This window comes from Dermacentor silvarum, chromosome 1 (genome assembly GCF_013339745.2).
Source record: "Dermacentor silvarum isolate Dsil-2018 chromosome 1, BIME_Dsil_1.4, whole genome shotgun sequence".
Lineage (NCBI taxonomy): Eukaryota > Metazoa > Arthropoda > Arachnida > Ixodida > Ixodidae > Dermacentor > Dermacentor silvarum.
Genome location: NC_051154.1, coordinates 295890861 through 296035039, shown reverse-complemented (window position 1 = coordinate 296035039; position 144179 = coordinate 295890861). Strand labels below are relative to the sequence as shown.

At 44.7% G+C, this 144179-nt stretch overlaps 1 protein-coding gene and 1 long non-coding RNA gene across 2 annotated transcripts; both read left to right on the top strand.

The window, feature by feature from the left end:
• The first annotated feature begins 41427 nt into the window (after positions 1-41427).
• LOC119437242 (uncharacterized) lies at positions 41428-46283 on the top strand. Its single transcript, XR_005189297.2, has 3 exons — positions 41428-41520; positions 42584-42625; positions 46083-46283. It is a non-coding gene; the product is annotated as an uncharacterized LOC119437242 (long non-coding RNA).
• A 6943-nt stretch (positions 46284-53226) lies between these two features.
• Positions 53227-125820, top strand: LOC119437240 (superoxide dismutase [Cu-Zn]). The gene is made up of 6 exons (XM_049660378.1): positions 53227-53396; positions 107740-107882; positions 109560-109656; positions 120327-120396; positions 121306-121423; positions 124589-125820. The coding sequence occupies exons 2-6, from the start codon at positions 107745-107747 to the stop codon at positions 124700-124702; spliced, it is 537 nt and encodes a 178-aa protein (XP_049516335.1). The 5' UTR covers positions 53227-53396; positions 107740-107744; the 3' UTR covers positions 124703-125820.
• Positions 125821-144179: the final 18359 nt, after the last annotated feature.

Below are 144179 nucleotides of genomic sequence, written 5' to 3'. Positions count from 1 at the left end.
GACATTCTCATTCGCATGCGTTGTTACTTCCTATTGCTTGTTTTCGCTCACCAAAGGTCTTCGGTTCGAGTGCCTTAATTAACGCCACCTTAATTAACTTCGCGCTAAATAGTACCAAAGGTTGTGCGTCCGACTCCTACTAAAAGTCGGGGGTTCCTCTCACATCAAAGGTAGTGGGTTCGAGTGCCTTAGTTAAAACTAACCTTAATTGTAAACAAGGCTTCCTTCCGTATGGAAGAAGCCGAAACTATTTGCGATTTGGTCGGTTTATACGCCTTTCTTTGTCATGCGACTGGTGTCATGCTATGTGAAAGGACATTCAAATGAAATAGTTGCATCATGCTAGCCAAAGCTATCATTGAATTCACGTATTGAAGAATGATTATGATATTCTTTGCTAAGTAGTGCAAATATGCTTGATGATTGCTAAATATGACCAACACTACATACGGTGCTAGTCTTCCTAGTCAACAATAACCTTTTTTAGGACCAATTGAGTGAAATTATGGGACAAATGGTAAATTTGCTTTTAACCACACGTTCGGTTTCCTCACAATACCGATATCGCAAAAAAATTAACACTTGAAGAAATATGGCAGTAGTTGGAGAACGCCACGCTATGCGAACACGCAGCGGGAGAAAACGAATAAAAAACTGGAGGCTACCTTAATCTTTGTCTTAGGTGGCACTCGCACCTCGGCGCTTGTGTACCCTGGTGTGTTCCTTGTGTTAACTTTGTGTTTTCCTTGTGTTAACTTTGTGTTATTAATGTGAAGTACGACACAGATAATGCTGATGAATTCTCGATTTCAACGATGTAAACTAGACTAAACTAGGCCCGGCGTCCTCGTCATAGAAGTCCTGCTTGCTTGCTTGCTTGCTTCCTATACCATGGCGCATATCCCCGGCCAAGGAGCCGGCGGTTAAACGGGTGGGGTGGGGGGAGAAAAATTTTAGGGGAAAAGTATTGTGAGGGTACAGTTGAAATTATTCATTGAAAGTAACTTATGTTGGAACCGTTTTTTTTACCTTATAGGGAATCGTGTGCTTTTTGAAAGCAGAGAAAACTAGAAGGTAATAAGTTTTGTTAGCTCTGGGACTAGCGGCACCTCTCGGCAAGCGAGAGAAATACTTCGAGTGACTGGTGCGCGAGGCGGGAGAAAGGACATCAGTTGACGACGAGCGTTCGAGGCGTGAAGACGCGCCCGCCGAGATGCTGATCATGTAATGTGTATCCATGGTTAATAAATCAAGTTGTTTTCGGTCATTGATCGTGCCATCATATGCGTCAACCACTGACAGTTTCAATAAGTTTAATTGTAATTGTCTAAGTTAATAAATAATAACTGAGTAAATTAACGTAAATTGGAATTTTGTAAAATAATAATAAACAATAATTCAGTAAATTAACTAAGTATTGTCCTTGTGTCTCCAAGGAACTAGCATACGGCCCTGCAAACGTTCCTGTGGCTAAAACCCAGTGTTGATGCCTTAAACGAATAGAATGTTTTTAGTGATTACACTTGACGGTACACAACACTTGGCCCGGCGTCCTCGTCGTCTACTTCCATGGCGAACGGAACGGGCGGGAAAATCATTTTCTAATCATTCCTCTCACCTAACTTTCTCAATTTGTAGCTAAACGTATGCTCTGATGTCATATCTATCATCACCATTAAGTAGAACCATTGATTTCGTACAGTTTTTATTTCTATTGATTTATTTTGTATTTAGAAACATTTTTTGAGCTTATTGAAAACTTTAAATCATAATCACCAATTGGGCTGCCTTTCTACGTTTTTCTTTATACGTAATATTCAATTTTGATTTTTTCATGGGATATTGCTTTTCCTCGCTGCTAGAATTTCTCGATTGCAAATTACCATCCAACCGATTTTTTACCAATCCCCCTCAGTGGGTATGAGCCAGGTGATGAAAGCTAGTTTAACAACTGGGCTCTATGAATATCCAATAAGAAGATCCCAGTCGAACTTATCAGTCAACTAGCTTTATTTTTTTGCAAATTCGTGGCCTCCAGTTTCACACGCCACAGGTGAATAAAAGATAATCTTTATTAAGTCCGTTAAATGTACGTATAAATGATATAATCACTGTAAGCAGTATCCCAAATTCATTGCTTATTGCTTATGATAACATATACCCCAACCATGCGAAGCAGCCTTCCCTCGCATATTCTTAACGGCTTACTCCAGGATCATTTGGACCAGCTCCACACAAACGTAATTATAGCAACAGATGCTTCGCAGAGTTAGGAAAAGGCCGGAGTTGGAACTTTTTCATCGGCATTATATTGGTCTTTTTCTGTGCGGCTCCCCGACTACACTTCAGTATTTCTAGTGTAATTCCTAGTTGTTGTCCTAGCTTTGCGTAAGCTACGACCTTCAACAACAGCGGTAATATTAACAGACTCTATCCTTGTGCACCTCACTTACTGCTCCCGGCGAGTCACATATAGTAAAAAAATTGCACTCATTGGCTCCAAGTCATTTGCGGAGTTAGCGATTAGCATGGGTACCTAGTCACGAAGGTATAGTTATGAATGCAGCGGCAGATAGCCTGACAAAGGCTTCTATTACAGGCCCGGTGTGTTCCCTTCTTCCAACGACGGGTTTCATAACGTCTGTCAGGTTCAGAACATACACCCTTATGGCATCAAAATCAAATCTAGCATCATCCACCGAACTGCACCACTTACAATTCCCTTGGAGCAGGACCTTTCGCAAATCCAGACAGACAGAAGCGATATTAACAAGACTGCGGTGTCGAGTCCCACGCCTAAATTTCTACATGCACCGATCTGGTCTGGCGATTTCCCCTTTGTGCCATTTCTGTAACGCATTACAAACGATCGACCATTACTTACTGGACTGCCGGCGTTTTTCCTCCCTAAGAAAAAATGCTGGCAGATCCCACGCCCTGTGGGAATCGATGTTATGCGAAGCAGTGTGCGGGGAGCCTACCAAGTTAACGAAATGACCGTGAGAGCACCAAGACGTAGGCGGCTATTTCATTACCTACATGATACGACCTACATGATACGACCTACATGACATTGATGTCATGAGTCCTGAGGAATCCCTTTAGCTACAACTAAGAGACCTTAAGGCGTAAGCCTTAGTCATGATCATGACTATGACTTCGACCATCAACCTATTGCCTTTTCCTTCACTTAGTACCATATCCGCACCCATTTCGGAAGCTTTTGGGTGTTAATGCTTTTTCGCTGAGTCATTGTCATTTTTGATGAGTCATGCTCATGACTATGACTTCTACCATCATCTTTTAGGGTTTCCTTCACTTAATACTCACGTCAAAACCCATTTCAGTGACTTTTGAGTGTTAATCTTTTTTCGCGGAGTCAGTAGCCAAGAAAAATGAGAAGAACTGGCGTTTCTGCTGGACGAAAGAAGGCAAAATCTTTGCAAGGAAAAATGAGTCGTCACGTGTGCTTCGCGTCACGAAGCTCAGTGACCTAGATAAGATAGAGTAAGCAAGCACGTGCAAATCATTTCAATAAGTGAACATGGAAAACCGCCTGTTGTCAGTTTCAGAAATTCGCAGGTTATCACGTAACAAATATTCATCCTCTGTACTGCATATTAACACCCAGTCCGCCAGAAATAAAGTACAAGAAATACAATGCTTATTATTGCGCATGGATTTTCAATTTGATATTCTGATGTTTACCGAGACATGGTACCGTGATGCTGCAGAAGTGCTGAAAATTCCAGGATATACTTCTTTCTTTCTAAACCGTACCTTAAGAAAAGGAGGCGGTGTCATGCTGTTAGTAAAAAATAGTTCGAGTTGTGTTATTGTGGAAGAATTTTCCAAAATCACTTCAGATTATGAAGTGCTCACCGTCAGAAATGACGTTAAAGTGTACACCGTGATGTATCGTCCGCCCCACGCGAGTGTTTCGAATTTCTTTACACCTTAGCTATTTCAATGATGATGGTGTCACTGTCATTCTGGGAGGTGACATAAACATTGAATGCTTGCAACAATCATCCAATAATCAAGAATTTTGTAGAATCTTAGATGCGAACAATCATATTAACGCAATAAGTCTACCCACACGAGTACAACCAACTGCTTCGACACTACTAGACGTCTTGATTACCAATATTTCCTCCGAGCATCTCAGTGCTGGTGTTATCAGTTCTCACGTGAGCGATCACTTACCGATTTATCTTCTATCGGAATATATGAAGCCCCCCAACACGTTACAGCACCCGTCTACCAAAAATTACAGGTAGATAAATTCTTACACTCTGGAACGTTTTCGCTCTCATTTGCGTCTCACTGACTAGAGCAAAGTATTATAAACTGTTGAACCAGAGAAAGCCTATATTGAGTTCATAAAAGTTTTCAAGGTGGTATATGACCAATGTTTTCCACGTAAATTACGAAAGCGAGCTCGGAAAGCCCGTAAACCATGGGTCACGTGGAAACACCTAAAGAGTATGAAAGAAAAAGACAAACTGTACCAAACTTTTATGAAAACAAGAGCTCTAACAGACCTGCTTGCCTTTAAGCGTTTCCGGAATAAACTCAACAAACAGCTCCGTGGAGCAAAACAGACCTACCTCAGTAATATTTTTTCTCCCGAGGTACTTAAAAGGCCACACCTTGTGTGGAAGCGTTTGAACAACGTGCTCCACGGTGACGCCCAAGAAAAATCCACTTTATCAATTAACATTAAAGGCGACACATTAACAGATACACGATTAGCGAACTCTTTCAACGACTATTTCACATCATTAGTAAAAAAAAGTTGTCGCAGTTTCACCTGAAAGGCGAAGCATCAATTGCGATAGCAAATTTGTAGAGAGCTATACGGAGTAAATGATATTAGCTTTATCAGCTGTATAAACTTGGACATGCAGCAGCACCGGCAACACGCAGAACTGTTGTCGACGCCGTCGGCGTTTTGCCCGCGTTCGCTCAAAATGCGTGCGGCGTTGCTGACTGTTGCCGGAGCCTCTGATATAAATAGGCACTTGGTGCCGCAGCTAAACGTCGCCTCCCTTTCCTCCCTCCCCCACGGCCTTTCGTGCGTCGGAAGAAGGCGCGTTTGCTCTACATATATGGTGATTGTAAAGGAGGAAAGAGACGCCTACTTCTGCAGCCCTTAAGCGAGCACGGCGCAGAACGCGCGTTTGTTCTCCGCCGTGCGTTCACTCCCCGTGAAAGCGCGCGCCCCTCGCGCCCTTTCACTCGCACATATAGCGTTCGGCGCGCGGCGACGATTTCATCTCCATTGACGTCATACGGAACCTCACGGCGACGGTGACGCCGACGGCAGAAATCTGCTTTTGAGTGTCCATATAATTGCTATCTCAATAAAAGTAAGCACGATCCCAAATGCATCCAGTACTTAAGAACACCAATACAGGAAAGTGCATTCTTGTTTCCACTACCGTGCATGAAATTGTAAGTTCTGTCATGTCACTGAGAAACAGTATGTGTACCGACGTTGATGACTTACAGATACAACCTGTAAAATATGTTATCGATACTATCGCGCCAATTCTAGAGCATGTGATTAACCTAGTGTTTGTTGTTGGTAATTTCCCTAAACAACTTCAGATGTCAAAAGTAACCGTAATATACAAGGGTGGTGATATCAATAATTTATCTAACTATAGGCCTATTTCAATAATTCCCGTTTTCTATAAATGCATTGAAAAATTGATATATAAACGCATGTCCAGTTTTACTACGAAGCATAACGTTATTACGCCTTGCCAGCATGGCTTCCGGAAGGGTTGTTCAACTGAAACGGCTCTTCTGAGGCAAAATGAATTTATCTTGCAGTCATTTGAAGATCATCTATGTACACTAGGCATTTTCATTGACTACTCAAAAGCATTTGACTCAATTAATCACCATTCCTTGTTTGAGAAATTGCAACATTATGGCTTTAGGGGTACTTTCCTAAAACTTATCACTTCTTACTTTCATCACCGTCGGCAGCAAGTCACTGTTAACGACTTTGTATCTGAATTCAAGCCAGTTACTGCTGGTGTGCCTCAAGGCAGTATTTTGGGCCCTTTACTCTTCAACTTGTACATAAATGACATCGTAAATACTTGTGCTAACACTAAGTTTATCATTTACGCGGACGACACAAGTATTTTTATTACAGGCCATGACCCTTCAAAACTCGTAGAAAAAGGCAACGCAGTACTAAGAGAAATCCACACATGGAGTGTTGCCAATTCATTGAACTTAAATGCGGCAAAGACAAATGCAGTATTATTTCGCCCTCAGAACAAAAGGCTGAATATCACCGACAACTTAAAATTAGGGTCATCAACTATAGAGCTTTCACGCGTAGCTAGAAGCCTTGGCGTCATTTTTGAAGAACATATGACGTGGCACCTAGATCAATTAAATGCAACCTTAAATAAACTTTCAAAAACTGTAGGCATCTTATGCAACTTTCGCTACATCCTGCCTCAGAACATAAAGTTGTTAATTTACAAATCGCTATTTTTGTCCAACCTATCGTACTGTTACTTAGTTTGGGGCATGACCACCAAAACTAACACTGAAAAACTACACAAACTTCAAAAGAAAGCACTTCGAAATATCGTTAATGCTGCATACGACACACACACGGAACCAATTTTCAAGGCTCTCAATCTATTACCAGTGAATGAGGTTTACCGTTCAATGTTACAGAAACGCTATACATTGGCTACGAAAAACAACGACACGTTTTTTACAGAATTGTCTGGGTTAAGACAGGCTGAGCATGTGCGCACCCTGAGGGTACGCGAAGTCTGGAGGGTGCCTAGAATACGAACAAATTACGGCACACAAATGTTAAAATACCAGTTACCTGTGCTACTTAATAATTCAGACCTTCACATGTAAAATGCTCGCGTGTCTTGTTTGTATTTGTATAAAGATGGCATTATCAGTTCGTTTAGCATTTCCAACCTTACCAGCGCATTTATGACCATTCAGTGAAAAACCTATCTTCCTTATAATATACAGATTGGTTCCTTTGTACTTCTGTATTGTATAATCATGTGCCTTGTTTGCCAAGCCCGGGGGTACAGACCCTGTCAAGCCTGATTAATGGCTTTTTGTCTGTACCCACCAAGTGTCATTGATTTTCATTGATGCTGAAATAAATGATTGATTGATTGATTGATTTAAGAGCGCCGCGGGATTTATTTTATACGAAATTTCACTATATGTGTGAATTTATGTGCCTTAACTCAGTCGCTTTTCCTATGCAACCTCAAAAGTTCGACTGTGCACGCACGTCGTTCATTAAATTAATTTTTCTGTTGGGATTCATTGTATCACAAGCTACGCGCAAGACAGTGAACAGAAAACAATGACACAGGCAGCAACATGATTTACACGTTCTCAGCTAGGCGATGTTTATCATTCACCTTTTACTAATCTGAGCTTGTGCCGTACTATTATTTTGTTTTCTATTGCGTGACCTTTAAAACTGTTCCTTACATTCTGTCATTAGTTCACGAGGCCCAAAGCTTGCTTTTTCAATTTTCAGTCCGTAATAATCACTGTTTAGGATTTTGTACGGTGTCTTCGATTGTACGTGGACACCCGCCGCGATGTTTAGTAGAAAGTCGAAGAGCTGTTGAAACATGAAAACGGTCCTCTGAACCTCAGATTCAAGTGTACAGGGCTACATTCAACGTGATAAGCAATGATATGGACGCTGATACATTAAACATAACAGTTGAAGCTCAACAGGCGTGCATCTTGAAAGAAGGCCCGCGAAATACGATAAAGTGCAGCGTGACTAGTAGTTCTGTGAGTGGATACAAAGTGCGAATGGTACGCTATCAGCGTGAAAGAAGCCCGCGAATACACGCAAAACTGGCCGCTCGAGGCACTTTGCGTGTATTCTCCGGCTTTTTTAACACTCGGAAAAACACTTTTATGCAGCACGTATTCAGCAACAGAAACCTGTATCGGGTGTTTTTCATTGTAGGCTACAATTTTCTCATTGACACTGCGCTAATTATAAAAGTATTTCTCGAGCTGCATAATTAATTACAATTACCTAATTAAATCACAATAACGAAAATATCACTGGCGGCAACTCCGCGGCACTGGAAACAATATGGGCTAAGTTTTCTTCGAGTAACGCAATTGCTCTTTTTTAAAATCTTGGTGCATGATAGCGTTCATCATCAAGGCCAGCGTGCTTCTCTTCAGAGTGCGGCCCTGCTGAATAAAGCGTAGAGGTACGACAGCAGCGTCGCAAGCGGTGGACCAACAATACCAACAACACATCTAGCATGCAAGCTTGATTAAACATGAAATCAGCACTTTGGCATCTATGCAGGCTATGTTAAGCTATGAGGACCGGGATAATTCACGAGCTAAAGTCGAACGTGTAACTAGCTTTTCACAGAATACTAGTATTAAATTTGCTCTGTAATGTGCGGACCACCAGCTGAAAAGTTCCTGTAAATGACTATCGCAAACAAGAAGTAGAGTAGTACGACTCTAAGAGCTTTGGAGAACAATGCTTGAGCCACGCTACCGACCTAAGAATACTGCGCATTGTTCTAACACCGGACTCGAGAGCCTACAGATGGCTTCATAGGTTCCTTTCATATGCCAGCGAAATGATGAGACACAAGGGCAGAATGCGCTAGCGGTTTGCATGAATTGGAGAATAATAGCACAGCGCTTTTGTGCGGAGCTCTGTGCTGCGCCGATCAAAACACTTAAAAGCTGACAACTGTCACTGAGAGCTCTGATAATGAGAGTAATTACTACCCTACCAGCAGTCACACCCTTTAAATCACTACCGGAACAAGCTCAGCATAACACAATACAGGAAATCTCCTGCAATATACGTGGGAGGCCGGTGCAATATGACTGCGTTATCAGAATGGGGAAAGGCGGCTGGTAGAATGCCCTAAAGACATACAGTCACTGCTTTTAAAATCAGGCCTGCAATACCGCCTGTATGGTGATGACACCTGCTCGCGTCGTTAAGTATACTGCAGAGAAAGAGAGAGAAAGGAAAGGAAGAAGGTAGAGATGTTAACTATAAATGTGTCTGGTTCGCCACCCTACATTGGGCGAAGGAAAGACGGGAATGGAAATGAAACAGAGAGAGGCTGGGAATGTGTGCGCATGCGTGGATGCAACACGCAATCAGAGGCAGTCGCACAAATCATCCGTTCTCAAAAAGCACAAACGTGCCTTCATTGCCGTCTGTGCCGATGATAAGTGGGGACGGTATTCTAGTAGTGTCTGTGCGTTCAGTGGAAGATCATCTGGTTGCCTCATTTCATTGGACATTCATTGTCTTTGTGCTTCATATTGAGGACCGTGGTCCAATAAGTGGTCTATATTCTCCTCGCAGCCGCAGACATCACATGTACGACTCTAAGCCATTCCGATTAGTGCTGAAGCATACTGCCAAAAATGCCATATAAGGGACACAAAAAATTACGAGTTGCCTGAATATGTTATGTTGAGCGACCTAATTACTCATGTCAAGCGAGACTACTTACAGGGATGCATGGATGATAGGATAGATCGATGAGACAATATTTTCACATGGCTGCGGTTTAGATTGACCTGCGTTTTCATCTTTATAACTTCAAAAGAATAGTTTGAGGTTTACTGCAGTATTTTCCTCCCTCTTTCTCTCAAAAGAGAAATGGTTAAATATGGTTGACATTACGAATATCACCCATATATACTTAGATTCCCTCCATCTTATCAAATACGCTGGGCTGAGGCAACCGGCTTATGCGTACTTTTGAAATCAGTTAAAGGTGGCTTGAAGGCCATGATTTATCTTTTATTCATGTTGAAAATATTGCAGCAAGAGCAATTAAACTAACTGGAATATGCTACCGGTGGGAAATATAAATTATGCAGCAGTTTTTCTTAAAAATTGGGTTCCGGGGTCAAATTAACCTGAACTTTTGATTTCCATGGACTTTTCCAGGACGAGTTGCAGGACGAGTCCGAACATTGTGCTATGCATGGAACGGAAACATCGGACCGTAAAGAGCGGTATCGCAGCCCGTGCGATATGCGGCGAAAAGTGCTGACGTTACTTGCAATACCTGTTTTATCAGCTCTGCAAGCACCTTACAAGCATGAAGTGTTTCTTCACCACATGGTGTTCGGTTTGAGAAGAGGAACGCTATTTTTTTTTCTACCATGGGGAATACAGGAACCACCGAAACTGAACTTGCATCTATAAGCGAGCATCGAAAAGAAAGTTAATGCATGGAATCCGACGAAAGTCATGCGCTAAATATACGGTGTAGAATATTTTATTCACAAGCGCCGCCAGAGATCGAAATTACGCCCTTGCGGCGGCTAGTGGCTGGGAGCCAGTGCAGGTCTGGGAGAATGCGCGACAAAAACATGGACAGCGGCATCGTGCTCGCAAATATCTCGTAGACAAGAACAAACACGTCATGCTCATGCGGACATAGGTGGCCCTGTTTAAAACGGTGAAGCTGGCCTGAACCGTGCGCCCGGCGTCTTCTATGCATAAAAAATTCACCGTAAATAATTATAGCAGCCAGACTCAAAGAAGTTGAAGGTTTCGCGAACAGTATAAATAACCACATCGATACAAGTCTCCGTAAGCTCTCCCTCTTCGGCTGGCTTCCTGTGGCCGTGTAAGTCGCGTAGCTCACGGCGTCTCATGTTATGCAGAACGCTTTGGAAGAAGCATTTTGATATAAAACAGCACACATGAAAACCAGAATATACAAATGTAGAACGACGCACCTCGGAGGAAGGTTTAGCTTGGAGGCCAACACCGATTTCTTTGTCAGAATACGTGTAATACGCAGAAATGCTCATGTAAGGCTTCATACTTTTTTTTTTAATTTCACAAGAAATGGTAAGTTTCACAAAAAATAAACTGAAGCACGAAGTTTACAAATCCCCAACTCCGCACAAAAAAATAAAAAATAACCGATGATTACGATACTCTCTAATGGGAAATTTGAGCGCCACTCTATACGTGTTTTCATTTCGCGATATATTGGCTGGCGCGAACAATCGGTCTTGTGCGGCACGTTTCAAACGCAGTTAAGTGTAGCGCGACAGCCTCGTTAATCTTGAGATCGCGAGAGCCAGTGCGTGGAGCACGTGGGTGGACGACGCGTGGGCGCGATTCACAGCAGCCACCCCCGACAGATCTCCGCTGATGCAGTGCTTTGTTTCCATATATGGCATCAGTGGATGCGCTAGCCGCATGCCTATCAATGGCGTCATCGGTGAACAGACGACGCGCGCTACTCTGGCGCCATCTCAATCGTCGCCGCAGAGCCCATCGCGTCACTACGCTTTTCTTTTCACGCTTTCGCCAAATCCCCCTCCTCGAGATCTCTTCGCTATCGCCGTCTTTCATCCCCCGCTGCGCTCCGCGTTCGCTCTTTCATCCTTCGCTGTGCTCGTTCACTTGGTTACGCCGAGGGATGCTGGTTCGCTCGGTTAGAAATGACGCCAACGCCGACGCTCACCACAGCAACGAGCGCCTAAGAGCTGCGCTCTAAAACCGATATTGCAGTTCTGTTAACTGCATCTAGCTGTGAGAACAACTAAGCACACAAATTTGACACATGCGTTTAGAACTTCAGTGAAATTTTGACAAAGCTTACGAAAGTTTTGCAAATGTCTTAGTCAGAAATTGCTGGCATATTTTACATTGGTGAATAATACATCAGTTTTGGCAGCTTTAAATATTTTAATAGTTGCACTTCCCTAAATTGTGATATTGTCCTTTATTACTGAGTTATAGAGCTAAAAATTGGTACTTGAGTTTCTTATTAGTTATGCAATATTCAACAATTTCAGCAAAGAAAAATTTACTGCCGGTATAATTGTCACTTTATTTTAGCGTTTTCTTTTCAATGCGATAAACCTAATCAAATTCTGTGCACTGGATTTTCAGCAAAGCGTTTTCTGCTTCCCATGTACTTAGTGTCTCCTTTGCTTAACCTTTCTCTTCAAGGCTCCTCAGCTGTTTCCCGCGTAGCCATAATGTAGGCAGCCATAATGAGGTGCTAATGAACAATGTGCAAGAAATCTATGCCGCAGATGAATGCAGAACGATCGAAACATACGTATTATCAGGGACAAAGCAAAACATTCTTGCTGTCATGCCGTGAAAATATGGTGTTGGAAGAGATGTCTCGATGTCCTTCATCCAGCCAAACTAATGAGCATGGAAAGAAAAAAATAATACGAGCTGATCAATATTTCTAGCATTGTTTCCGTGAGCGATCGTGTTACAATCGCACCGCAAATACTGATATTGCCATGACACAGAAGGATCAGTGTACCCGTGAAATGGTTGAAGCGCATCACATTCCTCAGCATGCACGCGATCCAGGCGTGTGAAGTCAGCCCTCCATTTGTCTAACAAAGGATGAATGGGCGTATCTGAATCATATGTAATCACACGTGTTTATTGTGTAGGTGCTATAATAATAGGTAGGGTTTGTTTACCGTCTGTTTTCGTTTCGGCACGAATTCCGTTTTGTATATATTTGTCGCGTGTCTACAATAAACCTTCAGTTAAAAAAAAATTAGGACCCTTCCCCTACCGGTAACACGGGGGGAACGCGAAGCTTGTCGTACCCTCAAAACTTGGTGTCGCGTTCTCTGGCCTAGGGGTTCGCTGCCCTTCGTTGACGCTGGGCTTCGGTATACGACGGGTTTTTAACGTGGGATCCACTGCCTGCCGCTGTAACCGAGCCTGGGCTTGGGCTGCCTTGAACGCAGGATCCGCACAGCGAGCGTGAGACTGCTCCCGGTGACGATGACGGCGTTTCTACTCGAAAGCGGCCTGTTCCGCCTCCGACCGAACAACCAAAGCCTTCCCATCCGTTTGCCGAGCGCGCACTAAAAAGCAGACCCGACGCAACGCGCGCGAGGCCCTTTCCTTCCCTTGCCCTTCTCCCAGCGCGCGCCCACTCCTGATTGGGTGATTCCGTCACGTGTTAAGCGCACGCCCCTCATGTGTTTCACCAGCGCAAGACGGTTTTTTTTGCGGTCTACCTACAACGGCACCGACAATGGTGAGGCAATAAAAGCTTCGCCTGAACACAACACTTGTGTCGTCTCTTGTCCCCACCCACAGCGCTGGCGCATTGGCTGAAGTGTTTCGTTGCTTTGCAAGAGATCTCGGGTTAGATGTACGAGGTTATGCGTTCAATTGCCGGCCGCGTGGCCACATTTCGGTGGGGCGAATTTGAATAACGCTCGCATGCATAGATATCGGTGCACGGTGAAGAACTCGAGGCAGTCCGAATTTATCGGAGCCCGCCAAGCACTAGTGCCACGTTGTGTGTTAAACCCCACTGATCAATCTTCTTGTCCGTGTCGGTTTTCTGCGTTGCTACAAGATGGGAGTTTTGCAAACCTTTACTGTGAGGTCACGGCTTTCAGGCTCACAGTTAGTGGGCGTCTCCCCAATCCCCTTTAGATATCATATTTCTGCCCTAGAATTTGCAAAGCACGGCCGATGGAGCGTCCCACGAAAATAGTTTTTGAAAGAGGTTTAGCAGTAGTGGAGAAAGAAGCAAAAAAAAGTCCTGCGCTGGTGTAGTTAAAATCCAGCGCTAATGCAGCTCCGCTAACGGGAAACCTGGGGAAGTGCGAAGCAGTGATGCGCCAGCGTTGTCGCTTGATGCGCGCCTGCAGCTCGGCGTCCATGGCACAAAGGAAGTTCCAGAGCGCGCCAACTGCTTATAAAGCCCTGTTCCTTCTCTCTTGCCACACTGCGTGCGCTGATCGGGTGCTAGAGTAGCGCTGGAGTGAGGATGAATCGAGCGCTTGTGTGGTGGTGGCGCCCTCTCTTGCGCTGCGCTGGTACCAGATTGGCGTTTGGGAAACGATTTTCACGAGTTTCTGCTAATTAGTGCGGTTAATCCTTGATTATTCCTATCTTTTAAATTATTCTGAATCATGTTATTTTATTTTGAACCGGCATTAATCAAATCTGCACTTGTTTTGACCCTGTTTTGAGAACTTGTTTGTGCGCGTGGCCACAACGGCATGAGATCACATTACAAGATTTTCATGAGTTTGTGCTAATTAATGCGCTTATAGCTTGTTTATTTCTATCTTTTACATTATTCTGAATCATGTTAGTTTATATTTGAACCGGTTTTGATCAATTCTGCACTTGTTTTGACCCTGTTTTTGCGCGTGAACACGACACCATGAGATCACTTTACAAGATTTTTAACATTTTCACGAGCTTCTGCTAAATAATGCGCTTAATGCTTGGTTATTCCTATCTTGTACATTATTCTGAATCATCTTAGCTTATTTTGAATCAGTTTTGATCAATTCTGCACTTGTTTTGACCCTGCTTTTGCGCGTGACAACGACGACATTAGATCACATTACACGCCGACAGTCCGGGCCCCTAAACTGCTTCGCACTTCATAAGAATGCTTGCTGCAAAGAAAGAAGCTGCCCCCCTTCCCTCTCAGAAGATGCTCTTCTTTCGCTGCCGCGATAAGCGCACGCACGTGACATACCTATCCTGACTCCTAACATACAGGGTGTTTCAGCGAACACTTTCAAAAATTCTTAAAGCTTGCCTGTGGCAGATCGCCCAATTCTAGTTAATGAGCTGGTCTACTCGAAGAGGCGGACATTACTTGCACAAAAATTGAAATGCATAATCGACTAATCAACAAAAATTCAGTAATTAAGTTTGTAACTAATTACCTGATGGCCCATATTGCAATTTACAAATTGTAGCCGTGCAGTTCGCAAGACGGATTCACTTGGAACGAATTCTCGGGATGACACCAGTTTCGAGACATTTATTCCCGAACTTTGCGATGAAATGCATTGGCGTTCCAGTTAGGTTCTTCACAAAACGCCGCTTTATGCATTGAAGCACAAAATTAACGGGAACGCCACTGCATTTCTCCCCAAAGTCCCTATGTCCAGAACAGACGCAGCAAGAAAGCTCCGTGCGCTTGCTCGCGAGCTTACGTTAGCCCACTGGAATTCAACGGACTTTAAAAACCAGCGCCTCTGTTACCTGGATCCTAATCTGACGTTCCGCCTTCCACATGGCTTACCACGACGGGAGGTAACTCTCATTTGTCGCCTAAGACTTGGAGTAGCATTCACCAACGCGTACTCCTACTTGATGGGAATGGCCACAAGTCCAGATTGTGAAACTTGCGGGTGCAAAGAGACGATAGCACATCTTCTGTGTGATTGTCGTCGTTTTAGTGTTCAAAGGAAATCCTCAGAACCACGCTCGACAAGATAGACAACCGTCCCCTTACGGAAGCCAGAATTCTTCGGTCCCTCGTCCCAGCCGACGTCGGAACGAACTGCTTTAAAAGCGCTAGTACACTTTTTGAAAGAAACAGGACTTCATGAAAAACTATAGAATTGTGCGGACAGATGTGTTTTTTTTGTTCTTTTTTGTTTTTGTTTTCTTTTTAATCTTCTCTTGTTTTCTAATCGTTTCTGCCCTTACCCCATCCCCCGTGCAGAGTAGCCAACCGGACACTTTACCTGGTTAACCTCTCTGCCTTTCGCCTCTTATTTTCCTTCCTTCCTTCCTTCCTTCCTTCCTTCCTTCCTTCCTTCCTTCCTTCCATACACCAGCACGAGAATGTACAGGCAAAAACAGACACAACAGACATGCACTGAAAACGCGTTAGTGACAAAACTTGTGCAAGGTGAGACAGCGGAGGCAAGCTGTTAGTACAAAGCATTTCTTGCCTCATCCGAGGCACTTTGTGGTAGGCAGGTAGGTATTTCCTGTTTCGCCAAACTTCCCACCTCTCTATTAAAAAGAAATGGAGGACCGACAGTGGAATTGAAACACTGCCTTCGATCTCAGAGTGCGGGGGAAGAGGGGGGGGGGGGCTATTGCCCGGTGTTCACACCCCTGGTTTGCCATGTCACTGATCCCAGTACTTCGGAACGCTTAAGAATACGTAGACACCATGCGACGCTTTTCGGCCTCATGGTCGGTCTCGGTCGAACAGATTTTAACGTTTCATTGCTGGAGTGCAAATTCCACCGTTGTCTTAGCATACACCACATGACACCCATAGGTACGTACGATTATATGCCTCGTAGTCGCTGGTGACGTCACAATCCATGTTTCTCTCACTTACGCTCGTCCTGTGCCTATGTAGAACCCACCAATCGGCATAGCTGTTGGTCTTACAGAAACACTGTGTCAATATGGTAACGATTTGCGTAATCCCAAACGATGCTGCGTAGCCAGCTACCAGTAAAATTCTTCGCATAATATCGATTCCAGCAGTACGTCGGATCTGCTTCAACATTTTCTTTGGTGTTCTTTTCCGCAGATACACGAATTGACTACTTCTACTCAGAGGGCTAGCTGCACAAGTTTCTAATTGCAAAAAGCAAACGAACCCCGCCGGTGAATCGTACGGCTTGTGCGAACCTTTAACAGAAAAAATAATCACGACTGTATTACCGTGTTATTAAATGACCCCTAGAAGGCTCGTATATACTTTGTACCTAAGCTGCAGGAACCGAGCTTGCACTGGGCGCCACCAACTTCCCACAGTTGTGCCTAGCTCGACGGCCACTTCCTAGACCAGTGGTGTGATATCTCGACCAAGATAGAGGCTGAGCGCGAGGTATGAATGACTCTTCTGGCTGAACTGCTACCTCATACGCACTCAAAATCCGTAGTAGACTCGTTTTCATACTGCGTTAGAGTAGAATTTGCTATATCTAGACCGTGGCGCCGTCTGACACTCTTAAAGGGACTGACAACCGATATTTATGGACCCAGTTTTTTATGGCGCAACAAAAAGCTCACCCTCGGTAGTGTTTACTTCTGCAGCGGTTACTTCCAAAAGTGCGTGGATATTTTGTAAGCAGAATTTTTCGATCTGAGCAGCCTTAAAAAAATAAGAGTCCCTCCTCCAGCAACGCTGAGACGTGATAGCGATGTCGATAGCCCGCCTCGGAAATTGTGAAAGGCACCCATCGTCCTGCTTTCACTGGAGGACGTGCAACTGCGGTTAACCACCTATATTGTCACCTTTTCAGCCACTTTTAAAGGTAAATAGACTGATACAACAAGTTTTCGTTGCTGTACAGACCTTTCTTACAGCTGTACCGCGTTCTTTTCCCATGTACACGCCTACGTCATGGCTGGCTGACCCACGTCGTCGTTATTCAGTCGATAGACGAGCCAAGCCAAGTCATCGAAAACGAAGGCGAAGGCAGCGCCACTTTTCTACTCACTACAAACAAAGGCTTATCTGCACATTGTAAGTTAGAAAAAGCTTATAATAGAATGTTACTGCATTTCAATATTAATAAAAAGACCAGGAACAGCATACACTGGTAGAAGGTCACGTGGTAGACCTCTTAAATAGGTTGATGTTTTTGCCGCATGGGGCGCCAAAGGTCATTTTTCACGACATTTAGGGAAGAATTAGAAATATAAATCCACGTTTAATGAGATAAACAGGGCCCGTTCCAGCCAATACGATGGACGATCTTTCCATCCGTGGGGTTATCTCAATTCATGTTCTGATCGGTTGTCTGTCCCTTTAAGGTGAAACCATAGGCTACGGGTGAGACACGGCGTGCACCTTATTCCGCCGTTTTAACGACAGAAGGCACAGTGTTTCCATTCTCACTTTCAAAAAAAAAAAAACAATCGCGTTATTGTGGGTCCTTAATTGTCATGGTATACGCTCCCAAAGGTTATACAGGGGCACTAGTTGTCACATCATCTGCACTTTCTCCTAGGCACCTCAGTCGGCGACGACGCGTATTTCGATTAAATGTGATTGAGACAAGCAATATCACACCTAAATCTCTTAATAAAATGCCATGCACCTCGAAACAATTTTTTTTATTTGCGTGAAATTTGATAGCGAATAAGCGAGCAGTTTAACAAAGAGTGATGCCTACGCGGCACTTTCACTTTGTATCTTCTTTAGACCACCTTTATTTCGCAGTAAAATACTGAGACAGGAATCCAGTGAAAATATTCAATGTCTGGCAGTACGTACGCTACAATTGCGAGTACTCAATTCTGTTACACGAACATCGCAGACGTAAGCGGTGAAGTTACGATTCTAAGAAATCATTCTGTTGCGGGCATACAGCACTTATGCAATACACTACGGGGTATAATTACGTGCACCGTGCTTACTTGCAAGTGACAGTTTCGGCAAGGCGAGTGTCCGTGACTAAGTCAGCAATGTGTCAACGCACTGAACATCACGATGACCAGTAGTCAATAGCTGGCGCACTGCTGTTGGTGCTGCGGGCAGAGTTCGTAGCTGCGAGTTGAAAACGGATGCAACGCTAACATACCACAATCCCAAACCCATTGAACAACTCCGTCATCTGCTATCTACTCCGCCGAAGCCGTAGCTTTCAAGCAATCGGCTGCACACAAATAGCCACGTCGGTATAGAACCGAATCACTGGGCCGCTTGGTCGAAGCTTTTCCACTCACGGACTTCGCGCCACCGTCAGAGAAGTGCAGCACAGGCACGGACATACCTCTGCAGTTTTCGTGCTCACAGATCACAAGATACCGGCATAATTACCACGTAGCGAGGTTGGAACCGCACAGAGAGACGCCGCGTCACGCCCGGCGTCCGCTTATTACATTTGGCGACCCAACGACTGTGGTTCACGGCAAAGCTCCTTGGATACTCATAATCTTTCGTGGGGGAGAAGATGGCATACGAAATCAGCCCGGCGTCTTGGGCCATCGAAAGAAGGCCTTCCCCTTGGGTTGAGTGTGGCGAACCGACGCCGAAGCGCAGAACAGCTTGCAGCGACTTGACCGATTTGGCGACCATGTTAACGGGATGTTAGAGCTGTTCCCCAGTGTCCATAGCCTCTGTAAGAACCCTATTTGGCTAGTTGAAAAATGCCGCACTGACGCAAAATGAACTCATGCGTCGCGACATCTATCGGCAAAAACGCAAGCCAATATTTCCAAACGTTTGTGTTTTATAGCAAAGCGTTTTTTTTATCATTTACAGGCGGTGAAATTGACGGTACCTTCTCAGTAGTTTGTCGCACTAATTTGCATCATTGTCGCAATAATTTGCATCAAGAGGTACAACAGGTCGCCTTTACAAGTGAAATTGCTGAACTTGCGCTGCTTGTCTCCCCGTTATTATTTTTTTAGAAAGAATTGAGCAAGTTCTTTATTCTTTTACGCGGTTGCGTGTAAGTCGCGGAGTCTTAAAGGCATTTCTTTTTCTATTTTTTTCAGCGACATTGAACATTAGGTCTATTAAGGTTGCCTGATTTCCACAAACTGTCATATCTACATGGTTGCTTTGCCCTGCGTGTAACAGAAATCAGGATACACCTCCACCACAAATTATTTACTTTCACAGAACGCATGTACATAATAATGAACTCTGGTGTATATGCAACACGCCTACGTTTGTAAAAAAAAAGTGTTCACTGGCCAGACTTTAAACAAAAGTCGTAATGTTGCCAGATAATAGCTTAAGAACAAAGACAAGTCATTGTAGTTGTCAAACAATTTATTATTATTTTACACATTTTCTTTATATGACTTTGTTTTAATTGGCTAACCAATGTTATTGTACAAAAATATTTTTTAAAGTTATCAGTGTCTGGCTGACTGTTGTGTTCGTGCAATTTATATTGTTGCCAAGTTGCTATGGATCATTTGCATTATTTCACTGTTCATAGACAATGTCAAAAGCATGGCGTTCATGACGTGTTTTTGGCTTAGCGGTTGTTTCTGGCGTACGGTATAGTGAGAAAAAGCATAGCCTTCGAGATTGTTTTTTGATACTCGAACAGAGCAGTCATCGGGGGGGGGGGGGGGTATATTTGGGCACCACCTGTTTGTTACATTTCGGTTTAGTTTTTGTGCATAAGAATAGTTCAAAATTCAGGGGTGCAATTCACTAAGCTGCGCTGTTCTTACGCACTTTCTTAGCGAAAAAGTTAAGCTAAGATAAGCGTGCCACCGAAGTGGCAGTGCAGTTAACATACGACATCGTATGAGAGCGAGGAGGAAGCATAGCTCGAATTAAACGACAAGGAATGAAAGAAGTGCGGTTGCCCGATATCGCGATTGCACATCACGTGTCCGTAGTGGAGGCTATGCTCTCCCGTCAAATCACTGCACACCCCTATTCGACAGCTTCCTTTTCCCGGCGTCTGCTACAGCGCCGACAAGCTCAACCGCGCTCGCCCGTTCACCGCAGCGCCGTGAAAAGAATATCAGTGAAAACGTTACGCATTCTGCTCACATTTCTGCGAGAGGCAGGACTACTGGACACATGGCGACATATTTGGCACAGAAAGAGAAGCTCAGTCAGAGCAATCGGCGGCCAAGTCTGTCAGGCTCACCTCGCCTGTATACATCACCACCACCACCATCACCACGCTGTTACAAAGCTACTAAATGTCTTTATTTTGATATTAATTAAGGAATTGAAAACAAAAGTTCCATATTATATAGTACGTTTGGCCTCAAGGCAAAGGGCCCACCACCCGTACGTTCATCGGTATGGTACGTGATCGCGTTGCAAACTATTGCCGCGCATAGGCTCATTATCAGCTCCCTCGCCAGCCCGTACCGTCTAAGGGACTGGTCGACGATGTTGTCAAGCGCCAACCGACGACGAAAAGCGCGCTCCCTTTGCATAGGATCGCTGTCGAGAGCACGGAGAGCCTTTAAAGTAGCCCTAAAAAAGAAATTTTGAAAGAAGCCGCGACTATCAATACTCCCAAATTATGACGGAAAATTTCCCTACGTAACATCCACACCTGCAAGCTTCCCTGCCTATCAACACTTTGACATCGTAACAGCGCTCATCTCTTCTTCTAAGCTTCTCCTCAGCTGATAAAACACGATGATGCTTCACTCCAGGTCAAGAGTTTGTTCTTGCCAGTTCAGGTGACCGCATTCCGACAGAGGCGAAATGCACAAAGGGGCGTACAAATCAATTTTGGAGACCGGTAATAAATCATAGGTTCGCGATGTCAGGGCCTGAAGCCCTTAACTACACTGTCTGCCATAGCCCAAGTGGCCCCTCATTCAAGTCAAGGCTAACCAGTCAACATCACCACGATGCTCAGTGCCAACGTTGCCATTAATTTTCAGCCTAATAAGAACGCACGCTCAAGTGCACGTCAGAATACTGCACAGCACCGTACTCGAAGCACATAGCACTTCCGCAATCTGGCTGGTTTCGGAAAAATCGGTTCAACTCGTCAATGTTGCGACACTAACGCACTTTGTTCAGAGCAGTCACTGGAGATATATGACAAGGTGGCATGGTATGTGCCCTTGAATACCACCCAAGCGGCGCCCGACGCCTTTCTGTAAACATGCGAACGCGGGCTCGCGATACGAAGCCAAAATGTGGCTCAAGAGCAACAGTCCATTAAAATTCCGCACGAATTTAAATGTTCTGAAACGTCATCAGCGTACTTTTATGTTCCCTGCAGGGCAAAGGCCTCTCCCAGCGATCTCTAATTACCCCTGACCTGCGCTAGCTTATTTCAAGTTATGCCTGCAAATTTCCTGATTTTATTACCCCACCTAATTTTCCGCTGTCCTCGACTACAGTTCCTTTCCCTAGCACCCACTCTGTACTTCTAATAGACCATCTATCATCTGCCGTAAAAATTAAGCGGCCTGTCCAGCTCCGATTTTTCCTATTAATTTCAATTAACACTACCCCCGTTTACTCTCTGATCCACAGTGCTCCCTTCCTGTCTTTTAGCGTTGTGTAGGCATATCATTTTTCGTTTCATCGCTTGTTTAAGTGGTCCTTAACTTATTCTCACACTTCATTGTTAACCTCAAAGTTTCTGCCCCATATGATAGTATACTGGAGAATGGAATGATTGTACGCTTTTCTTTTCAATGACACCGGTGAGCTCCGGTCACGATTTGGCAATGCCGGCCGTATGCACTTCGACCCATTTTCATTCTAATGAAAATTTCCGTCTCATGATCAGTGTTCACTATGAGTAGTTGACCAATATAATCTTACTCATTACATGCTCTCTAGCCTGACTGCCTATCACGGATTCTTGTTGGCATTAGCTTTGTTAACCCACTTTCACACTTTCTTGGTTAAGGTCCTCAATAAATTGTTGCAATGTGTCCCCAGCGTTGCTGAACAGGACAATATCATCAGCAAGCTGAAGGTTGTTGACGTATTCGCCGTAGATCATCGCCTTTGATCCTCCCCAGTCTAATAGCTTGAGTACTTCTTCTAAGCATTCAATTAATATAACTGGAGAGATTGTGTCTCCTTGCCTGACCAGTTTCTCGATAAGTATTTTTCCATTTTTCTTGCGGCTAATGCGACACGTGAAGTCACAACTATCTCTGAGGCAGAGCAGAAGCCTGACAAGTTGCGGATACGTGTGCTGTGTGAAGGCAAACATGGAAGTTACACATTAATGAAATAATTATTCAGTTGTCAGCCGTATGCCGCAAGCACCCTGTCCTTTATGTAAGGTTCGTTCAGTCCTGCAGTACGATCCCTACGATATGCACTCATACCGCTAATTACATAGAGATGTCGTAGCTTTGTCCAAACGCACTGAATGAAGTGATCGAACTGTGCGCCGCCGGGAGAGTTCACAAGGCAGCATAATTGGAGCGACGTCAATGCTGATCTTGCTGATACGATGCGTTTTAGTGACAGCGCTAAGCGTCGGGCACGCTCCACATTGTTCACTTCACGATACCGTCACTGTGATCGGCTTTCTCGCGCCGTCATGTTGGCCTGACTACTGCGCAGCAGGCGCGGAATATCGTAAGACTGTTGCTGGCTGGATGAAAATTCTTGCGCTGGGGGGGGATTCACAAACGCCTATGAAGGGTTTCTTAGGTAAGAGTAAGTGAGCGGAGGGAACTATGGAAAGAACCTCGCACGAAGAGACTGAAAGACGTGAGTCACGTCATTTCACTCAGGACTGATGTTAGGGGTTTAAAATAAGCATCTCCGGCCAATCACAGGAAGACGATGGCTGTCGTCTGCTGTCGCATTTTTTTCTTATTTTTTTGCCGTCTGCTTTTACCATTGGCTGTAGCCTGTACTGGTTTTGTGTATGCAAAACAAAAACGTAGCGATATTTTTCTGAGCGCTATGCTGCGTTCGTTTTTACCAAAAACTACGTGTCTCCAGTTATACGCCTCTGTGGTTGTAAAAATAAATGTGTGTGTGTGTGTGTGTGTGTGTGCGTACATCATGAAAGTACGCTGATGACGTGTGTGTGTGTGTGTGTGTGTGTGTGTGTGTGTGTGTATGTGCGTGCGTGCGTGCGTGTGCGTGTGTTTGGACGCATGCGACAATTATTCGCTTCGTTCGGGAGATCCATTTTATTTCACATCATCACAATTGTGGTACGTGATTTTATACGCCATTTCTTCTAGTTTATTTTTGATCATATTGACGTCCCACATCATATGATAAACAGAATTGCCATCCGTCGTACGCATACGTTGGTTCACACGGTAGGCCACATGATTGTGTGTGGGCGAGGCAACAGCAGGTGTGGGTGAGGCAACAGCAGTGACGACAGTATGCTCATCCGCACTCTGCTTTTTGCGCAGTCTTTCCTCTGCCTTGCTGATCGAGCCATCTACTGCGCTGCCCTGGATGTGGAACCCTGCGACCTACAACCTGGCCTACAAGCTTCACGGAAACGCGTTCAGCACGTGGACAGCTTCTGCTTGCGCCTGGACAGCCCTATCTCCCTGGTGGACGGTAGTCATGGCTTGTCTACTTGCGCTCCAAGCGATCCGTATGCCTACGTCATCGATGACATTGTTCTGGATGTTTCTGATACCGGTCAGCATGGTCCCGTGACATCTTCGAGCCAGGATATAAACCCTCGAGCCATCTACTGCGCTGCCCTGGATGTGGAACCCTGCGACCTACAACCTGGCCTACAAGCTTCACGGAAACGCGTTCAGCACGTGGACAGCTTCTGCTTGCGCCTGGACAGCCCTATCTCCCTGGTGGACGGTAGTCATGGCTTGTCTACTTGCGCTCCAAGCGATCCGTATGCCTACGTCATCGATGACATTGTTCTGGATGTTTCTGATACCGGTCAGCATGGTCCCGTGACATCTTCGAGCCAGGATATAAAACCCGCACCATCCGCTTCTGGCTTCAGTGGGCGAGGCAACAGCAGTGACGACAGTATGCTCATCCGCACTCTGCTTTTTGCGCAGGTATGTTATCTTGAAGGAGTATACCACTGTTCGCTCAGATGATCGTTGTCTGCTGTTGTTTCCTCGCCCACATGGTCATGGTTTTTCGCTTATTTCTTTGCACTCTTATGTCATGTATTGCTTCAGCACACTGCTTCTGAGCGGTGACGTTGAGTTGAACCCAGGCCCTCCTAAACCTTGTAAAGATAACTCCGAAAAGGCCACTCGTTCTAGAGGTACTTGGACTGCAGACTTAACATACTATGGATCTTCAGACGGCAAATCTGACGATATGGCTTCTGTCGGTGTAGATCCTAACATAGCCAATATGCTTGCTAAGCTGCTTGAAGGACAAAATAGAATGACACAAGATATAAGCGACATTAAGCAGTTTCAACATACAGTTAACTCTCGCTTTGATGCACTTGAAAAACGTGTATGCGATCTTGAGTCCTTGTCTTCCGCTTCTCAAATTAGTACATCGAGTGATAATGCTACCCGTGTTGAAATCCAATCATTGAATGATACAGTAAACAAACTTTTGTCTTGGAACGATGATCTCGATAACCGGTCACGTAGAAATAATCTTATTTTGCATGGAGTTTCTCAACTGGCAGATGAAACTAACGAAGCTTTGCTTAGTCAGGTCTCACAATTATTTACAGGACAGCTTAAAATTAAATGCCCCCCCAATCGAGCACTGTCATAGGATAGGTAAAAGGAATGGCGATCGACCGCGCCCCATCATCATTAAGCTTCTGGACTACCGCACCAAATTGGTTGTTCTTAAGAATGCATTTAGACTGAAAGGCACTGATATTCACATAGCTGAAGATTTCTCGGCTCGCGTACGTTCTATCAGAAAAAGTCTGTGGGAAGCTACCACTTCCTACAGGAATAATGGTCACATAGTCCGTTTACGCTATGATCATGCCTTCATTGACAATGTGAAATACACCTGGGACGACAGTACAAAAACCTTGATCAATACTTCTACTACTTCTTCAAAGAGTCACTCAACTGTTAAACGAGCTGGTTCACACTGACTTTTCCAAGATTTTCACGACTACCTTCGGCTTTTGAATACTAATGCCAGAAGTTTAATAAATAAGTTTTCTGATTTCGTATCCTTAACAACTACTTACTCGCCTTATATTGTCGGAGTCACTGAAACGTGGCTACATGACGAAATCTGTGACTCGGAAATATCTCCACCCGGTTTTAATGTAGTTCGGAGCGATCGTAAAGATGGAAGAAGAGGCGGTGGTGTCGCATTGTTTCTGAGGTCTGACCTCAACTTCTCTGTGCTTGAGGGGCCTCGTGAGCTTGAGACAGTTTGGTGTAGGGTTAACCTTCATAAGAAAACTCTTTTAATTGGTGTTTTCTATCGCCCTCCTGGATCAGCCGCTACAGATCTTCATACGTTAAGCAAGTTCATGAACGCACATAATGCTTCTTCTGCTAATGTTATATTAATGGGCGACTTCAATGCTCCTGGTATAACATGGCCAAGCTTATCCGTATCTGGTCACGATGTCCTATTGTGCAAAGAGCTTGTCGACCTTTCACTTTCATTTGGTATAAAGCAGATCGTTGATTGCAGTACCCGAGGGGCAGCCGTTTTGGACCTTGTGTTCGTCAGTGCGTGTTTTCCTGACGACCAGTATGAGTGTGAAGTAGTAGATGGTCTGTCGGATCACAAAGCTGTACTAGTGTCAATTTCCTTAAGTGTCCCTGCGTCTTATTATATTTATACTACTTTTCACGATTTCAATCGGGCTGATGATGACTCAATTACTGATGTGTTATGTAATTCTTTCGAGCAGTTCGAACAACTTAACGCGTCCTGCGATGTTAATGCATTAGTCTCGTTTTTTCAAGACACTGTCCTCAGGTGCATCCGAAGCTTTGTTCCTCTGAAAACTAAGAAACAAAACCCAACGGTCCCTTGGATGACTAGAGAATTACTTCACATGTCCCGCCGCATTTCCAGACTGAGACGCCTAAAGCGTGCGGGTGACATCCATGCTACAGCACAGTTTCTTCTTCTTAAGGATGAATATCGCACCAAGGCAAAGAAAGCCAGCGATTTTTACTATAATGTTACCTTAACTAACTTATTGCACAGTAACCCTAGAAAATTCTGGACCGCAATTTTTCCTAACGTAAGTTCTAGCAATACTTTTATGGTTAACAATGTGTCCTGTAGTGATCCTAAGGTAATCGCCACCGCATTTAACGCGCATTTTCAATCTGTTTTCGCGATAGACAACCTCGAAATTCCTCCTTACAGCAGTGATGTGTATCCTCCTATTGAAGATGCCTTTGTCTCTGAGGAAGGTGTTCTTAACATGATCTTGAACCTTGACATGAAAAAGAGCTGCGGCCCAGATGGGATTCCCAATACTTTTCTGCGTCGTTATTCTCTTTGGTGTTGTCGCTACCTAACGCTTATATTCAAGAAATCGCTATCAACTAGCACAGTTCCTTCGTCGTGGAACACAGCAATAGTTATTCCGTTATATAAATCTGGCGACAAACAGTGTCTGTCAAATTACAGGCCGATCTCTCTAACATCGTACTCCTGCAAAATGTTGGAGCACATACTACACAGGTATATTTCTGACTACCTTGCTAATAACAATATTTTATCTATCTTTCAACACGGTTTGCGGCGTGGTTACAGTACTATTACTCAGTTGATAGAATTTAGTCACGACATTGTCAGTACAATTGATTTAGGTTACCAAATTGATTCTATCTTTATCGACCTCTCAAAAGCTTTTGATACAGTTACCCACTCCAAACTTTTATGCAAGCTTGACTCGATATTTAACAATTCCTCTCTTGTTAACTGGATCACTAGTTTTCTCAGTGACCGTTCACAAAGCGTTCGTTTCAGGAACACCAACTCTGCCGCTGTTGACGTAACTTCCGGTGTGCCGCAGGGTTCTGTCCTGGGACCCTTACTCTTTTTGCTGTATATTAATGATTTACCTTCCAGCATACCTGTCAACATACGCTTATACGCGGACGACTGCGTGCTGTATCAAACTATAAACTCGCCTAAGGATCATATTCTTCTTAATGATTCTTTTGACTATTTCTGTCAATGGTGTAAAACCTGGCAAATGACTATAAATTTCAAGAAATCCGTGTACATGTCATTCTGTAGGCATTTGTTTCCATCCACATTTTCTTATGCATTTAACGGTTGCGCACTGGAAAGAGTGTCCGAATATAAATACTTGGGTCTTTATTTTACTAATAACATGTCATGGTCTCATCATATAAATTATATTTGCAACAAAGCACTTAAGAAGCTGGGCTACTTACGGCCTACTTTGCGCACAGCTCCTTTAAATACTAAAGTAGTCGCTTACAAATCAGTTATCCGGCCACTTATGGAGTATGCTTGTGTGGTATGGAATCCGCATAAGAAATCAGACACCATGAAATTGGAAATGGTCCAGAAAAAAGCTATCCGGTTTATCTACCGTCGTTATGAGAGCAACTTTTCTCCGTCTTCTAAACTTTCAGAGTTAAATCTAACAACTCTCAGCACCCGTCGCAACATAGAATCCCTAAAGCTATTGCATTCACTAATTAACTCATCGAACAATTCTTGCCTTAGCAAATACATAAAATTTGTGGAACCTTCCTCATCTAGGAGATATCACCATCTTAATATTGTACCTTATCGGTCACGAACAGATGCGTTTAAATATAGCTTTTTTCCTTTAACCATTGATTATTGGAACTCTCTGCCTGGTGCCATTCGCTCCCTTCCTCTGGACGATTTCTTGCTCAAGCTTGACTGTTATTGATTTATCTTTGTGTTGTTTGTTCTTGCTTCGTGCTGCTTATATTTGCAATTTGTGTACGCTCTACAACTGTATAATTCCCCACTCCTGCCATAGTCCTAACAGGGCTGCAGTATGTAAAAATAAATAAAAATAAATAAATGAGCAGCACCATGGGCACAGACGCTACGTCGCTTCAACTTTGCGCTAAATTAAAACTATGAGCTATGTAATAGGCACAGCACATGTAGAACATGACAGCGAATTGTGCAGCAGCAAGAAGTTTCGATAACTAAAAGCGTTTAGGCGTTTTTATTGTTTCATCTCGCATGGAGAAATATAGCCTCCAAGCGTTGGGAAAGATTATCATCCGCAGCCCTATGAGCAAGAGAAAGCTCAAACTAGAAAAAAAGACATACGATAGAATTGGGCTCCAAACACATCAATGACAAACTTGACAGTTGTCAGAGACGGACACGGCACTTATGTTTGCTAACGCAGAACAGAGTGTCATGACGAGTATGAAAATTCAGGCTACTGCGCACGTACAGAAACGTAGCCTATCAGACGTTAGGCCGATGTCCCCCGCACAGCATTAGTGTTACTGCCTTCCACAGCTGCGCACGCTCAATACAATTATACACTGAAACAGCTCAATGTACTTTGAGATGACAAATCAGAGTGCTGACAAAACTACAGCGCTCGTCTTTGCAGCGGTGGGCATCGCAAGCTTGCTGATCCTACGAACAGTTTTAGCTTTGTGAATACGCTTTTTCGTAAGCTTTTTCTTACACCAAAATTTGTTAGTAAGTTCGTTTAGTGAATTCCGCCCCAGAAGTTGAACATTTATTTTAGTGCAAATGGAACGAGATAATACTTTGTGTAAGTGTGGCTAGGCATTTGTCGCGCGACTGACCACCATGTTGTGAAAGCTTGTTTGCGCCCAACTGTTCAAGATGACAAATTTATTATACTTGTTTGCATAACGTACGTTCTAAAGTGTGTGTGGCCAGAATTCCGGACAACTCATAGGGTGGAATGACACTGGTCTAAATTATGAACATCGCATGGCGCCGACACACTTGCACATCTGTTTTGCTTTTGTCCTGCGTATGCGCGAGGACGGCACAATATGATCTCTTCGATCGCTCACGTCGATAGCATACCACTGTCTGATCAGTTTTTTTTTTTGAGTGCGACCGCACGCAAACACTGCAGCCGTGATTATAAGGGCCGCTGTAGCCAATTAACATGAAAGCGCTTTATGCCGGGCAACACCGAAAATCTGTCTCATGCACGCTCGTCCCTCAATCACCATCACGAAAATCTGCGAGATAGTGATGCTTTGCCGTTTTGCGCCTAGCCAATGGTTAGAAAAGTAGGCATTGAAAACTTAGAAAGGCTTGCTTTATTAAAGTAATTGTGCTTTTGATGACGCATATTTTTGAATAAGGCTATTTAGGTGTCATATGTCATTTCACTGAGTAATTCTATTGAAAATGTAGCCGGAAGGCCTTGACATCTATAAGGGTAGTAATATGGTAGTGCTTGGGAATGTCTTGCGGCCTAACCCAGACCGCCACTACGGGCGACGGCATTCTTGGCACGTTTCTGGCGATTTTTTCGAAGGTGATCCCGGAAAACCGTCATAGCTCGGCGGCGCCCAGGCGGCTCACGGCGTTTTCGCCTGACTCCGCACCTTTGCACATGTGTACGGCTGCGCGATGCCGCCGGACCTATAACGACGGAGTTATGTCGCATACGGACTCACGCACAGTTGCGTCCGATGTACCTACGGCGCCTGGTAGCGTCCAGGGTGCTGCTTACGCTGCGCAGCTGCACAGGCCTCGCGTGCCTGCTATCGCTGTCATTGCTGCAACTTTCCAGCTAAACTGTATTTAATAAAAGACTGGGCACGTTTATTGACTTGTGTTTGTGAATGTGCAACGATGTCGCCAATGCTTCTTAGAATACACGTTTCACAATGGTGTGATTTTCAGTTCCTCTGGAGGGATCAACGATTTTTTTACACGCGTCTGTGCTATAGACACACCATGCTTTAGAAATGCCGCGACCTAATGATGATGGTGTTGATTATGGCCTCACACTGTGGCCCGTACCAACACTGGGGGTTTGGTCGAGAATTGACTGCCTTAACTTTTACTTGACGTTTTAAAGTTTTACATATTTGATCTTTCTTTAAAAAAAGGAAAGAAACAAAAAAAATAGAAAAAGAAGAAATGAAAACATAAAAAGAAAACTTCAATAACTTATTCGTTTAGTTGATTACATGAAAGCACAAGCGGCATCAAAGACATCCCTGTGGCTGAAGCCCAGAACTGACACACCGAACGTTAGTATTATTTCTGATGTTACGATTAAACCTAGTTTAGCAAGCGGAATTTCTAGAAGCCTTTTTCTTAATACTGTATACTGGCGACATAGCAAACAATAGTGATATAGGAATTTTGTTCCTTGGCTGCATTGACACAGGGGTGATATCGCCAGACCAGTCCTGTGTAAATATCGATTTTGTTTGAGCAAGTGCTTTATTTTTTCTTCACATGAACATGATTACACAGATATCTGTGTAATTGGGGGGGGGGGGGGAGGGCAGTGGCAATCTGGTGATCACTACTTCCGATTGTCTTGATTGACCCCACTGAATTTTCCACGGAAATTTGAGGTGCTGAAATTCAGTCCGTGTTAGATTCAATGGCATCTCCAGTGGTTGAATATTTTCGATATTACTAGTGTATTTTCACTCCTTTTCTTCCTCGCCCCCTTTCCTCTGGGTAGAGCATATAGCCTTCCTGTAAATAAATGTCGGTGCTCTGCGCTACTAAGTTTGAATTCCACCCGCAGGCACCTCATATTCTTTCGACGCTATAACTTCAGGGTTGAAACTTTGCAGCATTTCAGAGAATATGTGTTGTAGTAATGTGTATAGCGACGCGCAGTCGCATTTCACTGTTTTCACGACTCTCTGTCATAAGGCGCTTGTGAGTGCTGTTGGTGCCTACTGGAAAACGTACTCAGAATAATAGTTTCTTTTTTTTAAATGCACTCACGTGCGTGGAACCAGCGTGTAGAACCGAAAAAACAATACCAGTTTGGTTTGGGTTAGTGTTCAACGCAATTCGATTTCGTTCCTTTACACTTACGGTTCGAATATATATATATATATATATATATATATATACATAACGGTTCGCGAACCGGTTCGCAACACTGAACCGGCTCACAAACCGGTTCGGTGTGGTCCATTTTATCCTGCCCCATGAAAATATACTGCATAGTACTACAGATTTGTCTGAGTGGCGCATGCGCAAGTTTCATCAAGAGGAGACATATTTACGAATTTACGAACTCGAAGAGCGTTGTACTGCGCTTGATTAAGCACTAAACGTGCGTTGAACCATGGCACGTAGAAAATGCAGATTTCGCGTTCACAGCCGCGGTTACCGCTCACTGAGAAGGCGACGGCATTGATTAACGACCGCAGTGTTATGTTTACAATAAGTCATACATACAGCTGAACTCGTTGATATTCCTCCTCGAGGACATCGTCTTTTCCTCTCTCCGTGTTTATCTTGTTTATCTCATTTAACTCACCAGTTGATCTGACGGCCGAATTGGGAGCGTCACCGAAAATGTTTAATCCGCGGAACCCCTGAAACAAAATTTCGGCCACGTAGCACAACTGGCACAAGTGGAAGCCTCTCTGCCGAGATGACCGTTTTGTAGCGTTAGCTACACTGGCCTAGCCAAGCCCGTTTCGCGCGGCACATCAAGGGCCGTGCTGCGCATGCGCAAGGATCAGTGATGTCACACGGCTTGCGCACCGGAGCCACCGGAGCCGGCACCTCTCGCGCACTCCACCGCCGCCGCGCGCGACTCACCGCCGCCGGTCTGCGCATTCCAGAGGAGTGACGTCGTAGCCGTGGTAGACGCACTGGCGCCGGCGCGCGCTCGCTGTGCAGTCGCCGTCTGGCACTGCGCTGGAGCCGCTGCGCTTCTGACTGGCGTTTGCCAGTGTGGTATAGCCATGGAGAAGGAGAGCGCAAATGCTGCTCAACAGCGCAGAAGAACGGAGAAGCTTGACTCATAAGAATAATCTTAAGAATAAGCTTAAGAATAAGCTAAGAATAATCAGCTGAACCTTTGCTAACGCTACATATACCGTGGCATAGCCGAGCTAAGCCACTGCAACTTTTTTTACCATCACATACCCATCGTTGATCCCCATTCTCGCACACAACGCAATTCGTGAGTCGTAGCAATCTGCTAACAAGGTGCGCCGATTGAAGAAGTAGTTATTCGAAGAATCGTGCAAGTTATTCAGCGCCCGTTGGCAACCTTAAATGCATGAACATGTTTAGTGCCGAACCGGCAACCGTTATTAGTTTTTTTTTTGGGGGGGGGGTTCAGGTTCGGTTCGGGCTCGGGTACGTTTCAAACATATCGGTTCGGGTTGAATTACGCCCCATGTTGCGGCTCGTGAACGGTTTTCGGTTTGGGCTCAGTTCGACACCCTGCGTGCAACAGAAAGTAGTGCAAACTCACTGGCGGGAGGAGAACGTGTGGTGTTTGTGAATTCAGCGCTGGCAAACTTCTCGCCATGGCCTCCGATATTTGGAGAACAGCGCGGCGGATATTCACTCATCCGCGCAAGTGTCTCTTATGAAGGAACACTATCAGTTTTGTACCTGTAACGCCACCTACGAGACAGTTACTCAATTGGTTGCCGGTCTGCTTACGGCGGTGGAAGTTTCAGCACTGTGGCGTTCAGCGCACCTCTTATTTAATTATTGCGTTTTACGAGGCAACACACACCGCCATCTGATTTTGAGGTATGCCCGAGTGAGGGGCTCCGTATTATTCTTGACCACTTGCAGTTTGTTAAGGCACACCCAATGCCCGGTACACGAGCGTGTTTGTAATCTGCCCCATAGGAATACGACCGCCGCATCCGGGATCAAACCCGCGACCAAGAGGTCAGCAGTGCAACACGATATCCACAGGGCTACCGCGGCGGGTGCACCTCGTCTTAGTGGGTTCGGGTCATGCCAAATTAAGGGTGAAGGACTTGCTGAAGAACTTCCGGCGCTGTCTTCTCTACTATCGCCTGTTGTATTTAAATTAAACTACGCATATACCGTAACGTCTAAAGAGAATCCAGACTGCCGCAGACGTTATGACCCTTTCAAAGGTCATGGTGGTTTAAAGAACAAAATTCACTTGACCTGTGATGTTTAAGCGAATAGTGAATAAATACCTCCTTGGAAACGTTCTTTTGTAAGCAATAATTGAACAGTAAAGTGTGTTGAAAAGTTGACAGTGACTTTCGCATGCGATAGAGAAGATGAAGGCGAAAGCCCGCGCGATCACGAGAGATTCATTAAATTACTTGACATTGTCATTCGAATACGTCGTTACTTCCTATTTATAGTTTTCTCCCACCAAAGGTCGTGGGTTCTAGTGCCCTAATTAGCTGTACTTTAATTAACTGTGGCTTATCTAACTTCCCCCTAATTAACAACAAAGGTCGTGGGTTTGAGTACCCTAATTAACTCTTAATTAAGGTAGAGTCGAGGGAGTCTAACTCATGGTGCCACCATTAATTTTTTTTGCCATAACGCCGGACGTAGGATTTTTCAACTATGAGCCATCTAAGGCTTGGATATAAAATTTATTCTTGACTGTCTTGCGGGGGCCGCGGCTATACAGGGTGCTTCAGTTAACTTGGGCCAAACTTTAAAAATATGCAAATGCTACGTAGCTGGGCCGAACCAAGGTAATGTTTGCCATCGTTTGGAGACACTCAGATTATTTTTTTGCATTCCGCCTAATTAGATAATTAGTCCTAATTAATTAATACACTTCTAAATTATTAAAATTAGATGAAAGTGTCAATGAGAAAACTGTACAGTAACATAAGAAACTCCCGACAGAGCTTTCTGTTGCTCTATAATTTTCTCATTGACACTTTTCATCTAATTATAATTGAAAACTTGATTAATTAATTAAGACTAATTATCTAATTAGACGGAATGCAAAAATATTCTAAGCGTCTCCAAGCGACGGCAAACAACATTACCTTGGTTCTGTTCAGCTACGTAGCATTTGAACACTTTTAAAGTTTGGCCCAAGTTAACTGAACGACATCGCGGGTTCAAGCCAAACACAGAAATTTCTGCTCCGTTTGGCCCCTTTACGGTAAGTGACTATTTTGCAGACTTTCGCTTGAACTCAGATGCAAAGTTCGGGAGTTCTCAATGTCGAGAGACGACGACATTGAGGAAGCAAAAAACGAGGGTGGAGCGTGGTTTCACTCTATTAACCTTCACAAGCAAACTTTCCGCGAAGCCACTCCCTTTTCTCTTGTACCGGCCATAGCTCAAAAAGTCAACCCACCACGTGACCTCTGAGTCGCGGACTTGACATTGCGCTGTATTTTCCGAAAAGCACGTGCTGTGTGCTATGGTGGGAGAAACTAAAACCTTCCACAATATGATCAAGTCCTGGGCAAACTTGGACAGCCTTATGATTAGCCACATGACGCTAATCATTTGTTTCTTTCCTCCTTGATGAGTGACAGCCTAGCCGCCGACGTGAGCCAGTGGCTATGTTAACACAAGCAGCTTGCCACTGGCTGGAATTGGCTTGGTTTCAGGCAATATACGTATACCAACATGCCATCTCATTCGCTCGTTACAGTTCGAACCTTGAAATAATCCAAACACTCATTGACACGCACAAACATACGAGCGCGTCAAACTGTTAAAGACGTCGGTGTGGAACACATGAACGGTTCCCCCCTTGTTACGGGCGAAATTCGATGTTTCGCGGGGCCTTTCAAAGGAGCACGGAATGATATGACCGTGCTTTTCGCGCAGACTGGGACCATCGTCGACCACGTATACTGTTAGCGCGCCACTTACTTTCCACTGTAACAGTTCGTATACTGAACCTGATTTTTCATTATGTATGTACATGTAAAGGCATAGCGCATAAAGGTGCAACAAAATCGCGTCGCATGATTTCACTAATGTCGACAGTACTCGATGTCCCGATGCATGCAGTGGTTAACCGATGTGGCCTGCTGACTTCCATAGTTGCATATGATTTTCGTCAGAGATAATGTTAGCGCAGAATTTTGCTGGAAATCCTATTAGGGATAGTTTGCTTCATGAATGAATAACGCTTTACACTGAACATTTTCCCGGGAAAAAAGAAAAGAAATGTGTGCTTACTGGGTAGTATATATGAATTCCCCTGTTCGCCTTCACGTCAACGAACAGTTTGAGCACTGGCATCGGCACCGGCCTGTGTGGGTCCCAGACATTAGAAGGCGCAACTCCCATGGTTGCTGATGCTTTTGCCTTGTTGCAGGCAAATGAACGTGGAGACGATTGAGAAATTTAGCTTCAGGCGTCGCTCCGCGTCCTGCTGAGCGGTCAGGCAAACACAGATCGGGTTCTTACTATGGCCAGCCTTGTGGCAATGAATTTATCGGAAGCTGAATGGAAGGAACGTACACGATAGTATCTTTGGGCGAATATATTGCACCGTGGCTGCAGTTTCTCAGCTAAAGTACATTTCAAGCTATGAAACAATCGAGCAGGCTTGATTGAGGAGCCACACAGGCAAAGCTTGGCTATTGCTTCTGTACGTACTTTACGCCCCTGCTGTTTTATCTTTCAGCTGGTGCTTCTTAAGGGTGCCTTGAGGCGTTGCAATAGCTGTCAAAAGAACACCTACTAATGACAGCGCATGCGCTGACTGTCATACAATAGCGTTTTGTTACTTTGTAGTACACACTGAGCTGCCATCTTGGCGAAGCTTTCTGATAACATTATTAGGCTTTTTCAGGTCAAAGAAGATTGTAGAGTCGAGCTTCATTATAGTGATGTCGTCGGCACCGAAAAAAAAAACTTTTCACTATATCATTATCTTCGCTATAGCCGTAGTTCACAATTTTGCCTTTCTGCAACTAGGACAAAATTTTGCAAAGCCCAATTTGTTGATCATCGTACAAGACAGAGCATTGTTGCTCTATATTGAAACACCAATCTTGGGCTCTGAAATGTTTATTGAGGTTTCTGCTATGTTTTATTTTGGTCATGTCAGAACCGTCTAGAGCCGTTCAAAGAGTATAAAATAACCACCCTTAGTCTCTCGTGTATGTAATTCGCTTCTTCTCGTGCGTGTAATTCGCTTTCAGTAGCTTTATTGTCGGTTGTGATTCGTGAGGTTGTTAATAAAAATTCACGCCCTTGGTTCTCCTCACCAGCGCCTGCTCTATTTTTTCAATGCCAGCCAGATGCGGCCGATCCAATGGTTCACCACCCTTTCCGATCGCCCTTTCCTATACTCTCCCCGTCGGCTAGCGTTGGCGCCTGCTTTATGGTCGTGGGGGATAGTACCCTGTGGGTGGCGCCTCACGATGGAAGTCGAAGTAATCCTGACAGGGGCGTGAAGCGTCTACCGCATCCCCTCCGGAACTGCAGCGGCGAGCGCTCAGTAGCTGAGACGCACGCGTGAAGCAAGCAGTCGTACCTAGTCGTAACCTCTGGGTAGCGTCACATCGCGTTAACTCACTGAACTAAGGCGCACCAACGGCTCCCATTGCGGAGCGAGCGATTGCACTGGCATTGAAAAAATACAGGAGGCACTATCCTGACTTTTATTGCTTATTTCATAACGCCGGTTTCGACACTGACAGCCATGACACCTTGAGGTACCATACGACATTTTATTGGCGATTCACCTACCCGAAGATCACGTAACACGTGATACATGCAGCCTGCGGTTGAAAGCATGCTCAGCGCCTGCGCCGTGAGTGGCGCTGGTCAACTCTCCAAGGGCTACATCTAGTACCCATACGCAAATACCGAAGAAGATGCTCGGGGGAAGGGGGCGGAGAAATGGCAGCCGCCTCTGTAGCTCAAATGGTACTGAGCATCGCGCGCTTCACGTGGAATTTTCGCGTTTTGCTCCGTTTGGCGGCAAGTTGGCTTTTCTTCCACTTTCAGTTTGCTTTCCCTTTATTTATATGAAAAGCTTGTCGAAACTTTAAGCACGATTTGTTATTATTTCTACATTTGAAATTACCACTGCAATAATTTTTCTACGCTTTCCTCGGTTTCATTGCTTGTTGGGTTCACATGCTTATAGGCAGCCGTTTATGCCTCCTTACAGAGGCAGACTCACAGTAGGTGTGTGGTTCTTTGTACAAAAATTTCAACAGTCCAAAGATTACAAATTATTATCCAGTCCGCCGTGCATCTTCTTCTTCTTGCTGGGGTTTTACGTGCCAGACCAGTTCTGATTATGAGGCACGCTGTAGTGGAGGGCTCCGGATTCATTTTTCACCTACCTGGGGTTCTTTAAAGTGCACTACAACGCAAGCACACGGGCGTTTTTGCATTTTGCCTCCATCAAAATGCGGCCGCCGCGGCCGGGATTCGATCCCGCGAACTCGTGCTCAGCAGCGCAACGCCTTAGCTGACTGAGCCACTGCGGGTCCGCCGTGCATAGCGTAAAGATTGTTCACACGAGTTCGGTAAGAAGCATTCGTACTCGAAGATTCTCGCTCAAATCACGTCTTCCTTTGAAATTGTATATAGGAGCGACACTGCATTAGACGACTGAACAGTGCAACTTCAATGCACTATTCCGTTTGTATCACTTGCCGTTAACGTAAGTGTTAACTCAGTAATGCGAAAATAACTCCATCATTGCGGGACGCACTTTTACTATCTCAGTGCAGCCGATTGTCATCTGTAAAATAGACGAGTTTTTGCATTTGCATGAATAGCGTATTTCCCCCATTTCTGGTCTGGTAGCGGAAATCCACACTCTGGTGAAAGAACAAAACCAACTTTTTTATAAATCCGATAAAAATGTATTTCACTAAACTGGGTATTACCCGAATGTCCGTCATACGTTAAGGTGGCCCAATAAGTACGACGGACTTTCGTCTAATTCTGCCGCTTTGTCCACGGATCCGTTGACAAAGTGGCAGAATATAAAAAAAAAAGTGGGGTCTCCCTGAACGGGAACTGTCCAACATATGCGTAGCATTATATGGTGGATGGCACTGGTACGGAATGTGTCGCAATGTGTCGCGAACAATTCGTGGTTCCATGGTGCAGTCACTCACTATCACATGGTTAGCAGAACACAATAATAGACTATGGCAGAGCCCACTTACACGCAGGGACTCGCCACACACCATGCCAAATTCACAGCCAGCTGGATAAACGATGCGACATGTTTTATTAGAATGTGAAGATATCTACCCAGCTGTCGGTTTAGGCTCCTCTGGCCTTCTTGAGCCCTTGGGTTCAAAAATAGCGGGAGGAAAGTAAGCTCCGAATAGTGCTTCAGGAAGGCTGATGCTCGGAATTCCATGTGTGTCCTTTTTAAAAAGATAGGTATGACAGGCGAAATAAGAAGGGCTTGGTGGTGCAACCCACCATCCTATTTCAAAGAGGATGTCCGTCCGCCCGTCCGTCCATCCATCCATCCATCCATCCATCCATCCATCCATCCATCCATCCATCCATCCATCCATCCATCCATCAATCCATACATCTCTCCGTGGCAGCGGCGACGCCGGCCGTGAAAAGAGCCATGAAGCTCGCCCGTCCGGGCATCTGCGGCTGCACGGTAATGAGGAAGTAAACGATTCTTGCGGATAGAATGGATTCGACTATGTGCGTGTTTGCGTACGTGCGTGCGTGCGTGCGTGCGTGCGTGTGTGTGTGTGTGTTTCGACTCTTTAAGCCCTAACAAAAAGCTTCGCTGTATATAGATTCCAAGTCGTTGGATCTTCTGGATCTGATCCAGCGGATGTGCGAAAATTCTATCACAATATAAACCTCACCCACGCAATAATATGAGAAGCCATTGTGTACTGTTGTTAAAGACATTTCAATTTTGCCACTAATAAAAAAATTACGATTACAAATACGGAAATTACATTGCTGCCACAGATGTTTTACAATGCGTCCTTTCTATTTTCAAAGCGAAGCTTTCTTTGTCTCTTCTCTCAACTTTTCCACTACTGCTGCTGCTACGGTCTTGCACGCCACGTCGTGGGGTGATTGAGAACGTGTATAGTGTACTATCGGCCAAAAAAGTTTGAATACTAGGATACGTTTTGAGGCTGCGGAGATATTCAACTATTTGTCAGATCCCTTGGTTCGTAAACATTTTTGATCGATAAAACATGGTAGGGACGCAGGAGAGGTGTCTATGAGCCCTTTCGAGCGAGAACTTGGTGGGCTTCGCCACAGTGCCCTATGGAACTCCCTGGCCGTGGACACAATGCCATCTGGACGCCTGTAATTGCGCGTCAGTACCCCGCCAAAGCATTGCAGAAGCTGCAGCGCTTACTTTTGTACTCACGTGCAACAACCCAGAGGGGAGTGAGTATGGCAGAAAAAAGAGACAGAGAATGCGTAAAGCCAACGCCCTGACGAAACTGGGAATAACAGCTACTCTTCGGTCGTGGCAGCTTGCATACACGGCATGATCACGGCAGAAGGGAAAGGGGCCGTCTGAAAGCACGCTTCATTTGGCGTCTCTTCTTCAAAATAAACGCTACTACTAGAGATGACGACCAGATTGTGGGCAAACTAAATACTTTTTTCAAGGTATGTTACGGCACGTCTCTGCTATTTCTGAAAAAAAAAAAAACTCGGTGCAAGCTTGTACATGCGGACAACTGACGCAGAAGCAAAGTCGCACTAAAGTACCGCAGCGTCAAGCCGACAACATGCTGGCCGCATTCCAGCAAATCAACACTACAGCCACGATGCGATGAAGTGTTGATGTTGAGGGAATGACAGTGCTAACTTTCTTGCAGGCTACCAACAACTGTGCATTTCGCCTCGAGTAGACGCGTCTCGCGGCGTGTTCTGTGTACCACGTAGACAAACACAAGTGGTGCAGGCAAGGTAGCGTTTAACATCCCATCACGCCTTTCGTAGGCCGTCACAATCACCGCCAAATATCCTCAATGAACGCAAACAGCACAGAAAGCTTCTGTTCATCGATTCCAACATTGCGTGGGATCAGCCAATGTTTATGCTTCATGTTTTCTACTTTTGTGTTTTGCATCGACCAGATGCAAATTTATTTTGCCATTTTGTCGCTTTCAGTTTAAAAAGACAACACACTTTGTTTTGCTGCGGTGCTTACTAAAAACATATAATGTAGACCGTGCCGTACCATGTGTCACCGGCGAAACTCCTTTTCGTAAGGGTCCTTCAGCGCAAGGTTGAAAAGTTTACTTCAAACGACTTTAATTCACCCGTGTGTCAAGGGTATACAAGCATGTAAACCTGTAAATATACAAAAATGTAAGATTATCGCTACAGCAGGCCATTATGTGTATACCCGCCGTGGTTGCTTAGTGGCTTTGGTGTTGCGCTGCTAAGCACGAGGCAGCGGGATCAAATGCCGGTCGCAGCGGCCGCATTTCGATGGGGGCGAACTGCAAGAACGCCCGTGTACTGTGAATTGGGTGTACGTCAAAGAACCTCAGGTGGTCGAAATTAATCCGGAGGCCACCATTAGGGCGTGCCCCATAATCAGACCTTGGTTTTGGTACGTGAAACTCCAGAATTAATTCAGCAGGCCAATGTTTTTTTTAGAACAGTTCTCACGAACGACCGTATATTTGTCGCTATTAGTGACAGAATTTTTCCAGCGAACGCTACATCGAGGATGTCCCTTTCTAAGTCAAACCAGGCTGCGATATGGTAGTGTGCTTTTCGTCTAATGAGATGTCGCTATTTTATCGATGCGAGGCACGTGGCCTATTGAAGAACGAAAGCCAAATGGTGATTTTTTTTTCTTCGCTCATTTTTTCTATATATTGCGACAGGAAAATGCACAGCTGTTGCTTCGTCTTCGACGCAACTACTGCATATATTTAGATTGATCAATAGGACGTTTCATCGAACAAATCAGCTCGCGCTTGAAGTTCTCGGTTTCTGAACATTTTCAAACGTCGCCGTCTTGTACACGTGTGCACTCACTTGTATGCCTGGTTCAGGTACCTAGGAGGTTGGTTCCGAATTCATTATTTACTGCATTAACAGACATTTTCAACGTAGTAATGAAAAAAAAAACAGAGAAAACTATAGTATTTTCCTTACTGAAATAACAATGCCTTTGCGGTCGCTTCTTGTTTCTTCGAATGAAGCAAAAATAATGAGTTGTAAGCGCGTAGGGAACCAACTTAGCACCAGGCACTATTGTTCATTTAAAGTGATGGCCCTGGATCACAAACACACCTGACAATACATCCGTATGAGGCGAAGTTTTTTAGTTTTATCTTCTCGGAATATATAAAAGATGAGGACTCGTCTCCTCCTTGAAAAAACGTGCGGTGCGTTCGACAACCAGCTGCAATGGCTGTAGCTGTGTGGGTACTAGCGCTGCTTCTGGCAGGTAATGCTGCAGTTTTTTTTCTATATCAGTGTGACATTTTTCTTGGTGACCTGGGCCGTGCTGTTCTTGCGTTAACAACGAGGTCTAGCCAGTATTATCCTACTTTGTTCAGATGTACGGTACTTTTTCGAATGTGCGTATATCCAGGAAGCGTAGTTTCACACTTCGGTCTTCTAGCAACGCAATTAGCTGTATGACGCGTGTAAATTAAAGCGCGTTCCATGACGAGGGCATATTCAAAACTACATTCTATCTTAAAAGCATGGGCCTCAGTCTTCTTAATGTGGATCTTGGAGCGCGGCATTAGCCTTACAAAGCCTGTCCATCAGTCCACATAAGGAAAAATTGCCGGGACTTAGTTCTCCATTATACCTGGCTATGGTGGTATACCTGGCTATGGTGAGCACATTCTAAAAAAAAGAAAAAAAGACAAAAGCCGTGAAAAAAGCTGTGAAGTTATTTCGTATAGCGATAATTACTAGCAGTTCGTTTCCGCAACTACCCGCATTGAAACTCGCTTCAGGATATCAAAAAACGCTAGCTATGGGCTTTCCTGACAAACGTTGTCGTTTTATAGACTTCACAAGTCGCCTCTATACTTGCACTTTTCGCTGCGCAACGAGGGCACCAGCCGATGGCAGCGACATAGGAAATGCCGTCGTTCTGTAGGCTGGCGAACGTAAGCCAGCGTTCACCGCCGGGCATGACTGTAACGTTGGGGCGCGGTACGCAAGGTTCAGCTAAACACAGAAGAGTCTTAGTGCCAGGGCGCTGTAGTCTAGCCAAGACCGGCTGCCAGATATTTCAAGCCAGTGGCAGTGGTTGAGGGCATGCCGGGCGCTCCAGAGGCTGCCTTTCTCGTGTTCGGGGCAGTGATGACGTAGTGTGTTTTAGAACAAGCGTTCTTAATCAAGCCTTGATGGCCCAATCATTAATGATGCTCTCTTTACCTAGGAATAGGTATAGCTGTACATAAAATAATTGTTTCGTTCCTCGGAGTGGATCGCTCGCTATCTGTCCGGCTAAAAACTAACATGCCTAATGGACTACCTTCCGCATCCAGGCTTTCTGGCAAGCTCCGAAGCGAAACCGGCTGTGAAGCCATGTAAGTATACGAAAATAAATGTTGTTTTTTTCTTTTCTTTGGTGATGAGTTCGAAACGACCTGTATGCTCTCCGCACAACGCTTACCAGCAGTGGCTATGGGAATGCCATCATTTCGCTCGGCCATGCGCCCTTCTACCAAATCTCACGCAGGCCTCTGCTCCCGCCTCTACCGAATGGCGATTAAAAAAAATTAAATTATGGGGTTTTACGTGCCAAAACCAGTTCTGATTATGAGGCACGCCGTAGTGGGGGACTCCGGAAATTTGGACCACCTGGGGTTCTTTAACGTACACCTAAATCTAAGTACACGGGTGTTTTCGCATTTCGCCCCCATCTAAATGCGGCCGCCGTGGCCGGGATTCGATCCCGTGACCTCGTGCTCAGCAGCCCAACACCATAGCCACTGAGCAACCGCGGCGGGTACCGAATGGCGATGAGCTGATCTTATTTCACATAGTGTTTTATCCAAGGGTTCCAGTCATCGCAATTGTTGATAAATTCAGCAGGTGGAAGAGGGAAATTCGGAGAGAATCTCGAAGTGCACGGAGCATTGTTCAGTATCCTTCCCATGATGTTTATTTTGGATACGAGTAGTACGCCCGATGGGGCCGTGCCAATGCGACGAATTTATTGTCTCCTAAAACAATTAGCTACCGCCAGTCTTCCGAGTTCCGACTACAACGTAGCTTGCTGCTGTCATGTCAGAACGTATTAAAACAAACCTTCATGCCTCACTGCGGTTGGAAAGACTGAGCCGTGCGACTGCGAACCCTGCGAAATGTACGAAGCGCTTTATGGCAGACAAAAATATTATTCCAGAATACAGGGAAGATGAATTACTTCCTATGTTTCTTACGATAGAGGCAAAGACGGCAGAAAATTCCGCAGTGAGCCAGCGACTGCACTCGAGCCATTTTTTTCTGCTGCGCTGGGCGATTCGATTTCGTGAGAAGCACGTTGGCGGCCGACAATGAAATATACTTTCGACTACGCGGTGTTATTACAATGTGTCCAGTGGTCATACTGTGATTCCACCGATCTCTATGCTCATAAAACCATTTTTGCAGTCCTCCCAACTTGTTTTCTTTCTTTTTTAATCACACATTGCCTCTTGCGTGCCATATTGTAGTGAAATAAATTTGTTCTGGCCTTCTTTTTAAGTAAACTGTACTGAAGCGTTCACGCCAATATTTAGTGTATTTAGTTGCATCTATATAAAAACTAAACCTAGTGATTCCACTTTATAATTCATCTTATGGTGCCCGGTGAGTCGTTGGCAAGTTTGCCGGGAATGTTAGGAAGCGCGCGAATGTTCCTCAGCAGCTAACTCATTGCTGCGTCGCTTATGACCAATTACTTTTCTTGTATAATGGACCCTTTCTACAAACCAATATTTTTGCGAATAAGTGAGGAGTTTCTAATTTTCCCTAAAACTAAATTTTTCTTTTTTACCATCGCACTCGTTTTTGTTGCTGCTGTTTTTTATACTTAAGAGGCCGAATTTAAAGCACTTTTGACGAATAATTTTCCTGTGAAAGAAAAGTTCTTAGTTGAATTCAGATCATTCTTTTCCTAGACACTCCACGGGGTTGAATAAATGCTGGCCAAAAATAATCCTTCTCGCGTGTGACCTTTTTTAACATTGGGACACATGGAGAACCAAAATTTGAATCTCAGTTGCTATAAAGCACATATATATATATATATATATATATATATATATATATATATTATATATATATATATATCCAAAAAAGTTGTTGTCTGAAGGGACAATCATAACAAATTGGTTCTCGGCCGATAGCAGCAGCGCAAGGACGTATTCTACGCCCTTGCGCTGCTGCTATCGGCCGAGAACCAATTTGTTATGATTGTTTATGAAGAAAACACAACATTTGACTGATAGAATATCAGTCAAATGTTGTGTTTTCTTGCTGTAGGTAGTAAGGTCATCGCGCGCCGATACCTTCGCTAGCATGCCAATTTTGCTACATGAGACCTTTGTAGGGCGTTGTCCTTTTTTTATTCCGAACCGGATTTCTAAAAAAGTAATGTGTGGTATTTATTCTGTTCGTATAAAAAAAGCCTCGATCGTGCACTGTTTGACAAAAATAAGTCTAACACGAAGGTGTTAGACTTATGCCCAATCTTGCATGATTACATCATAGACTAATGACGCAACGAAAAATGCTACCGACGTGTGCTGCTATACTAGCAGACCACATGCAAGCATCAAGTGCAATGTTTTTGTTCGTTACCTTTGTATAGAAGCATTTCATTTGCTCATATAATGACTAGCCTATCGCCGACATGAGTGTAAGAACATGTGACTTAGTTCTGCCACTTTTTTCAGTGCCTGCTACAATTTTTTGCCAGATCTGGAAGGCCATTTTTTGTCTTCACCACTGATCCAGTTAAGAAATATTCTTCTGAACATAACAGTTTCGATTAGAAAGGAAACTGGGGTAACGGATATCCTAGTTTACAATAATTGGAAGAAGTGCAGTGGAGCAACAAGCGCAGGGTCGAGAACTAAGCGGTGGGCATGCAATTAGAAATTTGGCAGGCGTAAAATGGTGCCAGCTGGCAAATCATAGAGGTAATTGGAGATCACTGGAAGAGGCCTTCGTCCTGCAGTAGACTGCAGGACGAAGGCCTCAGAAGGCCTAAATCGACTGCTGCTGCTGATGATGACGTACGTACATCATCAAATGTAGCTGAGACCTAAGTGCACGATGAAAATCTCAGTTGGTTGAAATATGAGCTCGGCGCTGCTGCCGCTACGGCTTCCCCAACAATACTTGAGATAGGCTTAGAATTCTGTTAAAGATAGTACTAGGTACCATGACAATTTCTGTTTGTAAGATTTTACCTCGACACGTTCAAATATACGAACCACTTCTCTTTGCAGTGAAGCAGCGTGAGTTTCGTGCTTAGCTAATATAGGGTAGAAACGCCAGCATCGCAAGTCCTGCCTCCTAATTTCTGTGGAACCGTTTTCATGTCATGTGGTAGGAGTGTTAGCACTAATCTCAAAGGCAGGTTTGCGCTTCAGTGTGGTATATTCTATCTGTGCATGTATGAAATCAACCCAGACATGGTAGCTTAGTGAAATGCTTGTCTGTTAATCATCATTACCGCTCTATGTATAAAATATTCCCAGGTTTTTGTGAGGAGGCCCAGTGGCACTGGCCGAACTATCCCTTGAACTACATAGCAGCAAAACTGTTAGTTCACCAGCAAAACCACAAGTGAAACCTGTACAGCACTACAAATGCCTTCTTATCGCATTCGTTGCGAGTGCAGTAGAGTATGTATTGAATTCACTAATTCACCTCCGACGAAATGTATATTCTGCAATTTCCAGCATGCCCACCCCCCCCTAAATATTCATAACCTCACTCACCATGCTGAGCCTTTGATTTACTTTCATTCTCCCACTCTGCGCCGACCAGTATACCTTCCATGGATTTGTCCACGAAACGACTACAAATGCCAACAACGCTGCGTCATCCAGCACTTCAATGCGGGATTCTGCGCTGGGCACCAGTGCATATGCAAAAACTGATAGTCACAGCACTCCGGCCCACTGATGTTGAGCAGCCACGCAATAAACCGGTTGAGAGCTGAGTATGTATACTCACTGAGGAAACTTGGTTTTGCCTATTTTGTGTTGTTCCAACGCACTTCACCTAAAGGCCACTTTGGCTTTTCACTTATGTATAGCTCTAATAATTTTTGGTACTACTGGGGGGGGGGGGAGGGTGACTTCTTCAGGACCTCAATAAAGTCTACTACCTACCTACCAACTGGTAAGTAGGTCATCGGTGTTCTTTTCTTGAATTGAATGAAAGTCTTCAGAAAAAATTGGGGAGCTTCTAAGCCTACACTTGACTGTGTAGCGTAGGTGGTGGACAAGAATCATAGGTGGTGTCCCTGCTGGTGTATTTCTGCGTGAATCGTTTGTGTTTTACTCCCTTGTTTCTCCTGGTCATTGTCTGTGTTAGGTGTACTCGTTACGGTTCATTCGTTAGCACCATATAGAGTGACCACTTATTGTAGCACATGCCATCCGCTCAATTGCCACATGAATCAAGCGCCACTACGCGCGGAGATATCTTGTGAATTATGCGCAATGTTTCTTTTAGTGTGCTGTACGCCCACTAAGACTCGGGGCTCGTTGTTCAACCCTCTCGTTTTCGACTTGCCTGCGCTTCCACAGAATCAGAGCGTAGCCCGCGTCTGGGGCGTTTTGGCAGCTTGGTGTCTTCACGCCGCTTAGAATTGGTGACGGCGTCTCTCGGCTTCACCGTTTATAGCAGCCCGGAGCTATCGCGAATCGCCGGCAAACGTGTATTCCACTGCTTGGCCGTCTCGGACGCGCGGCGTGCCTTCGCTGCATCTGTGAAAGCCTTGAACGTTCGCCGCAAACTACGAAACAGTTTTAAAAAATTGCTTTATGGTCTTACGAGCAGGAGGAGAACATATTTTATTTCGAGGATTGGTGTGGCGCTCACCGCCAGAAAAAAAAAAGTATTCTCGTAATCTTGTCATTAAACTGTAGCTCTTGTCTTTATACACAGTAGACTCCCGCCAAGTCGAACCTGTTAAGCGGAATTTCTGGATATAAACAACAATCATGTGAACATTTGCTTGGCTTCCCCGAGTCCCCATGCAAAAAAAAAGTATCCGCTTAACAAGAACTGATAATTCACCCGCCGGGGTGGCTCAGTCAGCTAAGGCGTTGCGCTGCTGAGCACGAGATCGCGGGATCGAATCCCGGCCGCGGCGGCCGCATTTCGATGGAGGCGAAATGCAAAAACGCCCGTGTGCTTGCGTTGTAGTGCACGTTAATGAACCCCAGGTGGTCAAAATTAATCCGGAGCCCTCCACTACGGCGTGCCTCATAATCAGAACTGGTTTTGGCACGTAAAACCTCAGAAAGAAAGAAGAAAAAAGAACTGATAATTCGGTTAAGCCGAACTTCCACCACAGCCACTTGCAGCTGCTACTCTGCTCATCGAGATCAGCTGATATTGAGAAGGCGACTCTGCTAGCTACACGAGAAGCAACTGGTGTTTCTGCGAAACATAAAAAGCCATGCCAGCATGGACGATCACGTGGAAACCTGCGTGGCTCACACCATAGAAACAATAACGGTGTGTCTCTTCAGGCTGGTAATTATACGTGAAGACACTGTCCACGAGCCACAAGAACCAGCTTCACACATAACACAGCTGATAATACCCTGAATACTTTACGTGGACTGCACGGACGCCAGCCATCCTTTCCGTGTCGGTTGTGGTTAAGGATCGCCTTCACGGGCGTTTACTCGGGTCTACATGGAATGGTTGACAGTAGAGACCTTTAGTATTGCGGAAAATGCTTGCGTTAGCGTTAGCGTGTTACGCACGCTAAATCTTTGCGGAACGCTGTTCGATAGAGTTTTAGTATAGCGTAAGACAACGATGCGCCGCTAAGCGCAAGACCATCTAGCTGCGAGTAGTCAAAGCAGCAAACTGAGCAGCTCGACAACCAAACTAGCCGCGTGGATCCACGCCAAGCCTTGAAACGAGCCTGCATGTCAAGCACTCGGGCCGAGGGTGCCACCAAGTTTGCAACGCTAGAAACTTAGCGAGCGTTTAGCGTCTCCGCTATATTTGAAAAATAGCGGACGCACGCTACCCGCAAAACTGAAATAGCGTTCTGAGCATGCGCAGTCTGACCCCGCTATTTTATTGCGTTTAGCGTGGTGCCATTTCCGCAATACTAAAACTGTCTAGTGTTACATGTCAACTCTGTGGCTGCGCAGAGAACATCGGCCATTTGTTCTGCCAAGGTGGGCCATTTCATCTAGAAAAACAATCAGTGTCCAAAGTATTTTGGAGACTAGACGATTCTCCACTGTCTGTGCAGGCGATCCAGGAATACCGTCGCCATCAATAATCAGTGTTGACGGCAGTGAAGAGATTTCTTTGCTTTTTAAATGCGACTGGCTCGTGCAAATATCTTTAACTGCTCGGAATTCCCCATGCATTTCTTTCCTCTCTCTTTCTCTTGATTATTCTCCTGTTCCTCTCCGCCAGCGTAGAGGTAGCCAATCCGACGCTTTTCTGCTTGACATATCTGCCTGATCTCTTCGTTTTCTTTTTTTTCCCTCGCACTCTTGCTTCTCACGTTTACAGGGACTGCTGTTATGGTTACTGACCAATTCAAGTCGCGGCGTCGCCGTCATTGAAGCCATTATCCGAAAAGTCACTGGCAATTTTCTAGTCCACATCCTGCATAATGTATTGCGCAACCGTTAATGCTGCGCCAGGGGCCACACAAATTTTGTCAAGATACGACATTCCTTCATGCTAGGTAAGAGACGCTGGGTATTTGCAGTTCTAGCAAACATGTTGTATGCTCTTGTATATTTGTCTGTAGAAGCATTTAATCAACTTAAGCTTGGTCCGTGAATTAAATAGTTTGAATCGGTAACTACGATAACTACCGAAGCATTACCCGCTGTAGGTCGCCCAGCTTTGCTCCCAGTGTGCTTTGGAGCACGCATACGCGTAGACGCACAAAAATAGAAACGTCACTGAATGTGTGCACTGGGGCTTTTTAAGTACAACCAAATTACCTGTTCTCTGTTCTGATTTTTCTTTATCGGTAAATGTAGACTTTAAGGGGGGGGGGGGGGGGCTCCATTGCGGGGGGACTTGTTGCATTACTAACGCAAGTGCTTAGCGCTTTTATCTTTTAATGAGGAATTATTTGACACAAAATATCGCTCAACGAGGGGTGGGGGACTTAATCAAAGTGACGGTTATACCATCTGAAGAGCAGGAAGGATGTGACCGCGCAAAAGCACTATGATAAACCATTTGGAAATTGTAGATAATAGTGTTTGGAATTAACCTATGTCACAAGTTGTGTATATATGTGTATCTATTTTAAGCTTATTCAGGGAGAATACGTTCAGCTTTGTGGCGTATTATTGCATGTTACATGTCATTAAATCCTCGTATATACGTGTATTCGTTTCATTAGCCCTTTTCAATACAACTTGTGGACTTCTTTATTTTCGTCTATGTGGGCTATGTCAACATCACAGTCCAGTGGACAGGATATAACGACCGGTTCAACCTATGTGCTTTAGCGGTGCACATTTTCCCGGTCATGTACGTGGTGTAGAATTTCCTCGACTTCGAAGTACTACTTTAGAAGGGGAGGTACCACTGCTATTATTGACATCCATCGCCATTAGAAGAATATATCTTTTTTTTCTAAGCACCATGCGTCATGCCATCTTCGCAGGTGACGCCGCATTGGCTATTCCCACACCAGAAGAGGCCAAAGAAAGATGCGCCGTTGCAGTGTTCGTATGGATTTCATTCCCTGAACAGATACCGCGTTTCGTGCGGACACCGTATAAAGAGCACAGTGGAAGCACAGTGTACAGTTAGCGTTAAATGTTTACAGAGCGTGAAACCCTTGGAAACGAATTTTCGGGGCAGCTTGCGACCCTACCCGGTAGGAGGAGAAGAAGAAACCATACGCCCGTCAGGTTTGCTGCATTACGCAGGGGAAAGAAAGAAAGGAGAGACAGGGAGGCCCTAGCAATTTCAACACTTGTGGCTGCCTTTCAACCCTACAATCGGTCACTGAGGCAGTCGAATTCATAAATTGTAATAATATCCGCATGCATTTGTAAGCCTGCGATGCACGGGGCTATGGTCCAAGAACCTTTGTCACGCGTCACGTTATTACGATGACATAAAGGACAGTACATGCTCCATTGTCTCTTCACAGTAGCACGAGTCACGAATGGTCTGACATTCCAAAAAAGGAATGAGCAAGCTTTCGTATAACAGCAATCTCAAACCAGAGGCTGCACAGTAAAGTTTCATCACGGCGGGAGAGGTGCGACGAAATTGGCAGCTGCAAAGAAGCGGCCATTCTGCGGAGATGATAGTTCGAGACAGTCGGTGTTCCATGAAGTTTATTCCTTGGTGCGAGCAAGCAAACGAAGACCACTCGCAAGCCTGATCTTGACAAGGGTTTGGGACCTGTGGGGGTCTTTTTCGGCTGTCATCGTAGCTAGTAAAGGTGCACTACCCTATGTTATTTGGATATATTTGGGCAGGTTGGAAATACGAATACCAAGCAGCGTGCTCAGGTTGCGGAAATATCTTTTTTTTAGATCCCGCTGTCCGTAAACATTTTACGCCGACTGTACACTCATGTAGGAGTTGTCGGTGCTCTTCCGAGACCGCACCTGCTAGATACCGCCGCGCTCAAACCCCATAATGACTACTACTCCTCAACGAATGCCATTTACTGAGTCACTCAGATAGAAGGAACTGATGTTCAGTCGTGTATTCCACGTGGTAGCGTTAGTTAAAGTGAATGGTCACAATCCGCCAGCTGACGATTTTTTTCAACCCATTCATATTGCAGCCACTGCATATTCACCATTTATAATCACTGATCTCTAAGCCCGTGACGCCTGTGAAAAGGGGCACTAAGTGGGAGCAATTGCATGCAATAAAGCGTACTATTTTTGAGCCATTATTTTGTTGCCATTCAAAGCGACGCTATATTTTGCAGCAGAAGTGATGTGGGCTTCCAAGAAGTTTTTTTTTATTGAGATAGAATCATTCGCAAGTCATGAGGTTGAACAGTACTTAAGTAGTAATTATTCTCAAGTGAAAATTATGTAAGCTTCAGCAGCAGGTTCGCACTTTGGCAGCAGAGCCTGCCAAACCAAGGCACGACAGTGAGAATAGAATGCAGTTGCTGAACAACCTAGCAAATGAGCGGCGCGAAGGCTAAGTTGATATGTTTTTAAGTACGTTTCTTTTGTCCACACTCGAGATGTATTACTTACGGTGAAGCAGCATTAGACTACTCTGAGCTGGAGATGACAACTTTTCCGAAAATGTGACACAATGACATAGTGCCAAACATTGATGGTGCGCCGAACGTATAGGTGAAAAAATATTCCAAGCATTCAATAGTGAAAGTATAATGTGCAATTTTGTCTTCGACATAATTATCTCAATTCCCAAATCCAAATCTTCCCATCTTCTTCAGTCTTGCAGGACCAAATAGTAAACTGGGGAAGAAATTCAATATCTTTCACTCAGGGGACAGTGGATGGAAGTCGCAAAAAGTTTCGTAGAAAAGCACGCTCAGTTGCTCGGGGAGCCAGAGCTTTTCAGGTAAACCACAGGATCACTATCACTTAAATTTCGCTCTTTTTAGAAAGGCTGTGCGTCATTCGAGGATTATTAGAAAACTCATCGATATTCCATTTGATACGCTTTCAGCACCATTCAAAGCACATTCAATTGGCTTTAAAAATTACTATTCTCACACTGCTAATACTGACTTTTGACAATTTGATGTTGTTGTGCTCTATCCTGTGCTTTTAGTTTTTAACATGTACTTAACGCGTACCCAAAATAATACTAACATCGCTGTTGAATGAAATGAACTTAGGGCTCTAGTACTTGCTTATGAAAAGTACTCATAACACGACAGGCATTTACAATTAAGACGAGCACGGCGCATGTGCTTCGAATAAAATTCCTATAAGCTTTTGGATGGGTCGGGCAGTAGGATCGCTCATCTAAACTTTATGTATCAGTTCCAAACATCACGTTCATTTAATATCATCACTATTAACAAATAATTATGAAAGTGCCGGTGTAGAGTATATCCAGGTCGAGTGGGAACTACAAGGGCGCTTGCTCCGAAGAGGGTGGCACAGCTTGAAGTGTTAATTCGAGGGAAAGATTCAGCTTCCACGAGGTAGTCCTAGGTTCACTACAATGTGATCTTCACATAAGCACATAGTGCCGTTGCAGAATCCATCCTTGTGTCCAATGGCCACGCACATGTTCTCGCACTCCACTTCAAAATCCGGACACACCAATCCGTGACCTGCATGAAGGCAGAAAGGAACGAGGACGTCTATTCAGCCTGTTGAAAATAAATACACCTCAAGCAGCTCGACCTAGCATATCCACGTTAAATGAACTTATTCTAGAATGGTTAATTGTTGGGCTAGTTGGTTCTGCATAACTGAACAAGTAACTCAGCGCAATATAAAAGACGGAAACAAGAAAGGGACAAACAAGGACAAGCGCTTGTCCTTGTTTGTCCCTTTCTTGTTTCTGTCTTTTATATTGCGCTGAGTTACTTGTTCAGTTAAATGGACTTAGGTCTGGGAATTAGAGGAAAAGGTACGATTTAAAAACAAGAACGTTTTCCCCGCTTTCCATTTATTTTATGACGCTCAAGCGTAAATTTACCGTCTAACTTGAAGGTTCGGACAGCAAATTAGTAAAACACTTCTGTGTGAAAGCAGTGCTCCGAAGACAAGGACTGTGTTTGTATACAGGGTGTCCCACGTAACTTTAGCCACACTTTAAAAATGTGCAAGTGCCACATAGCTGGACAGAACCAAAGTAATCTTGTTTGCCGTGTTTCTTGTGTTGACACACTTGGCTTTATCTCGACATTTATTGTAGGCTGCTTTCACGCATTCTGCGCTATCTTTGTTCACTGACTGCCGTCAAGCAGGCGAGCGAGAAACTCGGGGCACCCTGCACAGCAACCCTGGACGGCGTGGACAGCCTGGCGAGCACCGCACCGAAAGGTTACCCTCGGCAGAAGAACTGGACGTGTCGTGAACGTTTTCAACGAGAGTGACCTGCGCCTGTCCGTGGCTGATAAAAAGTGTAGGCTTGTTGTCACGGCTTCAGGTGCCATAGGTGAGAAGGCGGCTCCAGCTACAAAACATCTGTCATGTGAGCCAGCCTGCGCTCAAGGTAAAATCGATTTCCCCCTGCAAAGAACTCAATTCGGATAAGCTCGCGAAAGGCATCAGTGACTCCAAAGGCAACAGTCTCTCAGTGTTTTTAAATGCGAGCATCAACAAACCAGTAATCTCTTTCAGTTGCATATTCAGCTAATATTATTCTTGACAGTGCTTAGCGCGTACCTGTCCATATCGGTTCACTCGTCTGTGCATTGCTTCGTCACAAAGTGCAGAGGTGTGTTGTAAAGTGTGCGTTGGCACGGGGATGCTAGTTGCACCGAGTAATGTCTTGTGAGTCAATGTACATTGTTTTATTTAACACCAGTGATCCAGTCTACCCCTAATTTCGGCGCCTTGTAAGGATAGGTCAGCATACCCTCTCATGTGTACACTTACTCATACTCATTTCAAAGGTGTGAGCATGAGCTAGTGACGAAGGGTGAGAGTAATCGTGAGTATGAATGTGAGTGAGGACCATAGAATGTGAGTAGACGTGAGTATGAGCATGAGTGATGGTAGGTGAGTGTCGCATGGACGTGCACTATACAGGCTATCCCAACTATCATGCACCAAGATTTAAAAATATGCAAATGCCACGTAGCTGGACAGAACCAAGGTAATGTTGTTTGCCGTCGCTTGGAGATACTCAGATTGTATTTGCATTCCGCCGAATTACATAATTACTCTTAATTAATTATTCGACTTCTCAAAACTTATAGTTAGATGAAAGTGTCAATGAGAAAATTGCAAAGCAACATTATACAGCTTTCTGTTGCTCCATACATGCTAGATAAAAGTGTTTTTCCAAGCCTTAAAGAGGCCCCCGAATGCACGCAAAAGGGCCGCGCGACCGGCCGCTCGAGGCACTTTGCCAGTATCCGCGGGCTTCTTTCAGGCTCGACAAATCACTTCTATGTAGCGCGTATTGAGCATCAGAAAGCTGCATCAGCACTTTTTCATGTTGCTTTGCAATTTTCTCATTGGCACTTTTCATCTAACTTTAAGTTTTGAGAAGTTAATTGAATAAGTAATTAACAGTAATTATGTAATTTGGCGGAATGCACATGTAATATGAGTATCTCCAAGCGACGGCAAACAATATTACTTTGGTTCGGTCCAGCTACGTGGCATTTGCAAATTTCTAAAGTTTGGCTGAAGTTACGTGGTAGATCCTGCATATAGTGACCGCGAATTAGATTTGTGCTCATGGTACACGTATTAGTACACACTTGGACACAATCGCTAGCCCTGTGCTGCAATGTCCTAGCTTTCTGCCAGAGTATAGTATGACTACATCACTGGCCAGCTTCAATTTCGCAGTTGCAGGATGAGCCTAAAGTACGTAAGTAAAATTTTGATTCACAGAACTTCACTAATAGCTGGTGGCGCATTCTCATTTGTTGTATGAGAGTAACGTCTTTTTCTGCAAGATACACAATTGGAGAGCCTGATGTGCACTATGGGCTACAGGGAATAAAAATTTATAATAAGTAGAACCACTCGTATATGATGTTAAAAGAATGCATTTCACGCTTATGCGTGCTTCCAGTTACAGCACAGCTGGCTATTTTTGATGAACGAATGCCAGAAAAGGCAACGTCCTCACTCCCTTAAAAATAATAGTGGAGGACCCAATGTCATATTTAAATGCATGGTTGAAAGAAATAAAAAACGAATGGTAAAGAAAAAATCACGGGCCATTCCACTGCCACGGCCGCTCGATGAAACGCACGAGGTGCGGCCTGCCACGTCGCGCGAAACCGGCGTGTGGCCCCTCGTTCTCCGCGCCACCGCAGCGGCGCCACTGCTCCGGGACAGGCGCGCGCGGGTGGGAGCGCTCCTTTGGCGGCGTCCGCATGCTTCGCACAGCGGCCGCGCTTCGCGTTTACTTATTATTGACGTGAGAGTTGTGTTTTCTGTTTTCAAAATATAAAACAAAATCTCAACGCTGCCTGCAAGGATTTGAATATACCCAGGAGTCGGTACTGAGCCGCTAATAGGCTCACATAGTCCCGAACAGCGAACCTCTTCCGCTGGTTCAGAGCCTTAATTATAACCATCATTCAAGAGAACTGGCGAGTTCTTTATCGAGAGGTAGTACTGCTGATACAGTGGGCGCTTTGTTGAGTGTGCTGATTTACTTGCCTCGCTTGACGTGCTTGTTTGCGGGTAAAAAAGAAAAAAAAACAATAAAATGAAACTTCTTACAAATGCGTGCATAATGACATAGGTTTGGATAACAATTTTCTGCTAGATTTATTTTAGTTTCACCTTTATAGAAAAAATGTGGTAGATAGCAGTTTATAACGGATTGTACATTTAGCCACATTGCCAATGTGTAGCATATTCATGTAAAGACGATGCAGTGAAAAAAGTTGTTCAGCGTGAATAGAGCTATTGCAATGGTGAAAAGAAAAAAAAAGATCGAGGGAGGCTGTGCCAATTATTATATTCTTTATTTACACGATGTGAAGCCACGGAAAAGCGCTTCGTTAAACAGCTTTAAAATCGTACTACCTTCCGTGACAGAGGCTTGTAGGCGAGTTTTAACCGCTCCACAGTTGCATTCAGGTCCCTGGTCCAGTTCGCCAGTAACAATTTGCTTAGAAACAACTTACACAGTTCCGTGGTGTGGCCGTCGGTGAAGTGAAGCGAACACACCAATTAAAAACCTGTCACTCGGGTTCCAAATGCATCATTTGCCACTTGTTCCCTATCGCGAAATGTTTTTAGTCATGCTTTACGGTGTTCTTCGTCACACGGAAACTAAAATACCGGATTAATGGATCTTTTCTTGGGGTAGTAGCACACAGCGGCATGCAACAGTTGCGCGTAATGCCACGTACACACTAGCGGAAAAACGCGCGCGGCGCGCCGCCGGCGGCAAGACGCGCGCCGCGAAAGCAGCCGCGAAACGGGTTTTTGTTGCCGCGGCAGGGATCGCTCCTGGACCGATTTTTTGCGGTTTGCCGCGTGCCGCGGATGAAGGAGACCAACGCGAGCGGCCCGCTTCCGTGACGTGCGCGAGGGAAACTGGTGCCATGCGGACCCGCCCGACCGTTTGTTTCTAGTTTCGCACTATCATCTGCACGCGTGAGCTCCCGGATAGTTCGAGAAGGGGAGAGGAGCCTAGTCTGTCACGTGATTGCCGCAGCGGCGCGCCGCCGGTTGGTGTGGCCACCCTGCCGCTGCTGCGTTTTGCCGCCGGCGGCGCGCCGCGCGCGTTTTGCCGCTAGTGTGTACGTGCCATAATAGTGCCGCATGCCACACGATAAGGACTTCGACACGTTGTGCGGACAAAAGGCGTGCAAGCGAGACACGAAATCTCTCCCGCGGCGCCTTCTCGGAGGGGGAGCAGTCCCGTAGCAGTGGCGCCATCCCTAAATAAGTGGCGACAAATGTCAACTTCTGTGAAGGTGGATTACCAGCAGAGCAGTTTAGCCCATGACATGGAGGAGACACACCATTTAGATCAACGGTATGAGCAATTTTAATTTCTCTTATATTGAGTGGTGACGGTGGTCGTTCCGAAGAAATAAACACGCACACAGATTTTTATTTTGATCGGCGGTCTTGATCGGCAGCATACATTCGCATGGAAGACTACCACCACCTCAGGGAGCCGGAGGAAACTATACACGCGTGACGGGGCCGCCACCCCGGGAGAGCGGAAGGAAACTAGGCACGCAAGCGCTTGGAACGACGACAAAGAGAGGGCAGTGCGAGCGAACACGTGGCCGACGCGGGTCGCACAGCGGGAAATCTCTGAGAAACACTTATTATCTGCCTGAGAGTATACTGATCTTGAAAATGGTGCCTATTGATAACTAATTCACTGAAAATGCATATCCAAGTCATGAGACGTATTAGCTTTAGCATAGATTGAAGCGATTTTGCATCAAATTCGGGAGCTAAGTTTTTGCACACGCAAATTTGTTGACGGACACGAACCCTAGTTAATGGCCATAAACAGCCACGGAACCCTAGCCACAAACAGCTTCGCTGTAAAAAAAAAAACGTCATGCCTGTAATTAAGTTTTTATTAAAATAATTTTCATCGAACATAGCCCACATGGAAGTGAAATAAACGTACAAGAAGTCATTTGTTTCCGACCTCTCCATTTGAACCTCCAAATAAACCTACCATAAACCTCCACCCCCTTCACCACTGGGTTTTCTAGACGGAGAGATGCAACTTGAGAGGCGAAGTGAAATGGCGACATTAAAGGTGCGAAATGTGACACCTGATGGAGTTTACGGAGTATGTTTAAATTACAGTTTTGCAGGCTGCCCTACCTGCCGTCAAAAGTTCTTTAAGAAAGTGTGGCACACGTTTGCCGGAAGATGAAATGGGCGTTGTGTCCAGACGCGCTGGACGTTATTGCTTTAGGCAAACTGAATTTTCTTAAACATACAGGCATTAATAAACGCTGTTTAAGTGAAATGACGAGACAAACACATTTTTACACTCGCGCTCTTTCTTTGTTCTCAATTTTCAAGTTTTCTTTATCACCAACAAATTTCTTAAAATTCCACGTACTTTAAGTTTGCCCTTAAAAAACGCTATGCCAGTAACGTTACCGCCGCATCCTCGTGAAGTCAGGCTCGGCGTTTTGCACATAATACATCTAAAACGCTCAATTTTCTGTTTTAATGTGTAGAAGAGAGAAATAGTGAGTTCTAAAATTTACCCACAGCGTTGCTTCACAATGGCTTGCGGACAAGCATTTCGCCTCCTCTGAAACCATGTCCTCCGGGTGGTAAAACGGCTAAGGCGTTCTACTGCTAAGCACGAGCCCATAGGTTAGATACCTGGCTGGGAGGCCGACCACAATCCAATGGGCGCAGAATGTACCATGCTCTGGATGCACTAAAAAAACCCAAGCAGTCTAAATTAATCCTGAGCGCTTCGCTCCGCTACGTCATTTTTATAGCTCCGATGTTGTAACGCTGAATACAATAAGTAAATAAATAAATAAACAAATAAATAAATAAATAAATAAATAAATAAATAAATAAATAAATAAATAAATAAATAAATAAATAAATGTTACCGATTCTGCGTCGGTTGCACACAAAGAAAGATGAAGGGTCGCATAGAGTGACGCGTCACAGAGTTTTCTTCTAGCCTTGTCTGCGCGATGGTTTAACTCTCGCGGCTATTGCTCAAAATGGAGCCATGCTGTACGTATACATCACGCAGACGATTTGGGAAATCAAGAGGCATGCCTCTACTTTTCTCCGCAACTCACCATATAAACGAGAATGTGAACGAGATGCGAGAGTGCAAGCGATAATGTAGAATAGCGCTGCCGTTGCTTCCTATGAGGCAGCCCCCAATGCAGCACGTGTACAATGGGCTGAATCGGGACAACTGTGCGCGCTACGAAGCATTTTGAGTGATTGGTGGACGCGCCGGTTACGCAGGCACACGCGGACATGTGGCACACGCACTCAATAAAAAGAGATGTACACGTGGCTGATTTGCGCGTAGATCGAAGAAAAGGAATTTTACCAATTGACAACCTGCCACAGCGCGAGTCACGAGTTGAAACGAATTCTAGGCAGCGTCGGTTCTCCGTAAGAATGAATCACACTGACGGAGAACCGGCGCAACATCCCCATAAACATCTTCTACGCGTCTGGCCGTGCGTTGCGCTTGCATTGGTATAGAGTTTCCTTTGCTGGCCAGAACACTTTACAAAAGCGCGTGAAAGGCGCAGTACAGGAGACACGGAAGTCTTCATAATTAGCAGGTATATCGTGGCGTGGTGAAAAATAAAAGATGAAAAGATTTCCGCAGAAAGTGGGGAATGAATTGAAGTATATCGGTGGCTGCATTATGCTCGAAGAATTAGCTTTCAGCTCCCGGAAAATGTTGCTGTCGAAAAAAAAAAGAATGATTACGTAGGCTGTGACAGAGCTGTCTCGATGATTGCTGATAAGAATCTATATGAAAGTGAACGTGAGTTCACTACTGCGATTACAAAAATTTACTAGGTTATATAATATACGTATGTATAAATATACAGGGTGTCCCAGCTGTCACGCAGCACGATTTAAAAAAATAGGAACGGCGTTACGCGAAGTCAACCTAGTGCGTATTGTTTCCAGTACAGTGGAGTAGCCGCCAGTAATAATTTCGTTACTGAGATTTAATTAATTAATTATAAACAATTATCTAACTCGAGAAGTACTGTCCTAATTATCAAAGTGTCAATGAGAAAGTTGTAGAGCAACATGAAAAACTCCCGATACAGCTTTCTGTTGCTCAATACGTGCTATATAAATGTGTTTTTCCGAGTGTGAAAGAAGCCCGCGAATACACGCAGAATTTCCGCACGACTGGCCGCTCGAGGCACTTTGCGTGTATTCGCGGGCTTCTTTCATGCTCGGAAAAACACTTTTATGTAGCACGTATTGAGCAACGGAAAGCTGTATCGGGAGTTTTTCATGTTGCTCTACAACTTTCTCATTGACACTTTGATAATTAGGACTGTACTTCTCGAGTTAGATAATTGTTTATAATTAATTAATTAAATCTCAGTAACGAAAAAAATTACTGGCGGCTACTACACTGCACTGGAAACAATACGCACTAGGTTGGCTTCGCGTAACGCCGTTCCTCTTTTTTTTAAATCGTGCTGCGTGATAGCTGGGACACCCTGTATATACGTATATATACAGTATATATTGATGGTAACTGTATTTTTCAATAGGCCAAGCGTATTTAGAAAAATCAGAAGCAAAACTTCGCGGTTATTTTAGGTTTATTTACCCAACAGTTTCGGTTGGTGGACCGACCTTGAAAAAGGTCGGTTCCTTGAAAAATTCCCCTGAAAAAGGTACCGACCGACACTGTTGGGTGAATAAACCTAAGATAACCGCGAAGTTGTCCATCTGATATATATATATATATATATATATATATATATATATATATATAGCCTTGCCGTATGGCTGAAGGCATAGTTACTTTGAATGGGCAAGTAATTAGTCCGGTACCGATCTGTAACAGCGGATACTAGACATCACGTGACCACACTGATAGCCTTACAAGTTAAATCCTAGCTGCTCTTCCTAGCTCATTCGCCCCAGTCCGAATGTATTCTTTCGAGTGAGTAATAAAGATATCGGTCAGTTCAACTTTACAAAACAACAAATCAACCATTGCAAGTGGCCTCGGCAGTGATGTCTCCCAATCTGTGAAGAGATACAGGAAGTTTGAATTCATCTGTGCCACGTCTGCCAGTTTAATTAGTTGTCAAAAAAAAAAGAGAAACCAATGACATGCTTCCCCGCCTAACTGAGGGATAATGTAACGATTTCCTTCGCTCAGTTTTAACTGTATATGCTATTATCTATTTTCACGAACGACTGATGCTGTTGTGGTATTGCCAAGTGCTGCTCGGACTCCTGACACAACTCGAAAAACATCGAGATTTGTTTCGGAGAGACATGGCCCAAAGCCTTTCTCCGACTGCACGAAAAAAAGTTGATGAGCTCAGTTCAAGATATTACAGCACCCTACAGTTGGGAAGAATCATGAGAACTGAGGTACCGGATATTCAGTTAAGTACTTTAAGTTATTTCGAGTTCATTCCCGTAACATTTCAAAATAAAAGCGCGAGCCCCACTTCTTAATTTTTATATGGACGTGTCCAAGTGCAAGCAATGTGAAGTTATAAATGGCGTAAGAAATTTTCTCTCCTGCTCTGTGCAATCCTGATGCACGGGGTCGGCGATTTCGATATGCATTAAGTGCGAAGCACTTTAGGGGCCCGGGCTGGCGTGTAATGTGATTTCATGTCGTTGTGGTCACGCTCGAAAACAGGGTCAGAGCAAGTGCAGAATTGATCAAAACCGGTTCAAAATAAACTAAACTTGATTCAGAATAATGTAAAAGATAGGAATAATAAAGCATTAAGGGCATTAATTAGCAGGAACTCATGAAAATCTTCAAAATAATGTAATGTGATCTCATGTCGTCGTGGCCACGCGCCGCAAAGGCTTTGACTCCATTTTCGATTTGGTTTGGCTCCATGTGCGTGGCCGTTTCCCACCAGGTGTGCCTTAGCACAGGTGTCAAAACGGATGATGGATTGCGAAACACAAGGTAAACGCAGAATAAAACCAGGTAAACACAAACTAAACACAAGGGAAACACCGGCGAATCACTGCTCCGCACTTTCCCAGCTTTCACGTTGAGGGGCACTGCATTAGCGCGGAGTTAACCAAGACCACTGTACCGGACTGGTACCCAGTTTTTATTCATTTATTGTTCAATATATATATATATATATATATATATATATCAGCCATCTATTGTTTCACGTTGGCCAACAACTTTTTTTTAAATGCAAATGTCGGAAAGAGACAAAGAAACGTACCGCTTTCATACATAAGCAAAGGTGCGATTTTTTTTTGCCTGACGACGGTGCTTAAGTGGTAACACCTAAGCTGCCCGAGTGTGGATTGCGCCTCCATCTAAGTGACTGTTGTCATAAAAGGGTTAGAAATATCAGATAAAGCATTCTGACCTTCAAGTAGAGGCGCTGCGATATAAAACATAATGCATGAAAAAAATATTACTTCCTTATGATGGCAGAGTAAACGATGATGGCGCTCACAGTGGCACTCGCCATGGTTTCAACGCACCGTTTCGATAATTACGACAATTCATATATACACTGGCTGCCATGAATTCTTATCTGGGTGGCCATCATGCTATCCTGTCACGTTGCGCTTCTCAAACGGTCGGAGCTTCTATACGGAAAACGATAGCTGCCCCTTCCTTCATTTGGTCTGCATCTTGCTTGGTAACAACAGCGTCGTGAAGGCTTGGCCGGCTTCACTTCTGCATGTGAGTAGAAGTGAATTACACGCACGAGAGACTAAGAGTGGTTATTATATACTCTTTGCGCGTCTCTAGACGATTTTGATATGAACAAAAGAAAACAAAGTGCAAACCTCAATTAAACATTTCAGAGCCGAAGATTTTCGTTTCAATATAGAGCAACAAGGCGCTGTCTTGGACGATTATCAACTAACACCTTTTCCAAAATTGTGTACTAGATGCAGAAAGGCCAAATTGTGAACTATGGCTATAGCGAAGATAACGATATAGAGAAAAGTTTTTTTTTCGGTGTCAACGACATCACTGTAATGAAGCTGTACTGTATAATCATTTTTTTGACCAGCGAAAGCCTAATACTGCGATCACAAACTTCTCCAAGATGGCGGCCCAGTGTGTACTGCTAGGTAGCAAAACTCTATCGTATGACAGTGCTAGCATGCGCTGCCATTAATAGGCATACTTTTGGCAGCTATTGCAACGCCTCAATGCACCCTTCAAGAGCACCAGCTGAATGATAAAATAGCAGAGGCGTAAAGTAAGTACAGAAGCAATAGCCAAGCTTGGCCTTTGTGGCTCCTCAATCAAGCCTGTTCGATTGTTTCATAGCTTGAATGGTACTTTAGCTTATAACCTGCAGCCACGGTGCAATATATTCTCCGAAACATACTATCGTGTACGTTCCTTCCATTCAGCTTCCGCTAAATTCATTGCCACAAGGCTGGCCATACTAAGTACTCGGTCTGTGTTCGTCTGACCGCTCATCAGGACGCGGGGTGACGCCTAAGCTAAGTTTCTCAATCATCTCCATGTTCATTTGCCTGCAACAAGGCAAAAGCACCAGCAACCATGGGAGTTGCGCCTTCTAATGTCTAGGACCCACACAGGGCAGTGCCGATGCCAGTGCTCAAACTGTTCGTTGACGTGAAGGTGGGCAGGGGAATTAATATCGACTATCCAGTAAGCACACATTTGTTTTCTTTTTTTGCTGGGAACATGTTCAGTGGAAAGCGTTATCTGTTCCTGAAGCAAACTCTCCCTAATAGGATTTCCAGCAAAATGCTGCGCTAACATCTCCTCTGACGAAAATAATATGCAACTATGGAAGTCAGCAGGCCACATCAGTTAATCACTGCATGCATCGGGACATCGAGTACTGTCAACATTAGAGAAATCATGCGACGCCATTTTGTTACACCTTTACGCGCTATGCCTTTACATGTACATACATAATGAAAAATTTGATCTGGACTGATTGATCGTCAATGATAGAGCAGAGGTCTGTTGCTACGTCGACGATATCCACAGCGAACTTTCTATTCTTCTCTTAATTTCTCTCTCCCCTTTTCCCTTCCCACCGTGTAGGGTAGCCAACCGGGCTCAGTCCTGGTTAACTTCCCTGCCTTTCATTAAATCATTTTCTCTCTCTCCCTCTCTCTCGGTTCGGTATACGAACTGTTCCAGTAGAAAGTAAGTGACGCGCTTCAGTATACGTGGTCGACGATGGTCCCAGTCTGCGCGAAAATCACCGTAATATCGTTCTGTGCTTCTTACATCGACTTTCGATCGTAACAAGGCGGGAATCGTTCTTTTGTTCCCCGCCAACGTCTTCAGCAGTTTGACGCGCTCGTATGTTTGTGCGTGTCAATGAGCGTTTGGATCATTTCAAGGTACGAGCTGTAACGAGCAAATGAGATGGTACGTTGGTGTACGCGTATACTGCCTGAAGCCAAGCCAATTCAAGCTACTGACACGGCAAGCTACTTGTTTTAACATAGCGACTGGCTCACGTCGGTGGCTAGGCTGTCACTTAAGGAAGAAACAAACAGTGTCATGTGGCTAATTGTAAAGTTATCCAAGTTTGCCCAGAACATGATCATATCGTGGTAGGTTTTAGTTTCTCCCACGCTAACACACAGCAGGCGCTTTTAGGAAAATACAACGCAATGTCAAGCCCGTGACTCGGAGGTCACGTGGTGGGCTGATGTTTTGAGCTACGGGAGGTAAAAGAGAAAAGGGGGTGGCTTCGCGGAAAGTTTGCTTGCGAAGGTTAATAGCATGACACCATGCTCCACCCTCGTTTTTTTTTGCTTCCTCAATGTCGTCGTCTCTCTACATTGAGAAATCCCGAGCTTTGCATATGAGTTCAAGCGAAAGTCTGCAAAACATTCACTTGCCGTCAAGGGGCCAAAAGCGCAGCAATTTCTACGCATTTGCCTTGAAGCGGGCAGGCTTGGAGCCGCCATGTCAGGCCATAACGCTGTCCTTTTTTTTTCTTTTTTTTAAGCTTCAGCCTCATACCGGAAGTCAGTGGAAGACCTACCTACAAACCACTTCTGCGCTAAATGCAATAAAGGCGGTGAGCACTGGCACTCTCTCTCTCTCTGATAGCAAGGCAGAAACAGACTAATAATTTAACATATGCTGATTGCAAATTGCAGTCTACCGGTGCTAACATATGGGGCAGAAACTTGGAGGTTAACAAAGAAGCTCGAGAACAAATCAAGGACCGCACAAAGAGCAATGGAACGAAAAATCTTAGGACTAACGTTAAGAGACAGGAAGAGAGCGGTGTGGATCAGAGAACAAACGGGGATAACCGATATTCTAGTTGACATTAGGCGGAAGAAACGGAGCTGGGCAGGCCATGTAATGCGTAGGATGGATAACCGGTGGACGATTAGGGTTACAGAATGGATGCCAAGAGAAGGGAAGCGCAGTCGAGGTCGGCAGAAAACCAGATGGGATGATGAAGTTAGGAAATTTGCAGGCGCAAGTTGGAATACGCTAGCGCAAGACAGGGGTAATTGGAAATCGCAGGGAGAGGCCTTCGTCCTGCAGTGGACATAAAATATAGGCTGATGATGATGATGATTGCAAAAAGTAGATTGGATTGCATACGACCGGCATTACCAAATCCTAACTGGGAGCTTGCCACTGTGGTTGAAAATAAAAGTGTAGAATCATTGCATTCTACCGGTGCTAACATATGGGCAAGAAACTTGGAGGTTAACAAAGAAGCTCGAGAACAAGTTAAGGACCGCACAAAGAGTGATGGAACGAAAAATGTTACGCCTAACGTTAAGAGACAGGAAGAGAGCGGTAGGGATCAGAGAGCAAACGGGCATATGCGATATTCTAGTTGACATTAAGAGGGGAAAAAATGGAGCTGGGCAGGCCATGTAAAGCGTAGGATGGAAAACCGGTGGATCATTAGGGTTACAGAATGGATACCAAGAGAAGGGAAGTGCAGTCGAGGACGGCAGAAAAGTAGGTGGAGTGATGAGAGAGAGAGAGATAAAAACGTTTATTCTTGAAACAGTGTCCCGAGCGAGGCCCGGTATCACCCTGAGGTGGGAAGGTTCCTTAGTCCAGGAACCCTCTGGCTTCGGCTGCCCTCTTGGCCCTGGCGACGAGTTGTCGTTGGTCTTCTAGGTCCCCGAGGGCGAGCTTGGCCTCCCACGTTTCGAATAGGTGGTCTTCGTTTGCTTGTGGTGCTCGGTTAGCATCCATTTCCGGCTGCATTTCGCTGTCTTCATGCCACGGGCATTCCAAGAGCAAGTGTGCCAGGGTGTGGGGAACGTTGCAGAGTGGGCAGAGGTAGCTGTGGAGCGTCGGGTAGAGGCGGTGCATTATAGTTCCGTGAGTGAAGTATTGCTTTGTAGGAGGTGGAGTAATGAAGTCAGGAAATTTGCAGACGCAAGCTGGAATCACATAGCGCAAGACAGGAGTAATTGGAAATCGCAGGGAGAGGCCTTCGTCCTACAGTGGACATAAATATAGGCTGATGATGATGATAATTCCAAAAGACTTATGATTCAGTGCGCTTCTTAAGCTTCACTCAAATAAATCAGTAACAATTGTGAATCAAACTGTACTTCTCAGCTACTATTAGCAACACTTAAGACCACAACATTCCCGTTACAAGTGCCTACAATATCCCTTATATATCATCCGGCAATGCCAATCGAAGCTAAATATACCGGGTATTTTTTTAGGCAATACTGATTTTTTTAATATAAAAAGGCTATAAGCGCAGTGAACATAACGTTTTAGCAGACGAGTGCTTAGGCGAGGCGGACATACTTTGCCGTAATAACGTGAGCTTCAGAAGACTAATTAACAAAAGTAATAATAAACTTTTGTTATTAGTGCCTTAGAGGCAGGCGAAATGGCGCAATTGAAGGCAGTCACATTTAAATGCACCTAGCGTTTTACAGCGTAGCTGTTATACGCTAGGTTCTGGCGGTTTGTGTGCGTAGGCAAAAAAAAGACGCCGGCCACCCCAGAGCTCACGACCGGCCGATCCTGGTGATAAAAACGGCGATAAAAGCGTATCACCGGGTATTCCCAGCTGTGTTTAATCACGAGAAGTGTCAAAAAGTATTGTGATAAAAAAATATCGTTATAAAAAAAGTAAAACAGGAATAGACACTGTTTAGCATGGATTGCGGTTTGACGTCACGGGCTCTATAGGCAAACCGCGTAACCTTATCTCAGTTACCTTCCACCCGTGTAATGGGTAGGCCGCGTGCGGTGAGGACTGAGGAAGAACAGCGTATCTACGAAGAACACCGTCGGGAACAGAAGCCGGAATGTGCGCGGCGATGGCGGGCGGCACGAGCGAAGATCGTGCCGCAAACGCCAAGCGTATGCACCTTTATTTGGATCACCCCTACCTACTCCACTCACATCGTAATTGTGGGCCATTTCAACATAGACGTGTCCCCGCCAGACTGAAAGTGGTTCGTCTCCTTTCTCTTGGAAAGGTCCGGCATTCAATGTTACAGAAATATAAGTGTATCCACGACGCGTCATCGGTCGTGTATATAGACATCACATACAACTGCGCTGGTCATCCACCTTCACAGAGGGGAATGGCTTTGAATTGTTTTAAATCTTCGGAATTTACAACTGATCCGAGATATTTATCATCTATTTGCAACAATAAATCTGGACAATATGGAAACTGAGCGCCGCGGGCGCACGTAAAAGGCGGCCCCGCTATCTTATCGGATCGAAACACCCCGTGACGACTGTAGCGCGAGGAAGTCCGAAACCGAACGTCTCGGCCAGTAGCGGCAGCTACTGATACGGCACGCTTCGCCTAGCAAGCGTGTGCGGCTGTTTGTCGGGTCGGGATTTGCTGCGCTATGCTATCATTGCAAACTGACGCGCAGCGGGACACACTCAGTCTCGATAATGCCTCGAATAAGCTTGGGAAACTGATGAAGAATATCTCGAATTAGGTGCGATTTTCAAGATTTCTAAAAACGTGTGTGGATAAAAATTGTCGCAGCCTTTAAATTGGCCCTTTAGACAACTGCCCCCAAGATAGTAATAAAAAAGCCAATTGATGAAGTTTTCCTAATTAGTATTCTGAAGCTCACGTTATTAGCGGCAAAGTACGTCCGCTTCGCGTAGGAACTCGTCTGAAAAAACACTATTCTATATAAAAAAAATCGCACAAGCATGGACAACTCACGTTCAAATAAACATTGCACGACGAACTAGTGTGTTCATTAACTGAGTACAAGTATCTTACGGTAACGGAAACATCCGCTTAGTTGCACGCTAAACATCTAAAAAGCAGTAGGAAGAGGCAATACGAAATTAGAATAGATATGATGTGTTTTTAAACTCGCATCACTGGCCATTAAACTGCAGCTCATAGAGGGCTCTCTGCGCTGTGGCATGTGCTCATCCAGGTTGGATCACGTGGGCGCGCCGGCATGAACTCTAGCTGTTGTGTTTTCCACGACTGGGTGTGCAGCACATTTATTCGGTCGAACGTACATGAGCCGACTAGATAGTAAACAGGAAACTGTTCGGTCTACTGTAATTTCAAGAAATTGTACGGTCTGATATGGTTTGCACAATGTGGTCGTAAGTGTACGCCCCCGAATTTTCCGTGAAGTAATTTCAGTCGAAACGCGACAGCTGTTGCGCCTTGTTTGTTAGTTTCTTCTTCAGCAGACATAATAGCTTGAAATACGTATCGTGCTTCCTCTGTTCGTGTCGCGACGTGCGCGCTATAACGTTCTATACGCACGTGTATTCCTATTCGACATTTTTCAGATCTGCTCACGTACATTTACCGTCTCATTCGGTTTGACTTAGTCCTACTCATACCGGGTGTTTAAGCGAACACTTTCAAAAATTTTCGAAGGTTGCCTGTGGCAGATCGCACAATTCTAGTTCATGAGCGGGCCTACTCGAAGAGACGGACATTACTTACACAAAAATCGCAATGCATAATAGCCTAATTAACGGAAATTTACTAAGTAAGTTTTTAACGAATTACCTTATGCCCAATATTGCAATTTACAAATTCTAGCCGTGGAGTTCGCAAGGCGGATCCCCTTGGAACGAATTCTCAGGGTGACACCAGTTTCTAGCTTTAATTCCCAAACTTTGCGGAGAAACGCAATGGCGTTCCAATTACTTTCTTAAGAAAACGTTGTTTAACGCATTGAAGCACAAAAGTAACTGGAGCGTCATTGCATTTCTCCGCAAAGATCGGGAATTAATATCTAGAAACTGGTGTCATCCTGAGAATTCGTTCCGAAGGGATCCGCCCTGCGAACTCCACGGCTAGAATTTATAAATTGCAATATGGGCCATAAGATAATTAGTTGAAAAGCGATTAGTTAATTTTGTAATTAGTCTACACAATTTGTAATTAGTCCACACTGTAATTAATTAGTTAATTTGTAATTAGTCTACACAACCAAGAAAGCCACGTAATTTCAATAATTAAGGAACATTAAAGAACACAAAGTATATCCAAGCTTCACTTAACACAACTTTAAGGTACGTCGGCGCAACACACATCGCAGCGAACAAAAACCAACCCGTAATTGGTTGACAGCTATCGGCGGTGAGATTCGCGACCGCTGCTCCACCTGTGCGCATCACGTCGAATTGGAGATGCTCTCTCGCTCTGTGCGGTCTGACACAGGCTGATGCCGTGCCTATTTTATTCTCGTGTTTTTGTTACGCACTGTATAATGGAGTGTGTGTGTAGAATGTGCGAATCGGGGACGTCCTGGGTATCGTTAGCGTCCCATTCACGAGTGCCCGAGCGTCTGTAGCCCACAGAAATATTCGGTATACACGCGAATACTATTGTGTCATGACTGCACTCTTTGCCTGACGCAGTCAATACTTACCCGCCGGGGTGGCTCAGTCAGTTAAGGCGTTGCGCTGCTGAGCACGAGGTCGCGGGATCGAATCCCGGCCGCGGCGGCCGCATTTCGATGGAGGCGAAATGCAAAAACGCCCGTGTGCTTGCGTTGTAGTGCACGTTAAAGAACCCCAGGTGGTCAAAATTAACCCGGAGCCCTCCACTACGGCGTGCCTCATAATCAGAACTGGTTTTGGCACGTAAAACCCAAGAAAGACGAAGAAGAAAGCAGTCAATACTTCTTGCTGCCTTGTCGCGTATTATGTCGATGGTTCTTGTTTACATTGCGTGCAGGATTTGCGTCTACTGACGTAAATAATCCATTAACGTTGTCATTAATCATCATTTCCATGAATTGAGAAATCACTGATTGCATGACGCTCTTTCAAGCATGGATGGTGTATAATTTGAAACTGGCTCTTTTGTTTCCCCATAAAATACGCGGCGGTTGTTACTGATATCTCGGTATTAAGAAAATGCTTAAACCATGATGCGAAAATAGAAAAAAAAATCACCGACGATTACGACACTCCCTAATGCGAAATTTGAGCGCCGCTCTATACATGTTTTCATTCCGCGATATATTGGCTGACGCGGACAATATGTCTCGTGCGGCACGTTGCAAACGGACGAAGTGTGGCACGACTGCCTCACTAATCGGCAGATCGTGAGAGGCAGCGCGTGGGCGCGACTCACAGCAGCCGCCGCACAGACCTCCGCTCATGCAGCGCTGCGTTTCCATATATGGTTTCTTCTCGCGATTTCGCCTAACCGCCCTCCTCCGCTATCTGCCTCATGGTTCCGCTGCAACCTCCTCCTCCGCTTTCCTATTCGCGCTCTCTTCGCTATCGCCGTCTTTTATCTCCCGCTGCGCTGCGTGTTCGCTCTTCCATCCTTCGCTGTGCTCATTCGCTCGGTTACGCCGACACTCGCCGCAGGAGCGGGCGCCTAAGGGCTGCGCTCTAAAATGCGCCCAGTAAAATATGCAGGCGGCTATTGACAGCTGGAAATGCACTCATCATCAAATATAAAATTGTGAATAAAACTTTAGATACCGCATGTCGCTCACCATAGACAAACCCTCGGGTGCTTCCTAGGAAAGAACCGTGGGTACAGCCATGCTACAGCATCTCTCTGGGTGCTATGTTAGCACGTAAGCTTTCCTAACTTTCCAAACATTATATCGAGTGACTGTTCGCATCTTTCTTAAGTATGTGGTTGCGGTTATCTACAATAAACTTTATTTCCCAATATTCTTTCATGATCTATCACACCTAGTGCCCATCCAAGTGATAAATGCTTGTTGGCGGTGTCCGAGCCCATAGCGAGTGCTGAAATGAATAATACGGGAAGTGAATTGCTTTAATAGGCACCCTCCTCGACTATATACCTTCGTAAAACCTCGAAAGCTTGCGTGAGCTAGGAAAGTGTCGCTTTTTTCCGGGTTGACAATTCCGTTCATTCTTCGTCGGAACCAAATTCGCGGCTCCTTTAGCTATTTTAGGTGCGCATAGGTTTGTCGCACGGGTACAGCAAGCTCATTACGCTGACTAAATAATAAAAAACAAGTCAGTGCTGGACAGCTTCAAAATTATTGAAACGACGCAATGAATTCATAGTCGGGCGTTGTCACGTTTGCCTGGGGCAAGGAGCTCGGTCGTATGCCTGTACTAGGCCATCTGAAATCGACGTCGCCTCAGATACACGCACGCCCTTGTAAAGTGGGTTTCCTTTGTCGACACTGACAGTACAAAATTCAAGCGAGCGAGCATAAATTTTCTTTCGTGCACACGAAACCTGTACGCCTGTCGTATTTGGTGCACAGGCGGGACTGCCGCGCTCATTTTTCTTGACCTTCGATACTAACGTACTTGTGGCAACACCGAGGGCCGACCGAAGTCCTCGGTCCTCTGAAAGGTCTTCGTCACCGACCGGCGACACTTTGCAATTGTGCAGGCCGACTAACATACAGACAGGTTTATTGCACAAAGCAGGACACATGCCTAGCGGCGGCCAGTTATCTGCTCGCTCACTTCCCCTCCTCATCCTTTGACGCTCGTTTAAATATGTTTTGGGGCGGAACCTTTAAGTATACTTACTGAAATTTCACCAATCATTTCTCATACATCCCCCATCATTTCAAGTAGACGGGGCCACCAACTTTAAATTTGCGACCACCCCGTATTACGCTGTTTCGCTTTTTGTGACAAGCAGCACAGCAATTAAAGGAAAGCCTACGTGCTCTTTATTCCCGAAGCGGTGTGACGTGTCTAGTGGGCCATTGGTGCCGCCCTATAAGTTCATCTATCTCAGTACAGCTGGCCTGTGGCTGTGGCTTGTCTTCCGAAAGCATAATTTCCATCGTAAGTCACTGAACACTACGAACATGCCAGAGAATCTAACGTGCCAACAACGATGCTGCCGGGTCTCCCACTTCCAGCGTTTACTTGACGGCGTAAATTGGCCACCTACAGTGAATTTGCTTTCCTCGAACACTTAAATAACAAAGCCTACATAACATTCGAATCAGGTCACTACAGATGAATTATCTGCCCAGGCGGGCATCATTTGCAAGAAAATTCAAAGCTATCCATTCACTAAATAAACCAACTACATTTGGGAGAATAGTAAAATGGGCGAGTTCGTGGCTTTGCATGGTTGCAGCCATATATGAAGAGACGCATTACATGCGTAGCCGGGCACTGTCACACTTGTCTGGAGAAAGTACCACTCGTGTATCCATGAGCTGGAACTATGTTATATCATATATTCGCATCGAAAACATGTCCGCACCCGTAGAGTGCGTTTCCTTTGAACACTACCACCGCAAAAATAATTTTCTGCCATGCACATGAACGGAAAATCGCAGCGCCGTACGTCTGCCATTCTTGGCGCACAGCCGGAAAAGCCATGCTCCAACCTTGCTACTCTCGTCCACGATTCTGAAATCCTGAAAGCCACCGCCAGGTAGCTTTCAGTGGCGCCCCTACTGGCGGCGCACACCACATTTAAAGCATGCTTCGAAAAAAAAAGAAAAAAAAAGCTTCAATGTTAGTGATCTGAAGTAGAACGTTTAATGGCACCGCCTTTCACTCATTCGCCTGGTTCATCATTGTAATGTGCGAAATCTTATCTTCCGCGCAGTTGACAGACTTGAATGACTCGGTATGTCGATGCTGGCACAAATCATGCACATTGTTACAAGTTGTCAGGCTCCGCAGTAAACACTAGCTAGAGCAGTCGAGCTACTCGGGGTCATATAATGCCATCGTGAGTGATGATGTCTCTCCCCTCTTAACATTTCTTCAAGCCCGCCGCCCTTCTGTAGTAATATGCGGATGTTCCTCTCCTCGACGTATTTGTGTCAGCTGCACGCTATGAGCGCAATTGTCTTGAAAACACACGTGAAAGTGCAAAAAACAGACGCCAGAGCACTTTTTAACCAACTTTCCCGTTCTTTTGTCATAACGTATAGAAAGAGCGAATTATGGCGCACCACGATTCGTATTATGCGGTCCAAGTGCCTTTCCTGCTTGCCTGTCAACTCGCATGGATACATCACAGTTTCTCCCTCGTATTATTTGGTAAATAAATAACAGACATTCTTGACGCAGGGAAGACCAGGGAGGCACACAGACCCGCTGCGCGTTTTGGTAAACAGCGCCCTCGTAATGCGGAGCTCTGGATCAACTTCGACTGCCTTGGTATTTTAGCCTATATGCCTAAATCTAAGTACACGAACGTTTTTTCTTTATACCGCTGTCGGAATGCTGCTGTCACGGCCACGAATTGAACTCGTGACCTTATGCTCAGCAGCAGAACGCCCCATATATATATATATATATATATATATATATATATATATATATATATATATATATATTTACTAAGCCACCACGCAAGAGAAATCCGCTGAGCTTCTTTTTGAACAAAACTAAACTGGCAGAGTTGATGTGTGGTGTTTTATGGCGCAAGGGCCAGGTATGGCCAAAGAGCGCCAAAACTGGCAGAGTTTTTCACCTGATTGACTTGAAGTTAAGGTCAAACATTGGGGCACTCTAGGTTGAAGATGGCAGTATTTCGGAACACAAGCATCCAGAAGACTGGGCTTCCAATGAGGTCCTTATATTTGACAGAATCTGCAGTTAATAGGTTAAACGACTGCCGAGAAGCATCAAATGTTCTCATTGGCTGACTGTTGAAAATTGCTCGGCTTGATCAAAACGTCGCTATTAAAGTCACGCTCTTCCATCAGCAAGCTTGCCTAGGAAACGTTATAATCCGCACTAAACTCGAATTTGCATCACCAATTTGGATCCTCCATCAGGATTACCTAATTAATGCATTGTAAGGGGCCCAAAGTTGTGCTGTGCGATTTACAACATCTGAGTATGAGTGACGCAAAAGTGTCAGTACTATTAAAACATCTCTTAACCTCTCTTCTCTTTCAACACACCGCAATATTGCCCAACTGTGTCTTTTCCACCAACTCTAAGACTGTACTTCCCACACTTACGTAATACTCTACTTCTTCCATCTCACCGAATTTCTCGCCGACTACTTAACAGCCTAAGTGTAGAGCGCTTACATGGTACTGCCAACCAATTTAATAGATTGTTTCGCCCATCAGTATAAAGCAGCGGAACGATAGCCGGCATCTGCAAAAGATAAGTCACTCACTGACAGCCTATTTCCGGAACTAATTACTTTACTCAAACCTCTAGCATGCCTTACGTTCGCTATGCTTTTAATGCCCATACCACTTGCGCCCCTGACATGCTTCTATGGTATTGGTTTCTTCGTTTTCATGACTACTGTGATTACAGATATACATGCTCCCCCTTATATAGCACCATGCAAGCGGCTTTTAAGAGACCATCAATGATGGAGGTGGTGGTGGTGATTATTATTTTAATAATAATAATAATAATATTATTATTATGAATTCCCAACGTCTAAATGGAGCATGCGTTCTCAGTCCTTTATATTGAAGCTGCGAGTCTCAGTTTTCCCCTATTTTACCCTTTCGCTTTTCGCGAATATTACTCATATTTTCTAATTAGTATTCCGTATAACGTGTTATTGTCTCGTTACGATTTCGCTGCCCAATCGGGAAGTAATTAGCAGCAGGAAAAACATCAATGCTGCGTTACTTTGTGTTTCAAGCTCAGATGGTCTTAGCTAACGTTCTATAACCGATATCCTAAAGAGCTTGTCTTCTATGTTAACTGAAATAGTGCGAGTACATCAACGAACAAGAAGAAGGGGAACTGAGGTGTTCGATTTTTGTTATCCACAACTATATGAAGCCAACATATAATAAAGTCAATAAAAACATGGGAGAAATTGTTTGATGTTTTCTTTTTTTTTTGAAGTGTAGAAAATGATAATATCACGGGAAGTAAAAGTAGACGAAAAAAATCCGAACTGGAGCTGAACCCACATCCTGCGTATTACGCGTGCGTTGCACTATCGATAGTGCTGCTGCGTCAGCTGTTCTCATACTGTAGAACATTATTTTGACCGTTGGCGTTACGTGGCACATTAACTTTTTTCATAGCAGACAGCTGATCATTGAAGCTTTGTATGCTATCAGAAGGCATGGAACTTGCCGGGGTCGAGACCCTCGCTATACAGTGAACGAGAGGAAGGTGATAATAAAACAATTATACTGCATCTTGCAACAAAATTCTGAGAGGAAAATTTTTATTGCATGTGACAGCGTCGCGACTCACGCAGCTACAAAGCTATACGGGCTAACGTCTTTTGAATACAGGTGCACGCGAAGTCTACAATAGGCCCAAAAAGACTCTGTTAATATATACAGAACACTAAGTCCGAATGAAATATATTTAAACAGAAGTTAAAACTTTGGTTGAATGACGATAAGAGCCTCGTTTATTGCGGTCAAGCTTTTCTTAATATTGTCACGGGACGGTTACCCAAGCATGCGCTGGGCCTTGCAGGTAGAATACAAGGTTTTCCAGCCTCAACGATGGGTCCCAGCGGTTGGAGGCACTGACGCGTTCGTGCCAGTTCAACCAGTTTTCTACGTCGGCATTGCCAGTCCCGGTAAACGTACCGGGGTCACGAACTTGCGCTAAGATGACCGATGGTGTTGCAGTCAGCGAAGGAGCAGCAGGTGACTCAGGTTGATTATTCTGTAGGTCAGTATGCTTCGCCATTGCCTTGGGTCGCACGAGGAGTCCACTGCGGAGTTCCATGTTGCTGTGGCTTCACCCCGCACCTCCACCAAAATGTAACAAGGAAGGCAAAAGGCCAAATGCGTATTTACAGTAGCCTATTTACAGTAGCCTGGGCGATATGGCGAAATCCACCCACGAACTGAGGCGCGCCTTCATCGTCTTCCTCTCGCTGCTTCCTCGTGCGCGGGATTGGGTAACGGCCCCGTGACAATATGTTTCTGGCTCCGAAATATTTAAATCTACAGTAATATTTAGCAGTATAACGCTAAAGCAAAATATATTGCATGCTGTCGTACTCGGAGAAGAATCGACAAAAAGCACGAGCTCAATATGCTGAAAGATCGCGAACAAAGCAGCCGACAACCATAGAAGCTATGCACAAAATGTGTGCCTGCTAAGCAGCATTAAGGTTATTTTTTTATATTCATGATAACTTTTCCCTGTATATGAAAAAGAGTCAATACATAAACAACGCGTCGCCCAAAATAGAGCAATTCAGCTGCTCAATGCTTTTTGCAGGTTTAGTGGCTGTCAACGTCATTGGTATCATGTATCGCTAAAATTATTCGAATGACAAATGTGCGTATGGTGTTTTGTCACAGCGACACTCCAACAGCCTTCTGCTTCGCGTGGTGAAATAATATCATGATAAGCTGATAAGTTCCCAAGTGACACAGTGGTCACGCATCTTATGACTATGTCGACTTACCGAACCTGGCTTTCGGTACGCCTGTGAGAGCGCTCAGGGAACCTGCCGAAAGAAATATGTTAGATGAAAGATACAAATGTATACTTCTAACAAAAAAAATGTACAAGCAATCACTACGCTAAGATTACAATGTTTAGACGAGTTTGTGCTATACGGCAGCAAAACTAAAGTTTTAACCATTTATACTCACTTGCGAAGCAAGTAACAGACATGATCGCCTTGTCTAGTCATTCACGACAGTCTGCTCCCATCGAGTTATTATTTTGTGTTCCTTTAATGAGCGAGTTTCACTGGGATCATCTACTATATCTCCTTCACTCCTAGAGAGAAATATTTTGATTACAAGAATACCAGACTTGGGATTTGTCTCAAGCTGTTCGAACGTCTATAGACCACAACAGACCGAAGGAAACAGACTTGGTTCGGACGTTTTCCACAAACTGAGCATAAACTCCATCTAGCCAAAAGGAGAAGTCTATAAAATAACAAAGTGGTCCACAAGACACTTATAGAGGATAGAGACAGCGTAAAATTATTATTACGAGGGAAGGTCTGCGAGGCTGACCTTCATGCCATAAAAAAAAAAAAATTGAATGACCGACGGTGTCTACTGACATGGGCATTAGACTCGATTACTGGCGATCGGCATATTTCCTTGAAACCATAGAATTGGTTCTATTTTCTCATCTGAACGGCGTCTACACTGCTTTCGTCCAGGCGTCATTTGAGACGAGGGTATGCAAGCACCTTCTACACAGAGCTGCATTTTCTACGCCTTGATCAGCGACAACCTTTCATTGCCAACTGGCCAGATTGCACGAATCTATCACTTTGTTTTACCAACATCTCTCAATATAGCAGAATGGGGCTACTATTGACCGCGCCGCCGGTTCTCCGTGGGTTGCGTAGCTACTTGCATACATTGAAAAAAAAAAAGGAATAAGCCAGAGATCTCGTGTCCTGCACCACCGTATATCTAAATTTGTGAAGGCGTAACAAAGAGGTTCTTGAAGCGCACGCCGGAATTTTCTGACACACACTCACATTTCAAATATGCGTGGGCCTCAACACTCGCGGCACCTTGACAAGTCTTCCGTGGATTTACCATGTGCCGCGGCCTTTCGTCGTCTCGTGCTTGAATCTTTTCGCTGCTTTACCACGCATATTACCATATGCACCATGAAGTGTATTCTCTATCAATCAGGACATGCCTGCTGCCCAATTAAGCGAGAAGGCCTCCGCTTTAAGCGGATTTATTAAAAATAGTGACCTAGTTTTGATACTTGAACAAGCTTTCCTCATGCATATAAGCAGAGGAAGAATCATCAGCTGCCACTGTTTGAGACTACCTCGTAATTAATTAAATTTGGCACCACCGCCATATCGTATATTAGGGTTATGGTCACCAGCAAGTGACACTGCGTACCAATTCACCGGCGTCCCCGTATTATGTAAATTTATTTATTTATTTATTTAAAATACCCTCAGGGTCATATGGCATTCAAGAGGGGAGTGGTTACAGAGTTGTAGAGGAAAGCAAATCAAACGAACCAGTGAAGTGAGTTCGGATAATACAGTGATTCTCCTGATTACACAATGTTAGCTAATTGTTCTCTAATAAGTTCGTTATCGGCGATGGCTACGATACTTGAGGGAAGGTGGTTCCATTCCTGAGATGTACGGGGGATGAAAGACTGAACGAAAGACTTCGTGTGGCAGGAATCAATTCCTACCTTACTGCGATAAGCGATGGGGTTTGAAATGTGCGCATGTACGCATGAAGTCGTCGTGAAGCATGGTGTGATGAAAAATTTTATGAAATCGTGAAAAAATGGCGACTTTGTGGCGATTAGCTAGTGGAATATGTGCTAGGTTAGTTTTCATTGAGGTTATACTCGCGGGAAGATTGATTGGAGGTCGAAGTCGATTGGCTATAGATGACGTGAGACGTTATCGATTTCCGGCTTCAAGAATGGCACGATCGTCCTTCCTTCATATCAGGGTCACTTATTGATTCTGGCCGACAGTAGAGGTTAGCAGATCCATTAGCCTCTCGGCCCGTCTTCAGTACGTGCGCACGCCAGAAAGTAACACGCTTTCCTGTGTCCGTTAGCATGGTCCAACATATTTAGCATATTTAAGGCCTGCCCCAATGCATAACAGAAAGCTAGTGCGTCACCCTTTATTTGGATTTGGCCAGCATCGGGCCAAGTGCAATGAAGAACGGATTAAGGGGGAGTTGCTTACAACGATGAACTAGGACAGAAAATGACGCTATTCGGTATCAGGGAAGCAGTTAAGACAGACACAGTTCTTCCTAGTCCTTGCGCTAGTTCGTTTACTGTCATATCGAACGAACTCGCCCAGAATGTAACTGACCATAATTTATTCAGCTCTACCGGTAGAACTAGCGCGCTTGACGCCACAATTCACTTGGACAAATGTATATTTCACGTTTTAAAAAGCTGCTCAATAATTTTGGTACGGACCCACGATTTTTGCAGTGTCGGTGTCATCACAACTGCCGTGTTTATAAGAATGTACATATAGTAACGGGAAAGTTTATAAAACGCGCAGTATAACTACGGATTGCTTACCTGCCAAAAGAAGCGTCAGTACAATCGTCCGCGACGGCATTCCAGCCTGTTGCTCTTGCTACGCGCTTTTTACTTGCAACTCCGCTGTTGGTATAAGTGTGCTTCCAACAGCGTTCACGGAATGCAGCGGCTGAAGCGATGCGATACACTTCTGGCGATTCGTACTTCGCGCATTCAGAAGCGGTACACTGAGAAACGCCATACGAACCTGGGCGACCGCGCGTATTTTCTTGCTTTCTATTCTAAGCGGAGCCGCAGCTGCCGGTTTTTTGTTAATATTCTTCGCAAACACCACTTATTGAACCTAAGGCATGCTATGGGATGTTTTAAAGGTTCCCCATTGGCTGTCGCTGGAAGTAGAAACTTTCTGTCTTGCTACCCTGAATGAGGCGTTTGAGAATGATCACCATTTTGCGGCTGCCTGTACACTTCAATTTTGTTCAGGAGCTCCGTATTTACGAGCGGCACGCATATGAGCTGCTTCATAAACAGTATATTGTGTGAGAACAGCTGCCTATCCACCCGGTTCAGAAGAATAACCTCTGTTACGTGTTAGTGTATATTGAAGGAGCTGTCAGGAGCAGTTGATCAGGTTGAATCACCGTGGAAATACTTGTAGTTTCAGTGTAGATGGGGTATTAATGAGCACAAGTTCATCAAATGCCCAATTCTAAAGGTAGCCAAAACGCCTGCACGAAGAACCCTTGTGCTCCGTCATCACTTCAGCACTTGAGCATAGGACACATACATGTCTGACGCAAATGCATTAATTATGTGCAATAAGTTATTGCAAACTTACCGCACATCACTACGTTGAAACAAATCGTAATCTTAAGAAGGAAATATATCTATTGAGCACGTGCGTCGAAGCACCCATAGTGTAAATATCCATAGCCCAACCTTGATGAGCTTAAATAAATCACAAACATGTCTGCAGATATATAGTGAAATATTTAGCGCGCACAATCGACAAGGACACAGTGAAGGGCGACACACGAGCGCTTACTGTTTATTTTCGGAAAGATACAGAATATAAATACCCCAGTTATCGGCACTGAGCATGTGCAACAAGAGTCGTCAGTATAAACAGAAACAGATTAAAAACAGAGTTAAAAAGGTTCAACCAGTATTCAAAAATGCAAATTCTTGGTCAGTAATTGCAACCGATGGTTGACTTATGCATTTTGCAGCACACTTTTTGATATGGAAAGCTTCTGTTATTGCACGTTTTAGTTTGTTCTTATCTGAAAACAAAATGTCAGCGTCAAAAAATACCGAATCACATTGACATAGATGACAGTGGTTTGACAAGTATGAATGGTTTTATTTACCGAGAGAACGTTCATGTTCTTTTAGAGGGGTGTTTATGCACCGACCGGTTTGTCCTGTGTACATGTTGCCACAAGTTAACGGAAGCCGGTACACGACACCTATTCTGCATTACGTGAATTTTTGATCTTCTTTAAGACCACAGCTGCATTTTTTTACCCTATTGTCAAACTTTTTTGAAATAGCTTGGCACAGTTTTTGCACTTTGTTAGGTGCGCTGAAAAACCACTTCAACGCCATACCGGCTGGCTACATTCTTTAGCCCATGGGAAAATAATGGACGTAAGGTACAACCACAAGGCGCTTTCTGTTCGTGCTAAGCCTGTTCCTTGAATCTGTGGGTCGTCCACCCTTTACTATTTTATTTACCTCTTCGGCCGCTCTGACTATAATGTGATCCGGGAACCCCACTGAAGCTAGTCTTTTTACTTGATTGGCAAAGCTTTCCCTTATTCGGTGGCAACAGGATTTTTCTAAAGCAGCCCGAAGGCAAGACACTGCAATTCCGCTTTTTTTTTTTTCAGTTCCACAATTCCTTCACTGTGTCCTTGTCGATTGTGCGCGCTAAATATTTCACTATGCATTCGTACGAACTCGCCCAACTATCAGTTCTGCTGCATGTCTGGAGATACTTGGCACAGACGTACCGCATGCCGAATTTAAAGAGACGCTAGATAGCACCTCCAAACCACTTTAGATCGGTCATCTATTGTTTCTAAAGCCTATTTATTACGAAACAATATTTAGCTATGTCTCCAGGTTTTTGGCGTCTCGTCGGTCGCAGGAGTAGGATAGCCTCCGCGCCGCACCTGCATCCCCATGCCCGCCGCTTGCAGTTGTATAGTGAACAGGTGTTTCGCCAGTGACGTCATGCGTTCTCTCCTCTCGTACACACCAAACGGCGCGTGTTGCTTAGCATCGCGTGTTCTACGCCCGATGGCGCTAGGGTGCTTCCACTCGTTCTATATAATAAAGCTTCATGTTTAGAAACAAGATACCTAAGACGACCCAAGCGTGCAGGCGCAAGGGGAAGAAGGCACGCGTTTTGCTATTTCTCCTCGACCCACTTCTATTCATGGCCGCAAGAATCTGCGGTTTACGCAGATTTCCTCCAAGGTAAATATACCTGGCAGCGATAGCTTCAATAGAAGCCCATACGTTCAAAACGTAGTGGTTCATCGACGGTTCATGGGGCTTAGCGCCTTCTCTGTGAGGAGGGAACACTTCCGGCAGAAGTGTTCCCCTTAAGCCACGCGGAGGCCCTGTGTGGTCGGTGTGGGTTCGGGATGAATTTCTCCGTCCACAGGTGCCACGGACGCCGATGCTTACGCCTAAGCCGACGCCGGATTTTCTGTGACGTGGAGCCCTTAACGCTATCGCGTTGAAACAGAAGGGACGCCATTTTGTTCCCAAAGGCGTGTAATTTGTTTTGATGTCGTGCCATTAGACCTCTATATTCACATGCCCCGCCATTCGACTTGATGGGCGTTTCGAGCTTTCAGCGCAGAAAGCGATACAGGAAAAGGTCCGCCATACGGGTGTGGAAATCGCACCGCTGCACCGAACACACTTTCTTTAGAGGCCTCTTTTTCTGGGGTTTTACGTGCCAAAAAGAGTGCTGATTATGAGGCACGCCGTAGTGGAGGGCTCCGGATTAATTTCGACCACCTGGGGCTTTTTAACGTGCACTACAAGGCAAGCACACGGGCGTTTTTGCATTTCGCCTCCATCGAAATACGGCAGCCGTGGCCGGGATTCGATCCCGCGATCTCGTGCTCAGCAGCGCAACGCCTTAGCTGACTCAGCCACCGCGGCGGGTTTCTTTAGAGGCCGACAAAAGCCTTGGGTGTAGAGGGCTGGTCCCATCGTCGTACGCCAAGCTTATCGGGCAGCGCAGCCGCACAAAATTGGCTAAAGTAAATCATTATCTGGCGGTCGTAACTCACTACTTTTGACTGAACACATTACGATACGATGAAACTTCCTGTTCTACAAAATTCAGACAAACATCGACAAGCAAATCCACACAACGTGTGAGGGTGGCCTATTGTAACAGGTGAACGTTACGAGCGCGCCTTTCTGCACACTTCAATAGCTGCACTTCATTGCATTTGATAGCGGTGTCAACGCCCCCTCCAAGTGGGCGCTGAAATACTGTATTTATTGAAAATGACCAAGTAAAATAGAGTTGTCTTTTCTTTTCTCGCCGCGCATACATAAAATTGATTCGGAACTTTATTTTCGTTGAATGAATCAACCTGTGCCTCGTTTTATTTTTAACAAATGCTTTTTTAACACCGAAGCTATTTAAGCTAGCCGTAAAAAGTATGGTGTTTCACAGAAAGCCAGCCGCGCTGAAGCCATGGCTACCAGTGACGTCGCAGCTGCTAGAACACTTGGCGCAACCAACCGCATGTGTACTGCGCATGTGCCGACGGCGATCGCGTTTGGCGCGTTCGCGCCGAGGAAACGCCGGCGGCGTCGGCAGCAGCTCGGAGACACAGCGCGCAACCGGTTTCTGCCGCCGCGCCGAGATCTGCGCATGCGTCGTGATAACGATTGGATCTGCGCATGCGCTGTCCTTGAGGCAACAGCTATTAGGGGCGAAGGTCGAGGCTTGTCCGTCCGTCCACGTTGTCCGTGCTCTGGCGTGGGCCGATCCCGGAGGTAGTGCACAGCTGCGCAAAAGAAAAAGTGCTTCATTTCGAGATCCCATACTAACGAAAGCACACGTCATTTGCTTTACCGAAACGGGGAACGCGAGACCGCACATCAATGGATTATTCCTCGTCGACTGCACAGAAGAAGCAGTGCGTTCGGCGGGTGTTATTGGGATGTACGTGAAATTGCCAGAGACCGCGGTGGATTTCGACCTACCAACAACGAGCCAATCTCACAAGGGCGAATACTCAGCAATAAAACTATCCGACGGAACCGTCGTCATGACGGTGTACTTGGCCCCGAATGTCTCCCGAGGCAACATAGAAAAGTACATCGATCTAGCCATCCGCGAATACGAAACAAAGTACAAGGACAACCCCTTCGTACTTGTCGGAGACTTCAACGTAGACATCACGGACAGCGATTGGCTTGTGCAGTATATGACGTCTCAATGCGCTCTACGATGCATTTCGTATGACTGGAAACAACCAACAACCACCAAGGGAACGTGCATAGACCTTGTCTTTGCCAACTTCAGGCTAGATCCGATCGAAGAACCATTGGCTCTACATTTCACGGACTACAAAGCAGTGATAGTGAAGGGAAAATGGAATCCAGAACTCAACACGACCTACGAGTTATGACAAATCAAACATTGTATATACTGTACACACGCGTTGTCACTCATTTACATGCGCGAGTGGGCAATGTCACTGGTGATTTACGGTAAGAACGATCCCCAGTGCTTCGCCCACTCGTCATGATTCACTTCGTAGAGATGCGTGGATTTTTGCAAGCGTGTGCGCGGCGGAGCTCGATCAGTAGAAGCCATGGGGCGCCCAAAGGAAGTTCTTACTCCCAAAGAAGAGACCGCGCTTGGCGATAAATTCCGGGAAATGCTGGGGATGACTTGGTAGTTGTTAACCTAGCCCAAAAGCCAGGACTGGCTAGGTGCCCATCAGCTCTGCTGTCTCTTTAGCATTGCGCCTCCAGTGCAAGCTACGCTATTTTTTTTCTTTCCCCATGTTTGTTCCGTCCTCACATAGTCGCGCTTCAATCGCTGCTCCCATAAACCACCGTTGCTGATGTCGGTGACAATTTGTTCCGAATCGCTTTTCGACCGAAGCTTCGCGACCTATTTGGATTAAACTTGTTTCCTCTACGACGATAAAAGGCTCCTAACCAATAGACTACGGCTATGTCAGCTGGTGTACCCCCCAGGTGAACGGGAATTGTGTCATGAGCGCCAGTCCCCCCCCCCCCCCCCCCCCCCCCCCTGGTGCTTGGTAGGCCATGCTTCTGAGAAGAAAAAAATGTCTGCTGTTATGGGCAGCGGTTTTGCTGATGCGCGAGGGGGAGACGGCCATCCCGCTTGTATGCAATGCGCTCGACGAGTGTGCCATTTTCTCGGCAGACGCAACAGGAAACTAGCACGAGTTCCGTTTGCTGCTGCAGTCTGCATTATTCTAACAGCTGTCATTTTCCGCCTTTTTTGTAATTACCATTTTCTTTTGCGTGTGTGGTTCATGCATTGAATATACGCCAGCAGCGCATCTGGGTTTGCTCAAATTTTACCATATTTTGTTATGACACGTGAGCCAGCATGCCATAGCGCGTGCCTACTGCGTTTCGACAGGACAATAACAGGCAGCGAAATGCGCTTCATTTTGCAATTTGATTAGCAAATTTTGTACAGCAAGAGATCCAATACACAGAAGAATATTGCAGACCTGAGTGTCTCGCATCTACAGTACAAACTGCACATTTTAAAGGCGCAGGATTCTTACAATTTCTGAATAACAAATGTCATGTATTTTTTTACTTTGCATGACACAATCCAACCAACGCAAATTGTTTTTCGCAACAGTTATCTGTGATTACGGATGCAAAAAAATATAATTAGGCGAGACTGCTTGAAAGGCTGAAGACAGCACATTTCGCATACCGAAACACAGACGAGGTGGAGTTGTCCGTGCTGGAGTTGTGGTCTGGGAAAAAAATGGAAGTAATAAGTTTTATGTTTACACGCAACGCAATTGCAGGAACAAATTTCAGCACTCTTTCCGCAAAACAGTGCTTTCAATTCATATATGTCAACTCTTTTATATTTTGCTAAAATTATGGCACAAAAATTTAATGAAAATTCTCAATTTAACTGCTACTATATTGAAGAAACAGGTTTGGTAATGCTGCTTTCTCAACAGCTGTCTGAAAACACTGATCAGTTTCTTACAGCTAAATTATCTTGATCCCTGAATTTCTTATTCACTTGTCAATAAGGCACTGACGGATTAGTTTGTTCAACCTTTTTTGTACACTCCTTGTCTTCATAGTTCTGCAGAATGCCTATTACTGGAAGCCGATCTTACAGTTGTAAGCCGCTGGTCAACAGTCTATGAGCATTTTCTACTATAGAAGAATTTGTTTTTTGTTTTGCACAGGGGGAGCAATACATTGCGGGCACACCAGAGCGCGTGGTTTGCTAAGCGCTGCGCACCAGCGCTACTTCACACGAAGATAAATTCGCTCTTTCTGAACAAAATCTGCTCGTCTACTATAGCTTATTTCTCAGTTACCAACCGCGAATATTGCAGAACAGTATTCGATAAAGAAGAACAAACAAGCAGGCGCTCTTTTTTTTTTTTTTTTGGCGACACGCAACATTTTGCTGCGTAGCGTAAGATGCGCCCGTCGCGTAGCAGACAACGCGAAGAAAACAGCGCTTGCAGTGCTTACTGCACTAGCGCAGCACTCGTTCAATTGGTTTCCGCATATTGTGAAGCTCTAGGCGACTAACCAAGAACACGCAAGCACAATCTTCTTCAACTTAACCCCCTCGTCCGTGCAGCAATCATTCAAACATCTTTAGCAAAGATAAATTATCAGTTTTTTATTCCATGAAGCGAACAGCAGTCGCCTGGGTATACCGAAACGTAATTTAAGTCAGCGGGTTAGCTGGCACTCACTCGACTCGGGGGCTGCTGTCGATAGGTATAGCTTCAATGCGTTTACACGCCAGAGATAAATGTACCGAGTACGGAATACTCTTCCTTTCATCTTATAGCTGTTTCGATAAGGTTATCGGCTGTTGGCTACATAACAACTACGTGAAAAGCGTACTTACCTTTCATTCTCTCGGAAGCGGAAAAAAGTGGTCCTGCTGTCCCTCCCCGTGTTGTCCCACCATAGAGCCGCGCAGAACCTCTTGTGGCCTTTCTTCTTGTTCTTCATAGATCGCTGCAACACTGGCCGATACAGAAACAAAATTATGCAGAGCACGGTACAAGGAAAAGGCACACACGTGTGCAGAGGTGCAGAGAACGCCAGGAGCAGACGAAAGTAATGGTAGCCGAAACGATAAGAGCGAAAGCGCCGCCCGTTGGCGCAACAAGTGAAGTGACTAAATAAATATATAGCAGGTCAAAAAATAAAATATCTGAAAACTCATTTTATTTCTACACATAATTGCGTGACTTTACCTTATAGCTATGTAGGTTGAAAAGATAGAGACACATGTGCAAAATTTACCGAATTTTCTTTTGGCTAGCAGTGTCATAGCAACGCTTTATTGCCGATACCGTAACTAGCCCCACTGTCCACCCCCTGAATAGGCTCCCGTCCCGGCCAGAAGCCGCAGGTTCGCAGTAGGCAAACGGTAGGCAGCTATCTGTATTACATCATGGCCTGGAGCAGGTCTATCCGCGACTCCAACTAAATGTGCGTCCCCAAGCAGCATCGCCGAGAACCAGCCGTTTTAAGCTCAGCCGCATATTATAACATTTCAGCGGGCACTGCAACATAGCCTCGTAATTCCCAAATCGTCGCGATGCCGCCGCGCAAAAGCCCACCCCAGAAAAAAAGAGAGAAAAAAGGATGTCTAAAGATTTTTGCTGTGTGCCATTATGGCGTTTCATCGCGGGTGGACAGACAAAATTCATCATTTCATCGATTGCGGAAAGCAGCAGACAACATGCAAAGGAGAGCGACATAGATAAGAATCTTGCGCATTGGGAAACAGGGCCGGTATTTTGTAGCGATGCCTTTCCAGTAATAATGCCTTTTCGCGCTTATCGCGCTATGTCAGTGGTCAGAGCAACGGTCCCCTCGCGTTATCAACGGAATCAGCCGTCCGTGAGCGGTGGATGATAAGACTAGTGTAGAGTAAGTCATAAGGCATCGCTACAAAATCGCGGCCCAGGTGGCTGACACTATGCTCGTCGGTTCGAAACACTTCAATGGGGAAGGCTTCTTTATTCCCGGCGACTGTTGCTTTCTTTTAAGGCGAAATCCTTTTATGGCTCATACTCGTGGCGTCCGACTGTATGTCCGTCCGTGCCCTGGAATGGTGCCAGCTGTGGCCTCTCACCTTCACACTCTCTCAGCAATCACGTGATGGTACAGCGGCACGCGCGGCAACGCACCTTCGTCAGACGTCTCGTTGCAGCAGTAGAGTCAATCGGATAGCTCCCAAGCGGCCCGGTGATGATTGCACGGCAAGCGGTTCGGAGAAGCGCCCGAAGAATGTGGATTCCCCGGGTACCAAACGCCAGAAGAAGAATGAGCGAATGCACATGCCACGGTATAGTCAGTCGAATGGGCACAGGCTTTCGCCGAACACACTTTGGAATTTAGAAAGTGTCCTTCAATTTTTTAATATTTCAATATATTGCTCGAGCACCAAATCGCGGATTCTACTTTGTTTAGGCAAGCGCTTTAACAAATTAGTGGTGTACGCTCAAGCTTCATTTAGTACAGTACCCCCGCATTAGCATTCTAATACCTTAAGCAGCAGGAATATTCTCGCGAATTTATTTTTGTCCGCATGCCCCAGAAGCAGGAGCGATAACTAGCTCGGAAGGTTTGAAGTTGATATTGACACATGTTTTGCCGCGAGGCGACATGCCGTTTAGATAGCACGCTTTAATTTAGCGGTGTAATGAGAAGATGCTGTTTTCGCATTCAGTGTGGTGAGTTGTCAGTTTATTGGCTCGCATTATATTTAGACGCAACTGCAAGCTGCGCTCGTTCCAGTTTAGAGCATTCGACCTGGCCACAGCGCCGCTCATTTGATTTTAGACACTGTGCACAGAGCCAAATTTCATTACAACTGGTTCAATTTACATTAATGCAAATGACAGTGCTCAAAAGAAGGCCCTCGCTAAATTTCGGAAACCTATTGCAAGAAACGCAACTTCTTCCCATTGGTTAATTAGTTTTTATGTTTCACCAGGGTTTAGGAATTCCTACGGGTGGCGGGTGTCTGCAGTGTTCTCAAGCCTGGACCCCACGTCGAACAGAGCTAACTGCAAGCACGGACAAGCGCCAGTCATCAGACGCAGACTACCTTATTACACGGATCAACTAACTATAACGAGAAACGTGCACCCCGACTCATTTGTTTTAATCCGAAAGCACAACTAGCCTACCAACCAGGATTTCGCCTCTGAGTGAAGCTTTTTCATAAGCGCGTTTCTTCACGCGTTCACAGCCTCTTCTTCTTTTCACACACACGTCCGCATGCTTGAAATAAATATGTAAAGTGTCTAGGGGATCGTCGTCAGCACGGTGTAAGATATATACTCGTTAGGTGGGGACACTTCTCGGCTTGCTTGCTAGACGCGATCGACCAGATAAAGTAGCAAGGGCGCGCGTCTATCGGGGTGGTGACGGCAGCGGATACCTATCGGCGGAACGACGCAACTTCAGTTAGAACGCAGGCGAGAGCGTGCACCGACAAGGAACGCGCGCATGCTCTCTCCCCGGTGACCTAATTTTGTGCGTCACTCAATCATTTCGGATTTCCCGCGAACCGCCGGTTGCTATAACAACGGGAGATTAAACCCATAAAAAGCTTTCTGTGTTGAAGTTGCGTCGTACTGCCAATAGGTATCCGCTGCCGTCACCGGGGCGATCGGCTGCACGCCTTTGCTACTTTATCTGGTCGATCGAGTCTGGCGAGTGTCCTCACCTAAAGAGTATATATCTTACACCGTGGTCGTCAGAAATATCTAAAGAGATTCGTCGCGCCAAGCGCCGCGAACAACAAAGAGCTCTGCGACGGAGGCATCGGGTGTCGAGCGACGAATAAGATGTGGCCGAGCGATTGCGACTGCCGCAACACAGTAGACAATTGATGGCGTTGAGACGTGCCAACGAAACTGCCGAAGAACGACAGAAGCGATTGACGAACGACAGATTGAACAAGCGTGCCAAGCGCTACACCGAAACGGATAACAGCAACAAGCCCGACTAGCTGCGGACGTTGCATACCATCATCGCAAGGATGGGGAACGTCTGTCTTTGGCAACGGCTGCGACGGCCATCTTCAAGCAGGACTTGATCGACAACCCATTTGGCTTTGCGTGTTCTGCGTGTGACAGACTGTGGCACAAGAAGGATTTGGACTGCGTCACGGCCCCCATGTGTATGTACGCGACCTTGGCCTTGGCCTTTCCCGACGGTGAAGAATTATCTTTGTTTAAGGTGTGTATAACGTGCAAGTCGTCGTTCGGCCAAACTAAAGTGCCTGTGTACTCTATGAGTAATGGGTGTAAATATCCGCTCAAGCCTGCCCACCTCCCTCCGTTCAACTGTATCGCGGAGCGCATGATTTTCCCTAGCATACCCTTCATGCAAGTGCGAAGTCTGCTCTGCAACACTGGCCAGTACGGCGTGAAACCACTAAATGGTCTTTGTGCAAGTCCGCAATCCTCCTCCTCCTGTGTTCACCGAGTAACCCTGTATGCATTATGCAAGCCAGTGTGCATCATTACGCGTATCATGTGTGCAATGAAACAACAGTTTAACAAGGACATCATGACTGCATAGGATTTAATTAGCAAGTGGTCAAACAATGGCCTGCCAATGCCTGAGTTTGTGCAAGAAAATGGCTAATTTCCCCGAAGAAATGTGCTTTCGCAAGATATTTCGTGGTTGGCACAGCCGAGCCGTTTGTAATGTTTTTTTTATTGCAAGACACATTGACGAGGTAACTTGAAAGCTTTTAGTCTAGCTCTAGCCGTGCTCATTATAGGTATTCAGCTTCTGAAAGCACGACAGACGTTACTTCCTATATATATTGTGGGATAATGTGTGCTATACTGCAACACGCGTCACAGTGCGGAGTTACTTATATGAAAGTCGACAACATTCAAGTATCGTACCTGTAGCGGTGGAGCAGCAAGGCCACGAAGAAGTGCTTGCACCTTTCGGAGGCCTTTCGGGAGCTTAGGTGTGGCCACATCTAAGCTGGTCCATTATTTCTGTTTTTGATGCTTCTTGTTTGTTATGCCTCTTGTGCAAGTTGTGCGCCGTTGACAGAGTGCATATGCTTTTCTCACTTATCACGTTTCATGAAGACATTGTGCATGCGTTGTTAGCCATTTTTGCCGTATCTCCTTGTTTTTTCGCCTGCTTGGCTTTTGCTAATTTCGCGGTGTATTGGGCGCATGCGCGCCGTCTCCTGCTGCAGCGAAATGTTTCCAATAAACGTTCACAGTGGTAAGTAGCACTTGTCCCGTCTGTCTCGCCTCACACTGCCCGTCCGTCGCGTTTTACCGTACTCAAATATGCATCACCAACTGGCCAAAAATTCCATTCTTCTGACATTTAAGTTTCCGTAACGGCCTCCAGTGTAGAAGCGCGCCAAAAGCGGCCGGGTGGGCGTATCGCCCTCTCCATCAAATGTACTTGAGGGTGAGGGGAGTCGCCGCCGAGGAGACACCATGCTAGCACGACGAAAGGCCGCACAAAGTTCCGCTCTCGAAACTGTTGGCGTAAAAAAAATGTCGCAGTTTCACCCGAATGGCGAAGCATCAATTGCGATACCAAATTAGTAGAGAGCTATACGGAGTAAGGATAGTAGTTTTATCGGGCTGCATAAACTTGGACACATTCGCTTACTAACTGAATTAGCAAGCGTGGTGTCAGCGCGCACAAGCAAACATGAATACATCACACTCGATGACCGCAGACAACCACTGTAAAAATGCCCGCGTGAGCAAACGCGGCAACAGCATCGACCAAAGGTTCGTGCGGTCTATCGCTTCAATTTAAACTGAGCGGCGAAAGCACAGCGCATACAAAGGTAAGAACCGTGGGGAGATCGCTTTCAAGATACGGTGCGTGCGACAGCCCGCGGCCGCGCAGACTACGAGTAGAAGAGTAGAGTAGAAGCCGCACCTCCTCCCTCCCGCGCTGCCTTCCCGCTTTCCTCCTCTCGCCTGCGAGATTTCAGTTCCCCTTGCACCCGGTCGCAAGATAGGCATTTGGTGCCGCAGCTAAACGTCGCCTCCCCTCCCCGACGTCCTTTCACTCGATGGAAGACGTCGCGTTTGCTCTACGCCGTGCGGTCGCTCTCCGTGAAAGCGCGCGTCCCTCGTGCGCTTTCACTTGCACATACAGCATACGGCGCTCAGTGATGATTTTGTCACCCTTGGACTTCATACGGAACCTCACGGTGATGGCAGAAATCCGCTTGCAGTGTCCATATAATAGCTATCGCAATATAATTTGAAGTTTGCGTTTACCACAACGCCTCCATTCTGCCATCATTTCATCAAATAACAACTGGACCATTGATCTCCTGCCTTCTCATGATATATATATATATATATATATATATATATATACAGGATGTCCCAGCTACCACGCAGCACGATTTAAAAAAAGAGGAACGGCGTTACGTGACGCAAGCAAACCTAATGCTTGTTGTTTCCAGCACAGTGGAGTAGCCGCCAGTAATTTTTTCGTTACTGAGATTCAAGCAGGTAATTGTCAATAGTTATCTAACTCGAGAAGTACTGTCCTAATTATAAAAGTGTCAATTAGAAGGTTGTAGAGCAACATGAAAAACTCCCGCTACAGCTTTCTGCTGCTCAATACGTGCTACATAAATCTGTTTTTCCGAGCGTGAAAGAAGTCCGCGAATACACGCAAACTGCCTCGAATGGCCAGTAGCGCGCCAATCCTGCGTGTATTCGCTGGCTTCTTTCACACTCGAAAAAACATATTTATGCAGCACGTATTGAGCAACGGAAAGCTGTATCGGGAGTTTTACATGTTGCTCTACAATCTTCTCATTGACACTTTGATAATTAGGACAGTACTTCTCGAGTTAAATAAAACAAGTACCTAATTAAATCTCAGTAACGAAAAAATTACTGACGGCTACTCCTCTGTACTGGAAACCATACGCACTAGGTTTGCTTCGCGTAACGCCGTTCCTCTTTTTTTTTAATCGTTCTGCGTGATAGGTGGGACACCCTGTATGTATATAGAGGCGTGTGTTTGTATCCCCTTTGCGGTCTTTCATCCACTTTCATTTCCCTTTAAAATTGGCACATTTCAATTAAAAAAGTAATTCCCTCTATGTTTTCCTTGTTGTTATTGTTGGTTGGCTTCATGAGGATGTGATTCTATATATATATATATATATATATATATATGAAGCCAAATTGTTGGCTTGATATGATTGCCACGAAAATCGGACCCCTCAATCTGTTCGCGTTCTTATCATTCGTTATACCGTATATATAATCAGCAGATCAAAATTAGCCGAAAATTTTATAGTTTACGCAGAAACTTGAAGTGGAGTCTCTGGCTCTGCACTATATGTACATCGTTTCCATATCCTCACGCTACGGACCACCCGTTCGGGTAAAAGCTGCTTTCCTTCATGAAAAAACAATGGAATAAACCACCGTTTCACTTCCTCTGTGTAGTCGCGGCCTTATAAAAAGCAGGAATCAATTCAAACAGTTCTTCATAATGAATCCATGAGGGCGATGTCCCCATTTCGCACTGCCAAAGGCGTCCATATACTCTCTCGCTTCCTGCCCTGTCCCTGATTTACACCTAAATTGTAATGCTCACGAGACAAAGGTGTTTATTCTTTGTTTATTCTGGATCTGCACTATATCTATATGTTTTGCATTTCCTGTCGACGCTACCGACAGCCCGTTCGGGTAAAAGCAGCTTTGCTCCATAAAAGAAGCAAGAGAATAAGCCGCCGTTGCACTTCCTCTGTGAAGTCACGGCCTCGTGAAAAGCAGGAAGCTATCCAAACAATTTTTCATAATCAGCCCATGCGGGCAATGTCCTCATTTCGCATTTCCAAAGGCGGCCACATACTCTCTCGCTTCCGGCTCAGTCACCGATTTGCACTTAAACTGTAATCCTCACTACACAAAACTGTTTGTTCATTGTCGTTGTGAAGTATTTCATAGTAAGTGTGGCACTTCAAAACAACAAAGAATGAAATACTTCAACACTAACGCCTTTAGAGAAGAACGATGCTGCCACTACACCCATCCCTCACCAGAGCTGGAGCCATGGCCTGCAGGCCACTCTAGACAAACACCTATCTTTCCTCACCTCACGCTCCTCCCCGCAATGTGCCCCACCCTTTATCAATGCTTTTGTCCTTTCTGTACAGAGCGACCTACCCTATACCGTACCACATGGGCCTGCCAGAAAATCCCTAACCCCTCCAACCGAAACGCAACGCACGAGCAGTGGGAGATGGTGCTGACCAGCTCGGCATTGGAGGATCATAGACAGCTGATCACCAGAGCCGAAAGTGCTTTCACCGCTGCTGGGGCCATGGACTGAAGGCTCCACCCACCACTGTGATCCACCCTATCCGTGCCCCATCAAAATAAAAATTTCTCTCTCTCTCTCTCTATTGTTTTCAAAATCATGCCATGCTTGGCAGTAACGTGGTACCATGCACATAGCCGATATTAGCTTTAGAAAAACTCTGCAATGTTATCAAATTAAGGAACAAACGAAACGAACAAACTATAAGTGGTGCGAATTCGGCCCTTGGCCCATATTGCCCAAAATTCTGTTATATGAAACAGCGCACTTCCCTACTGACTGACACGGGTCGGTGCCCGAGTGACTGTTCCTCCAGATAGCGATTGGTGGGATATAATAAGACAATCCTAATGCCGTGGGGCAGTCACACAGTGCACTTAGATAAGCGACTTTTCTAATACGAGTCTTTAGGTGCCCCCACATGCATGGAGTCTGTTTCGGTGGAGCAGTAGCAGTACTTTTTTGTTTATGTATAACAAGAATTCCCATTGAAATCGTTGACAAAGCTTTTCTGACTGCAGCCATGCTACAGTCATCCACCCCTGCATTTTTTCTTTTCGTTCCATCCTTCATCTTCGATGTACCTCGCGCACCTGTACAGCTTTATTATTATTATTATTATTATTATTGTTATTATTATTATTATTATTATTATTATTATTATTATTATTATTATTATTATTATTATTATTATTATTATTATAGCGAAGCTTTCTATGTTTCACTGATTCTTCCGTGAGCGCCGAAAACGCACTACAGGAAAGCCAACTTGCACAATGGACCTATCTGCACATCTGAGCACACAATAGAACAACGGCGTACGACATACGTATTGTAGAACAATACAGTTTACATTTGCAGTTGTACCGACAAGAACAATGGGAACTGCAACGCCATGCTACCCAGACGAACAGTATATATCTGCATTGCATTACGCGCATCACGCAATGCATTACCGGCCGTCACCATGGGTGGGCTGCGGGTGCAGCACACGGCAGAAGAGGCTGCCGTACGCGAAGGTAAGCGCGAGCGCGATCGTGCCAGTAAAGCCGATCCCATGTATCGGCAACGGCAGAGCCTCTGACCGTCTACCACAGCTATCACAAGCCAATACTGTGCAAGTGTGGAGTCGTCCATGAAAGTGTGAGTGTGCGTGTAATCAGTGGCTACATGATCTAAAATAAAAGCTATGCAACTTAACGAAATGTCTCTTCATTCAACTTCAATTTTCAAAAAATACAATCGTAAACAAGCAGTCAAATCACATATGCATCACATCGGGTCGGTCAGCATTTCTTGGGTTCGTAGCACGGTCGTTGGCTTTGGATTTGGACTTTGAATCAGTTTGCATGGGAGAAAGGTCCGCGTTGAACCATCTTTCTTTAAGAAAGGGGATTTGATTTTTATTATTATTTTACTGCTGTTCTACACCGTTATTTTCAGAGGCGTTTAATGGCTAGCTCTCTTCAATATTTTCTCTAAATAAGAGGGATGTGCGAATATACAAAATTTTGAATGAAAGACATCTCTTTCGAATGGAAGTGCTCAATTTCACAATTCGAAGAATGATTGCTTCGTATTTTCCCGACCTTTTCGTACCTCCCATGTCAAGTGACAACGCAAACAATGGCCTTAATCCTCTGACAAGTCAAGACACCACAACTTTCTGCTATGGTCCAGCCTGTCAGATGGATGAAGCAGACTTTACTCTCGAGGAGCTGCGCCACGCGCTCAGCCTCTCCAAACAATACACTGCCCCTGGTGAAGACGGTGATACGTACCAGGCGTTACGAAACATTGATAAGGCCTTTCATCAAAATGCAAAATTTGATGACACACAACAAATCACAACAAATCTCCCTGCAAAATTACTTCGCGTGGAATGTCGCTCATTTCCCAGTCGATACCCTCGAATGTGGGCATAACTGGAAATGACGAGGCTGATCGCCTCGCTTCAAGTTGTGCCCACCACGAATGTGACTGCCCTGACATTTCCTGTATGTATTAAAACGCTCGTCATCTGATACGCACACAATACATACTGTATTACTGTACATACTGTACATAGTGTACACACAATGCATACTGTTGCCTTCACCTCCTAAAGCAGCACTCAGACCAGCGTGTTGCAAACAGATCGTTCCCTGCCCATGTTCGTGGTCGAGGCTTGCCCCGTTGTGCTCGAGCACTGTAACACGAGTAGAGGGTTGGATCAGTGTTCTGCACGGGCCGATTTTTTCAGCCCGGGCCCGGCCCGGGCCCTTTTTTACGTTGGGCTGCCCGCCCGAGCCCGATCCAAACTTTTATGGTGAGACCCGGGCCCGGCCCGGGCCCGGAAATAATCTACGTTACCCGCCCGGCCCGGCCCGGCCCGCCACCCCTTTACCTTAGGCCCGAGCCCGGCCCGAGCCCGGCTCAAAACCGGCCCGAGACAGAAAAATACATGTTTTTTAGAGTTGAGACGCCCGAGAATAACTCGCTGCACGTTACATGCGCACCACCAGAAAGCCCGAGCCCGGCCCGGGCCCGCGTCAGAAAACTCGAGCCCGGCCCGGGCCCGGGTCAAAAAGCACACGCCGTGCCCGAGCCCGGCCCGAGCCCGTGAAAAAACTGCTCTACACGGCCCGGCCCGGCCCGGGATTTCGGGTAAGCCTGAGCCCGTGCAGTGCTCTAGCGCGAACGCCTATACCGACAAGGGCGTGTGGACAGCCCGTCGTGTACGTTTTGTGGCTCCTGTGAGACACTTGAACATCTCGTTTTAGAGTGCCCCACATTCGTTGCGCAGCGTGCATTGCTAATTAAGGATTATAGACTTATTTGTCTGCAATGGGCGACCTTTGACGATTGCCTGTTTCCAAGGGGGTGCGCTGCTCGACGTGACCAGGCCCATCGAGCCCTGCTAACATTTCTGAAGAATACTGCCTTGGCCTCCCGCCTATAGTCATTACTTGTGTTTTTGTTTTGTTCTGTCTGTGTCTCCGTCGTTTCTTTATTTCCTCTTTTCTTTCCTCCTATTTTCATTTCTTCTATTCCCTCCTCCTGAAAGAGTAGGCAGGCGTTGTGCCCCTCTCGGTGGTAGTTGTCAGCTTGCTCCCTCCCTATTTGCTTCGTGTCCTTGTGTGTGTATAAGTGCACAAAGCAAATAATAACAATAATAATACTAATAATAATAATAAGAAGAAGAACAAGAAGAAGATTTATACGTATTGGCCAGAGATATTGCACGTGAACGTTGTGTGCTCTCCATAATATCAGAAGCAGTGAGGCACGAGGTAGTGTTCTGCAAGGAGGAATCATTTACTAGGTGTACTTTTGTGTACATGAAATTTTACGGTAACTAGCAGTAACGTTTCAATCAATAATGGTTGTTTCGGTGCTGCTTCCAGATATATTGGCTAAAGCAAGACTTTCTTCCCGTGGGGCTTGTTGCGTCGCTGACGCAATAAGGATATGCTGTGGCGTAATTCAAATGCAAGTGAACATTAGTATAAGCTAAAAATTAAATTCTGCTGTTTTACGCGCCGAAAAGATGCACCATCTGATGATGAAGCACGCCATAGTGGGGGACTCCGTAATATTCTTGACCACCGGTTCTTTAACATGCATCCAATGCACAGTACATGGACGTTTTTGCATTTCGCCCCCTTCTTGTTAAGTTACCATTGGAAGCTCACTGATAGATATAATGTTGTTTTCGTTCGCCTTGATTCACATCCCTCCCTGCCTTTTCATCTTTTATCTCTCTCCCTCTCTCTCTTATTTCGGCATGCTTTTTTCTTTAATTACAACAGTAATTGAATACACAAGTTATTCAATAAAGTTCTGAGTATTATCCAGATCCACGGACTCAGAAATTGAAAAGCAAACTGTGCTTACACTCTGGAACAGGAAGGTTAAAAAGGAGAACACTTTACGCTCCCTGGGAGTATTTGACGCTTTTCGTTAAACATTCGGTATTTGATGACCCAATTTCAATGTTTCCCTGACCGAAACCTCTGCGAAATAGGGAATAGAACGTGCGTCGCAGTGGCATATATTAACTAGATGTGTTCTATGGAGGCTGGTTATGCTATTAGCCCTCTGCGTTTTGTTACTTTTGTGCTGCTATGAACCACTCCTACACACTTTGCTTAGTAGCACTCGTCTTGCAGTTTTGACTGCTACTCAAGATTTTCGCGGCGCCTATCTGAAAAAGGAAATGTCATCTATTTATAGTACATGGGCTGAAATACATACGTGAGAGAACATGGGTAGGGATGTCCGAATATTTAAAACATTTGAGTAAAGAATCGAAAAGTGTCCTATTAGATTCGGTCTTCGAATGAAATAGTCACTATTTGTAAATGCGACTATTTTTCAAATACTTTAATAATATTTGAAAACGTCAACTGCACCCAAATAAACATAAAATTGGGGCAATAGTACTGTAAATGTTCACCCCCGCCGGTATAGTACACAGATAAAACAAGAGAACTTGCGTAGCAGAGCAGGCTACGTCACTCCATGTAGCCATAGTTCACATGTAGACATAGTTCCATGTAGCCATAGTTCACAGGCTGTACAGCGATTATTCGCACTATTTTAAGAGCTCTGTGCATGCGAAGAAACTACCTGTGGCTCCTAATGCTCCATTCGTGCTTTTAATAAACAACACTTCATAAAGTATTATGAAATTACAGAAGCTTGCTAACTTTAAGAATACTAGGTTGTGAACATAGTTTTATATTATTTGATTTAACGGCTTTTCATTATTCGAAAGCTATTCGATATTGGATTTAATTCTATTTGCTCCTGGCACTATTCGATTCGTACTCGATTCCGTCTCAGAAGTCAGTATTCACACACCACTAAATATGGGGATACTTCTGTACGCCTATGGTGCAATAACATAGAGCTCTGCTTCTGGGATTATTACGCTACAACCTACCAGTGTTGCCCAAGAAGTGCAAGTATTCCCTAATTGAATTGATTACAGGGCCAGGCATTGCGCACCTGTTTGGGGGCTTTCTCGACGTGCCTCAACTTCTGCAGCACGTGTAGTCACCCACAGATCATACAACCCCACTATACGTCACTGTTGATTGTCATTTCCCGTATCCTCGATCCTCACCTTGCCCTCCCAACCTTACAAATACTCTAATGCATATCTTTGCAAGTTATCATATATCTAGGCTGCGTTTTAATAGGACATACACCACTAGCAAGGCTTTCATTTCCCTTGTGGTGTTTACAACAGCCTCAGGTCCACCTTGACATTTTGGGGACAACGAAACAGGTAGATTGAAATAGGATGACTCTAAATGAGATGACGCTGCTTTTATTTAATTAGGCCCCGGGGGAATGAAGGCGTATACATGTGCATATATCGATCATTTAGTTTCATTTCCCGGCTCTACAGATGTCGCTGCCATTCCATCTACGACAATCACAATTCCAGTTTTAACTGTGCGCTATCACATTTGTCTTGACAGAGCTTGCTGCTCCGAGTGCTCCTCCAACATGCGTCATGTCAGAGCGACCTCTCAAGTGTATGTGACTTGGGAATCAAGGGAGCGCATCATAGTTTCCAATTTGTCTTGCACCACAGCAGTCATGAGCAGCTATTACATGAGGTAAAAAAAGAGCACCATATTAAGCTCTCGATGAAGAGCATGACGTATTTCAGTGGCTGCCTCGACACACCAACATTGCTAGCAATGAATACCCTGACGACGCTGCCCTCTCTGCACATGAATGCACAGGACCAACGTTGCAAGAAAGCTAATTTATGGCTCGAACCATGACACATACTTAATGGTCTTTTTCTAGCCTTTGAACAGGTCGTCCGCATCAGTAAACGTTCCCTTGAAGTTGTAAATGTCATCCAAATAGCCCGCTTTGATGCAAAATTTGGCCGCGTCTGTTTTGGTAGGGGATTGGCAAATGCTTAGACGCTCCCCATTGGAATTAGTTAATGCATGCGTGCGCTCTTGCATAATGATAGAGACTACTGAACAATTTTCGCCATATTGTTCCTTTTACGACACCCAACACCGCCCTCTCGGGATGACATTAAGCCCGCTAGACCTAAAAACCGCTTTCAGTCAGAAGCAAAGCACATTGGACCATGGCCGTGCTCTCGTCGCTGGCGTATAAAGCTAAAGGGGGTTATTACGTTACCTCAAGTCGAGAGGTCTCTCGTACCGTTTGTATACACTCGGTGTGCCTGTAAATAGGCGCGTTCAAGTAGTGCACGTTCGCTTCCTTCTTTTTCGGTTTTTGCCTCTTTATACCATTCCAACGCAGGGTAGCAAAGCGGACACTCGCCTGGTTAACTTCCCTGCCGTTTTCTAGTTCCCACTCTCTTTCTCACGGTTTTCGGCGTTTGTGTCGCTTTTAGTTACTAATAACTGTCACGTACGTCACTCCTGTGTGACGTGAGTTATAAATGAATACAATTTCGTGAGTTAACTCTGGGCGTGTCGCCGTGCTGTCTCCTCATGCCTGTGTCGCGTTCGTGCTATGCTAGAATGCCTTTATGATTTCGTAACAAGGAGACGGTGCTTGGGAGGTCGCTAGCCTTGCGAATAAAACCCCTGATTTCGTTGAGAATTTAGAACGTATATGTCTGAACAAGCTATAGTAACGCAGATGGCGTCCTTTTTTTATAGGACGCAGATTTCATACGTCACAGAAAAAAACATCAATTGTTTATTTGTTGTGCATATATTAAGTTGTTATCAATATATATATATGAACGCGAAGAATAGCAAACCGAGGGGCCCGATTTTTATTAATCATATAAGAAACCCACAAACAAGGACACCAAGAACAACACAGGGAAATTACTTTCCTTACTAATTGCAATAAATAAATGAAAGCTGATAATGATGATAACAGTCGCATCTCGGAAGTTGACAAGTTTAAGTACCTCGGCGTTACGCTAACAATGAAGTTCACGTGGTCAGCACATATATCGGATATCTGTGTAGCAGCAGGCCTGATAAAACTGTCGTTCCTCAAAAGAAAACTTAGGAATGCACCAATTAGTAAAAAAATTCTAGCATACTGCTTGCATAAGGTGAAACCTCGAGTATGCTTCCGTCGTTTGGGATCCGTATTATGAAAAAGATGTTATGCAACTTGAAAAAAATTCAAAGGAAAGCAGTTAGATTTATATTCGCGAAGTACAAACGACTATATTCTCCTTCATATTTAATGAAACTCAATAATATACCGACGTTGGAAGCCCGAAGAAAAGTTAGTCGCCTTTCATTCTTTCATAACTGCCTTTCTGGAAAAATTAACTTTGCTCTCCCAAAATCTGTTAGGCGCCTTAGTACGATGACAACGCGACACAGCCATGTGCACTCTTTTGCACCAATCTTCACTCGCACAAACGCATTTCGATACCGTTTCTTCCCACGCACAGTCGCGGAGTGGAATTCTTTGCCAGCCAGCATATTTACCTCTGGTGATTTTGTTAATGAAATGCAGCGCCAAGTTTTGAATTTCTAACCACACTACTTATTTTATGCATCTGGTTATTTTGTTAGGCATTTCTACTACATGTCTATTGTGTTTTTCCCTTTTTATGACCACATTTGTTAAAAATTTTCATGACACAGATTTTGATTTTCTTTACGATTCGTACTATTTCTTGTGTTCATCACTTGCGTTGTTTGATACTGTACTCTTGTATTTTACAAGAAGCCCCTCTTGCTCGAGCCAAATCATTGGCTTGCAGTATTTCAAATAAATAAATAAATAAACTAATGAAAATTAAAGCGGCTGAAAACACAACTTTACACAAACTAAAGTGGATGAAACGAACAACACGCGTAATGCGAAGACGTGGGATCGTTCCCCACCTGCGGCAAGTTGTTTTTTCATCCACTTTAATTTCCATTATTTAATTATTTATTTAATGCAATTAGTAAGTACAAGTAATTTCCCCTATGTTGTCCTTGGTGTCATTGTTTGTTGGCTTCTTATATTATGATTCATAAAAAACGGACCCCTCGGTTCCCTTTCTTCTCGTTCATTATATAACGAGGGTCTCGAATCCAGCAACATTGATTCCTTCAGGTAGCATGCGTGGCTTTATTGACCAGTTGCCTTCACCCAAAAAGATCACTTACTCGTGACGCCTGCGGCAGAAAGGATGTTCCACATCCGCCGCCAAGGTTTGTGAGTGGTGGCGCTGGCTAACACTCCAAGAGTTAGTTTAGTAGCAAAAACATAAATACCCCATAAAGTAAATGGGAAAACGGCTCCGCGGTAGCTCAATGGTAAGAGCATCGCACGCGTAATGCGAAGACGTGATCGTTCCCCACCTGCGGACAGTTGGTTTTTCATCCATTTTCATTTCCAATAATTAATCATTTCTTTAATTCAATTAGTAAGTACAAGTGATTTCCCCTATGTTGTCCTTGGTGTCATTGTTTGTTGGCTTCTTATGATATGATTAATAATAATCGGGCCCCTAGATTGCCTTTCTTCGCGTTCATATATATATATATATATATATATATGAGTTTATTTATTATGATATTCAACTTCTTAGTCATCGCCGGTCCCTCCGACACGTTAAGTTGGCATATATGCATGGATGCAATGTCAGTTGAAATGAGTCTTTACATGGTCTGGTTAAAAACGGGTTCAGCTATAGAAGCGATTGAAAACAGTTGCTTCTCGCAACGATTTCACTTCCAAACGGTCTCAGGCGATGATTTGTTGTAAATCATTAGCTTTTCTGCGTACAGATGACGCTTGCAACGTGTGCAGCATGACAACACTCCACTGGGCAGTTAAGGTATTTGTAAAGCAACGCTTTTTTTGTACGTTCTCTGAGGAGTTTCCTTTATCAGCAAGGATCTTTATGAGACACTTGTGCTTTACGACGAAGCAAAACATTGCTCGAAAGTAGAGCCACGGGCAGGCAAACAATAATGGACACATTGTTTACACGTTAGCACGAAAGCGCATACGGGTGCTCCGACAGACCGACACGTGCAAATACGCGCACAGAGAAACCGTGCGACACATTGCACTCGCCGAACCATCGGCCGCAGTTTATCGCACTGCACGCGCTGCAATACAAACGTCGTCGCGGCTGAAACGCACCACTCCCCACTACCTCTCACACCCGCCCCGTTCCGGCCGCTCTTGCTTGACGCGAGTGCACCGCACCGTGAAGGATAACACCTGCGGAAACGTGCACACGGCACGCTTTGTGCAAATCCCTTTTAGCGATGCGAATCGCGTCCCAGCTGAGTTAGTCGCGCGTGTTTTTGGCCACTGACGCGAGTTGGCAAGTTTTATTCGAGTCGCAGTTTTGATCATCCTGAAAGGCCTTGCTGCGACGTGAGTCATCGAAGGTGAGACAAGCCTCCGTTACAAATTCATTAATTTTTGCGACCGTGTGGCGATCTGCGAATGCAATTGAGGTCTGTTCTGCCATTCGACTGCTTCCTCTTTTACGGAACTGTTTTTTATTTATTTTGACTGCGCAGTTATAAAGGTATAGAGTGATAAATGAGGTATAAACTTGTGTGCTCCTTGCTTCTTGTAATGGAGTTCAAATGCGTATTCAATGTTGTTAAGATGACATTTGAGAGAAAAATGGCTCATGTTGTCGTGTGGAGAAGCGCACATATCGGTCAGCGTTTTCAGCTTTAGAGAGCCGTGTGTGTTTGATGATTGATCCGGAAATACTGACCTTGCTATTGTTGTCCTACTTGCTATTGCCACATGATCTTTCGTGATTTATGTAGGCTCAGGCATCAATTTCTATCACTCTTACTCATCACAGCGTCATATTACGCCACCGTGGCATGGGCGGGTAACGCTGTAGAGCTCGTATAGTTTTTATTGTAGCTGCCATAATCCGAAATGTGAACAAATATTCTCGTATAAACGCCTTGGTAAACTACAGGAATATCTTGCGTACTATTCACAATTCGTAAGGTTCATGGAAGACACCAAATGAAATACAGGAATGCTAAGAAAGCAAACCTCGCCCCCCCCCCCCCCCTCAACCTGTGACCCTTACAAATTACAAAAAGCGTCAAGACACATATATTGAAGAATTGCACGTAGGGAGAAAGGAAGATGTACAGGGCGCGCGCATTCCAATTTCGTAAGCACTGTGCGTGGCAGCTTGCTGTTTCCTGTCTGTAGCGTGAAGCAGGAATGATTAAAGACACGACTGACATAACACATTTTAGTCAAACACCATTAGTTGCACACAGATGGCCACACAACAACAGCACCGGAGGCACGCAAGGTACGTGCTTATGTATTCTCGCATTATAGTGGCGAGCATGCGCGGACAGAGATAACTTGGACAGCCTTGTGTGCGAGGCATCCACGAGGCGGCACCTTATAGCACCCAGAAAGCAAGACTTGAAAACACCATTACTGAAAGCGGGCAACAAACAGGAAATACTGAACAGTATGAAAGGGGGCTCCCACCTAGCTTGTCTTTTTATGACAATGTTGAAAATAAGTTTACCTACTGTGAAAATAGTGTGTAAAGCTGGGGTTTCCGCTAGCGCTGAATTATTTTATGAAAGTTGGGCCGATGAATCAGGTTACTTCATGACATTTGGGATAAACTCACATGTCGAAAATTCATCAGTTTAAACGATCGAAAAAAAAAGAAGCGTGCTTAATTAGTTAAGATTATTCATTTTGGAATCGGCCCGAATCTGAGGAATTCAGAATGCGCACTTAATGTGTAGTCTGCCAGAAGTATAGAGTACATTGAAGGTGTGACGAGATCTTCTGAATGCGATATTGTGGTGTACCAGTGGCACTGGCTCTGCACGAAACTTGTGGAGGTCAACATGAAAAAAAAAAAAAAAGGTTTTGCGTTACTTAAAAAACTTAAAATGAAAACTATCATTATCTCTACATGGTCGACGTAATCTCTTTCTGCCCACACACGCCATGGCATAAGAGCTTTTCTCAAAGATTGCAGATTTTTCTTTGCAACTTTCGGGAATAACACAATGCGCTAGTAAGAAAGGGGGGAAAGGATGCGTATATTCACGTATAAAATAGCTTGCCAGTGCTAAAGCAGGACTGATGTGATCAAAGTGTGCTGTCCGAAATTACAATGACCTCAATCCCACGCCCCAAGAAAACAGGAAGCGCGGAAAACTCATTTTGTGAAAGCAACTGAGTGCATTATATATGTGTGAATATTTAAAAGTTCTCGTACTTTCCGAAGGAGTGCGTCGACTCTTCTGCGCAAGCAGTCGACGTACTCTATCGAAAGCGCGAACGTCCTTCAATAAGGGGCACGAGAACTCTAAAGAATGAGTTAACGATGTGAGAAGGCAGATACTCTCCAGGTGGAGTTGGCAGCCACCATTGTCTTTCTTGTAGAGTGAAAGTACACAAGCCTGTGCACAAATACGCACCGTATCTATCGAACGTAACGCGACCACGATTGCAACACGAGGTTCGATTTTTCAGTCCGTGAAAAAAATAATATAACCGCGAATGTAACGGGAGATGAACGGAAAAAGAATTGGTACCTTTATTCAAGGAATAAATTCTCGGGGGATCACTTTGGGAGATAGTTTTACTTACGCGAGATTTCGCGTGACTCGGCACCGCAAGCATCCCTGAAAAGTGTTTCTGGCGCTTTGCCAAGATAGTTATCAGTGCCAAGAGCGTTGTCGCCGATATTTGAGGGGTTACGTGCCGAAAATAGCCAAGTCTTGCGAAAGCGAAACTAACAGGTTGTCAACGCAACGTTAAAACCGCGGAATAGAGAATATTTGATTAAAAATTGTAAATTTTGCTGTTATTCGAATGTAACGCGAGGTTTGAATTTAAGCAACGAAAATCATGAAAAACCTCTCCTTACAATCGAGTAAATGCGGTAACCTCCAATATTTGCAAGGATTACTGAAGCAAAATGAGGCACCGTGATGAGCGGTGAGTCGTTGAATACTAAGACGTCCTAGATGGTTGTTACGTGCCCGTACGCTATGTGTGTAGCCTATGCCGTGTGGTCCTCGTCTCGGACGTCACTCAGGTAAAACAGGGTCGCGACAGCTCTTTATGTATCCGGGGATGTTTTTATGTGGAAACATTTCAGCTTTCTTTTGTTGTAGCAGGGTTCTTGCGCACGCAAACACGTATGCACTTCAACGCCATAGAGGAAGTCAGTGACTTTTTTAACATTGTGAGCAAGGAGGTGTGTGCCTTCACAACACAACCTTAAGAATGCAAATGAACCACAGCGACCAACTGACTGGGAACGGGGTAGCGGCGCTATATCGCACTCTCTGAAGACAACGCAGAGACCGAGAATTGACACACTACTCACATGATGGCGCTACTTGCGTCTATGTACCAGTATTTTATTCGCCATTTTCCTCTATCTCACTCATCGTATTCTTTAAAATTGTGAAAAACTCTTCATTCACCATGTTTGTCTTCAGCATTGGCTCCAAATCTATTTAATTATAAAAATCGGTGTGAGAGATGATCCTCCACCAAAATGAAATACGATGTGAACTTGCTTGGCTCACAATCTGTCCCCTGGCGCACCGCTGCTGAGGGCAGCACATTCGTCAGCAAGCATCTGAAAATTGAACGGCGGGTGCTGAAGCTAGAATTTTAAGTGGTGATTCAAGACAGGGCAACAGGATGAAGCGGTTATTTTTATATGGCGTGAATGGTGGGGTGGGGGAGGGGGGGCAACGCAAAGCACCGTAGAGCGGTAAGATGCACACTTCTGTGAGTTTCTCGACATTCACGCCAGAAACGTAGGCGAACTAGCGCAAATAACCTGTCCTCATAAGGTTATTTCTTCACCTACGCAAACTTTGTAGCAGCGGAAACATCGGGAAAGAATTATTATCACTGTAAATTTATTCAGAGAACGAAAACTTTCCTATCACCCCTTTATTTAATTTGTGGAGGATATTATTGGAAGTCCGTGTCAAAACGCTGTCATGAAATACGTTGGTAGTCTGCATGGCGTTGACCTTGTAGTGCGTAAGAAAGGCTTCCAGGCCGATCATATAAGACGAACGCTATCGCATTTAGCCGCAATGTTTGGACGGAGAACTCAAAACTGGTGGTTAATATCGGGACGCCAACTCTTTTTCGCTCAGCGCAAGTGTCGGGTGTAGGTATCTTGAAGGCCCAGACAGATCTCCAGGAGTTGATCCAGTGTTGCCTCAGTGGTTGGGGCAGTGTAGAAGGGACAGACCAGTGGAGGGGAAACATAGTTCTCGAGAACGTTAAATCATGCAGTGTCCTATGATGGTTAAAATACCATTAATTTGCTGACTAAAAGGCAATATTGTATAATAAGAAGCATGCATTTGTCAAAACATCATGTTCATGTGTATCGTGGCTACACGAAATCTGTTCCTTCACTTCAGTCTGTATCTATACCAAATAAATTAGTGCATCTGCAATACCGGCATCAGTACATGACATGCTCCTTAACTGTTGCCTACGCCTCAGTTTTGAGGTTCGAAGCGATGAAGTAGCGGAATTTCCTCTGGATCTGCGATCTCTTGGGTTCTTCTGCCTCACGCTCCAATTAAACACAGTGTAAGCGAAGTTAATTTATTGTCAAAAAACTTAAAATAGGGTCTCCCAAAAACAAATTCAATCACCATGAGGTGATTTGTTGTGTTCTACAGAAGTTTCACCACTGACAGAATAATTAAAACCACAGAAAATATTTGAAATTCATCCACCTCGTCACTCCGCCGAAGTTTCCACCATCTCTATCTGTGTGCGGAAAACCAGAGGCACGCGGAGAGACCTTTGCGCACTTTATCGATCGGTATAGGTCAGTGAGGTGACGTCGGTGCCATCTTAATAATTAACGAACCACATCTCTCAGAAAATAGCTAAGGCAGCATTACTGCTATCGACAATTTGAAGATTTCGGCTAGTGTAAACGATGCGTTGAATTAAAAAAAAACCTCTTTCAGCTTTCATAACCTTGCATTCCTTAACACACTCGTCAACATGAGAGCAAACGTTTGCTAAGAGTACCGTTGCCACTGCGGTATTTCATTTCACAAATTGTGTGCTGCGAGTTCATGGAGGCTCGGAAAGGTCACTCCGCACCTCTCAAGCATAGAGATTTCGCGCGCTATAATCACTTAAGCGTTTATTCCGCTGCTTGCAGACACCATGATGACGGAGCCTTTGCTGCTGTTTCTACTTGTGAGTGCCTTCCTTGGCGTAAACGCCGAAGGAGAGCAATTCGTCACAGATGCAGTCTGTGTGTTTGAAGTTGGGACACCGCAAGGCTACGTCGAGTTCCACCAGGTTAGTTCGAAAATTGTGGCAGTCCGAAGCGTAACGAAAAAGAAAATTAATAAGTGCTTTCGTGTGGCTCAAGAGCAATCTGAGGCGAAAAATAATATTGCGTACTGCGGCAGAGGGTGTTATGTTGAATATTCAGTTCAGGAATATACAGTTAAACTGAATTGCTTAATTGCACTTCTGGGATACCATAAATGTAAGTATTACCGTGAGCAGAGTCATGGCAAACTCCAGAAGAGAGGAAAAAAATGAAACATGGGATTGAACTGAAGTCTCCGCGTTATGTCCTCATGACATTGCAAGATGTGGGCAGTATATTTTCCGGAATAGTTATTGTTTATCCTCGACAAACGCATTACATTACATTGTAAGACTCTACACAGGGAGTAGCGCAATTTATTTTTTATCACAGGGGCCCGAACTTCCAAAACGTTCTGAAATTAGTTGCACCATATCAACGTTCTGGCGCTGTGACTTGCTAGTGAAATACAAACATTGAAAAGTCGTCCTTTATTTTGTCCTCTATAATGAAATCTTTTCCTCTAAACAAATGCCAAATCGAGTTTTGAAAGAATCTTTCGACAGACTGTACTCGCATATATTATATATTGCTCCTAATTTGTGTCCCTGAAAGGCGTTAGTGCTGATTTATTGCACCTCTTTATGTAAGCGGCTGTAGTCTTGAGGGACCTCTATGAAACAACGAGCATCAGCTTAAAATTACGTTTGCAAATCATATCGGCCATTCAGCGGTTCGTCGTTAACAGATAAGGCTGTTATCATGCACGCTAAGAATTGCATAAATCTGCCATATTCAGAAATTTTTGACGTTGCCCCTGCAGCAATCTGTCGCCCTTCACCGCAATTCGCCAGGGTAACCAATGGGCAGCATTTTTAAACATTATATTTCAAAAGACGGCCCAAATTTCAACAACTTTCAGTTAGCAACGTTGGGCGTACGCCCTTCTAGTAACATGCCCATTTACGGCACTTATTCGTAACTTTCCTCCTGCATTACAGTAGTGTTTTCTTCATTACCTAATAATATGCTGTAATGCAGCAAATACATTACAACTAAGTGCCGTGAAAACGCAGTTATTGAAGGGCGAACCGTCTCGACGTTGCTAACTGAAAGTTGTTCAACTTTAAGCGGCCTTCTGAAATATAACTTTTTGAAAATGCTTCCCATTAAGCTACACTAGTGCACTGTGTATGAGTTCGACATATATCCAGAGGGGCAATGTCCAAAATTTCTTGATATGCAAAGGTTATGTTTTTCTTTGGCTGCTCTATTTAAATCTAAAGTTACGATTGGCATAGAGAAAGCAATTTTTTGAAACGGAATGTTTTTTAAGAATAAACAGCGGGCATTAAGGACTACCAAAGCGATAAATCTCAAGGTGTCAACCCATCACGTCGAGCTTTTGAGAACGAATAGCTTTAGTAATCATGTCTCCGAACTTGATTACGTCACCTAAACTTGATTACGTCACCATGCGAGCAGCTGCGTCTGCAGTGGCTTCACCTACGACATTTTTTCAAGGAGCGTTTTTGGCTGGTCCGCTTAATACTTGATTGGTACGCGTTTCTTCAAAGTGAGTTTGTGTCTGGTACACCAGTAACAAAAAGACCGTAAGAGTTTGGTCTGGAGACTGAATAAAGATTTTCCCACTTCCACAGAAACCCGGTCAGCGTGTGACTGTGCAAGGCAACATAACTCAACTGGCGCCAGGGCTGCATGGTTTTCACGTGCACGAATATGGAGACCTGACGGATGGTTTGTGATATACTCGTTCACTTTCAAACGTGGCGTGAGGTACAAAAACTGTTTAAGTGCTGCGATAATTGTGATGTACATGAATTTGCCGATAGATGTCGTTGGGACAACATTATGCTCATTTTGGTTTTACGTATCCTATCTGTTCAAAATTGGTTGTGTAATGTTACTTTTTTATATACAGGTACCACCATTATGGACACCTTGCGTATTCAGGTGTTAAATGTAAATTCGTCTTGTGAGACAGATATGAGTATGAAGCTACAGTCACGGGCCAACTAAAAGATGAAAAAAGGAAATAATTTCAAGCCCCGCATAGGTTCTGAAACATTTCTTCAGATCTTTGACTCTGCCAGTGATAACAATTATTCAGCTTCACTATGGTCTCTTACCACCCGTTCATGGTCGATCTCGCTCAGCTTGGCTTGGCTTTGCTTGGTATAGATAGGTAGGTAGATGGATGGCTATCTGGGTGGAGGCTGAATGAATGGCTGGATGCTATGAATTTGTAAGCGTGCATATGATAGATGATGTTCAGTGCCGCCACGCTCGTCATATTTGCCTGTTTTTTTTCTTGTCTCGGTTCTTGTATGTCATATGGGCGATAGCATTACTTCAAGTACACTACAGACCCACTTTATAATAAACTATCGCTGCGAATGCACTGCGGTTTGCGCAGGAGGCGACAGCATTTTTATTTTCATAAACGATGGAATTCTCTAATGGTCGGCTTCGTTACGGGAAAATAGCACGTAGAGGATTTCACTGCTATGCACTCCTATGCACAGCTGGCCGGGAATCGCTGCGTTTTTCGGGCTTCAATATGTGAACAATTAAACAGAGAACAGCGTTTTTAATGAAAATAGAGGTTGGAAGGCCTCTATGACGGCACAAGCTGCAGTTCCAAAGCAACGAAGCTATAAACGAACAGCACCTTTGGCGCGGAGTAGGCAGTGATCAATTTCGTAAGTGGGCAAAAACGTACCGAAAGAGTCTCAACCCTGAAGTGAAAAAATCCATACATATTAAAGCTGGCCAGCGTTAATCGTCAGCATTGCGGTCGCTCAAAGCGCATCTGCAGCAACGTACAAACCCTCTAAATGCGTGACTGAGAAAAGGAGGAGGAGGAAGTCAAGGTTTAAGACTGGGCGTGTTGGTATAGCATACTAGAGGTTGGAATGCGCAACATTTTTGGCGAGACACACAGATGAGGAACACACACGACAGAGCACTCACATTAGCGCTCTGTCATGTGCGTTCCTCATCTATGTGTCACGTCTAAAATGTTGCGCATTCCAACCTCTAGAAGAAAGTCGCTAGAAACAAAGTAAAACCGCGGTGACTGTCACACACACTACTGGACACTTTAACTACGGTGTCGGGGGAATGTAATGGGGAAAATGTTGACAGTCACTTTAGCATACGCTAAAGATGGTGAACTGCGAAAGCCGACGCGCTCACGAGTCGTTCATTAAGTTACTTTGACATTCTCATTTAAATGCGTTGTTACATCCTATGACTTGTTTTCTCTTCACTTGTTTTTCTCTTATTCTCTTTTTCGGTAACCTAGACATCGCCACTGGTTCTGCGTGGTTATAGCACGTTATAACGGTCGTGGCTTTCTCTTTCTTTTTCGTTCTTCTACTTTCTTGTAGCGCAGGCAGAATGAGAGGGACACATAAAGGCGCATTAGACAAACGCACAGCGCTAACTTTCAACAGGTTTATTTCCAGTTCTCGCAGGCCTACTTATACTCCTCACAACGTCATAAGACACGTGTACGTTGCTCGGAAAATATGAACAAAACCGGGAAAACGACACGTAGACACTTTTGTGGCCACACTGATTATTTAGAAGGCTGTCCGTTCAACGCAAACAGAGGTAATCAAGCTCTTTTATTGATAATGAAATTGATGGCTTACTGGCGCATGCGTCACCAAATGTGGCCATGTTCGTAGCTTCCATAGTCATTTCGAAGTTGCTTCTACTCATGATAACAGTCTCTTCAATGTGTCTGAGACGTCACCTGAGATGTCACTTGAATTTTGGTGGTATAACGCCGGACGGTCGTCAGATTTTTCGGCCCATGAGCCATCTAAGGCTTTCGTCGTAATAAGAAGAGAAAGAGTAGCCAGTGCGGCCAGCTCGATGGCAGGGGACAACTGGACGAGAAGAGTTAATGCTAGGCTATCACCGGGATTTAGGGTGGGTCTAAGGGCGATGTGGACCTAGACTCTGATCAAATGGTCCGTGTCCTCAGTGAAATCAAGTAGTCTTGTAAGCCCTACTGCGCAATGCCCGAGGCCCCGAAAGGAACAGCAGATGCTGAAGGTTCGCCGTCGGGAAATTGGACGGGAAATTGAGGCGTCGATAAGCAGACATCATACGGCTAGTTTCGGCGTTTTGAGCTGGGCACTCCGGAAGAATGTGAGCCAGGGTCTCTTCTGCCTGAGAGTGAATGCGTTTGAATGAGGAATTTCGACCCTACCAGTACAGCATTTCGGCTGTATGCACTGATCCTCAGCTTTAGTAGGAGCGAATGGTCCTTGCGCGATAAGGCTCTGTCTGCCACTGGTAGTACGATGCGTTTGCCGGTGATCCTGGGGTCCGGATGCCATGTAAGGAAGCCTGGTAGATGGGGAGGTGATCGTCATCGAATGGTGACGTCGCAAACGTTATCAAACCGTGGTGTGCGACTTTGGCCTGTACGTCGGCAGCGTCATTGCCACAAACTCCTAATGTGAATCTAAGCCTCAAAACGGCTCGCATCCTGCTCGTGGGTTACGCGAGGAGGGGTACGTTCCGGTGGTTGGTTTGTTGGAGCAGCTGCAGGGGCTGCTTTCCAGCCGTATAAGGTGACAGTCCATGCAACATCCGCCTTCTCGAGGCGGAATTGTAGACGTAGCTGGGTAAGAGAGTCAGACTTTCCTGTGCTCAATCAAGGTAAGGCGATACGCATGCAGCAGTGGCCTGAGCGGTGGCGGGCAGGACAAACCCATTCATGAAGACGTGGACGCTGCCAGCTAGATCAACCGACAGGCATCGGACAGTCTCTTTGCGCAGGCGCCGGAGAAATAAAGAATAAAAAAGGGCACTGCGCTCCTTTCTATATTACAACAAAGAAACAGCCCGGCCCCACAATGTCGCATGTTCAATGAAACGAGCTTTCAGCCTGTTCACTGACGTTCTAAAGCGTTCTTACTGAGCGATATTCGTGTCAACGTGCCCTACGGGTTCGCAACAGACTCTTTGATCAGAAGATAGTACGTGCTCGTTTTCTTTATCACATGTAAACTCTCAATATAAAGCGGCAAATGCAGTAACAAACAGCCCTCCTTAAAAAAATACAACTGTGTAGTATTTACGACAACGCTGTCGTACGTTCGATTGATTTAGGACAGCTGTCCTCTTGTTTCGGGCATTCGGGCTGTATTTCTCCAATTTTCGGAATATTCGACAGCGCACTCGATACGCTGTTTTATTAGAACACAAAATAAAGGTCGTAGATAACGAGGGCCATTGTGATATTTCGTCGTAAATTGGCGTACTTTAAAAAGTACTTAACTGGTATCTTAAAAGTATGAAAAATGAACGGATCCAAGGCGCTCAATTTTTTATTAGTCGCAACCATACGAATGAAGTAGACAATGAAGCCAGAGAAGGCATACGGGGAATTGATAATGAGGGCAAAAGAAATGATAGTCGACGGAAAGATAACTTGCCTGCACATGGGAACTAAACCCATGTCTTCCACATTACATGTGTGGTTACTCTACAAATTAAGATATACAGCGGCAGCCATACTCCCATCCACTTTCTCCTGTGCAAGTGAAGAAGTTTCGCCTTGAGCGTGTTAGCCAGCGCCACTCACGGTCAAGGTGGTGGAGGTGGAGCATTCCTTTCACTGCAGGCGTCACTTGGTACGTGAACTTGGGAGAAGGCAACTCGCGAATAAAAACTAGAATGCTACCTGATTTCACCAAGACTGATAAATACGACGCCACAGCTATGTAATTAGCGAGATTAAGAAGGGTAACCGACTGGCTCGATGTTTTATTGTTCGCAACCATACGAACAAACAGACGACGCAGACAGAGAAAGTATATATTGAAATAGTTTATATATTGTCACGTAGTAGTGACGCTCAAGTAAACAGTCGTAAAACTGTGTATGACGAAACTGATTGTTTATTGGGCGAACCTGTGCCTACAAAAGCAAGTTACACGCGAAGCACAACGAAAGCGGCGAACACAGTCGGCGATCGTCGAAATGTGATCAGCGGCAAAACGCGTCGGCTTTTATACCTGAGTCATCGAAGGTTGCAGAATAATCCCTGGTACGCGCGTGTCTTCCAGAAAGTTCTAGACAATTCGCGTCGCTCATACAATCAGATAACATAAGCGTCGGTGAAAACAGGCGACGGAAAGAAGCATCGATAACGTTCTAGAAACTTCCGATACAGGCGCGTCCTGCGCCGAGCGATAACGTTTAACATTTGTTAGCCGGTGGAAAGCGGCCATCGGCGAAAGATAAACTTGTATACGTGTCAATATATATATATATATATATATATATATATATATATATACATTATTCGTGTCGGACGTACGTGCAATCTTGTTAATGAAATTCGCGTCTGTTGAGCTGTATTTTGGTGTTGGGCAGTTGTGAGTGCGTCACAATAACTCTTACGTGAGAAAATGACGTCTTCTTAGGCATGCCATCGGAGAAGCGAAATCATCTGCTGTGCCCTCTATACTGGTATTTTTGCAAAAAGGCATCAGATGCACTATTGCATACACTGACTCAAGTTCGTTGTTGTTTTTTCGTCTTCTTTTTTTCCTTGCATGTGGTAATGTTTGCACGTACAACAGTGTCACTTATACTAATACTTCGTTTTATTTTATTGATTTCTTAGGGCAATTTAACTTTTCTCTATAAGAGAAATAGAGTACCGGAGGAGGCGTACTGGCTTGCAATCACTCCGGTTGGGCCCCATTTAACCCTAACTACCTCTCTACTGCAATGATGAAGCATTATTTGCAAACATTTTTTACTGCAAAAAATGTTAAGAGCGGAAATATTTCAGTAGTGAAGGAAATTTGTTATGAACAACTTCAACGACAGAGAATCCGTGCTGCTCCCTCCTTTTCTGCGTGCGCATGATTTGCAGACGTTACTGCAGTATAAAAGGATAAGCAACACCTGTTTTCGTTCCTCATACCTTCAACATAGCTTCCCCCCCCCCCTTTCTCCATCCATGTTTTTGCAGGTACCGGCCTCTGCTCTCATAGGGGAAACAAAAAGCGCAAAAAGTAATTTCCGGTGATCCCACCTGTGCATCTGTGCAAAACGAGTGTTCTTGAGGTTTCCTTTTTTTTTCGCTGTATACACGCATCCAATTAAAACCAGAACCTTTTATAGCTTCAGGCTCCTAGGACACAATATTCAGGTAACTGACAGCCTCAGGACATCGACTTGGAGTGGCCCCTGTGTATTTATACTTGCTATCTGCCAGCATAAAGTGGAACATTTATGCAGGGTTCTTTCAGTTAAAGAGAACGGGTTGTGTGCACAGCTGAAAACTGCTGCTGATTGTGAGTCTGTGGTTTAGGTATCTGCTTCTGGACGTGAGGAGAGCGAGCGAATAGGAAGTAAAGGGAAGGAAGTTAACGAGATTTTGTCCAGTTGGCCACCTTACACGGTGAGTAGGGAGACGGGGAAGGGAAAGGGAGAGATGGAGAGAAATATCGGTAGTTCAGAATAATTGCAGGCCCAGATCACAGGCGCAAGGTGCATTGTGCCTATCTATGGTCGGGTACTCAAGTTCGTTGCCTACAGGAAAAGCAGAAGGGCTCGTGTAGCTTTCGGGGATACTGAGGATTGAGGCAAAGCTTCAAGGACCTCCACCTCAGGTAAATGGCGATTGTCAAGTCTATTCAAGGCCCACCGCTAATTCTGGCGCTGTCCATCGAAGCATGAACACTGGCAGAGCAGGAAGATACTAGACGTATCACATCTGCACTGGCCGCATACGGGAGAGTCGGCGATTCCCATGCCGCATCAGTGTGAGTCCGTGAATGCTACTCCCACCTAGTACCGTTACGGCAGTGTTCATCACAACACCCGCCGGGGTGGCTCAGTCAGCTAAGGCGTTGTGCAGCTGAGCACGAGATCGAGAGATCGAATCCCGGCCGCGGCGGTCGCATTTCCATGGAGGCGAAATGCAAAACCGCCCGTGTGCTTGCGTTGTAGTGCACAATAAAGAACCCCAGGTGGTCAAAAGTAATCCGGAGCCCTCCACTACGGCGTGCCTCATAATCAGAGCTGGCTTTGGCACGTAAAAACCAAGAAAGAAGAAGTTCCTAACAACGCGAATGATTTCACAGTAACTGCAATCGCAATGATGAGTTGACGCCCCCGGCAGCGGTGGTTGCCGTTCTGCGAGTCATTTCAGCAAACCACCGTGATTTTACGGACAACATGGCGAAAGTCACGGAGCATCTCACTGGCCGGCACGTTGTGCTGCCACGACGGCAGAAGAGTGAGCTCGTTGCACCCCCACGGGACGGGAAAGATACGCAGCCGCGAGCCCCTTTCAGGAAACCTGAGAGTGACGAGCCACCACGGAACGTGCCCTTACACAATAGGGAACGTAACTACGGCAGTGTAGATTATTCCTACACGGTTGTCGAGTGAACGTTGTTCTAGACATGTGCATAAAACTGGACTTCTGGTGGGCACTGTTAAATAAGTGAGTGGATTTTTTTAGTTACACTAAACGAAGACAAATTGGGGAAAACGCATTTGGATGCATAGCTCCTGGCAAGTTGAAACCCATAACGAAATTCTCCAAAGTAAATCACGTAAAATTAGACGTAGCACAGACAGGAATACGTGACAAAAGCTGGTAGCTTTTCGTGAAGCAACGTAAAGAAAACATTTTAAAATATACAATGCAGAACGTAAAGTAAACAATGTAGATATATGGAACTTAAGCAAATAAATGTTACGCTCAAAAATAATCCTCTGGCAAATATAATTTTAAATGCAGGAAAGCAGATTGTGATAATACACATTCATGGATGACTGTGAGCTTTAGGGATGAGAGAAATTGGACGCCTGTTTGAGTTCTGAAGGTAAGGTGTTCCAACAGGGCTGAGCTGAGACTGAACATTTTTTGCCTGCCATGCATTACAGACGTCAAGAATTAGACAATTTCTGCAATCGTGTTGCATCCTTAGTAAAAAAGTTGGTCGCAGACAGCCTGCAGTTAATCTTGCGATAATAACTATATCGACACTCCAGGCACGTTTACGTCGTCGCCGCCTCCGCCGTGATTTTGTATATGAAGTCCAAGAGAGAGAGTGTGTGATTATGAAAAGAAGAGGCGCTATTTTCTGCAACCGCTTAGGGAGCATGACTCAGCGCCTTAAAGTCCATGTGCGAGAACATCGCGGCCGCATGCCGTATGCTTTGGGTGGGAGTGGAAGCGTGCGAGGGTGAGCCGAGGATGGTGGCTCGATATCGCGCGCGCGAGGGAGGAAGGCCAGGTGGAAGCGCGACGTCTTCCATTGCGCTCATAACAAAGGAAGGGGGGGGGGGGGGTTATACTGCGGTGGCGGCTGCGTATGGTGTGGCTAAGGGCGGATGAGCGGACCCTATCTTGAAAGCCCTCTGCGGTAGGTACAGCGTCTAGGCACGCTTATGGCGGACAACTTAGTGTGCGCAGTGTTCTCGCCGCTGAGTTCGCGTTGAAGCGAGAGGCAGCATGAAGTGCAATTCGCTCGCTACTGCTGCCGCTATTCCTCACGCCAGCGATTTGACAGCGACTGTACGCGGTCATCGAGTGAGATGTGTTCATCATTGCCTGGGTGCGCGTGACACCACGCTTGTTAATTTCGTAAGCGATTGTTTGAAAGTTATATTGCTGATCAAACCATCGTTACTTCGCAAAGCTGTCTAATAATTTGCTATCGCAATCGATGCTTCGCGTTTCGGGTTAAACTACGACTTTTTTACATTGCTATTGCGAATTCAGAACATATTGTACCAATAATATTATTCCTTACATTATATTAAGTACCCTATGTGCATGTGTACTATGTATAAATGCGTCATTTAATATGTCACGCTCGTCATCTAGATTAGCATGCTACAAGCGTATGGTCAGGCAGACATCTCCAGCATTCAGTGAGGAATGGTTTTCTCTCTTCTCTCTCACCATGCTATAGTTTACCAGTATAAGAATATTAAGGGTCAGTAAAAACGTAAATGGCAAAATATTCAGTTGTTAAAATAGGGGCTTTGTATTGGCATTGTAATGGGAGGAAGATTTAAGCCCGACAGCCATTTTTTGAAAAAGTGCAACTAGCTCAATGTGTGAGCAATAAGTTGGGCCCCAGGATACAAGACAGTACGACAGGTGACAATGAAACAAGCTTAAACAAATTATTCGAAAGGTTTCTACATCAAAGGAGTATCCGCGCTTAAATAGCATAGATCAGGCTTTGCACAGATTGCCACGAAGCTCAGGAATATAACGTTTCCATTGAAATGAAGAATTGATAACAACGCCCAAGTATGGCACAGTGCCTACTGCTTCAACGAGGTGTCGGCGAGCTTAAATAAACACACCAAAAGTGTGTACACCTTTACAGAATACCTTCGCCACACTGCGTAGTTCAACTGCTTACCTTTAAGATTGGAGCCAGCACTTTGCGAGGCCCGAGTGAATATCAAATGAAATTAAAGGCGCCTGAAAATTTACATCTTGTGTTGCCCTCTACAGTTTAAATGCGCAAGCACTTCTATGGTTAGGCAACGAGAAAACTGTCCGTGCGTCCGTCCGTCCATCCTTCGAGTAAGACGATCGCTTTCAAGATAGAGCAGCCAGCAGCAATGTTTTCGCCAGCTGTGGAAGAAAACAACGAACAACACTCCAGCAGTGGCACGGGCGCGAGGGGCAGTATCAGAACGCTGGCATAATCAGCGGCATCGGAGCCAGCTATGGAAGAAGACGATGACGAACGCGCGAGCTGTGGCACGAGTGCGTCTCTGTGACCACGTTACATATGTCACGCACTAGGCACACCTTTAGTAAGCCAGAACTGTGGTGCAGGCGTGGTTTCGGATCTGGCACACCTGGCACCACTACCTGCAGTAGTTTCCTTGCCACATCAGTTCACGTTGCGCCGCCTTCAGGAGCAGTTCATGTCGCCGCAGCGCTTTCGCATTCACCGTAATGGCGCCAAGACGGCTGCAGCCGCTGAGCAGTACTATGATTACCAGCAGTGTTCAGCGTGAGCACTCAATAACAGGTCGTTACTACGAAATGCGTACGCATCATTCAGATAACTCCCTGAGGAGATTCCACATCAGCACTGGCGCATTGGCCAAACAAGGTCGCACTTGGTAACGAAGCACATACGTGTTGCTGCTTCTGAGAGTTGGCATGAAAGGGTGGCAGTGGCCAACCGCAAGTTTCCAAACTGAAAAAATAATTTGTTAATTTTGATCTAGTTACCGCCATAACAAGATGTTTTATGTCAGGAATATTTAAGGTCATCTCGTCGGGTTGTCGTGTGCTTTTGGTCATCTCTTCGGGTGGTCGTTAAAGTTGTCAATGTACGATGTTTACAATTAACACTGATGACGTTCCGGTCTGAAGTCACGGCTGCTCGACAGTTACGTCTTACTAAAGGTGTGCCTAGTGCTACCCTAATTGTAAACCTTACGTGGTCACGTCATTTATTTATTTAAAGGTCCTTACAGGCCTCGTGAGAGGCATTGGGTAAGGGCGGCATCACAACGAAAAGGAAAACAGCATGCATAATTGGTACATAATATACACACACGATTAATTGGCATAATAATGAATGATTTCTACTTCAAACGTCTCCTGCAGTTTCTTCTATGCCATGGCCAGAGAACCCCCAAACCGGTCAGACTTAACAATAGAGTAAAACAAGCATAGTGTGTAGGCTCGAGCGCGTAATTCTGCCGCGCTTTCTTTTAGACATAATCGCCGCATGTTGTGTAGAATCATGCTGTTACCATTTAGTTGTTTTTCATCCATTCTTACTGCTATATTGCATTGCAAAGACGCCTCCCGATTTAGGATACTAGATGCGCCATTGACGCACGTACTACGAGCGCTTGAACAAATGGGTTCAACTTCAACTTTTGACGCGCAAGCTTCAAACGGCCCATTGAGCGAAAAAGTCGGTGTCTGTCGTCTGGAGAAGCGAAAAATGGCACCTAAATTCCCATTGGCCACGATGCCACGTCACGAGCGCGCCTCGACGGAGCTGAGTGCTGGCGTTCCAGGTGTTGCGCGAGGGGAGTGGGCATCGCAGAGACGCCACGTCACCCTCGCTCTCGTTCTCGGAAGTCTGTGTTATCCGCGCGTTCCTTGTCTGCGCAAGCTCTCGCCTGCGTTCGAACAGCGCCTCGGTTTGGCCAAATCAAAGCCCGCCTCAGCTTTCAGTTGTGTTCTCAGTTTTGGAGAAATGATTTCAGGGCCCATTTAAATTTATCGCTATAACTTCTCAGTATATTCGCCATTAGTCCTTTCTTAACGCACTACACTCATCGAATAAACCCAGTCTGTTTTCTCTACCGGTTCTTACTATACTGGAATAATTGTTCACCCGCAATTCTCATTGCAGGTTGCACGTCAGCTGGTTCCCACTACAACCCATTCGGTAAAAACCACGGTGCTCCATTTGACGAGGATCGGTGAGGCCATTCTGCTCTTTTTTCTAGTTCTTTGGATCATCAAAAGGGTCTGTTCTATATTCCTTGTCTGATGTGCCGGTTCTAATACGAACAACAAGATATTCTCAAGAAGTTGATAGACCCTGTAGTTCCTAGCGAAACCATAGACGATGGGACGTTGGTGTAGAATTCCGTACATTACATAAAAAAAGGAAACATGAAACTAGAGTCGTCGTTACGCTTATGTTGATGTGTTCCAATTGTATATAGTAATCATGAATATGTAACCTGCTGTTTGCTTCTTCCCGAAAGTACTTTCCAACCACAAAAATTAATGTAGCCCGTAAGCTGAGTTAAAACATTAAACTAAATTCTGCAGTATTTATGCATACATTTACATATTTGCTTTAGTTGCTGCACCTTTTTTCACTAAGTTGCCCAAGACGAGTCTGATTCTCACAACAAAACAATGCATTCTCATGATTGTAATCTCTTAGCGTATTTGCACGTAATAACATTTTTAGGCTCTTTCCCATGAAACCCCACCGAATAGAATGTATTTCCATCAGCAGGTTTTTCAACAATCTGTACTCCACATATTGGAAACTTTCTGTTGTGTAGGAGCTTTTGATTTCGCAATGATATGCACGCTTGTTTAAAACAACTATTACCACTTCACAGCAGATCGTGAAACTGAGAAGAGGGGTCTTCCTTGGCATTGTCGCTATCTTCCATTCTGTTATGAGTATATTCCTCTGCTTTTAATTTTTATTTTTGTAATAGCGACTTTTTTTTGCCCCACTGAATAGTCTTCGGACTGTAGTGTGTAATGTAACTCTCAAGTGATCTAGTCTATCAGCAAAGTACACAATGAATTCTTTGGCCACGCTGTGCTTCTGCCAAGTGCTGACATGGTTCCGCTTATTCCAGTCACGTGGGAGACCTTGGAAACATAGAGGCAGACGAGGGTGGCTCTGCAGTATTTGCACTGACAGATCACCAACTAGAACTGAATGGCGAGCTCTCCATCATTGGCCGCTCCATTGTGGTAAGAACTAGTCACATTGAAACTTATATCGTAATAGGATGAGTGAACTATAATTCGTGAAGTGGCCTTCTTATCATTGCATTGGTATCAAGTTTCTCCGGTAGACATTTAGGTCCTGAAAATCTTCAGTGATTTGTCTGCTCAACCACCAGACAAGCAATATTTCAACACTTATGAGGAACTCATGTCAGGGTGATGTTACAAGCAACGTCAGCATTTCCCTGCACAGCAGATGCTGACATCCTTCACTTACTCGTTCGATCTGCGTGCATAGATGTGATGCGCACTTGGTTTACCATAAACACATGTGTGTGTTGCAGTCAATGTACATTCCCAGTACGTAATTCAAATTTTCAACTCATGATAGTTTATTGTAAACGAACACTTTTTGCTCAGAATTTAAAAAACTCGCAGCAGCGTTACACAGTGTACAGCAATGTAAACATACATACATTCCATATTCACTTGCGGCAACCTTATGCAAAAGAATGGTGCAAGAATAAAACGCCTATATTGGAACGTCAGTTCCTGTGCGTCACTCTCTTTCAAGTTCATGATCACGTGAGCATCTGCTTCATGCGGCGCTGATAGCGCACGTCTTTCTCAGGTGTATACCACGCGTCGCGCTTCCTTCACGAGCTTCAAATATGAAACTGCCATTTTATTTTTCAAGCAGTGCCGGCCACGTATTCCATGAAGCGTAGATATCTAACCACACCTTTCTCGCATATCAAAGATCACTTAGCAAGTATGAAGGTTGGCGAACCCTTACACGATATTTTAATACTAAAGTTTGCCTCGAAATGCCTGACCTCGCCCCATCGACGTTATCGTGGCGTTATGACGCAGAGCAAACTTTGCGGTAGTTGTGTAGCAATTGGGCTAGGCATGATCGTATCGCTAATAAAAAAAATAGCCTGGCTGCTCTCTAGCGTGAGGCAGCAGCAACGACCGCAAGAATAGCAGCGAGCCAATGTAACCATGACTTCATGACGCAACCACCTGCTGGAGGGGAGGGGGGGTGTACCTAAACCAAAACCGACAAGTAGAAACAAGTATTATAGTAAATTATTTGTATTACGGAGCTATGACACATGCCAAAATTTCTTCTATGGCTTAGCAATACACTTTGCTGGGGCAGAAGACGAGAAACATAGCGGCGAGAAGGGCGCAAACTGCGCTGAATGACGATACACTTGAAGGTGACTTAGCGTACTTTGCGCATACTTCACGTGTTTTAGCCGACATCGTCGGGAAACGTGAATGCTGGTACAACACCAACCCGGAAAGTGTAGTGTTCATTTTGGGCCGTTCGGGGAACGGTCGCCACCATCGCCAATGGACCTGTTCCTGATAGAGTTAGTTCGAAACTTCAGACTGTCTCAGACAAAAATACAGGATTTTCGGTAGTGAAAGAACTGTTAAAGGTACTGACCGGTGAACATTCTCCTACAGTAGAGAGCACTGGATCGTCGAACGTTCCGAACTACAAACATGTGTCCCGGATGTTCAACGTTGCTTTTCTGCATACAAACCAATACTCGGTGAAGAAAGGCAAGACATAAAACCGAAAATTTTGAGATGGTGCTTGTTAGTGACTACTTTCACAACTTCTATTGTGGTGTCTAGTCACACTAAATTTCGGATAAAACTTGTAACACAAGCAACTTGCCTCATTCTCTTCTATCGAGAAAATAAATTGAATTTAACCAAACGGGGGTTTAGTGGGTCGAGTTCCTTATAAAATCGTAATTTATCCTCAATTGCGCAGTGGAAGTTCGAAGTATTTGAGCGTATACATGGTCCTAAAAGACAATATTTGGCACCCATACATGCCTTAATTGGCCGCTGTAGAGCCTGTCATATGGCACTACAGTGTTTTACAACATTTTTAATGCCTAAACATTCGCTCACTACTTATGTCAGATGTGGGCGGATCCACTGCTGCTGCAAGAATGGCTTATTCAGTGAAATAATCAGATCATATACAGTGGTGCCATTGCCAATCGGCGTAGTTTATGACATGTGATGAATTGGCTGGTCCCTGCGCTATCCGAACTGGATCGTGCTTAACACAGCATGCGTTATAACAGAATGCGAGGCTCCCTAATGCCCAAATTTGTGACCTGAGCGCACAGCCTTAAAACTGATGTGCTAATGTAGACTACATTTCCACGAATATGTAGCGCATGGCCTTATATTTATTGCGTGCTTAATGTGAGATGTTAAAGGCTGGATTCACATAGCTTCTCGTCTGTAAGGATTGTTTGCCATTTGTCGGCGGCCTTCACTGATAACGTGTCCAACTGCATGACTGGCTGGCAGTCAGAATGCGTTGTAAGGCACGAAGATAAGGTTTCTGCACATCAATAGTACAGTAAAATATAACTAAGCATAGTAAATAAAAAAGAATTACGAAAGGTGGTGTGGATGGGCCTGGTATTGTATGGACTCAGCGTTTGGCTGATGCAGCATGTAGCGGTGTCCTCGATGGCTGCAGCTGCGCCTGCAGATGCGGCTGCAGTGGTTCCGCATCGTTGTTTTCAAGGGTCATTTGATGACTGGTGACGCACACTGGTTTAGAGCATGTAGAGGGCGAGAGAGAGGCAGTAGTAGAGAATGATAGCAGGACGCGTGCCCTCCTACTTCAACACTTCGCAGCATTAATTGTCTTTGCCGGTCGTTCTTACGTAGAACGTTCTTACGTAGATTGCATAGCGTCTACATGCTCCACCAATACAAATCGTTCAAAAAAATTGCGAATACAAACGTAGTGTTCTTTACAGCCTGTTAAAGTTTAAAAATGCGTAACAATCCGACGCTGGATAAAATGAATGGTGATCCGATAAATTGAGCTTGCTAAGGCGTCCCCCTGACAATTTTTAATTTGGGTACACCATTTCGTGCCCCCTATTCTGCATCTTCTGAAATATATGACATTACTGCAATAAATTTCAAATATATGTAATGTTGCTGAGACTTTTTTCAGCGCATTTGATAGAAATTGTCAGTGCCGAAACTTTACGGCTGTGTTCTATGACAATTGATGTCGAAATACAGGTGTTCTTTCATTTGCTGTGATCAAAAGCCAGCCTCTCTAAATATAGTTGTGCTCCCACTTTTAGTCTCCATAAAACCATTTCCTTGTTTTCAATATTATTCCAGGTACACCAAGACAGGGATGACCTCGGCCGCGGCAACTTTTCAGACAGCCTTACAACCGGACATGCTGGAAGTCGAATAGCTTGTTGTGTCATTGGCATCGCGCCGGACAGTTAGAATAAAAATATTTGGCCGTGGATATGCGGGTATTTGGCATGATAGGAAAGAGCGGGAGCTCTTCACCTCGCAAGGGCGTTTCTTGAACTGAAGAACACATCACTTAGTTGTTAGCACCAAATAACTTTACTGCAACTAAGGAAACAAAAATATTAAAAGTTCCGCGAATTCCGTCAAATTCTGATAACACTCTGTTCCCGCTAGTAATTCCAAAAGCAATATTTGCAGTACTTATTTGGCGTGGCGCGCAGTGTGGAGAAACAAAATGGGTGCTTATGCAACATTGTTATTGGTGGCAAAATATTTAGATAGCCTGAATATTTCGTACATTGCATTATTTTAGCACCGTTCGAACCTTCGGAATAAACTTATTGTGACAGTATGTTACTCATCCACGTAAACGTACCAAGTGGTGTCGTTTGCGGCGTAGCAAATGATGAATCCGAGAACTTAGTTCAGGCTGTAAAAAAAAAACTGCGTTTCGTTTTGTTTGCAAATTGCAGAATCCTTTACCGGTAGTGGCTTATAGGCGTTTTGTGGATACAACCGAAAATACAAAAGCTTACCTACCTATACATAAAAATTCGCTGAATTGCGTGCGCCACCCCCAAATTTATTAACTTTACGCGGGAAGAACGATACCTCTACTTCATCATGTTGCATGCTCTGAAGATACAAAAACCAATCATCACCTGATTTCTGTGCCCCACCTCATCTTTATTACGCTAAAAACTGCATTAATACCGAAATCAAATTCAATAGCATAACGAGGGTCTGCTGCCTGCCAGCATACTGCAAGGAAGACAGCGACCCACAATGCGTTAACTTGCGACAACGACTTCATTAAGGCAAAAGCCTTAGATGGCTCATAGGTCGCAAAATTGACTTTCCGGCATTATGCTACCATAATTCAAGCGCTTGCGCCAGTATTACTTTATCAATAAAAGAGCTCCATTATCTGTGTTCGCGTTGAACAGAAATCCTTCTAAATAATCATTGTGATGACGTGTGGTTTTCCCGGTTTTGTTCTTTGTCGAGCAATGTACACGTGTCTTATTACGTTTTGAGTAGTATAAGTACGCCTGCAAGAATTGGAAATAAATCTGCTGTTAAAGTTAGCGCTTTGTGTTTGCCTAATTTGCCTTTCCGTGTGCCTCTCATTCAACCTGCGCTACAAGAAAGTAGAAGGCACCATATATACATGCCCATGCAGGTATACCCTCGTTGACGGAAGTGTTAAAATAAAATACAAATTCACTCAGTGAGCCTGCATGTGCGCCTTGATGGTCTTCATACACTTGCCACAACCGTTATAACGCGCCATTAACTACGCGGAACCAGTGGCAATGTCTTGGCTACAGAAAAAGTGAACAAGTAAAGAGAAATCCGTTAATAGGAAGTAATAACGTATTCGAATGAGAATGTCAAAGTGATTTAATGAATGTATCGTGAGCGCGCAGACTTTCGCCTTTATCCTCTTTAGCGTATGTTAAAGTGACTGTCAACTTTTTCTGATTAGATCGCCATACATATACATAACGCCGAAAGCACCAGAGTAAGAGTATGAAGGTAACAAATAACCACAAAAACTTCGTGAAAAAAAAAACTGAAAACTGGCTTTTATTCATCAGTTTGACGTAACGCCAGGTTGACAAACTCCTCTTTTACACTCTTAACATTGTCAAGGCAGGATCGCCAACGTCTTACTGAATGCTGCTATGTGTTTGGCTGGAGTTAGTGATCAGATGGCCAAATACCCAAATGTACGCAGATACATTTCAAATAATAATAACAAAAAGACGAGAAAAGAGGAGGGAGGGACGTCTGTTACACGATGGGAACAAAACAGCAGATGTCCATCCGGCGCCGCTTTTAAGTGCAATCATTGCTTCTCGCATTGAGAGATTTCGAAGTATGTAATCGATGGTTGCGTTTTATCTTAACATGAACGCTATCTCCAATACGTAGCGAACATTTTGTAGCTAGAATTGAGGTGGCCAGACAGAGAGAGAGAAACAACTTTATTTAGGTGGCCAGACAGAATGGGAGAGAATACTTTAAATAATGTGGCCTCCAGTAGATCTTGGTTAGCGACTCTAAGAGGGTTCGCGGAAAACGGGCTGAAATAAGTCCAAAGCAAACTAACTGTGAGCGTCGACCTTAGACTTAGGCCAAAACGGGACTGCAACGAGTATGTTTTTCGAGGCCAGAGACTAGGACCATGAAACTACTTGTTGACAACATAGTCATGTTGTTTTTAGTTACTGTATTGCATATATGTTATTTTGCTTTACCTATGCGGGCTTAAACGGCACAACATAAATAAAATATTACCTATTCGTTTCCAGTTATTTCTAAGTCACCGCGACCTGTCTACATGTGCTGCTGAGCACGAGGTCACGCGTTCTGCAGAACACCTGTATGCCCATCTTTATGGGTTAATTGAAATACCTCTTGAGGTAATAATTTGTCCGGAGCCCTCAACTACGGCGTCTCTCGTAGCACGTGTACTGTTTCATTGCAACGGTAAAGCCAACCAGCCAATCAATTAGTCATGAAAGAATCACGAAATCCGTCTTTATAAAACAGTCTATCGCCATCATTCAGGGCGACGCATCTGTTGGCCTCATTTTCAGACGTCGCGTCTCCACATTTCTTATCATTTGCATGCTTATTCGATGTGAATACAAGTTCAGCTTCCGTACTTCACTTGTCGGCTAAGCATGTGCTTATTTGTGCTGGTATCTCACGTGCTGCTGACCGCTGGAAGCGTTTTGCGCTCACAAGCGTCTGTGCACCACCCCAAAAATCAGATTCTTCGTCAAAGGCGGTTGGTTTCCTATCAGAAATATAGCTACACAGAGCCCAGCACAAGTTGGTGGTAACTCTGCGATGAACTGTGATGGCTCCGATGGAGCGGTATTGCATTGTCAAAAAATGTAACTGTTCCTCATGGGGATAGCTGACAAAGGTTCATTGACACTTGCCGATGCATGGAGTCTTCCGCATCTCTTTCTCGGTACAGTGAACACCTTCTACTCCCCACGACATTAGTTAGATCGCCGAGATTTAAGCTCATTCTCGATGACGACTGTGGTACTTCGACCGTGACCTGAAGCCCAGAAAGCGATACGTGCATTACTGAAGCTCGTGATTTCGGCAGACATCGGGGAGCGACTGTATATCCCTTGTGCACCTTTAAATGAAGCAATACTGTCTCTGTTCTCTTTCTTTTCAATCAATAACCTGCTTCTCCCTGTGTGGTGCAGGACACTGTACGTGCGACTTGTTGATCTATCTCCGTTGATGCTGAACTCCAATGTATTCCGCGGATTTCCAGAACTTTCTGTGCACATACGGTATATATGCAAAATTCTGCAGGTGCGCTTCTCCACACACCTTGTCTGAGCTACCCAAGATGGTGGACCTCAGGCTACAATCGTAAATAAGGTCTTGATGCGCTGGCCGGTGACATCTTTCCTGCCAACTTGTGTCCCCTTTCCATTCAAGCTTTCACAAAACGCGTGTCTCCTTTAACTGTCTAACTAATGGGAACGCAGCCATCTTGGTAAGGACCAGCTAGATGTGGGGAAATCCCGCTTCCGGAATTTCTCTTATCGTCTATATTCAAAGTGAGGTAATGTAAGAAATAATTACGTATTATTTTATTATCGGGTATGAATAATGATATCGCGTCTTTTCTTAGGTCCATAAAAAGTCACTGACTTCTTCTGCTCAGCATATCTGCGAAACAAAAGCCGAAATATTTTCGCTTTCTAACCCTAAACAATGAAGATGGCATTGAGAAGAAAAAGCAATTCATATCACAATAATTTTTTTCTAAGGTTGACTTTCTTCGCACGGCGCATTTATCTGCTAATATTCATGTAAAATTTACAGCGGCTAGAATTTCCTGCCCTTACTATTCCAAAATCAAAAAAGATGGCTGACTAATGGAGTAGCACACGAGGAATAAGGATTATAAACAGGGATAAGGTGCCTCAGAAAGGCTGACCAACGTTTCGATAGGAGGCCTTTGACGCAGATAGGTCCTCCTATCGAAACGTTGGCCAGCCTTTCTGAGGCACCTTATCCCTGTTTATAATTCTTATTCCTCGTCTGCCCTTACTTTTATATTTTGAACTTTCACTAGGCGTTGACTGCCTGCTGAACGAAACATCTACACATGATACTATGACAGGAGACAGGCCGGTGTTGCACGTTCATCAGCAGGCTCTGAAAAAAAGTAGAAGTCACTCATCATCAGCCAGCGCACATTTCGTGATGAAAACTGCCTTCACAGCGGTTTGTACTCCTATTTGTGACAACCATTTTGCTTTCTTTTGACATTGTCTCGTCCCCGAGGCTACCCGTCAAAGTTCTACATTATCTCCATAGTATTGGACAGTTTTCAGTCGCAGCTTCTGCAGCTACACATATTGGTGTTGCATCAGCTATTTCTCTTTTTTTTCAGTTAAAGAGGACTGACGTTTTTTCACAGCCTCTTCCGTCTGTGAAATAGTGATGTTTAAAGCCAAGCCATCTGTGTAGACGTAACTTTCTTTCGATTGTGCATCAAGCTTCTCGAAGGTTGACGTTCAGTTCCCAAGTATATGTCCATTATCACTATTATCAACACACACATCCATTATTATTATCAATGCACATCGCGACATTGTCATATATGTCGCGATGTGCTGTACCAGTATTTTCCGCGACATTTTATCATTCAAACATTTTCGCCTGGCGTAACACCGGAACTGTCTGTATGCGCTTTTAGCGCACTGGGCTTCAATATTGTCCGCATTGAGAGTTGTAATCCGATGATAAGCATCTCGAATTAGGTGCTATTTTCAATATTTCAATAAAATTGGGAATGCAGTTAAATTTTACTGCCTCCAACTTTGCCATATTAACAACTGCCCGTAGGCTGTAATGAAAGATAAACTAAAGAAACTTCAGGCGATTAGTCTTCTGAAGCTTACGTTGACAGCTGCAAAGTAGGTCCGCCTCACTACAGAACTCGTGCGCAAATAGCCACGTTCGCTACCTTCATAGCTGTATTACTGAAAAAAAATTGGCCCAGTCTAAATGAGCTCTGTACGTAAAATCTCGTCTTTAGTAAATCAAAGATGCCGTCATCAGATTTTAAAGACGCCTTCATACCCGAAACTAGGAGATATGCACTTCATCGTTTTTTCAGTAAAGTTTAAGGTTTCCTCAATCCCTCTGGCATTTTCCACACGTTTTCTGCAATCTAAATGTTTTTTTTTCAGAATATAAGCGCAACGGCATGGTGTATCTGTAATGACAGGTTCTGGTGTGAATATCGCGCGCGCAAGGGCAACCTTGGTGCGACTAACAGACAGAGCCATTTGTACACAAAATACTATCTTTTTACACTAAGCTCTCACAAAAGTGAATACCCTATATTTACAACCCAGGAGCACTTCTAAAGCGTGTAGGAAAAATCAGCAGGATGCGATCAAAGTTATATAGTAACGGTAATATTCCCCCGTCAACGACGCGGCAACTAATAAAGTCACGGTGATTATGACACACAGACTCACCCGGGCGGTGGCGTCGGCCCAGATGACGGGGTGGTTGTCGAGGTCGGGGCGGAGGACGAACTGCAGAACCACTTGTCGACGCTCTCTGTCACGTCAACCTGTGTTGTCGCGACCAGCACGGTCGACGAACGGAACGGAACTGAGTTCACTGGGATACGTCGGCAGGACCGGGTGCGGATCAGCGTTTAGCTACCGTCGACGGAACCAGCCCAGGTTGCGGCGAAAAGCCCGGTAGACCATGGCTTTATGGCCGCTACGGTACACCGCCATAGGGTGTACGGAAAAGGTTGGCACGTTCTTCGTAAACACGTCACCAACGCCGCGTTCGGTGCCCGCGTCTGCCTGTGTTCGGTGCGAACGCTGGCAAAACGCCACCGCCATCGACAACAGTTCTGCGCGTTGTTTTTGTGACCGCACACAACCGCTGTCAAAACGCTGGCGTGAGCAACAGTTTTTAGCAACAAATTGAGAAACTTTCTCTTAGTCGTCGTGGTATTTTAGGTCACATGCTTTGCCCTGGAAAGAGGAAAGCTTAAGACTTATTTTTGTATTACCTGACTGACACTGCCCTTCTCGAAAAGCTATAGTGTGAGTTATCTTTAAATGATGAAAATGCTTCAGGCGAGGCTATGTGGGTTTGCCGGTCGATCATCTTCAAATGGTTGTAGCATAAGCACAAAGAGACAGGTACACCGCATACATGTGCTCTGTGTTGTCCTGTGTGGCTTCTGTGTCCGAAAATGTGCCGTCATTGCAACACTTTGTCGAAACGCGTGATTTTTATCTTTTGCCATACCTCTAATTATCAGTGTCAGGTGTATACAATAATATTCCACTCTATTCCGTAATTATATATTTGACCTTCCCTAAGAGTGCAGCATGTCCGTGCTGATACACAGGCATACAAGCATATATGCCCTTTACTAAAGAGCTTTTTCTTCTGCCTGTCTCTTATGTATAAAGTATCCTTTCAAAACGCGGCGAAATGTCCTGTGTTGTACAAAAAGTAGAGCGATCATAGCTTTTATTCAGCATACTGAACGCCTTATGTTACAGTGGCCGGAGAAACATCACCGCTGTGATCTTCCACCTGTGCCTTGAGCATGGTATGTCCTCTGGCAATTGAGACTTCTGCGCACGGTTCACTGTCCTTTGTACAGCTACGAGCAGTGATTAACACCGACCGACAGGGGTGGGAATAAAAGGAATGCAGCTGACACAAGGTCGATCCACACAGGTCGCGAAGCTTCGGGCGAAAAGCGGTTCAGAACCAATTGTCACCGATATCAGCAAGGGTGGTTATGGGAGCAGCGATTGAAGCGGGACTATGTTTGGAGGGAATAAACACTGGAAATAAAAAAAGCGTTTTTTAATTAAAGCGAGAGGCAGTTAGATTCATTCAACGAAAATAAAATTCCTTATCCATTTATATACGCATGGCGAGAAAAGAAGATACAACTCTATTTTACTTGATCATTATCAATGCTACCTTTTTTCAGCACCCACCGTGAGATCGCCCATCGATAGCGGCGGGCGTTGACGCCGCTATCACTTGCAATGCAATGCAGCTCTTGGAGTGCGTAGAAAGGCGCGCTCGTAAAGCTCACCTGTTACAATACGCCCCCCTCACATGTTGCGTTGTTTTGCATGTCGACATTTGTCTGAATTAGGTGACGCGGGTAGTTTTATTGTTTCTTAACATGTGCCGTCAAAATTAGTGAGTTGCGACCGTCAGATATTTGGTTATTTTAGTTGTTTTCTTGCGACAGCGCTGGCCGACGGGCTTGGCGTCCAACGAAAGGACGAGCACTCAGCGCAATCTACGCCCAAAGCGTTCGTCGGCCTCCAAAAAAGGTATGTTCTGTGCAGCGATGTGATTTCGACACCCGTATGGCTGACCTTTTCCTGCATCGGTTTCCGCGCTGAAAGCTCGGAACGCCCATCAAGTCGAATGGCGGGGCATTTGAATATACAGCTCTCATGGCAGGCCTCCGAAAGCAGATTTCGCGCCTATGAGAACAAAATGACGTGACTTCTGTTTTAGCGGATAGGACGTGAAATTATTTTTTCTTCCGCCGGAAGTGTACTCTCCTCACACAGGTGGCGCTAAGCCCCATGAACCGCCGATAAGCCGCCATGTTTTGGACGTATGGGCTTCTATGGAAGATTCGCTACCAGGTGTACTTTTTACCTTGGCTGACATTCCTGATGGTGACAGTAGTCATCCGCCGTGGTAAAAGCCTTACAAAGAGCACTTCACAAAAAATTCACTGTTTTCACGCAGTCCTTTTCCTTATTATTTGCGTTAAAGTGTAAGCCTCTTTTAATGAACCTAAGCTAATTACTCTCCTTTCGTATTTTCCCATTTTGTTTAGCCGTTTATGAAGGACAGCTAGTAAAAAAATTGAAGTGTTCGACAGGCCGACGATAGTCTTTGCCATCGGCAAAATAAATAAATAAATAAATAAATAAATAAATAAATAAATAAATAAATAAATTGACATCCTTTATTCGTTGTATAACTCACCGTTTGCTTTCTCTCTCTCTTTCTCTCTGTCTCTCTATACCACCTTTCCTTCGGCTGGCGACTCTTCCAGTGTTAGCCTCAAGGTTACATTTACGATGCTCATGATGACCTCAAAGTTAGTGCCACCTATCCGCTCAGAAGGTTTGGCCAAGAGTAGGGTCGCTTTCTTAAATGTATTTAGGGCATTGCATAAAAATGGAATAATAATGATAAGTAAGTGAAAGCCATTAGAGTAGGGATATATCGTGATTGAGCCGTCAGCCTGAATGACTACAATAACAAAATTTATCAAGAAGAAAGCAGGAACAAGGCAAAAAAAGAACAATAACCTTAACGGTAAACTCGGTTGAACTCCAAATGAAATTCTTCCATGGCAATGCATCTATCCCTTTGGTCGTGACCCAGGTCGCAAGCATCGAAAAAGAGTAGAAGAGGAGAGTTTAAGGGCAGAATAACCCGCCGTATTTGTATTTCCCAAAGGCCGTCTCCCCAGAGAAGAGACAGGACGACAACCCACTAAGAAATAATTTACTGACTCTAATTAGTTGCAAAAGAAAGAAAGGAAGAGGTAGCCAGAGAAGATTACTGGCATATAAAATTTTATGTTTTGTGCTCGACGCCGGAGCATCGTCATGATTACATGAAACTAAAACGTTTTACAAGCTTTCCACCTCCAGAGGAATAGTAAAGTGCTGGAATTGAGAATAAGAAGTAATACCTAATTTTGCCATAAAAGGATTGTAGTCTGTAATCTTTTTCGTCATCATTTTTCTTCATCCCCTTCTCTCTTCCGTACAAATAAATGGGCACTACTACATTATTTCTATAGAAGTTGATCCAGAAATGAAGTCTCTATACAATGTAGCACAAAACGCAAACAAAAGTAGGCAAAATATCTTTATTCTAGAAGCGTAAATTATGACTACTGTATGTGAGTAAACAATGCACAAGGCCCCAATCCAGAAAGTCATAACTATTGTACACAGCAACGGCGATAGAAATGATTCAGGCTGTCGAGACATTTAACGACGAAAAGCAACTTTATAACACGGTAAGAAAGACACCTGTATCAAAATTTTGGACAGGTATGCCACCACGTGTCATAGCACATGGCCAAATACAATAATCTTACTGGTGCTGCTCAGTTCTGGTCTGGACACCCAACCCCAGGCCATAGAACGAGCTGAAGAGGACGCCATCAAACATCGCTTGACGGCCATCTGGCCCACCTGAAAAAACCACGCCTAATAACCCCACCTAACGCTGACGAACTAAAGTTTTTCCTGCCTTCTGAACCGACAGGTGCACATGTTGTCTCTATAAAAGAGCACAACAACGCTTTAAATATCATAGAGAACATTAATTTTTGAGTTGCAGGTCAAATTTTGACTAACTGGTGAGCAAATTAAGGCAGTGGATTTTTCACACTTATTGTGTAAAAACGTCTGAATCAAATCAGAGAGCCGCTTTTGGGCAAAAATAAGTGCTATACCCGAATAAAACTGCGAGCTCGTACGAATGAAAACAAAGCCTCCTGTGCTCCTCAAAGTGACGTATGCACGTGGTCGACTTAGCGTCACAAAGGGGCTGGCAGAATATGAAGCCACGGTATGTATTCGCCATGCCATCTGAGGAATTTCACCGCCGCAATTTTGTCTCTCTACCAGTTTAGTGGGACCCAATCCAGGCCGGCGCAATTTACTTCTACTCACCACGACGCCACCTTTGCACTTGTTGATGCAAGAACGACCCGCCGCGGTGGCTCGTCAGCTAAGGCATTGCGCTGCTGAGCGCGAGATCGCGGGATCGAATCCTGGCCGCGGCGGCCGCATTTCGATGGAGTCGAAATGCGAAAACGCCCATGTGCTTGCGTTGTAGTGCGCGTTAAAGAACCACAGGTGGTCAAAATTAATCCGGAGCCCTCCACTACGGCGTGCCTCATAATCAGAACTGGTTTTGGCACGTAATACCCCAGTAAGCAGCAGCAACGCAAGAACAAATCGTCAACATAGGACGTCACAATCTCAACGAAGCACCGCCTAAAACGCCTGTCACTCTGAAATATATTTGATGATAATGGATGAATAATCCTGCCGTCATTGTCATTCTTTTGCAACGCTAGAGCCCTTTCTATATTACGTACCACAATTCCTGAATTAAAGACGAATGGAAGAAAACCAACATAGAAGATCAATTGAATATTTAACACCGTTGATTATATTCAAAAGGGCCGCACGTGGAGTCATGGACAGCCAGCCACTGGAAATACTAAAGGGCCAAACTCATAACTGTAGCGTCAGGCCCAATGTTGACCATTGCAACAAATGCGTGAGCACTCTAGTTTGACTTGGCGTTAACGTTTCATTTTCGCCTGAGGGTACCAGCCTAAATAACAACCTTACTTCGCATTGTAAATCTGACCTTACCGCGATCTCATCTTCCCAGGGAGGAACGCGAGGGGCCGCGCTCCTCAGGTCGCGGAATTTATTGAAGCCGCATTTTATAAAAAAGGAACTAACCTTGGCTAGGGAGACAACAAAACCCAACGTAAAAAATGTGGCTTCTTTTTGTTTTAATCAATGCATGTTCAGCACTAACGTTGGCGACATGTGTTGTGTATAAGATGTGAGAACACTTGCGTCGAAGCAAAGTCGCGTGCGCAAACAGTATCCACACTTTTCCACGAACTCTCACACAAGTACACGCCTCACAGTCAATGAGCCGGGTGCCAGGGTCTATCGCATAATAGGAACGACACGCCCGCCACATCCGCCGCCATAGAAACGTCGTCGTAGGCAGAATACGTCCTCAACCTGTACCCCTTTTCCACTGTTTTTGACGTGAGCAAACAGCAACGTGGAGGACACCAGCTGGAGCAATGTGCATACGGTACGCTTTGTGCCAATTTCTTTAGAAATGACAATCGCCTCCCTGCCGGTTTAGTAGCGCCAGTTCGCATCCCCAACATTTGTTGGCCAACATTTCTTAGTCGAACTTTCGAACATCATTTAAGCCATTAAGTCAGGAGCTTCGAATGGATTTATTCATCACAGGTGAGAGAGGACTCTGGGTCAAGCCTGGTCATTTAGGCACAAGTGTGAGGGTCCTCGAGTTTTGCACTCTCCTAGATTAACAAACGTCACGCCTACAGGCTTTTGCCCTTCAAGGATGAAGTTCGCCATCTATGTAGCCATTCATCAGGATTCCCATTTATAATTTGAACTACACCGTAGGCGTTGTGGAAATATCCTCACGCAGTTACTATTAGAAATCGTGTGCGTTCTCTCCCATTTGCCAGATCTTCCGGCAGCAACTTCGCTGGTTTCGTTCTTTCACGGTAGCTATGGCGCGTTTCTCGCGTAGTTTATGCAGAGACGCCGAGCTCGGAAGAGGCAAAGCGTCCCTGATCAACAATATTCAGCAAAGGTGCTGATATGTAGAAGGGACGGCAGTAAGCAGTTTATTCAATGAGAGTTCAGCGAGTAGCGAAATAGATTAAGGGAATGCTAATGAAATCCGCGTGGAATTGTGAAAACTCACGCATGTACAGTTATGACAGAATAAAATCAGAAAGAAGGTTCTCGCATATCAAAGAAAAAAGAATAAACAGCGGAATCACAGACAATTCGTTGGATGCATTTGCGACCGCTGAAGTGCTGTCAGTGACGACTGGTGTAGTTTATTTATTTATTTATTTATTTATTTACAAATACTGCAGCCCTGGAGGGCTATTGCCGGAGTGGGTGAATACAATGTGACAAATACAAATCACAAAAAGAAGCATATATGAAAACATGGTTAAAGGGAGTTCTCAATAGCATCTCCAAATTCTTTATGTGGTAAACAACGGATAGAACCAGGCAGATCATTCCAGAGTTCAATAGTCCTAGGAAAGAAACTGTATTTAAAAGTGTTGGTGCGAGCAAAAAAGACTGATAAGTTTAATTTATTGCTGTTTCTCGTATTCAGGGGCTTTGCACGGGTCAGATATGTGTTAGGGGAGGCATAATACGGAGAGTGAAATAAAGAGTGCAGAAGTTTCAGGGAATTGATGTGACGCCGGTGGGAGAGAGGGGTTAAACCAAGCATATGCAGATGAGATGAGGGTGAAAACATTCTGTCGTAGCGGTGGTATATGAAACGAACCGCCTTTTTCTGAACAGATTCAATTTCTGATTGTCCGAAATTTTGTAAGGGTTCCATATGGTAGCCGCATATTCAAGAATAGGTCTTACAAGTGATTTGTATGTAAGGAGTTTAGTTTCTTTCGGGGCAACACGTAGGGTTCGGGTCAGGTAACCAAGTTTTTTCAATGCTTTGTTGCAAGTTGTTAGAATATGATCTGACCAGGATAACCTTGGAGTGAAAAGGAGGCCTAAATACTTATATTCATATGCGCGCGGCACAAAAGTGGATTTATAGGAGTAATTAAAAAATGAGCAATTAGCATGCTTGTGAAAGGACATGACGACTGTTTTTTTAAAGTTGATGTTCATTTGCCAGCGTACACACCATTCACAAAAGTTTGTAAAAGATTGATTCAGAGTGTTATGATCATTAGGTGTAGAAATGACGTTGTAAAGAACGCAGTCGTCTGCGTAAAGCCGAATTTTTACCGAAACAGAGTTTGGAATGTCGTTAATGTAAAGCAAAAAAGCAAAGGCCCTAAAATAGAACCTTGGGGTACTCCGGAAGATACTGATGCGTCAGGGGAGTTTGATAAATTAAAGGAAACATACTGTGAACGATTATAAAGAAAACTACGGATCCAGTCAACAAGAAGAGGGTTATTAAGGATAAGGCTTAGTTTATGTAAAAGTTTATGATGTGGTACAGTATCAAATGCTTTGGAGAAATCAATGAAGAGCGCATCTACTTGATGACCTAAATCAAGAGCAAAAGCGATGTCATGAGTAAATTCAGTTAATTGAGTGATTGTGCTAAAACCACTACGAAATCCATTCTGAGCACTGCACAAAATGTTATTAGAATCGAGAAAAGTGATAATGTGTTTATAAATTATGTGTTCGAGGAGTTTGCATGTATGAGAAGTTAAAGAAATGGGTCTGTAATTTAGAAAGGATTGTTTCTGCCCTGATTTGAACAATGGAATGACTCTAGCCCGTTTCCATGAACAAGGAACTGTACAAGTAGACACTGATTTTTCAAAAATTAATGTTAGGTACTGACATGTCCAAAGCGCATAACGATGAAGGAACACATTGTTGACATTGTCCGGACTGCAGCCTTTTTTGGTGTCAAGATTTAAAATAAGGTTCAGGACTTCTTGCTTAGATATTTTAACATTGGTAATTGCACAGGATATGTTAGTTGACGTGGAGCAAGGAGGAATTTCACCATTGTCCTGTGTAAATACTGATTGAAAATAGTCATTGAATGCTTTAGCAATAGCACCAGGATCACTTATTTCTGAATCATCTAATAAAAATGTCTGGGTGGTATTTTTCATAGGCGAAATCGAACTCCAAAATTTTCTTGGGTTATTTTGACCAAATTAGGTAGAGTGAACTGATAATAGAAGTTTTTAGCTGCATGAATTTTTTGGTGAAGTTCTTCCTTCATAAGGCGAAACTGGTCATTTGTTTCGGCATTCATATGGCGCTTCCGACGTGCTCTGGCTATTCGACGCTTCAAATGAAGTATTTCCCGTGTCATCCAAGGAAGGTTGATGTTTTTCTTTTTCGTTTTTAATGGCACATAGCGCTCTATGCAAGTATTAACAATGGTTTCAAAATGGGATACTATAGCATTGATATCACTAGAAGTGCATATCCGGGAGAATCTATCAAATGAATTGCTTAATGTATCAAGTATGGATGTATCATTTGCATGATTGTAATCATAAAAACTGGTATATTCATAGTGGCGCCTTGAAACTGAAAGATTAATAGTAGCCATAACAGCTTTGTGATCGGAAATACCGTCAGTAATCTCACACTCAAAACCACTTGTAATGAGCGGTGCATTTAAGAAAATCAAATCTAGTATATTGGACTCTCTAGTAGGATCAGATACAATTTGTTTCAATCCAAGGGATAGTGAAAATTCAAGCAACTCTCTAGAAAGATTGGTGTTATCACCTGTTACCGATAATGAAGCCCACGAAATGTTAGGTACATTAAAGTCCCCCATGCAGATTAAATTTGAAGAGCCAAAACCGCGCTCTTGGATGAACGCGTTAAGGATCGTTATTTCATTCGGGGTATATTTGGGAGGTCGATAAAACACACCAATGATTACATTCGTTTTATTAATGTGCACCTTACACCAAATCGTCTCGATTTCAGGTGGGGATTGTAGTACCGAATACTGTAGGTCAGAGTGCAAAAACAGAGCAACGCCTCCACCTCTGCCCTCTTTTCTGTCTACTCTTAAGACGTTATATCCTGGGGGGGGGGGTTACCTCGCAGTCATATATGCCGCTATGTAACCAGGTCTCAGTGACGCCGATAACATGCGGGGAATGTGATGCCACCACAGAGGAAAAGCTTGAATATTTGTTAGATAGGCTTCTTGCGTTAAGATTTATTATACAGAGTTTATCATGCATGACATTGTTAAGTCAAGGATTGTTCACTTGGGAGCGCGGTAAATGATGGTGAGTGGCACCATCACGAGCTTTCACAAGCGAGTTGGAAACAACGTCCCAATTGTAGAGCTGATTATCAACAAACGCATGGTCGTACCTGAGGTGTTCCACTGAACCATTGTTACGGAATGGTGCTGTAGCGTCCCATAGTTTTTTACGGATGGAGCGTATGTTCGAAGAAAAATCTTCGGATATGCGCCACTGAGAGCCTTTTAGTTTATATCCATTCTTTAGAGCACTAATCTTTTCACGAAAATCCAGCAGTTTCATAATGACGGGGCGAAGTCTCCCACCTCTAAGTCTACCAAGCCTATGTAATCGCTCAATTTGGGGAAAATCAAGCTTGAGTACGTCAGTAAAAAATGCTCGAACTTGCAATTGCAGTGATTCATTAGTGTCATGCTCAGATTCTGTTAGACCATAAAGAATAAGGTTGTTCCGACGGGAGCGATTTTCTAAATCATCATTTTGGGAAGAAAGTGTGCTAATAGTGGATGACATTTTTTTGAATCTGGCTCTGTAGGTTATCGTAGTGTGCTGCGCTAAACGAGGGTGCCTGCTGCTCAAGATCAACTATTCGTTTTTCGATGGCCTCAAAGCGTGCGTCGATAGATTTTCGCATGTCCGCTATATCCTGTGCTATCTTACTTTGCCCGGCAAGAAGTTGAGCAAACATTTCGGATACCATAGAGCCAGATTCATCGGTTTGGGTGGCCGAGCGTTTAGAAGGGCCCGGATTTGTTTCAATATCGCCGCTCAATAGGAGGCTGTTCAAGTAGTAAACAAGATCAGCACATACAGAAATACACTTAGAAAGACATTCGTGTGGGCAAGGCATCAGCAATAAGAAGCGATTCTCAGACCGAATACAGTAAGCGTTATTAAGGTAACATACCTGCACGAAGAAGGGACATCGTTTGAACATGTCGCCAGTTTTGCTGCTGCCTTGCCCACTGAAGCGATGAAGTTGCGGCGAGGCTTTTATACAGAACGGAGCCAGCGCCATGACTCGGAATAGCGGGTCATCCAGGCTGACGTCACCGATAGTGGAAGTCAGTATCTTGTCGAATGCCGCGGTGAACAGACCATGACTATCCTCCAGGGCGGAGATAGGGCAGTCACTGCGCGCATGCGTAGACATCAGTGCGTGATGACATGTGAGCGGTGACGCATCCAGGAAGGTCCTCGTGGTGTCCTCTGGGAAAGCAGCCAAGCCGGTGACAAACTGCACGAAGAAGAGACATCGTTTGAACATGTCGCCAGTTTTGCTGCTGCCTTGCCCACTGAAGCGATGAAGTTGCGGCGAGGCTTTTATACAGTTTATGGAAAGACACCATGCTCGGAAAAGTGAAAGCGTAACAGATCAACCATATGTACCATAGGTGCCGATATCCAATAGTGACGATAGTAAGCAGTTTATTACATGAGAGGTCAGCGAGTATCGAAACGGATTTAAGGAATGCTATTGAAATCCACGTGACCGCTGTGAAGCTGTGAAAACCCTGAAAGCCAAGAGAGAACAAAATCAGAAGAACGTTCTCGCACACCAAAAGAAAAGGAATAAAGTGCGGAATCGCAAGCAATTAGTTGGCTGGACTTGCGACCACTAAGCTGCTGCCAACGAGGCTTAGGGAACGTTGTTTGCATTTACTTTGAGTTCATTGTCTATTGGCTTCATATTGCTGTGACTAACAAAACACGGGCCTCTGGGTTCCCCTTTTGATCATTCGTTGCATAGCGAGGTTCTCAAGTCTGGCCCCTTTGATATCCTGAGCTAGCATACGAGGGTTTATTGGTGAGCATCCCTGCTCATCAAGGTCACGTACTTCGTGACGCCTTTGTTTAAAACAGGACGTGTCCCACCCGCCGCCATGCATATATGTGTGGCGCTGGCTAACACGCCCAGGTCTTGTAGATATTGTAGGTACGCCTTCACAAATACCCAAGAAAGCGTACAGGAGGGCAGCTTCCGCCGTAGCTCCATTCGTAGGCATCACACGCGTAACGCGAGAGATGTGACTTCGGCTCCCACCGGCGGCAAGCTGTCTTTTTTTTTCACTTGAAATGCTTTCTCTTCATTGTTTCAGTCAAAAACTACAGTGAATTTCAGGTGCTTGACTGAGGAGAAACAAGGGCTTTTTGAATAAGTGGTACGTCGTGGACGCGACTTCTTTCTCACAGTCACCTTGTATTAACCAAACTATTTTTTGGCATATTAGTTTTCCGAAATCCCGCGAGGTGTAGGAAGATTCATGAAAGGGAAAATTGTCATTCATTCTACTCTAAGACGAAGCAACAAAGGAAGCGGGTTTCACGGAAAAGGTTTCCTTTGTAGCTTCATGCTACATTCGGGTGGATGACAATTTTCTCTCACAATTTTTTTTTAAGTTCACCTTACTTACTGAATTAATGAAAAGCAATGTTTAGTGCTGAGGTTATAACTTGAACCAGGAATGTGATCGGAGTTCAGAAACACCAGATGCAGTTGTTTCCATGAAATTATTTTAAGGCGAAAGCTTTAGGTGTCTATCTCGACGTTGCCCTTGGTGTGCCCTTGGCGGTGTTCATGACGAAAATGCGCAGTTGCGAAAAGTGGCCGACGCTGCAAAAGATGTTCGCATTGACGTCACATTTCTCATGGAGGTTCCTGTAAACAAAATAAGTTAGTAGCTTTGAAGAGAAAATTTGGTACATTTTGGGTATGGGTGGGAATCGAACCCGGGCCTCCGGGTGCGAGACGAGCACGCTTCCCTATAGCCCCGGCTGCTCCATGGTTCTGGACTACTGAAGATGTGTCTAGTGCGTGCGTGATTGCACACATCACGTCGCAGCGAGTTCGCTGACTAAAAGTGTGGCCTAGTGCGTGCACTAACATGCTGCACTTTAGGTATTACGTCAAGTGTTTTTAAGTGGCGTTCAGGGGGTCGCCTTAGTACCACACGTGTGCTTCCCACTGCCGCTAGTTATGTCTTGCAAGAAGTCTAGCCCCGATTGTATAACTTCATGAATTTCCAATACGTCTTACAAAGACGTCTTACCCTAATTGCATAACTTCATGTATTACCAAATGTGCAGCAGGATTTCGCCTTCTTGTGTAACAAGAGTGTAACAGCTGCCGAACTTTTTACGCGGTATTTCTATTCTAGCCTGACGTGAAAATAGGCGGAACGTGGAGGAAAAGATTACATCGTTTTCATTTGCCCGCTTGAACAGCAGGGCTCAGAAGCATGTTTTCGACGAAGGACGCATGCATGCTGGCTACAAAACAAGCGGACGTGAATGCTTCAAGTTTCCTTCGGCGCCGGCCTATCGCTTTTCACTTGCAGCCGTGGCGGCTGTCCACATTGTTAATGAAGTTGTTGTGGCTGCCTGGCTGATGCTGGATGCCGGGCCTAGTCGCTCTTTAGCGGCCTTCACGCGTGCTCCGTACTTTGAAATCACGTTTTAGGGCGCTGCACACCAGGCACACCAAGTGATCGAATAGGCACACAGACACTATTTTATCCCACTTGACAGGCTTTGCGAATCGCGGGATCTAGCAAATATCTGAAAGATAATTCATGCGCGTGAGAGGCTCTGAAGCTAAAGGCAGTCAATATCGAGACTGCCAGAGTTCCGGTGGGAGGCTGGCTGGTCTCTCGTCAACAATATAGATGCAGCGACCTGCCGCTCTATCTCAGTAGCCATGGCGTTTTTCTGCTGAAATCGAAATAGCGAGTTTGATTTCCCGCATCCGCGGGTGCATTCCAATAAGGCAGAATTGGAAATGCCTGTGTGCAATATTTTGAGTGCAGGTTAAAGAACATGCGGTAGAAGAAATTAATCTGGAGGCCTGCCACTATACAGTGCCTCAGATAGCCAATGGTTTGCTTTGGGACGTTAAACCCCATAACGCTGACATTGATTTATAGGTGGGCAGGTAAATTATTGTTTGATTATTTGTTGGCAACGCTACCTGACGGAATGACACGAGAAGGGAAGCATAATGCTCAGTTTTGATGCAGTGAGATCCAAGATAAATGGTTGCATTTCTCGAACAATCACTTTAGCAAAGGTCGGTGCGGGCTTTCAGGAATATAATGCGTCTTTTTCTGTTTTGTTTTTTCAGAACTGAAAAACGCCTTCAAATAACCACCACCTTAAACAATCACCTTCAAATAATTGAAGGTGATTGTTGAATATATTTTTTGTTTTTGTCACGCGGCTATATCCTTAGACTTAGACTCTATACCTTTAAACTTAGACTCTATTCACGAATGGCCAGAAATGCGGTCTATTATCAAAGAGAAACAGATTTACTGCTCATCAGAGATGGTAGGGTAAAGGAAAATGTCGAGCTCCAAGAAAAGAAAAGCGTGAAAGCGGTGAGTACCGTCCAAAGTGTCAGTATCTGATTCGAGAATGGCTACAAGACAGCGAAACGGTGACTGCATGATGACGACGATAACGGCGACGACTGCGCGATGGTTTACGGGTCGGAGTTCCGGAAAACAATTCTGCTTGGATACAAATGTTTTCTCTCAACTGCTCCTCTTCGTAAGGAAATATTATCGTAATAAACCCGGTGATAATATCTGTGATAGCCACTACGAAAGGACAAGGAAGTAACCTTAGCGGATAACATGTTTACTCGTGTAATGAATGCACCTGCAACTTTAGTCGTCAAAATTTGGACTTTTTTTCTCCCGCGTAATAAACACACCCTGAACTTGCTGCCGTAAAGTAGGAGAGACACGGTACGATTCGTTGTCCGATATGGCATCCGGCGGG

Excerpts from the sequence above, each read along its gene's own strand:
- LOC119437240 (XM_049660378.1), top strand. The coding sequence starts at position 107,745 with ATGATGACGGAGCCTTTGCTGCTGTTTCTACTTGTGAGTGCCTTCCTT. Across the intron at positions 107,883-109,559 it reads GCTACGTCGAGTTCCACCAG|AAACCCGGTCAGCGTGTGAC; the intron begins GTTAGTTCGAAA and ends CCACTTCCACAG. Across the intron at positions 120,397-121,305 it reads GCTCCATTTGACGAGGATCG|TCACGTGGGAGACCTTGGAA; the intron begins GTGAGGCCATTC and ends CGCTTATTCCAG.